At 33.3% G+C, this 121,737-nt stretch overlaps 19 protein-coding genes across 27 annotated transcripts; 11 read left to right on the top strand and 8 right to left on the bottom strand.

Moving 5' to 3' along the window:
- Positions 1 to 718: 718 nt before the first annotated feature.
- LOC105132012 (translocator protein homolog) lies at positions 719 to 1,771 on the top strand. Its single transcript, XM_011035261.1, has one exon. It carries the CDS (start codon positions 1,131 to 1,133, stop codon positions 1,728 to 1,730), a length of 600 nt encoding a protein of 199 aa, XP_011033563.1. The 5' UTR covers positions 719 to 1,130; the 3' UTR covers positions 1,731 to 1,771.
- Positions 1,772 to 2,613: 842 nt separating this feature from the next.
- On the top strand, positions 2,614 to 4,719 carry LOC105132011 (Rhodanese/Cell cycle control phosphatase superfamily protein). The gene is made up of 6 exons (XM_011035260.1): positions 2,614 to 2,878; positions 2,984 to 3,061; positions 3,231 to 3,304; positions 3,779 to 3,849; positions 4,270 to 4,323; positions 4,549 to 4,719. The coding sequence occupies exons 1-6, from the start codon at positions 2,862 to 2,864 to the stop codon at positions 4,660 to 4,662; spliced, it is 408 nt and encodes a 135-aa protein (XP_011033562.1). The 5' UTR covers positions 2,614 to 2,861; the 3' UTR covers positions 4,663 to 4,719.
- A 708-nt stretch (positions 4,720 to 5,427) lies between these two features.
- Positions 5,428 to 7,487, bottom strand: LOC105132010 (2-oxoglutarate (2OG) and Fe(II)-dependent oxygenase superfamily protein). The gene is made up of 4 exons (XM_011035259.1): positions 7,157 to 7,487; positions 7,026 to 7,057; positions 6,693 to 6,899; positions 5,428 to 5,915 (listed from the first exon to the last, which is right to left on the bottom strand). Exons 1-4 carry the CDS (start codon positions 7,371 to 7,373, stop codon positions 5,601 to 5,603), a joined length of 771 nt encoding a protein of 256 aa, XP_011033561.1. The 5' UTR covers positions 7,374 to 7,487; the 3' UTR covers positions 5,428 to 5,600.
- Positions 7,488 to 16,611: 9,124 nt separating this feature from the next.
- LOC105132009 (uncharacterized) lies at positions 16,612 to 29,862 on the top strand. Its single transcript, XM_011035257.1, has 27 exons — positions 16,612 to 16,860; positions 16,936 to 17,110; positions 17,182 to 17,297; positions 18,777 to 18,893; positions 19,049 to 19,195; positions 19,414 to 20,060; positions 20,598 to 20,722; positions 20,818 to 20,909; positions 21,096 to 21,312; positions 21,436 to 21,502; positions 21,744 to 21,892; positions 22,001 to 22,071; positions 22,164 to 22,337; positions 22,452 to 22,523; positions 24,827 to 24,928; positions 25,022 to 25,111; positions 25,742 to 25,817; positions 25,934 to 26,030; positions 26,122 to 26,191; positions 26,279 to 26,458; positions 26,538 to 26,660; positions 26,759 to 26,842; positions 27,475 to 27,659; positions 27,746 to 27,884; positions 27,962 to 28,021; positions 28,749 to 28,853; positions 29,461 to 29,862. Exons 1-27 carry the CDS (start codon positions 16,771 to 16,773, stop codon positions 29,572 to 29,574), a joined length of 3,684 nt encoding a protein of 1,227 aa, XP_011033559.1. The 5' UTR covers positions 16,612 to 16,770; the 3' UTR covers positions 29,575 to 29,862.
- A 259-nt stretch (positions 29,863 to 30,121) lies between these two features.
- On the bottom strand, positions 30,122 to 35,250 carry LOC105132008 (thiamine pyrophosphokinase 1). The gene is made up of 6 exons (XM_011035256.1): positions 34,684 to 35,250; positions 34,483 to 34,579; positions 33,718 to 33,790; positions 33,372 to 33,473; positions 32,597 to 32,846; positions 30,122 to 30,500 (listed from the first exon to the last, which is right to left on the bottom strand). The coding sequence occupies exons 1-6, from the start codon at positions 34,808 to 34,810 to the stop codon at positions 30,385 to 30,387; spliced, it is 765 nt and encodes a 254-aa protein (XP_011033558.1). The 5' UTR covers positions 34,811 to 35,250; the 3' UTR covers positions 30,122 to 30,384.
- A 4,642-nt stretch (positions 35,251 to 39,892) lies between these two features.
- On the top strand, positions 39,893 to 46,366 carry PMS1 (DNA mismatch repair protein). 3 transcript variants are annotated; one of them, XM_011035253.1, is made up of 11 exons: positions 39,893 to 40,278; positions 40,359 to 40,682; positions 40,884 to 42,059; positions 42,214 to 42,485; positions 42,565 to 42,697; positions 42,872 to 42,940; positions 43,112 to 43,185; positions 44,483 to 44,548; positions 44,657 to 44,760; positions 45,491 to 45,672; positions 45,924 to 46,366. In XM_011035253.1, exons 1-11 carry the CDS (start codon positions 40,057 to 40,059, stop codon positions 46,047 to 46,049), a joined length of 2,748 nt encoding a protein of 915 aa, XP_011033555.1. In that variant the 5' UTR covers positions 39,893 to 40,056; the 3' UTR covers positions 46,050 to 46,366. The 3 variants fall into 3 exon arrangements, with proteins under 3 accessions (XP_011033555.1, XP_011033557.1, XP_011033556.1); XM_011035254.1 differs by having other exon boundaries at positions 40,157 to 40,278; positions 40,436 to 40,682; XM_011035255.1 differs by lacking the exons at positions 45,491 to 45,672; positions 45,924 to 46,366 and adding an exon at positions 45,335 to 45,481.
- Positions 46,367 to 48,498: 2,132 nt separating this feature from the next.
- On the top strand, positions 48,499 to 51,144 carry LOC105132006 (probable U6 snRNA-associated Sm-like protein LSm4). 2 transcript variants are annotated; one of them, XM_011035252.1, is made up of 8 exons: positions 48,499 to 48,769; positions 49,015 to 49,047; positions 49,143 to 49,184; positions 49,330 to 49,428; positions 49,559 to 49,636; positions 49,931 to 49,970; positions 50,350 to 50,520; positions 50,869 to 51,144. In XM_011035252.1, the coding sequence occupies exons 2-8, from the start codon at positions 49,045 to 49,047 to the stop codon at positions 50,889 to 50,891; spliced, it is 456 nt and encodes a 151-aa protein (XP_011033554.1). In that variant the 5' UTR covers positions 48,499 to 48,769; positions 49,015 to 49,044; the 3' UTR covers positions 50,892 to 51,144. The 2 variants fall into 2 exon arrangements, with proteins under 2 accessions (XP_011033554.1, XP_011033553.1); XM_011035251.1 differs by having other exon boundaries at positions 48,511 to 48,769; positions 50,793 to 51,144.
- A 1,631-nt stretch (positions 51,145 to 52,775) lies between these two features.
- LOC105132005 (WD repeat-containing protein 89 homolog) lies at positions 52,776 to 57,298 on the bottom strand. Its single transcript, XM_011035250.1, has 7 exons — positions 56,833 to 57,298; positions 56,654 to 56,749; positions 56,474 to 56,548; positions 55,524 to 55,634; positions 54,453 to 54,544; positions 54,105 to 54,189; positions 52,776 to 53,359 (listed from the first exon to the last, which is right to left on the bottom strand). The coding sequence occupies exons 1-7, from the start codon at positions 57,151 to 57,153 to the stop codon at positions 52,994 to 52,996; spliced, it is 1,146 nt and encodes a 381-aa protein (XP_011033552.1). The 5' UTR covers positions 57,154 to 57,298; the 3' UTR covers positions 52,776 to 52,993.
- Positions 57,299 to 61,053: 3,755 nt separating this feature from the next.
- On the top strand, positions 61,054 to 69,390 carry LOC105131999 (ABC transporter C family member 14). Of its 2 annotated transcripts, none has more exons than XM_011035244.1 (12): positions 61,054 to 61,224; positions 61,821 to 64,000; positions 64,833 to 65,153; positions 65,428 to 65,514; positions 65,618 to 66,247; positions 66,397 to 66,561; positions 66,814 to 67,108; positions 67,503 to 67,717; positions 67,973 to 68,278; positions 68,406 to 68,469; positions 68,573 to 68,812; positions 69,040 to 69,390. In XM_011035244.1, exons 2-12 carry the CDS (start codon positions 61,901 to 61,903, stop codon positions 69,138 to 69,140), a joined length of 4,524 nt encoding a protein of 1,507 aa, XP_011033546.1. In that variant the 5' UTR covers positions 61,054 to 61,224; positions 61,821 to 61,900; the 3' UTR covers positions 69,141 to 69,390. The 2 variants fall into 2 exon arrangements, with proteins under 2 accessions (XP_011033546.1, XP_011033547.1); XM_011035245.1 differs by lacking the exon at positions 61,054 to 61,224 and adding an exon at positions 61,295 to 61,440.
- Positions 69,391 to 74,356: 4,966 nt separating this feature from the next.
- Positions 74,357 to 75,864, top strand: LOC105132000 (nucleolar-like protein). Its single transcript, XM_011035246.1, has 3 exons — positions 74,357 to 74,777; positions 75,380 to 75,501; positions 75,583 to 75,864. The coding sequence occupies exons 1-3, from the start codon at positions 74,435 to 74,437 to the stop codon at positions 75,706 to 75,708; spliced, it is 591 nt and encodes a 196-aa protein (XP_011033548.1). The 5' UTR covers positions 74,357 to 74,434; the 3' UTR covers positions 75,709 to 75,864.
- Positions 75,865 to 77,028: 1,164 nt separating this feature from the next.
- On the bottom strand, positions 77,029 to 80,378 carry NLA (SPX (SYG1/Pho81/XPR1) domain-containing protein). 2 transcript variants are annotated; one of them, XR_843526.1, is made up of 7 exons: positions 79,980 to 80,378; positions 79,438 to 79,682; positions 79,083 to 79,337; positions 78,354 to 78,491; positions 77,599 to 77,657; positions 77,211 to 77,397; positions 77,029 to 77,179 (listed from the first exon to the last, which is right to left on the bottom strand). XR_843526.1 is itself a non-coding variant. In XM_011035247.1 (6 exons), exons 1-6 carry the CDS (start codon positions 80,137 to 80,139, stop codon positions 77,292 to 77,294), a joined length of 963 nt encoding a protein of 320 aa, XP_011033549.1. In that variant the 5' UTR covers positions 80,140 to 80,378; the 3' UTR covers positions 77,029 to 77,291. The 2 variants fall into 2 exon arrangements, 1 of the variants encoding a protein (XP_011033549.1); XM_011035247.1 differs by having other exon boundaries at positions 77,029 to 77,397.
- A 5,555-nt stretch (positions 80,379 to 85,933) lies between these two features.
- LOC105132002 (uncharacterized) lies at positions 85,934 to 87,634 on the top strand. The gene is made up of 4 exons (XM_011035248.1): positions 85,934 to 86,244; positions 86,359 to 86,453; positions 86,793 to 86,914; positions 87,283 to 87,634. The coding sequence occupies exons 1-4, from the start codon at positions 86,061 to 86,063 to the stop codon at positions 87,368 to 87,370; spliced, it is 489 nt and encodes a 162-aa protein (XP_011033550.1). The 5' UTR covers positions 85,934 to 86,060; the 3' UTR covers positions 87,371 to 87,634.
- A 2,090-nt stretch (positions 87,635 to 89,724) lies between these two features.
- Positions 89,725 to 91,134, bottom strand: EID1 (F-box family protein). The gene has a single exon (XM_011035249.1). The coding sequence runs from the start codon at positions 90,792 to 90,794 to the stop codon at positions 89,790 to 89,792; it is 1,005 nt and encodes a 334-aa protein (XP_011033551.1). The 5' UTR covers positions 90,795 to 91,134; the 3' UTR covers positions 89,725 to 89,789.
- A 1,495-nt stretch (positions 91,135 to 92,629) lies between these two features.
- On the bottom strand, positions 92,630 to 97,450 carry LOC105131998 (serine/arginine-rich-splicing factor SR34-like). The gene is made up of 14 exons (XM_011035243.1): positions 97,351 to 97,450; positions 97,122 to 97,215; positions 96,806 to 96,871; positions 96,651 to 96,725; positions 96,444 to 96,549; positions 96,289 to 96,335; positions 96,069 to 96,126; positions 95,295 to 95,344; positions 95,129 to 95,185; positions 94,931 to 95,046; positions 94,763 to 94,858; positions 93,431 to 93,464; positions 93,014 to 93,096; positions 92,630 to 92,886 (listed from the first exon to the last, which is right to left on the bottom strand). The coding sequence occupies exons 2-14, from the start codon at positions 97,206 to 97,208 to the stop codon at positions 92,883 to 92,885; spliced, it is 879 nt and encodes a 292-aa protein (XP_011033545.1). The 5' UTR covers positions 97,209 to 97,215; positions 97,351 to 97,450; the 3' UTR covers positions 92,630 to 92,882.
- A 4,163-nt stretch (positions 97,451 to 101,613) lies between these two features.
- On the top strand, positions 101,614 to 102,447 carry LOC105131997 (complex 1 family protein / LVR family protein). The gene is made up of 2 exons (XM_011035241.1): positions 101,614 to 101,931; positions 102,066 to 102,447. The coding sequence occupies exons 1-2, from the start codon at positions 101,688 to 101,690 to the stop codon at positions 102,140 to 102,142; spliced, it is 321 nt and encodes a 106-aa protein (XP_011033543.1). The 5' UTR covers positions 101,614 to 101,687; the 3' UTR covers positions 102,143 to 102,447.
- A 1,480-nt stretch (positions 102,448 to 103,927) lies between these two features.
- Positions 103,928 to 107,708, bottom strand: LOC105131995 (peter Pan-like protein). 4 transcript variants are annotated; one of them, XM_011035237.1, is made up of 8 exons: positions 107,531 to 107,708; positions 107,104 to 107,193; positions 106,806 to 106,988; positions 106,364 to 106,594; positions 105,783 to 105,875; positions 105,510 to 105,697; positions 104,735 to 104,928; positions 103,928 to 104,264 (listed from the first exon to the last, which is right to left on the bottom strand). In XM_011035237.1, the coding sequence occupies exons 2-8, from the start codon at positions 107,119 to 107,121 to the stop codon at positions 104,164 to 104,166; spliced, it is 1,008 nt and encodes a 335-aa protein (XP_011033539.1). In that variant the 5' UTR covers positions 107,122 to 107,193; positions 107,531 to 107,708; the 3' UTR covers positions 103,928 to 104,163. The 4 variants fall into 4 exon arrangements, with proteins under 4 accessions (XP_011033539.1, XP_011033541.1, XP_011033540.1 ...); XM_011035239.1 differs by having other exon boundaries at positions 107,104 to 107,184; XM_011035238.1 differs by having other exon boundaries at positions 107,534 to 107,708.
- A 1,142-nt stretch (positions 107,709 to 108,850) lies between these two features.
- Positions 108,851 to 112,242, bottom strand: LOC105131994 (NADH-ubiquinone oxidoreductase-like protein). The gene is made up of 2 exons (XM_011035236.1): positions 111,971 to 112,242; positions 108,851 to 109,231 (listed from the first exon to the last, which is right to left on the bottom strand). Exons 1-2 carry the CDS (start codon positions 112,118 to 112,120, stop codon positions 109,133 to 109,135), a joined length of 249 nt encoding a protein of 82 aa, XP_011033538.1. The 5' UTR covers positions 112,121 to 112,242; the 3' UTR covers positions 108,851 to 109,132.
- A 5,378-nt stretch (positions 112,243 to 117,620) lies between these two features.
- LOC105131993 (uncharacterized) lies at positions 117,621 to 119,007 on the top strand. The gene is made up of 2 exons (XM_011035235.1): positions 117,621 to 118,487; positions 118,572 to 119,007. Exons 1-2 carry the CDS (start codon positions 117,755 to 117,757, stop codon positions 118,673 to 118,675), a joined length of 837 nt encoding a protein of 278 aa, XP_011033537.1. The 5' UTR covers positions 117,621 to 117,754; the 3' UTR covers positions 118,676 to 119,007.
- A 1,301-nt stretch (positions 119,008 to 120,308) lies between these two features.
- On the top strand, positions 120,309 to 121,386 carry LOC105131992 (Plant invertase/pectin methylesterase inhibitor superfamily protein). Its single transcript, XM_011035234.1, has one exon. It carries the CDS (start codon positions 120,546 to 120,548, stop codon positions 121,131 to 121,133), a length of 588 nt encoding a protein of 195 aa, XP_011033536.1. The 5' UTR covers positions 120,309 to 120,545; the 3' UTR covers positions 121,134 to 121,386.
- Positions 121,387 to 121,737: the final 351 nt, after the last annotated feature.

Below are 121,737 nucleotides of genomic sequence, written 5' to 3'. Positions count from 1 at the left end.
TATAAAATTTAATTTTTGTTCTTTTAACAAACTTAAAAAATAAAAATAAATATTTTTATAACTTATTTTTCATAACATAATCAAATACTATAAAATATTTTCTAACTTGTTTTTTATAATATTATTAAATATTATAAAACAATTTAATTTTTAAGAATTTATTTTCTAAAAAAAAAATTAAATAAAATTATTTTATAACAAACAAACAATATTATAGATACATTTCTAACTTATTGAAAATTAATAAATTTTTTTCTTTTGAGTAATTAAATTATTTATTTTTCATTGTATGATAAAATAACATCCTCTACTAATATTTCATTTAAAATTAAGGTTGAGCTTGTTTTTTATTTAAATTTAAAAGAAATATTTAAAATTAATATTTTAGATTTTTTTATTTTTTTAATGTGTTATTATTAAAAATAAATTTAAAAAATAAAACAAATATTTTTTTATATATTTTTAAATAAAAAATACTTTAAAAATAATATTTATTATATTTTTAAACGCAAATAAAATACCTGAATGAAAATCAAATCAATCATGTCTTAGATTAAATCAATCATAAATTAATGTAAAAGCTAAAAAAAAAATTCTTCCCGATACATAAATTTATTCTTAAATATATGATATTAATATAGAAATTGTATGCGTAAGCTGGTTTGAACACCTGTATTAATCTAAAAAAAACCTGCTAACGAAGATGTTCCAAGCAAGTCAAAAGCAATGGGCACGTGTAAGCACTCCAATGTTATGAAAAAGACGATGTTTTTATATTTAAAAATCATCAATCTTTCAGTTTAAATTAAAGTGTAAATGCATCATCAAACACGTTACTAGCACCTCCCCCGCGCCTCCAGCATCATCACCACGCCCTGAGCTAGACTATTCTGAGCATGGAAGACCAAATCTCTTTGTGCCCTTTTGTCAGCCACGTGTTACCCTTCTTCTCCACTTCTTTCCACCTCGTTCGCCCACGTATCACTCATCTTCCTCCTCACCTCTCCAAAATGACCCAAAAAAAACACATGCATGGCTCTTCTTTAAAACAGCCTCCCCTTAAATTTAAATTCCTCCCATAAGTTCTCTCTCTGTTTCTCTGTCTAAATTTCTCTCAATCTAATTCAGAAATGGACTCCCAAAATGCTAAACAGCGTATCAGAGACACGGACTATGATCACTACATCTCTAACCCCACCAAGAGCAAAGACAACAGCAGGACCGTAAGACTCAAACGTGAAAAGAGAGTAGCTATGGCCAAACATGGAATTAGATCACTAGCCATAGCCGTTGCTCTTCCTTTCTCCTTGACCCTCTTTAACCTGTATTTCTTCGGCACAACCAAGGGCTACGGAACGAGCACCGGGAGTATATCTATGCCCTTCTGGTTCCCACCTCCGTGGGCCTTGCACATGGCCTGCATGACTTCGAGTTTCCTGATGGGACTCTCGGCCTGGCTTGTTTGGGCTGAAGGCGGATTCCACAGGAACCCAGCGGCTCTCTATCTTTACTTGGCTCAGCTAGGCTTGAGTTTGGCTTGGGACCCGATTGTGTTTCGGATGGTAGCGCCGGGGGTTGGGTTGCTAGTTTGTTTAGCTGCGCTTGGGGCTCTTGTTGGATGTTTTCGACAGTTCAAAGAGGCGAATCCCATTGCAGGCGATCTGGTTAAGCCCTGTTTGGCATGGGCTTCGTTTTTAGCCATTGTAAATCTTAAGCTCCTTTTTCTTTGAAAAGTTAATAGGACACCGGGGTGTTCGTCTATATTTGTAGTTTAATTCTATAAAACTTTTGTCAAAAGGTATTTTAGTGCGTTGGGAGGGGAGGGTGATAGCATTTGTGGTTAAAAAAAATTATTTATATTTTTTATCAATAAATATATTAAAATTATGTTTTTTATTTTATTTTTGTTTGTGAAAATACCTTTCCAACCATTAAAAAAAAAATACTTCTTTTAATTGAGAGGCATTTTCATCAGGCAAGTTATTGACATTGCACGTGTATTATTCAACCATTTAGTAAAAACTGTTAGTGTTTATTAAATTAAAATTTTTTATTTTAAAAATTTTATGTAAATCTTGAAATTTACAATTTAATTATTTTACTAATCATTAAAATATATAATAATTTTTTATTAGATCATCAAGACATTTTAAAAATATTTAAAGGGTATTTTTTTATAATACTAGCAAGTGTTTATTTTTTTTAATTAGTCATTGGTTTTTTATGTTGTTATTTTTTTCAATCATATTATTAAATTAACTAAAACTATTGAACTCGTTGAACTAATGTCCCCACCCCAAATTTTTCTTACTCTTTTAAAACAGTTACCATCACCTACATTGCCATATCAGAAGTAAATATGAATAAATAAAAACAAATCATGAGAGAATATAGATGAAATAATGATGTCTTTAATTTATCTGAGAGAGTGATCAGGGATAATATTGCAACTTGTAAGAAACTACATAGATAAAATTGCAAAATCTTAGAACTACAGAGGCAATCAGGCAAAGGTAGATAGATCTGCAGGAGCAAAATAAAGAATGGAGCTCCATATTGAAGCGCCATCCTAAAGTCAACTTCCCAAAAAAAAAAACAAAGAAGCTAAAGTCAACTAAGTTATCATTTGCAAATAATGCAGTGTCCGTAGGAGCTACACATTAGTCATCCCAGACGTCCGTGGCCGGAAAAAAAGGGCAAGAATGATAGTTTATTGATTGTTTATTGAGATCAAATGTCAAATTGTTAGAGCAAAGGGTTCTATTTTCTCATCTATATAACCAAATGCCTGTATGATGGGCGCATTCCTCCTCAAGTTTCAGATCCGACAACGCTAGAGATATTCACTGCAAATCTTCCATATGGATGCCACCCAGAGGTAAAGTTTCCCATCTTAATTCAAATATTCTTTCATGAAGCTGCAATACAGACTGTAATAATCCCCCTTCCCCGGTTCTTTCACCTCCTTTTTCATTGTATGCAGGCCTCAAGATGTTATCACTGTCGATGTTCACAAGGCCAAAGGTCTCATCGCCTCCGGTCACCGTTATTTGGACGTGAGGTAGGTTTTCTTGGCCTTGAAGTCAAATTATGATCGCTTGGTTCCTGGGGAAAGAGCAACTTCTCACTCCAATTTTTGAAAAATAAAACGTATTTGATTATACAAATGTTTTAGAACGGGAGAGAAATCCTGTGATCCAAATGTTTGACAATCATTTCATCGGTTGTAGAACCGCCGAGGAGTTCAACAAGAGCCACGTAGACAATGCCCTGAACGTTCCTTTTATGTTCAAAACTGATGAAGGTAAATTGAAACCATTTTTTGGATATCTTCTATATAGTGAAACTTTAATGGTATGGTTATAAAACCTAACTTGACCCTTACGAACATGGTCAGATTTTATATCAGACCAGATAAAAATAACTAGTTAATTTGATAAGTTTACTTGTGACCTAAATACAACTTGAAAAGATTTTATTTGACTTTTTTATTAAAGAAAACTAGAATGACATTATTTCAATTTTTTTTAAAATTTTTTTGTAATAAAGTCATTTTAAATTGATTAAAAAAAATTTTTGTAATAAAGTCATTTTAAATTGATTCGGTCTTAAATAGATTAAGCCAGATTTTATAAATATAAAAAAAAAAAAATACTGTTTCTACTGTCCTTTGATTATTTTAACATGACAGGATTGTTTTATGAAGAAGCCCAGCAAGAATAGCATAGTAATTGATTTAAACTAACGAGCTTCTGTTGGTTTTTCTGGCAACAAGCAGGCAGAGTGAAAAATCCTGAATTTCTCAGCAAAGTTGCCTCAATTTGCAACAAGGATGACTATCTTGTGGTGGTAAATCCTGGATCATAGTGCTGGAAAGCATTTACCTTTTTTTTTCTACAATATATTTGCTATGTGCATGGCAAGAGATGAACCAAACGAAATAATAAAATCTGTTAAAATTTATAAATATATATATATATATATGAGATTGATTATTTTTAGTTACATATTGCTTCAAGAAAATACTTAGAATAATAATTTATTGTGAAGGGAGAGTAATTTTCTGATACAATCCATCAACACCAAAGTGGTATTTTAAGATCTTGTTTCTCAAAAAGCCGACTGCACTATCAAGTACAAATCTAAGCTGCTATTCAGTCGGATCGCCTTTCATTTTATGAAAAGAAGTATTTGGTGTTTTTAGCTCTTCGGAGGAATGCAGATTTAAAACTTTGCATCTAACTCAAGAGATTGTTCGAAATTGTGAAGGGTTGCAACAGCGGAGGCAGATCACTCCGTGCCTGTATTGATCTTCTGGGTGCGGTAAGCTTACTTCAAATTCTAACAGAGCATTTCTACGTACATTTTTAGTATAAACCATAGAATTGAGTATTCAGCTGTAAGAAATTTATCTTGGCCTCGCAGTAGATGGGTTTGTTTTAGCTAATTAAAAGCAGATTAACATAGACACGCGCTAAATATTCTCAACTATATATATTCATGAAATTCAACTATGAAAACATTCATGGAAAGATTTGGTGATGGCAGGGCTTCAAGCATGTAACAAACATGGAAGGGGGATACTCTGCCTGGGTTGACAGTGGATTTGCAGGAGATAAACCAGCAGAAGAGCTCAAAACGTTTTGCAAATTCCGCCCTTGAAGTGAATGTTCCCCTCCGAGTACTCTCCCTTTAAGCAATAATAGCCCGTGTGACTTATCTTGTTACTGATCATGAGGGTGTTTTTGGATGTTTTGGAGTGTGGTTGTGGTTATTTTTTAAAGTATTTTTATCTTGTTACTGATCATCGTGAGGATGTTTTTGGATGTTTTGGAGTGTAGTTGTGGTTATTTTTTAAAGTATTTTTTATTTAGAAATATATTAAAATAATATTTTTTTATTTTAAAAAATTATTTCTAATATTAACACCTTAAAATAATCTAAAAACACTAAAAAAATATTAATTTAAAATAAAAAAAATAAAATAAAATTTAATTTTTAAAAAAATTACTTTTAAAACACAAAAACTAACCATGACTATATGTCAAAATGAAATGCCTCTGTTTTCCTTCTTTTATCATGAAAATGAAATGCACTTGTATATTAGCTGATGCCATACCAAGCTTTTATGTTGTTCATGAAATCCACTTCTCTATCCTCCGCATCGTATCGTATCTTTCTGTACCGAGAAATATGGCTTCAAAGTTCACTTATTTACTCTATTGGCTCACTGTTTTAGTTATTTACCTGAGTAATATTTTTACATTCTCATCGTACACGTTTGCTCGCATTGCCCTCCAGTTGTTACTGTTCTAGCTCCACCACTGAAGTCTGAATGCTTATGCATTCTTTTGCAGATATGTTGTGAGGTTTAATTTTAAGCTTTTCTCAATTTATTTTAAAAGTAACATGTATGCTAATCAGATATAAACAACGGACCCAAATGCTTCCAAAAATGCTATAAATCAGATATGTATTTGTACTGTCTAAGATATCCTGATGAACCCAAGCACCAAATTAGCACATGATGCCAGGAGGAAAAAATTGGAAAAGCAAAAGAAATTAGTTCAAGATCTGACTGAAAATGTGCTATTGCCTTGCTAATCGGCATGGCAAAGCTTTCTCAGAGTTATAGAGGTTCTCCTCTTCTGATTTACTTCCTGCCCTTCCCACATCTGAAATCCTGGTTTTCGATTAATCTCATGCTTCCAAAGGTACCGGGCATCCCCAAACAATAGAACTAGAGATCCTGGCATCAAGAAAACAGGAATCTTTATCATGGGCAGCTCTGGTTGCTCCTTGCCACACTCAGAGACCTCTCCAACTTGTGTGAAGTGCATCACGCAGGAGGACTCCAAGGAAACGATGGCAATTCCATCTTCAAAGCGCATGAGGTCAACATGTGCACAGATCCCCTTCAAATGCAAACATCTTATCATTGAAGGAATATCTAGGTAAAGTAATATATTCACTGTGTCTCTACAGAACGTTGAATCTACCAGTGATGGAATCAAAAAATAAGCTCAACTAGCAACCAAAAGCAAACAGAATTATATTAGTTGCTCAAGATGGAACATATTAATGCAGAGTGCTAAAAGATAAAATTTACTGTATAGAATTGCAACATAATGAATTGATGTTAATGTTATCAAGCAGACCTATCCCCAATTGCTCTCAAACTATGTTTCCAAGGCAACATAAGACACATTAAATTATGCATTACGGAGACTTCAAGCAAGACATGTATAACAGCAAAATAGAGTGTACTTGAAATTTTACAAGCATAAACAGTACAAGGAATGATTCTTAGCCTTCTCTAACCACAACTTATAGCCATCTATCCCACCTATGTATACTTGTCAAGAAAAAAAAGACTAACAGAGTAAATTGATTGGTTTGGCAATTATTTGAAATGCTTCTATAATATAAATGCCATGGGCAAAATGCATATCAATGTCTTCAATTTCCAGTTTCTGTTTTCGCTTTGGATCTCTATGCAGGAAACTGATACCGGTATCCATGGATGCAGATTATAGCAATTTAGTAAACATTGCAAATGCTCAATAAAGCAACCGCATATGAAGGAAGTATCATTGCCATTAAAATGATATGGTTCGACCGTAGTTTGCTTAGCAGTATAAAAGTTCACATGAAAAATTTATCTGCGGGTCATGTAGAAAGTGAAGTCGCACCTCACCTGGTTGGTATACATTTACAATTAGTTGATCAAAAAAGGGTTCTCTCGACAGCAAATCAGGAGGCAGCCAGCAGGCGGCTTCGCCACTATCAGAGCCAGCACAGCTAGGAGCTTCATGGGTACGATCACCGTATAGAACCACCTCACGAATAGAATTAGAGAGCTCAATGGCCCAGGATGGAAGATCTCCAAATCTCATAGCCTACAAGAAACAGTGAATATCCATCACAAAATCACATCAATATTCCAGCCCATGATTATGTTAAACTCTAAAACACTAATTCTGATTCAAAAAAGAATCGAGTTCAGTTCTAGGCCGTGTCCCCACCTGATTGTTGGAGGCTTCAAGAAACCATCCCTCTGCATTTCCACAGATTATAAGAAGCGAAATTCTCTTGAATATTAATTAAATTAAACCAAGAAAAGAAGAATCAAAGCATTGGATGGAAACGCACGCACCGTTTTGAATAGCGGAGAGGAAGGTAGATTGTTGATGAGGAGAGAGAAAGTGTCGGCACAACCATAAACCTTTGATTTCCTTGATGGGTTCCCAGGTAGGGTAGTTTCGGTCCGAGGTTGAGTGGCATCCAACATCGTCTACCGAATCTACTTTCTCTTCACTTATGTCTTCGCTGTCTGATGAGTCGCCAAAGACTTGTCTTAGAAGCGCTTCCATTTTTGTTTTTCGGTTTCGCGAATTCGGTCAAAGGTTTTCTGGCTGGGTGACGGAGTCCTGCTTGTTTTTGGGTTCGCAGTTTGCCCTGATTTTATTTAAGAAAAACTAGCGGCTGTTGCTACTTCTGTAGCTGCTTAATTTTATTTAGTTATTTAAGAGCATGTTTGTATTTTTATGACTAATTGTATGCATTTTCAAAGTAACGCTACATTACAGGCTAAATCAATTTTTTGGATGTGAAAAAAATTCTAGATATTGTTAATATGTTTTTCTTAGTAAAAAAAAATAAACCGTAACATATAAACTTGAAATTTTTAATATAATGATTTAGATGATTAATAAAAATATAATTTAATTAAAAAATTAAAGTAATATTTAAAAAATACATATTAAAACAACAATATATTATATCAACTTGGATTAGCTAAGGTTGTCTTATTAAATTCATCACTAAGTCATGAAACTTTAATAATCCTGTAAAAAATAAATAAAAAATATCAAATTAAATTCTTAATCAACTCAATATTGAATAATAAAATTAAAAATAAAATCTAAATAAAAATAAATCAAATTAACCCAAGTTAACCTATCAAATCTAAGTCATATGACTAAGATAAGGCCATAGAAAGCAAATCTAAACAAATCTAAACAAATTATATTGTTTGATTTTCAATTAATTTAATATTTAATGATGAAATTAAAAATAAATTAATTTAAAAAAGATTTTAAGAGATTATCCTAGTATTACAATTAAGGTTTTATAGACTAACTTAGGTTAACTCAACTTATTTTTAATTTAATTTAATTTTTAATTTTATCTTCCAACACTTGGTTGATCAATAATTGAGTTTAATAAACCATCTAGGTGGTGGTCAAGTGGTAAAGACTTGGAACTAAGGGGTTTGCTCGCTCCGTGGTTTCAGGTTCAAGTCCTTAGTTGCTCATATGATGGCAACTGGAGGCTTACATGGTCGTTAACTTCAGGGCCTGCGGGATTAGTCGTGGTGCACGCAAGCTGGTCCGGACACCCACGTTAATCTAAAAAAAAAAATTGAGTTTAATAATTTATTTATTTATTTAAAACAAATCAATCCTTAAAGATAAGATTTTTTTTTGATAAATCATAAGTATTCAAACCTATTTTTTCTTTTTTTGTTCCCTCTGTCAATCTCCTTTTATACTAGCGAGACAACAATATAAGAAAAAACCACTTATTATATATATATCAACCATGAGCCAACCCTGAATCAACTTCCCAATATATCAAACATGAGCCAACCCTGAATCAACTTCCCAACAAACTTCAGATTTATTACTCTTCTTTTTCTTAATTATGTCCCTACCGAAACAAATAAAAATAAACTTTTTTGTTCGTTGAAAAAAGAACTGTCATGTAATCTGAAATAAATTCACTTTTTTTTGCAATCACGTGATTAAAATTAATTTATTATTCTATATACATGTTCAATTAGGTTGAAGACAAGGAGAAAATAGCTCATGTAGATTTTGTTCAAGTGTTCAAGTGGTGCCGATCTTCGTGGTGGTCTGTTTTTCAAGCGTCTGCAGATATGCCAAAGAAAATTCTCCACTTAAACAGGGTGTCCGAACTGTCGAGGACACCGTCAGAACTGTCATCGGACCGGTCAACGACAAGTTCGATGATGCCCCCCCCCCCTCCAATTCCAACTGGACATATATATATATATATAGTCTTTTAATATTCAACTGGATATATATAGTCTTTTAATATTCAACTGGATTTGGAATGAGTTTTCCTTTTTATTTAATTGCTTTGACATTTTATTATGACGTCAACCTTAAATATTTTGTTAGATGTTAGTATTTATATCATCATTTCATCAAAATACATCTACTTAGATATTTTATTTTATAAAATAAAAATATCATATAACTATTTAAGTAAAATTAAAGATCAGACGTTTAATTGTTAAAAATATATAAGTTCAGGCACTCAAAATAATTTTATCTCTATTTTGTGGAATTGTTTACCTTGTACCCAGATAATAAATAATTTTTTTTTATCGGTATCAGTGTTTTTCTCTTTTAAAAAAATTGAAGCATAAATCTCGTAGCTATAGATTATAGTTTTTCTAGAAATGAACCATGAAATCTAATCTAGATAATTTTCTTGAATCTTTCAGCCGTACATGTTCTTGGAAGATTTGTGCTTCAAAACCTTGAAAATGGGGTCTAATATTTCTTTTTTGTCTATTTATATTTTGCATTTAATTGATCTGTGTATGAGACGAAGTTTCATGTTTCCTTTCGGACTCCCGGGAGGCAGATTGATGAATCTTTGAGGGAATTGGACAAGCAAGTGCCATCACAGGTGAAGTGGGTGTCGGGTCAAGCTCGAGCTGTAGCCTGTGAAGTTCAGCGAGATGACGTGGTAGGCGCGGCCACATATATGTATATATTTGAGATTATGTAGTTTAATCGGGTAAATTTTAGTTTTGTTTTTTAAATATTATTAATTTGAGTTTTATAAATATTAAAATTATTACAAGTTTATATTTTTTATTTTTAAAAATAAAAAAAATAAATTATCAATGAAAAATTCTAATTAACACGCAATCAAATAAAAAATTAAAATAAAAAATATTAATAACAAAAAAAACACAAAAAACAAAGGATGAAACGTAAAATCACTTTTTTTAAAAAACAATGAAAGGGTTGTTCTTTTTTTTTAATTTTATTTTGGTCGCTATATTTAAATTTTTATTCAAACAGCAAAACTAAATTATATTTTATGAAATCTAACATTAACTTATTAAAATATTTTTTTTAATATCATGATAAAAATATAAAAGATAAATTAAAATAATTTATCAATTTTAAATCTCAATAAATACGCAAACTAAGAACTAGTTTGAAAAAACAAATAAAAACTTGATAAGCACAAAAAAAAGAACCATGTGAAAAAATAAAAATAAAAATTATTATATATTATTATTATAATTCACAATATAGATGCGGGTGAATGAAGTTTTTCTCATACCTTTTAGTTTTTTGTTTTAATCTTTAGCCAACAAAATTGTTTTAATCTTTAGCCAACAAAATTGAATCAATTGATGGTTTGACATGTGTTCATTTTCTAATAGAAATAAAAAAAATAAAAAATATATGTTTTTTTTAATTTTTGCATAAATAGAAAAAAAAATTCAACATGCTTAGAAAAACAAAAAATTAATCTCCAAATTAAATCTTCATTTCCAATTAAGAGCGTACCAAGTAATAATAAATGCTACAAGTAAAATAAAATTATAATTTCAAAATTATTTTCAATGAAAAATCAAAATTAGTAAAATCTAAGACCAACCATGTTAAGAACTATTTTTTTGTTTTACATGAAAATAGAAAAGAAAGTTCATCTCCCTTTGCTAAAACGACAAAAAAAAAATGAAGAAGGAAAACAATCCATCCTACAAAAATCATATTTTTGTGATGCATGAGAATTTATTCCAGAGGTTGGCGTGGATTATTATTATTATTATTTAATGTGAAAAGAGGTTCTGATACTGCTAAGGTGTTTTATAGTGTAAATACTTGAAGTCATGCGGGGTTGATTTAACGTGATCCAATTAACGTGGGAGAATCAACAGTAATTTAAATAACAACTAAAAATATAATTTAATTAAAAAAATTAAAAATAATAATATATTAAATTAATTCAAGTTAATTTATTAAATATATTATTCAAGTTAAGAAATTGTGATAATTCTATATAAAAAAATCAAAAACAATTTGTAAAATTTAATTTCTAATCAATTAAATATAAAAAATCAAATTGAAAAGGAAAAAAAGTCGATAACCTGGATTATAAAACAAGAATAACTCAATAAAAAATAAATTAAAATATATTATGAAATTTAATTTTTAATCAATTCGATGTTGAAAATTAATTTTAAAAAAAATCAATTAAAAAGGAAATAAAAAGAGATTTGTGTTAACTTACCAAATCCCAACCGAAGTTATGAAATCAAAAAATTCATATAAAAACAAAACAAAATAGATTATAAAACTCAATTATCGATAAAAAAATATTAAAATATAAAATATAAAAAAACAATAATTAAAATAAAAAAACTTAAATTAAATTAAGTTAATTTATTAAATTTATGTAATAAATTATAAGATTATAATAACTTTAAAAAAAAAAATAAAAAAAAAATACCAAAATATGTTTCAATGAAAGGTGATTTGCTTGGGGGCAAATACTGAATTCACATTCTCTCTGGTTTTTTTTTTTCAAGAACATTAAATTTCCTTTTTTATTTATACAACAACTTTAAAAAAAATGAAAAATTTAATTACGAGCATCAATGTTATTGTGAATATCAGGTAATTTTATCATTTAAGTTTGCAATTTCCTCTTTAGGTTTTTTAGGCTTATACTTCCCTAAACTAGCCAATAACTTTTTTTATAAAATTGTTGTATAATTATTATAAATTGGTATGAAGCTACATATCATAATTTTTAAATCTAATTTAGTGATTGACCCAATCCAAAAACCCTGGTTTCAAGTTTTGACCAGGCGGCTAAATTTTTATTTTTTTTATTATTTTAAACCTAATCTAGTTGTAATTTTAGATTGATTTACCGTTTCAAAACTACAAAGCAAACCGCAACAAAAGGAACACAAATACCAAGGATAACAGATATGGTTGATGGCATGAAGCAATAACAAAATCAGTAAACAAGGTAGTGGCATTTATAAAAGCTTGAGCAGCAACCACCACCCATTTTGGTAAAGGTAAATCAAGATGCAAAAGATAGAGGAAAGGAACCCATGGAATCCCTACCGAATTCCCCCGTAATTTCAATCAATGATCATCATCACCCTAAAGTCGATCGACCAGGGATTAACTAAAACTAGCCAAGGGCAATGAAGTTAAGATTTTGATGATTTAACATGGACGATCTAGCTGGATGTGTGTACATGGATAATTAACTTTTTAACTGCCACAATTCTAGTCGTTAGCATAGACTTTTTACAGCAAGTTTCCACTCGAATGAGTGAGCAATAACTTGGTTTCACGAGATAGAAGAAATTATAGCAATTTATCAGTTGGGAGGCTTACAGATCCGGTTTGGTTTCAACTTGTGAGGACCTTATGGAATCATTAATAGATTTCAAGTAGATTTACACCATGAAAAGTTACTTGACTCGGTTCGAGTTGATATTAAATCAGGTTAACAAGTTTGTTTGATATCCATCAACCATGTTGTTTTTTGGGTGATTTTAAAGAAAAAAATTAAAATTAGGGTTCAAGCGTTAAACCCTTGAAACTTAGTTGTGGCTTGTTGCTTAATTTGACAGTTTAGAGGTTGACATCGACCTAAATGAAGGAGAAAAAATATTGCAGGCGTTATATTTCAAGTGCAAATATGAGCTACGACACTGTGAAGTGTTGTTGATTTTTTTTTTAATATGGTGAAGTGTTGATGCGGGTGCATAGTGTGGATTCAAATTTGGGGTGGAGGTGGGGTGGGGGCTATTGTGGCATTTTTGTTATTTTAACTTGATGGGAGCCTTTTAGTTATAAAATGAAAAATAATGAAAATCTTATAAATAATTAATGTAAATGGTTATTCGCACACCCAAATTTATAGTGCAAATTATAATTTTTCAAAACTTGGCATGCATGTGTAATTTTGATTAAATTATAAGATACTAAGGTAATTTTCCCTTTCAAATTATACCATGACATTTTTTTATAATAATAGCAAATGATTTTTCCATGCAACCCCTGACATGTTTTTTTTGTATCTTTATTTTTTTTTATCACTTGCATATCTGTTTTTTGAGTGGTGTAATTAGATGAAAAATGAATTTAAAAAAAAATATTATTACATCCAAGTAAGTTTGTAATTCAAGTTATAAGTTGCAGGAGTTAACTATATTAATTTGTTTATATTAAAGGTATAGTAATCTCATATTTTAAAAAAAATAAATAAAGTGAATCGATGCCATCCTAAAATATGTATTTTTCAAAGTCAAAGGCTTAAAATTTTTTAATTAAAATTCATTCAAATAAATGAATAAAAATGTATCCAAAATATTATTTAATAAAGTATAGTTCAACTTTTTCTAATAAGTTTATAATTTTTTTTATCTAATATTAACATTTGCTCTTTTTGTACAGCCTTTATGATATTTGTTTTTGTTTTTTCTTGTATTTTATTTATTCTTTTTTTTTGTATATCTATTTTTGTTATTGTGTAATTAAACAATAAATTTGATAACAAAATTTAAGTTGAATCGAGTTTATAAAAAAAAGATTTCAAAGTCAAATGAGTCAATTTTGATAAGTAAAAAAAAATTCTATCTTTAAATAAAATAATAAAATGATTGTTCCTTTGATTTATTTTTATAAAATGGAGTTTTGAACTGAATGAATGAGTCAGAGTTGGACTTGTTATGCTAGACATGTTACATTAAACCAAGTTTGACATGTTTTAATTTTAAATCCACAAGTTAAGTTAAATTTTTTTAAAAAAAAAACTACTATAAAAAATTAGTTTTTTCCATTGAATTTTAATTTTTACTTTTTTCTAAAAAACTTAAATGCCATAGACACGAGAACATGTTTCTTTATCTACAATTACCCCTTATCTTCCCATTTTAGTTTTTTTATTATTAGCATAAATTCTATTTTATATTTACTAGATCATTAACCCATATTATGCTATCGGTCAAATAAATTCTTTTTAAATAAAAACAAATTTTTAGACACTGCTAACATTTTTCTAGTAAAAAAATAAAATTAATCTAATATAATTTAATTAACTTGACGAGATTGAAGATAACCTAGACAATTATTAAAAACTCAGTTTAACTAAAAAATAAATAAATTCAAGGTGATATTATTTTAAAAAAAATATTGAGGTAACAATATATTAAATCAACCTAGTTTAACTTAGATGAACCTACTAAATTTGCGATTCAGGTCATTAGATTATGATAACCCCATATAAAGTAAATTATAATAAATTGCAATGTCAGTTTATCAATCAATTTAGTGTTGAATAATAAAATTATAAAAAATTATTATAGAAAAATTATTTGAGTTAGTTGAGTTAGTCTGCCAAGCTCATAAAGGTCATGAGACCAAGGTAATCCAATAAAAAAAATTAATAAACTTGAATCTCAACTTAATATTGAATAATAAATTTTTTAAAAACAAATAAATAACCGAGTTAACATGCATTAATCCGCTACACCCATTACATGGGTCACGAGACTAGGATGGTCTCGTAAAAATCAAGCTAAAAATAAACCTGAATAGCTCAACATAACCCATAAAACTCATGACTCGAGTTACTTGATTAAGATAACCTAATAGAAAACAAGTCAAAATAAACTATGAAATTTAATTTTCAATCAATTTATTATTAAAATGATGAAATTAAAAATAAAATAAAAAAATACACCATAAAATAATCCGAAGTCAACTCACAAAACTCACTACTCGAGCCATAAGATAAAAATAACTTTAAGGAAAGTAAACTGGAACAATCATAAAACCTAATTTTTAGTCAACTAGATGTTGAAAGTTGAAATTAAAAAAAAATACAAAATGAAAACAAAAACTTCCCACTAAAACTGCAACATGGATTATAAAACTGAAATAACTAGATATAAAACAAAACATAACAAACTATAAAGGTTGATATCTAGTAAACTAGATATTAAATAATGAAATTAAAAAAAATATATAGATTTTTTTTTAAACAAAAAAAATTATTACAATAAATAATGCTTCACGAAGTGGTGTAAACTAAAAGCAAAAGCTCTTTTAATTTTAAAAATAAAATAAATTATGAAATATAATTTTTAATAAATAAATATTAAATAAAAAAAATAAAAAATATAATTATTTTAAAAATACTATTATAAATAAATAATGATTTATAAAACATCTATTAGTTTTTTCACTAGCTATTTAATCATCACTTTGCCAAGCCCAGGTGATGTCTTTTAATGCAAAAAAGAAAGATCATCAAGCATCTTCAACACATCTATTATATATAAAAAAAATTATAAATAAAAGAGTTTATATATATATATATATTTAATTAAATTATATATATTTTTAAATATACGAGTTAACCTGTTAAATCATTGATAAAATAAATTATAAAACTTAATTTTTTATTAATTCAGTGTTAAATAATAAAATTAAAACAAGTAATTAAAAAAACACAAAAAATAACACAAGCTAACCTTCTAAACCTAAGATAACTACATAAAAAGGTAAATCAAAACAAATAATAGGATCTAATTCCCAATCAATTAAACTTTGACGTTGAAAAAAATCAATTAAAAAATAACATATAAGCTAACCTTCTAAACCTAAAATAACTACATAAAAAGATAAATCAAAACAAATAATAGGATCTAATTTCCAATCAATTAAACTTTAACGTTGAAAAAAATCAATTAAAAAATAACATAAATAAAACAATTTAAGTCAATTTGAGTTAACTTATCAAATTTATGATCTTGATCACGATATAAAAATAATCTCATAAAAAATAAATTAAAAAATAACCAAAATCAACCCGATTTAACTCTTGACACTCGTAATTCTGGTCATGATATTAAAACAATCTCATAGAAAACAAATTAGGATAAATAATAAAGTTCAATTTCCACAAACTCACTATTAAAAATATAAAATTAGAATAAATTCAATATAAATAAAAAACATATATCCTCAATCAAGATGGTATTGGAAAATAAAATAAAAAATTTTAAATTAACTGGGTTAATCCACTAAACCTACTATATAAATCATAATATTAAGATAATCATGTTAAAAAAACTATAATAAATTATAAAATTTAATTTTAATAAATTAAATATTTTAAACAATAAAAATAAAAAATTATTAATATAAAATAATATTTTACGAGGAGATACACATAAAAAACACCAATTTTATTAGTTTTTTTAATGATTAATGTTAATTTTAATGATTCGTTAAATTTTCAGTTTGTATTTAATTTTTTCTTAAAATCCTAACGGCGTCAGGAAATACTTTTATATTAAAATTAAATTTTGATCCGAATCCGCTGAGCAAGCACCGTAATTAGTTACTCTGTTTGTGTTATATATTAGTAGATTTCACCAACTGGGAGGTCCCTCTGTTACCCTAACCTCCTCCGCTTGCCCCAATTGAATATTAATTTTTTTTTCTTATTTAGTAGCCACTAAAAATTGAAGCTATAAAAAACAAACGTTTCACAAAAACACTCTCTCTCAAATCATTCAACCTTCCTCTCTGTCGATTCTCTCCATCAAAAGCAAACAACCAAACCTCTCCTGAATCAAAACGACCAAACAGCAGGACGCAAAACGACAGCAATAATATGGTCGAAACCAGACGCAGCTCCTCCTCCTCCTCCAAACGCTCCCTTCCTCCCTCTTCTCCTCCTCCGCCCTCTTCCAAAAGATGCAAAGTACCCCCTCTTCATCTACATATTAGATTTTTTTTTCGCTGTGACATGTTTTGATTTTTTGATTTTTTTTTATAGGCTGCTGTGGCTGCTGCTGCATTAGAGGTGTCATCATCTACAAGTGATACGCCGCCGCCGGTGCTTCCCTTAGAAAGTACAAGTCCGGAAAAGGAATCGGGGTCACCACCTGAATTAGATCCGCCCGAGGAGGAGAAATCCGCTGATATCCAAGCCGAGGACTTGATGTCTCTAGGTGCGATCTTCTTTCTATTCTATTTTTGCTGTTGAAAAAAAAAGTTCTTCTGATTTTGTATGAGATTACAGCTGGAGAGAAATCCAAGGCTGCGGTACTGCTGAATAAGTCAAAGAAACGAGTACCAAAATCAGTAAAATCAAATGCCAAAGCTGCATGGGGCCAATTGTTGTCGCAATGTTCACAGGTGAGTAGATGGTGTGTTTGATTGATTATGAAAAGATGATGAATTTTAATTTAGTCTGGGGATGCTGTACTGACATATTCCATGTTTGTTAATTGGAGTGTTGTTTTCACAATTCTGGGCTATAAGCTCCCCACTGGGTCTGCATGTTGCCAATATTTGTTTAGTTCATCCGCCTTGGTTTTACACACAGCTATGTTATTCCATGATCTTTAAGATCTTTATCATTTGTATTGTTATTCGACTTTTTCTGCACTTAGTATTATGTTTATGGTTCATGTCTAGAGAGCTTACGAGGACGAATGTTGTTTTAGACATGAGATGATATCACTCTACGAGTTTCTTCCTGCATTGTTGCCACAAATTCAGACTTCTTGCGTGGAAATTATTTTTTTGCTGAAACCTTTCAGACCATTATTGCCAGATGACTCACTAATAAACCTTTGTTTTAGCATGTTTTAAGTCTTTGGATTTTTGAGGGTAGTAATTGTGAATCTAGTTGAGATGATTACGAGTTATTTAAATCATTGAGAAATTAAAAACAAAAAAATATTTCTTTATGTGAGTTAGGGCTTCTTTCGCGGTTGCATGCATTTTGTGCAGGTTATGAGTGTGCATATTGATGAAGGCTTCTTTATATCACTATGAAATTAAGAACGAAAAAACTTTCTTTATGTGAGTTAGTGGCTTCTTTCACGGTTGCATGCATTTTACAAGTGCGTGTATTGATTTAGACATATACCATTAATGTCACATTTTAAGTTACTTGTGATTTTGTCTCACAGGGTATTTAAGTGCTCTACATAAAGGTCTAGTTCATTTCTAGATATGTGGTTACCTGGAAAAAATTGTGGGGAAATTTGATTGGATCTTTTTCTTGTGATTCCAAGTGCTGTCTAGTGAGGGTCTCAAATTGTCTATTGATTGTCAGTTCGTTGCCTGGTAAAAATCCTGTAAAATTTATTTCAAGAGGGGAGGGAATGGAATTTCAGGGTTTCTTTGTTCATTTCATTTTGTGGTTCATATCTCTGTTTAATAAGGCTAGTTGTATATTCATGTCATTCTGTTGCTTTTCAAGTATATAAGCAGCCGTTGAAGCAAAAATTCTTGTGATAAATATGTTTTTTTCCTTAATTCCCCTATGCAAGGATTGTTGATTTGGTTTTGAAAAATGAATGGAAGTTGAGAAGATTTATATTAGCCTGTAATTTTTTTTCTCTATGTTAATGTCATGAATTTTTTTCAATTGGGAAAATGGGATTATTTATTTTATTTTTTAGAAATTGATGCCTGGTTCTTTTTTTCTTTCTTTTTTTATTCATTCTCCAAGTTATGATAGCAACTGGAAAACTAGTGCTGACTTTTGTTTATCTCTTCTGTCTTAAAGGCAGAATTCTGAAGATTGAGCTGGATGTTTTACCATATTTTATGGAATTGAACAAGTGATTGTTTGTGATGGTTTTAACTGTTTATTCATTCCAGAATCCTCACAAGCTGATGAATAGCACTCTTTTCTCTGTTGGTCAAAGTCGTCAATGCAATTTATGGCTTAATGATCCATCCATCAGTACTGTTTTATGCAAACTGAAGCACATAGAGGTAGTACTCTTTGCACAATCTAATGTCTGTAATGTTTTTACTTCTTAATTAACAAAAAAGTAAATGAATCAAAGTAAGACACTGCATCATTTTCCATTATTATGTAATGCAATCCTGTTCTCCTCTTTGTTAATCTGCTTATAATCACCCTGCAGCGTGGAGGTGCATCTGTTGTCTTATTGGAAATCACTGGGGGCAAAGGAGCAGTCCAAGTAAATGGCAAACTTTATCAGAAGAATGAAAGTTTAGTTTTAAACGGAGGCGATGAAGTGATTTTCACTACCTCTGGCAAACATGCATATGTATCCTTTTTCTTTGCTTTGCCTTTGGCAAAATATTGTGGCTTTATGTATCATCATCATCATTATCTTCTTGTTTGTATTACTATTCTGTCTCTGTGAAAGCATAGCAGGAAAATTCCTTTTCCTATCTAGATTTTTGTGTGTCTGCATTGTATCATTTGACTAAAATGTCCATCACCTCCTCTAAGGATCACTGAATTCCTTAATGGGAATTCTAGATTTTTCAGCAGCTAACAAGCAATAACTTAAGCACTCCAGGTATGCCTTCCGTAAGCATCTTAGAAGCCCAAAGTGCTCCTATAAAAGGGATTCATATTGAGGCAAGGCCTAGAGATCCCTCAGATTATGCAGGCGCTTCGATATTGGCTTCTCTGTCACATCTTCTTCCACCTGCTGCCAAAACTGGTGAGGATACGCAGCAAAATACAGACTTCTCCATCTTGCCCTCTGGTTGTGAAGCATCTGAAGATCGTATTCCAGATGTTGAAATGAAGGATGGCACAAGCAATAATGATACTGCTGATGTCTCCCCTAGGGAGAAAGCTGCTGTTCCTTCTTCTAACGCTGCCAGTGAAAATGCTAATGTTGATAGCATGGGATCGGGTGCCTGTACGGATGCAGTTATTGGAAGGATTCCAAATTCAACTTATGAATTAAAGCCACTGTTGCAGATGCTTGCAGGTTCATCTTCTGAACTTGATAAAATATTTGATGAGAGGGAAAGGAGAGAAATCCTCAAGGATCTTGATCCTCCACCAGTTCTGATGTCCACTAGACGGCAATTGTTCAAGGATAGTTTACAGAAAGGAATTCTAAATCCTGAGGAGATTGAAGTTTCATTTGACAGTTTCCCATATTATCTAAGGTGCATGTTCTCATTTGTTAAGTAGTTGAATAAAATACTTATCTCATTGAATATTTTATTCTCTGCTATGAACCAGTTCAACATGGAAATTATTCACACTCTGCATATCTTGTGTGTCCCTTACGACTTAAAACACAAGGAGTAAGGACAAAACTGTGTACTAACAAATCTAAAAATGGTTAGTATGACCGTTGCTTGGTGGGATCAAACCTCTTCTCAGATTTTTGAAAAGGATGTGCTAATTTAAGAAAATCAAACCTTTTTAGATTATAAAAGGCCGTACTAGCACTTGTATCAAATTCACCCTTTCAATTCAAGTATGCTCTAGTTCATTGCTGAACAATGGAATTGGAAAAAGGCAATGAATTGAGTTGAATTCCACAGAAGTCACTAATCTAATCAAGCTCTTGATAACTGATACACCATTTGTTTTATCTTATTTCTTCTTGTGCTGGACCAAATTGATACAACTAATTGTAAATTGATCCCAAGTGTTTTGGAGGTTGGTATTTTTACTGACAATGAGCTCTCTTACAGTGATACAACTAAGAAAGTTTTGATAGGTGCTACATTCATCCATTTGAAGTGCGGTAACAAAGTTGCAAAGTTTGCTTGCGATCTCCCTACTGTGTCCCCACGCATGTTACTATCTGGTCCTGCAGGTAGTCCCCCTTGTTTTTGTTTTATGATTTATTTTCGTGCCTCATTTTGTATGTTCATCATTACTGGCTCCTGTTCTTGTGAAATTTTGTTGTAGGTTCAGAAATATATCAGGAGACTCTGACAAAGGCACTTGCCAAAGATGTTGGTGCTAGACTACTAATTGTGGATTCACTTCAACTGCCTGGTGTAAGCTTATTGGATATCTTCAGAATCTATATTTTTGTTCTTTGTATGTGAGCATGCTTTACCATACCTTAAGGCATGTCTCACACAAATTTCCATCCATATTAGGATATGCTGCTTTTTTGGAGCACCAAGTAAGCATTTTTTAGGTGACTAATTTCTTCTCACTCCGCGCTCTAATAAATTCAGGGATCAATACCCAAAGAAGCTGATTCTTCTAGAGAAAGTTCAAAATCTGAAAGAGTCTCTGTGTTTGCCAAAAGAGCCGTGCAGGCAGCGTTACAATCTAAGAAACCTACTTCTAGTGTTGAGGCTGACATAACTGGTTGCTCCACATTCAGCTCTCATGCTCGGCCAAAGCAGGAAACTTCTACTGCATCATCCAAAAACTACACTTTTAAAACAGGCATATTTGCTTATATAACAGCAGTTTTTTTGAGATAAATTGTCTTTTAGTTATGGTTTCATAGACTACTTTAAGAGTTAATACCTAAATTGCTAGCTGAGCTTACAGTTTGTTAAATTGCAGGTGACAGAGTGAAGTTTGTGGGCGCCTCTTTAGCATCTGCAATCTCTTCTTTGCAGCCTCCTTTGAAGTATTTTTCTTTCTTTTTTCTTAAAATGTCTTGTTGGGTTCCTTCCATTTGATTGGCTGTAGCTCTCCCAAGTACATGGGGTTTTAATTTGTCTTGAATTCAAGCTTCTTGGTTATGTCATAAGTGCCTTGGGCTGAATTTCAAAATTGCCCAGCTTCCTGGATACCATATTCAACCAGGTGCTTAGTTTTTGTGAAAGTATTCCTTTCTGTTTTGATCGGAACCTTTTCTCTCTTGATAGGGGACCGACAATTGGTTTACGAGGCAAGGTGGTCCTTGCTTTTGAAGGAAATGACTCCTCTAAAATTGGAGTTAGATTTGATAGATCCATCCCAGAAGGCAACGATCTAGGTGGTCGTTGTGAAGAGGATCATGGTTTCTATTGTACTGGTGCTTTTCTTGAACCATCTAGACTCTTTTACTGATTTATTAGATAATTAGATGGTGGTACTTGCTTGTCCATAATCCAATATCACTAATGCCTTATTTACTCTGCAGCTAATTCACTTCGTTTGGATATTTCTGGAGGAGAAGATGTTGACAGGCTTGCTATTAATGAGCTGTTTGAGGTCCTTGCTGCTTTCACTGAGTGATGTTGGTTGGTGCTTTCTTCCGTTTCTTCTCATATAAGGCTCTGAGCTGAATGTTCTCATGTTGATAGGTCGCTTTAAATGAAAGTAAAAATGGCCCCCTGATCTTGTTTCTGAAAGACTTAGAAAAGTCAGTGGTGGGAAATCAAGATGCGTACTCTTCCTTAAAGAGTAAGCTTGAAAGTTTACCAGGGAAAGTTGTCGTGGTTGGCTCCCATACCCAGATTGACAATCGTAAGGAGAAGGTAAGCAGGTTGCAGATATTCTGGTAACTGTATTTTTATCTTTGCTATGTTGACACTGAAGTTTTTCAATACCCTGACAATTTCATACATTTTCTCTTACTTATTATCTTACAGTCCCATGCTGGTGGTCTTCTATTTACAAAGTTTGGAGGCAACCACACTGCATTACTAGATCTTGCTTTCCCGGTATGCAAAGCATTGCCATAATGATTGTGGACGTATTTTTTTCTTTCTACTCCATATTGATCTTCTCAAATTCATGACTGTACAGAGAGTAACTTCTATTTATATGTTTCTGCATTTCTGATTGATGGCTGATCTACTTCCCCCTCAATAGTGCATATGTGTGTACATTTGTGTGTATAGAGATAGAATCAACTACATAACCATTCTCTTCTCATGATAGCCGCGTTTGTTTAATTGGATACCTGTTAATTTGTATCAACAATTTTGAGATAAAGGCTTTGTTGTCATTGAATGTGATGAGGTATATTTAAACAGATATAGCTTGGGCATATTTAATTGTATTATTATCCAGGCTTGTGCTAGGCAAATCTTTATGCTGCAAATTTTACAATTATGCTTCCAATGATTTTATGGGTAAAAAATGATGTAAATTTGAACTATTCTCCTATCATTTGTTCTTTGCCTCCTTTTTTTCGCTTGCTCTATGGATTAATACTGTTAGGTGCGCATGTGAGTGATAGCTATCACTATCCCATATTGAAAGGGAGCGAGAAAAGTGAGGTGCTTAAATATAAGATGGACCCATAACCAAATAATTTAGGCTTTTGGGTTAAACTGGTGTCCAAACTTGTGTGTGTCAGCCTTCACTCTTGCAAGCCCATGTATAGGCCTAAGTGACTCTCCAATGCAGATCTCCTCAACAAATACCAGCACATTCTGGCGTTATGTTTCTTGATAGTTCGATGGTTTTGGCAATGGGTAGATTTGTTCAAGAAACCACCCTTTTTGTAGAGATTGGCGTGAACAATTAGGTTATGCCTTGGCTGAGATTTAGGAATAAGATTGGGCTGAAAGGACTTAATTGGAGATGATATGATGGCTGAATCTTGCTGATTTCTGGAAGAATTCATTTGAATGCAGAATAAAAAGGAGGGTTCCCTACTGGACCTAAATAATGGTAACAAATTGCCCAGCAAATATGTATAGACGTTTTATATTCCAGCAATTGGATCTGAACTCCTGGTAAATTTTTTATTTATTATTTGACTTAAAATCATAAAATGGTAAATTTTGTATTTATTATTTGACTTAAAATCATAAAAGATTAAAAGGACTAATTTAGCTAGTAGCTTTCAACATCATATATTAAATCAAGTCGATAGGTTTCATGATCAGCTTTTTTGTCAAAAAATTGATTTCTATCCTGCAAGTATTCCTAGAAATCGGCATGTGATAAGCTATAAGACATGAAAACTTTAAAATAAGATGTCATACTGGCAAGAAAAGAATTCAATGCCAGTCTCCTACATGTGATGAAACTATAACATGAAACGCCTTCATTCTCTAGTTTGACTATTGTTGTTTGCACACTTATGCTACAAAGCTTGCAGTTATGAAGTAAAAAGCATTTTATCTCAGGAACTTATAGAAACATTTCCAAATATTTTGAAATGAATTCAGATTGATCTTCTACATATTGCAGAATCCAACCCCAGGAGGAACCTTATAATGAGGCAAATCCTTGTGTTTCACTAGGTCGTTTGAAGACATCTAAATTGAAAGGAACTGATTTTGTTATTCTGTGTGAATTTCTGTTATTTTAGAATCATAGTAACTTTTCTTTGACATGTAGTCGGATAGGCTGAGGATCATTCGAGTCCATTAATTAACTACTGAGAAATGCTAAATGCTATAGCATTAGGATTATCGATGATTGAGAAACTCTACAACATTAGGATCTTTAACCTGAGTTATTTTCCTGCTATTATTTCTCAGTGCATGGATTACTCTCCTTAGTAGCCTGGCTATGGATGCAATTTTTCTTTTAATTCTTTTTACTATAAAATCTGTTATACATGATTCTCTTGACACCTGATGCATCTTTTCACCTGGTATAAAGCTTAACTACTACCCATGACATAACCAGACCAAGAGTGCAGTGGTGAGGTGATTACAGATTTGATTGCTCGGCACAGCTCTTATATAGACAATCTTGTTTGCTCTTACTTGTACCCTTTCTCTCTGTAAAACTTTAAAGTTTTTGTACGTTACCTCTTATGTGCAAATGGAGTTCATTGATTATAATCATACGAAATGGATTTTTATCCTCTTATGTGCAAATGGAGTTCATTGATTATAATCATACGCAATGGATTTTTTTCGGACTATGATGCTATTTGGACTGGATTCATTTTACTACTATCCAGAATTTCAAAAGCTTCCATGCTGGTTGTTTTGGGTCATTTACACTAATTTTACATCACTGAAGAATGATAATGATGCAAGTATTGCCTCTCATTCAGGATAGCTTTGGTAGACTGAGTGATAGGAGCAAAGAAACACCCAAGGCAATGAAGCAGCTCTCACGTCTGTTCCCAAACAAAGTGACAGTACAGTTGCCTCAGGTATTGTTCATGCATTCAGTTCATAATCTAGACAAGCTTTTTTATTCTCCATCCCTTGCATGCCTTGGCCTACATTTTTAAGCGTCCTGGCAGGATGAAGCTTTGCTTGTGGACTGGAAACAGCAGCTGGAACGTGATATTGAAACTCTGAAAGTGCAGGCCAACATTGCTAGCATTCGTTCAGTGAGTGTTATCTCTTCTGTATCCTGACTTGTTACTTCCAGTTTCATCTTGATTTTCCTACTTTCTACATGGCAGCTGCTTGTCTTGAAATGACTTCCTCTAGTGTATGTGTGGTAGCCAACCTTTATGCAGTTGAAGTTGCTTATAATGATGAGTAGCATTGCTCTCGCCCATGACATCAAAACACACAGATGCTTCCATGCTTAAAATCAAACGCTGTTCTTGTTTGGTTGTCTGATACTGTTGCAGTTTTACTGCTTTTGAAGTGCCCCTGCATATAGTCAAATGATGGTTCATTTCATACTTGTGTGTGGCTTCCAAACACACAGATTCCTCCTAGCTTAGAAAAATTTTCTAGTTAAGTCCTCACGTGCTGTTGCGGACTCTCTGGTTTAGATTTGCCAATGAAGAGTCATTTTTTTGCCGAGTTACACATGTTTTCCACATTAGATGTTATTAGATATGGATCCATTTCAAGATATCAACTTAAGCCTTTGCTTTGTATCTTACATTTCCCCCCTCTTATGTTGTTTTAAAGCCTTTTGGTTTTCTAAATTTAGAAATTAGAAACTATGATGTTGTTTCTGACTTGTGGTATTTGTGTATTTACATTCAACGTGATCCATGCAGGTTCTTAGCCGAGTTGGTTTGTGTTGCCCTGACCTAGAAACCGTATGTATTAAAGATCAGGCCCTTGCAACTGAAAGTAAGAGTTGTTGACTCAAGTCTTGCATTTCTTCTTGTCTTCTCTATTTTTATTTATTTTTTGATATTTACTTTAAACTGCAATATTTCAATGGTGCTGTTATTTTACTTAAATAGGTGTGGAGAAAATGGTGGGATGGGCTTTGAGTCACCACTTCATGCATTGTTCTGAAGCCTCCGTCAAAGATTCCAAACTTCTTATATCTTCTGAAAGGTTTTTTTTGTCTCCATATTTTTTTCCATCATTAATTACGAAATGCCACTCATATCATGTATTATTTTTTTCTTTGATGTATATGCTGCAGTGTCATGTATGGATTAAGCATTCTTCAGGGCATACAAAATGAAAACAAGAGCTTGAAGAATTCACTAAAGGTAAAGTTGATGGCCATATCTATTCAGATGATACTTATCTAACATTTGTTTTCATTACATATTAAATTAACATAAGAGATCTTTCAGGATGTGGTCACTGAGAATGAATTTGAGAAGAAACTTCTAGCAGATGTTATTCCTCCTAGTGACATTGGAGTTACCTTTGACGACATTGGAGCCTTAGAAAATGTGAAGGATACCTTGAAGGAACTGGTTATGCTCCCTCTGCAAAGACCTGAATTGTTTTGCAAAGGACAGCTGACAAAGGTTAATTGCGTAATGCATTCTTTTTTTCTTCTACATGTATGTGTAATTCTTTCTTTACAGGATGGTATTCCTTTTACAGCCTTGTAAGGGAATATTGCTTTTTGGGCCTCCTGGTACTGGGAAAACAATGCTTGCAAAGGCTGTTGCAACTGAGGCTGGTGCAAACTTTATAAATATATCTATGTCGAGCATTACTTCAAAGGTACTGATGTGTACATGGTACCCTATTTGTTATTCTGGGAGCTTTCACTTGAGCATTGCGAGTGTTTATTGAAATGTTTGCATTAATATTTATTGCAGTGGTTTGGAGAAGGTGAAAAGTACGTCAAGGCAGTGTTCTCTTTATCTAGTAAAATTTCTCCCAGTGTTGTTTTTGTTGATGAGGTTTGTGCATTATATCTCCTGGTCGCTCTGATATTCTGGTAGTTGATTTTCAAACCCCCTGCTTGTCCATGGCCATTGCTGGTAGGCTGATAGATTGGATTCACAATTTTTTTTTCTTTTTATCCCTGTTTTTGGTTCCTTTTTTTCTCCTGTTGTATTCAGTGATTTTAAAAGCTAAATTTCCTAATAGGTTTATAGAATTTCGATCAAATAATACAAATGCAGTTGCTGGTCATACAACTGAAATATAATAATTAATTTGGAATGATGTTAATGGAATAATTGAATCAACATACATGAACAGTATAGATTTTTTAAGATAACCTTTTGTTATAAGGCCTGCGACCAGCATTTTTTAAGAAAGATGGTGCTTCTTTTTCCCTTATTAGACTGTTGCCCACCATTTCTCTCTCTCTCTCTCTCTCTCTCTCTGTTTAGTAGTCTTTTAAAGTTCCCAACTTCTCAAAACATGTCTTTCCAGATATTTAAGGAAACTCACAACAAAAGGCAATTAACAAAATGCATAAGAGGCTATATTGCATACCATCGTTGTCATCATGGTAATTATAGCAACAACTGCATTCGAGTCTGTTTGAAATAGATGTTCGCCTCACTTGGCTTACGTTTGTTAGGTGGATAGCATGTTGGGAAGACGTGAAAATCCAGGGGAGCATGAGGCTATGCGTAAGATGAAGAATGAGTTCATGGTGAATTGGGATGGTCTGCGCACAAAAGACAAAGAACGAGTGTTGGTACTTGCTGCCACGAACAGGCCCTTTGACCTTGATGAGGCTGTTATTAGGAGGCTTCCCCGGAGGTATGCTATCTCATGTTTATCTTACCCTTTTCTTTAAACTAGCACAGCAGCAACATCATTGAATTTCTTCTACAAATGGTTGGCAGATTAATGGTTAACTTGCCGGATGCACCGAATAGAGAAAAAATTCTGAGGGTTATCTTGGCCAAAGAGGATTTGGCACCTGATGTTGATTTAGAAGCTGTTGCAAATATGACCGATGGTTATTCTGGAAGCGATCTAAAGGTTGTTTTACTCTTTACATAACATTTGATTTTTCCCTCGTGATTTTCATCTAATCCTCTCTCTCTCTCTCTCTTCAGAATCTATGTGTTACTGCTGCTCATTGTCCTATACGAGAAATATTAGAGAAGGAAAAGAAGGTTTGTTGGACACTGCTACTAGTTTAATGCAATTTTTTTTTCTGTATTATAGAAGATGTCTAATTGAAACCCCATATCTAGTTCTTTAATTGCAATGTTTGTGTATAGATTCTGACCACTGTTACTGGTTGTGGATATGTATTACATGAAATGTTCCATGCCTAGACGTCATTTTAGTTCACACTGTTGTAATACAAGTTTTGCTCACAATTACTTGCCTGCTTCTTCCTGTTAAGTTGTTAGTGAGCCAAGAAGACTACATTCTTGGAACTCAGGGAGCAGCTACCAGTTATGAAACTGCCATGTGGTTTATGTTTGTAGAGTAGATACATTCTTGGAACTTTAGCGTGGCTGCACCAAATATGACATGGAAGTACCAGGTCCTAGTATGTAATGTGAAGACTTGTCACATTGCCAGTAAACATTTTAAGTTAACCATCTACTGCATTTAGGGTTTTCTTTGAAATTCAAATATAGTTGCTTGTTGACTTATAAACTCAAGATGTCCTGATTCAACTTTTGGACCTATTTTAATCATTTTTATTTGGTTGTGCTGATGCTTTTAGACAAATTTTGGGAGGAAACTTAGCGTGATAAAATTCTAAACTACTGGCTTGCTTGCCTTTTCAAATCCTATACATGGTGATTTGACTTTCGCACATGATTTTTGTTCGCTTACTGGCTATGCATTGACTTTTTTTTTTTTTTGGGGGGGGTTGGATTTCAGGAAAGAAGTCTGGCATTGGCTGAGGATAGTCCTTTACCTGTATTGTACAGCAGTGCTGACATCCGCCCTCTCAAGATGGAGGATTTTAGATATGCACATGAACAGGTACGATAATTTAGAGCTTATACATTAATTGTTTGGGGTGTGGGCTGAGTAGTTTATTATACTCATTTCAATGTAGCTTGTTAATTTCACAACTTGGCTCGGATATGTTCTTTTGGATGTCTGGTCTAGTTTCTCAGTGTGGACAATAGTTTGGTCACGTCTTCGCTTGGTTGGGAGGTTTTTCTTTTAAGGTTGCATTTAGATCGATGTTAAGGGGTGAGTGAAGCATTAAATGAGGTATGGTAGAAGTGTAAAAATTGCATGATGGTGTGGCCCAATAAATGTTAAATTAAAATGTGAATTAATTTGACTAAAAATTATAGTAAATAATGTGTCAGCCATGGTAACGTGTCATAACGTTGAGGAAGAGAGAACATAATGGGTTATATAACTTAACCCCTTTTGCATAATTTTGTTAATTTATATTCTGATGTTTTAGTCTGGTTGAACACCACCCAGTCCCTGTACTTTTAAAATCCCCGCAAACCTAAACAACCCTGGCATTGTCATTTGATCATGTCTAATATTCCGTGGGTTGGTTTTAATTTATTCATGGAGGGCGGAGAAAGTCATGAACCTCAGGTCATACTTGATGCTTTAATTGCAGGTGTGCGCAAGTGTGTCATCAGAGTCCACAAACATGAACGAACTTCTCCAATGGAATGATCTTTATGGAGAAGGTGGATCTAGAAAGAAGAAATCGCTCAGCTATTTCATGTAGAGATCCTATCTTTATGTATAGGCATTTCTTGTTTAATTTGTTCTTGAGTCGCCTGATTCACCCAAAAGGTGGGGACCTGTATTTTTTGGAAATTCCGTTGCAGGGTCCCCCCCCACTGTACCATAGAGTAGGTTTTAATTTATTCACCGCGTTTAGGACTTCTACCAATATTTATTTGCAGGTTACTTGGCCACAGCTGCTTTTTTTTCTTTTCTTAATTCAATTTTCCCCATCTTGTTAGCATGTAAATACTAGTTTTGATTAATGAATAAAGCAGTTTTTACCTTATTCGCCTCTCGTATCTTAATATTAATTGTTATATATCTAAATTTAAACGATCAGTTTATCACACAGAAGAACCTTTTGAAGGAGGAGAGATGTTAATGTCAGGGATACCTTTCCTTTTAATCTGTATTCATTTTAAAGAGGTATTCGAACGAGAGAGAAATTAGGTCATATTACTTGTTCCTCTAGGCAAGGTAACTAACAATTGCTTTTTTTAAAAAAAAATATATTAAAAGTTATTTTTTATATAAATTCATCAAAATAATTTGAAAATATCAAAAGTTATAAAATAAACACACAAGAAGGCGGTCAATGAAAACCGAAAAATGGCAAACCTCTTACAATTATTTCCTGAATTGTACTGGAGGCGAAGTACAAAAAGAGGAGAAGCCTAGTAGGGCTTGAAAAAGGAATGCTAATACTGCATGAAATAAAGCGTTCCCTCCGAATAATAATTCTATATGAACAAATAGAACTACCCGCAAACCACTCCACCATTCTTCTTTCATAGAATAGGGCTTGCCATTACACCTTAATGGATATCGTCCAAAGAAGATCGGAACTGGACTGCACCGTTACCTTTTCTCCTCGGACTAAGTTTGACGTACTTACCACATCACCAAACCTCATCTCCGTGTTATCTGCCAAAATAATAATAATAATAATAATAATCTGAAAAAACCAAAACCCCCAGGGAAAACAAGGCTATAGCTGAAGGGAGAAACCAAGACCCCTAGGGAAAACAAGGCTATAGCTGAAGGGAGGATGGAAGAAATTATCAGACAATAACTATCACTGCAAGTTTATTCGACGAGTATAGGAAGTTAATGACGAAAAGAATCACACCAAACCAAAACCAACTCGGAGCAAAAACAATTATAATCTAATCAGATAATAAAAAAATAAATAACAACAATTAGTGGACCAATTTAAACCAAAAAAAAAACCCACAAGAACCTGTAAAAAAATTAGTCACCAAAACAGAAAAGAAAGCAAAGCCAAACATCAAATCAAATAAAAAACTGGAAAAAAAAAATGAACGTATACTAATCTGAGCATGTCTAATATATAAGTTACATCATTCAACCCCAAGTAAGCCAACATAAAACAAATTAAAAAAAATCAGAATCTAATTCTAAACAAATTAAATATTAAAAGATAAAATAAAAAAATAAAAAACAACCATCAAATTAGGCAAGCTAACCAAAGTTTACAACCCAAATCACGCGAATGAGATAAAACAATAGCAAGCAAACCGGAAAACATTACAAACTTATTCCAAAACATCTCAATGTTTAAGAATGATACGTAATAAATATTAATTTAAAAAAATCTAAAAAAAATTAAGCCAACTTGAGTCAGTGTTGGGACTGAAATAGATGAGTAGAAAGAAAATTAATGAAAATCATAAAGCCTAATATAAAAAAAACTCGAGCCTTAAAGGATATAACTGAAAAGAAAAATTAATTCTTAATAATTAAAAAAATTATCAATTTAAAAAATTTGTCAAAGTAAATTTAACAAATAATGATAGTAAAAAAACTTGAGATAACCCAAATGATTTTTAAATTAGAAAAAAATTCTATAGAAAGCAAAAAATTTAAAATAAAAGATCTCAATCTTCAATTAAATAAATATTGAATGGTGAAACTAAAAAAACACAAGTTTTAAGAAAGGCAAAAAAAACAAGCAAACTCAAGTACATCTTATAAACTTAGATTAATGTCCAAAACTTATAATCCATAAAATTTTAGATCAGACTCAATAAAGAAGCTCAATTCTCAATCAATTTAATGTTAAAACATGAAATAAAAAAATCATTTTGAAAAATTATCAAAGTAAAAAAAATATAGATCAAATTTGAAATATGAAAAAATTAAAAGTAGATGAAATTAAAAAACAATTTTATTTTTATAAATTATTTCAAATCAAATAAATAATAAAAAAACTCAAATATAAAGAAATAAAAGATTAAATGATTATTTTAAATTTTTAAAAAATAACATCAACATGAGAAAGAAAAAAACAAGGAGAAAAGTTATCAATGCCAAACCAGAAAGCTTTTAGCTACACGCACCGCCACATCATGAAAAAGACATCCAGAAAATTCAAACACCGCTGAACAACCCCGTATGCACCACATAAGCTGCCCACTTGCATGTGCATTACATGCACCACTAAGTCTTTTTAATAATAATTAATATTTGTTTAAATACAAAAATAGCCTTAAATCAACTTGATATTAACAAAAAAAAATAATGAAAAAACGCCTAGAAAGAAGTTCAATAAACTTTTCTCTAAGATAAATTAAATCATTTTACCGTGATCAGATTGTAGAAAGAAGTTTAATAAACTTTTCTCTAAGATAAATTAAATCATTTTACCGTGATCAAATTGAAAAAACTAGAAAGCCTCTAGACATAAGTTAATATTTTTTTTATTTTACTATTACAAAAAGATAAAAAGACCAAGATATCCTGGCATAATTTGAAAATGACAATAGAAGAAATCATGGTGAAAAGATCCCATTGCCTCCCGTGTCGGGAAAACTGCAATTACACTGTTACAGTGAATAATAATGTGTGAGGAGGTATATGGCAATTTTATGAAAAGTTTTAAGTTTTTGTTGATGTTGACCAGAGAACACAAGAGTCAGGATTTTAACTCTACATATTTCTGCTTATTAGCTCAGCAAATGAGAGCAATCACCAGAATAATTTCAAAGCAATATACTTACTGAGATCCCATTGAAGCCCTGTTGTTGTGGTGCTCACAGATGGCATCCCTATTGGAATGAGTCCGCAATGCGGACCCTCGACAGAAGATTGAATATAAATCTCATGAAGGTGAGTACTTGGAAGTAAGTAGATTAGGCAATCATCCGATAGAAGAATTAGTCGCATGGTTGAGAAACGATACAGCACGTTCATGTTTCCAGCCTCGTGGTCAAATCGTCCACCAAGTGCTCCAGCTACAAGAATGCAGAGCTGCAAATTAAAGCAAAAGCTAAAAACCTGTCATAATGCCAATCTGAGTAGGGAACAGTCACAGCTTTGATGGTGCAGTTTAATGAATACTGACAAGTTCCTATGCAAAAACTAGCCAGGATTGTTATGAAGAACAGGGAGATCATGATTCTGGGAATTTATTTTGCAACTCTCGAAAGCTCAGAAATTTTGAACTTTGTACTTTTAAAGCAATGAAATGACTTCGAGGGGTGCATATGGAAACAGGCAAAGACAGGAATCATATAATGTCAGAAATTATTGTGTTAGTTTTACAAGAAGTGAAAGTTAAGCTGCACTAAAAACTTAGTGTCTCAAATATATGCTATTGTAAGATCTTCACACATGCACGCTTTAGGCAGGCACTGCACTCACCAAATCACAGGGACTCAGAAAGTAAATCAACCAAAATTATTTATACAAGTGTCCAGGTAGAAGATGGTACATGCACGAGATGAGAAGGCACCTTGGAAAAGGAAGATTTGGATATGAATAAGTTTATCTTACATTCGATTTATCCAAGTTTGGAGTGAGGTCCCGTATGTAGGCTACACACTTATGTAGATCTGTGGTGTCCTGATCATGAGATTCATCAACTACCTTGGTTCCCTGCATTTTGGAAGCAAGCAAAAGTATCTGAACAAGGTTTGACTGAGCACGGGGGTGTGGGGAATCATGTAAAAGCATGGCCCAGAAATCAGTTGAGAAAATTAAAAAAGAGCTTCAATCATAAGGTGCCCACTCCTAGCACGATAAGTTGGCAGGGCATGAAACGAAGATACTTCGGAAGAATAAAAGGAAAACATCATGCTGATACTACAGTGATATAAGTGGGGCAAAGAGACTGAATTACCAGGTTGGTATAGAAGTCCAGTACTTCTGTCCGAACTGAGTCCATGTCTCCTTTGATTATGTCCGGCTTGTACCTGGTTGAAAGCTAATAGTCAGAATTACTGAAGATGACAGGCGGTGATTTGAGAACCATGGTGTCAAGAACCACCACACATAATTCATGTCTCTAAAGTATGATATGTCTAGCTAATATTCCAAATCATCTAAAACTCTGTAGTGTTCACTCTTGTCTGCTCAGACAGCAGCCTTCATGAACTGCCTTGCTGGAGGAACAGTAACGATGATATGCTCAGTAGATGTCAATCAGAAAAGCACAAAGGTTGTTTGGAAATAAAAATATAAGTTTTAGCAACTTTTAAGAATTCTAAATTGCCTAAAATGTTTGGACACCGTGACAAACTAATCCGATGTAGAATTTTGAGTTGGGTCTCAACAGTCCCGCAAACGTTTTAAGAGGCAGATCATTGCGCACGAATACGTATTCTTTCCCAGAAAACTTAAAAACAAGCATCAAGATTCTCCAACACAAATAAATAATTCCGGGTTCGTTCATTTTAAAACAACTCTATCCACACCTGACTTGGCCTTGCTGATCTCATTCAGCCATGAATCCACCATTAGCATAGATCCCGTCAAAAAAAATTTCGTTTTTGTGTCAATCAAAACCAGTTTAAGACCCAATAGTAAAATGAATGAACAGATTTTTATCATGTAAAATCTCAAAAGCAACTTCTCTATATATATAAAATTAAAAAGAGAGAGAGACCTTTGTCGAACATCAAGAGCGTCATCGCTAGGGAACAAAAGAGGCATCTCGTCGAACACCCGATTGGCACCTCCATCAGCACACACCTTCACCTTTGCTGTTCAACACATAAAACACACCCCCAAAAACCAGAAAAAAAAATTTGTCACGCTCACGCTGGCAAGCAAAGAAAGAAAGATAAAGCCACAAGGGAAACCGAACCGTGGTTCCAGAGAAGTGGGGTGAATCTGGGGAGGGGTCGGTTTAGGACGACAAGTGCGTAGGTTACAGAGGAGCTGTGGTGGTTCCTGGGAAGAAGGAACGTGGAAGAATGGGTCATCACCTCCATTTTCTGCTTATTTAATTAAATTAAACTGAAAATAAAAGCGGAGACGTATTTCTACTTTTCTACACAGATGTTCTTTTTTAATGCTCAAAAATTCATACAGAAATTGAATATTTAAGGTGCGGTGGCGGTGGTGGTGGCGGTGGTGGTGGCGGTGGTGGCCGCACTGATTCCTAATTTTGCAACTTGCAACCACCTCTTGGCAACATATTCTTATCTACCTGGCAGCAAACTATTTAGGAATTCTACTTTTACCTCAAGGTTTTTACAGATTCTCTCCAAACAGCATAAAACATCCCCCCAAAAAAAAATCAGTGGTGATTAGAGACTTTTTTTCAAAAAATAATCAAATTTCGACTTTTTTGTTGTTATGACAGTGAAAGAGTTGACTAATAAACAATGGGAGCGAAAGCTGTGTTGTCGCATCCCATTCCCTGCAATAATTCCTCTTTACGGTGTGAGACATGGAGAGGCAAGCCTAGTCAAAGTGTTGCCGTTTGTGAATATGCAAACTTTTCAGTTATAAACTGCTGTCTTGTGATGTTGTTCATAAGCATTTGTGTCACGTGTTAATAGGCAGGTAGCGAGGGTTTGATAGGAAGGTTATCCATGGTGGGTTTTAGAATTAAGTATTTAGTATTTAGTATCAATTCATTGACCGTTCATGAATAAAATAATTGAAGCGTGTGTTCGTGCGATGATTTTATATAAAAAATTTATTTACATAACATTATTCTTCTTGTTGTTTTTTTATTGAAATTTCAATCACCTTCTATGCGATTTTTTCTCTTGATTACCGATTACTTGCTTTCCTTGCTTTATAATCTGTATTCAATCAGACGACTAAAAGTTAAGCTTTTCATCGCATGGCTCTGACTCTTTTTATTTAATCATACATGGAAAGCTAAAAGATTTCTCTAATCCTGTCAAATAATGGCATTGTTCCGGATCCAATCCTAAATGCATTTTCAGTAGCGGAACTTGCATGTTGAGATCGAGAAGCAGAAAAAAGCCACAAGATTGAATAATTTTGGTTTAAAATGAAAAAAAAAGTATTCAATTTGAATTAGTTTTTGGTTTAATCTGATTTATGAATTTAGAAATAAATAATTTTAGCTTGGTTGTTTGTTCTAGTCTAGAACCAAATTAAACCAAAAATACTCAAGCTTAATGATAATTATTTTTATTATTATATTAACTCAGGTTAATAGTTAACCTAACTCGTAACCCGAGTTTCATACTAGGTTGAATTTTAAAATTATTATAATAATTAATTTTATTTTTATATTGATATAGACCAATAATTAACTAAATTTGTAGCCTGAGCCTGGACTGTGATCTAGGATTTGTCCTTGATCAACCTCTTAATCGAGTTTCAAAACAATGGTAGTAATTATTTCTACCATTGTGTTGATTCGGGTCAATTTTCACCTTGGCTTGGGGCAAGCCTCTAGTCTATACTGGGTCGAGTTTTGAAATATAATAATAAGTATTTTTATCTTTATATTGACTTAGATTAATGATCAATCCAATTCGTAACCCTAACCTTGCTTTAAATCAACTTCATGGTAGAAATTTAAAACTATAGTAATAATTATTTTTATTTTTATGTTAACTTAAATAAATCCTAGTTAACTATTGTGTATAGAATTAGACAAACTTGTCTTGCTGATTTTAGCGAGATAAACCTAAATTGAGATAAAATTTATTTGTTTATATTATCAAAAGATACACCGTATAACTTTAAAAAAAAAATATGTTGCCGAGTCCATACTTGTCAAGCATATCAAAACTATCTAAATGTATTTTTGGTTTAATCCTTAAAAAAGTATATATATACTAAAAAATAACATTGAAAAATGTTCAGCAAAGAGTTTTTGCTTTTAAAATAATAAGAAAAACTCGATAATTATATCAAATCTTAATTAATTTGATAATATAATAAATAAATAGATGGCAGGGATAACAAATAAATTAAAAACATAATATTACCTTTAGCAAAGATAAGGAACACGTGAAAATTATGGTTTAGCACATAGATTGTGATTAGCTTGATTTTTTAAACCTAACTTAATATTTCAAACTCGTAATAAGAAAGGTTAACAAAATCTTAATCATTGAAATATTATAGAATGAAATAAAAAATGAAGTTTCAACAAAAACATGATTAAAAACAAGATAGTCAGTAATAAAGAGAATAATAATCAAATATGACGTAAAATAAAACAAACTAAAATATTGAGGATGTAGTTGAAATTTTTTTTTATTAAGAGAATGATATAAAATATTGAGGTATGTAATTGAAAAAATTATCCAATAAAGAGAGTGATATAAAATATCAAGAGATATAATTGAAATATAATTTAATTAAAAAATACCTAAACAATTAATTAAAAATATAAGGACCAAATCTAAAATGTGAAAAACTAAAAGAGAATTGAATGGAAAGAAAGTCTCAATTCCATAGATATTCTAATATAAAAAAAACAGTAATGAAAAGAAAAGGAATTAAATTTGGAAGAATAATAAATGAAAAAGTTGTTTTTAAAATATAAAGGATTAACTTTAGAATCAAGAAAAGAACAAAAAAAAATATATTTTACCAACACAAAACCGACATATTCTAGCTATATGAGTCGCCTGGTGATGGAGGTGATGCTATTAGAATTAAAACTCTATTTTGAAAGTTAGAGCCTGCTTGTTATATGCGCCATCCAAAAAACATAGAAGAATTCATGTGTGTTTGTAATATTTTCACACACAATCATATTTTTCAGATTAAATAATATTTTAATTTATATAAAAATACTAAATTAACTATGATCAAACTAGATAACCACAAAAAAACAAAAACAAAAATACCTTCTGATCCAAGGCAAAACAATTCTGATTTAAGGATAATGTGTTAATTTTACCATGCAACTGAAACGGAAAAGATGAAAGTGCTTTTGCCGCTCAGCGTATTAATTTTCGCCTCCAAGGGCGCTGAGGCAAACAAGCCGTGCTTGTAACGGGGAAAAAACCTATTATATCCCCGCTTCCATGACCATTTATGTTATGTTTAGAGGGGCAAAATCGCCATTTTACTATTTTAATCCATTGAGTTTAGGTGTATAGTAATAAGTGCATATTGAAAGTATAATGATTTTTAATTTCTTTTAATTTAGTTTTCACATATATATATATATATATATATATTTCTATGATTTATTTAAGTTTTCTAAGACTGATGAAGCCACTTAAATTGCAGCGTCATTAAACTTTTTTTTTTTCCCTAGCAGGCACACATTATAATGTCACGAAAACGTAACCACACATGGAAACTTACCAAAACAAAATAAGATTTCACAAGCGATGCTAAAACAATCACTCTCGTTGAGCATGCTTCTAAGATCCCGTAAAAGGATATTGACTTTAGAGACAGATAATGGCTATACACGGATTATATTATTAACAAGAGAATATTAATATTATAGTAATATATAGTGTTTTATTATCATTGTTATTTTCAATTAATTTAATGTTAAAAATAATAAAATTTTAAAAAATAATTTTAAAAAATCACAATAAAAAAATTACATGGAAAAACACTATAACAATTCATAGTATTTTAAAGAAAAAAATTATAAAGCTAAATTCTCAACAAACTCAATATAAAAAAAAATCAACAAAAAAAATTCTAAAACAAATCATAAAAAAACCATACAGAGAAACATTGTAGCAATTTATGGTATTTTAAAGAAAAAAAACTACAAAGTTAAACTCTCAACGAATTTCATATAAAAAAATAAAATCAACAAAAATAATTTTAAAAATATATAAAAATAAACATGTAGAAAAAGTTAAAGCTAAACTTTCAACTAATTCAATATTAAAAAACAATTCAACAAAGATAATTTAAAAAAAACATGTGGAGAAACACTGTAGCAAAATAAAAACCATGCGGAAAAACATTGTAATAATTTACAGTATTTTAAAGAAAAAATTTACAAAATAAAATTATTAACCAGCTTAATATGAAAAAAATTAACAAAGATCTTAAAAAAAAAAACTATGTAAGGAAACATTGTAGCACTCTATAATATATTTTTTTTAAATAATTAAATTTTCAATTAGTTTAATATTTAAAAAAATCAATAAAAATAATTTAGAAAAACACACAAAAAAATCCTAGAAAAAAAATATTTTAAAAAACAGGGGAGGCTAAAAAAATATGGGAAAAAAAGATAAAAAAAAAGACAAAACAAAAAAATCAAAATAAAAAAATATATAAAAAAACTATAGTAATTTTTTTATTTATTATTTAAACTATTTATTAGATTTTAGGTATTAATTATCTTACTATCATTTATTATTTAATAAAAAATAGTTAACGTATAAAATATAAAAATACATCAGCAGGGAAGTGTTTCACTTAAAGAAAAGTACCTGTATAAGCAGAAATGGACATAGCAGAAGTGAGAATCTCAAACATTAGTGAGGATGCAATGCCCCAAAAACCTAAGAATTTCTTGTCAATGTTCGTCCACGGAAAGTGAATCCGGGTTTATATGTGTGTGTACCATGTTAATATTGAGATACATAAATAGCATGAAGTATTAAAAAAAAATCTAAATGTTCTATAAATATTTTTTTATATTATAAATATATATTTTAAATTATGTTTGAATGGTTTTCAAGTCAGTTTAACAATATTTATTACTCATCAAGTAAAATAACTATTTAAAAAATATTTATTTATTCATACTGGACTGAGTGGATATTCATTATGTTTGGATTAAGATTTTATTTATTTTTGTAGTTTGAAAGTGTGTATAATTTTTGTTTTTAATTTTTATATTATTTTAATGCATTCATATATAAAAAAAAATAAAAAATAAAAATTATATTATTTTAATGTATTCATATAAAAAATAAATTAAAAATAATAATAATATTTTAATATATTTTTAAATAAAAAATATTTTAAAAAACAATATTTATCGTACCAAATCCAACCTATCTCTTTTGGCGGGCAAATCAACTAGCGCAACAGTCTCCAGTCCCCTAGTCTCCCTCTCCCTCTCCCCCTCTCTCTCTGCAAATCAACTAGCGCAACAGTTTCCAGTCCCCTAGTCTCCCTCTCCCCCTCCCCCTCTCTCTCTCACTACCAAATCCAAAACCCTAGCTCCCTAACCAAATAGATTCTACCCCACTTGTTTGCTCTCTTCTCTGCTCTTTCTAGGGTTAATGTTCAATTAAAGGCTTCTATGGAATCTTCCGCAATCACTATCAGGCCTATAAACAAGGCCGCTGTCCACAGAATCTGCGCTGGTCAAGTGATTTTGGACCTCTCATCCGCAGTCAAGGAGCTTGTTGAAAACAGCTTGGATGCTGGCGCTACTTCCATCGAAATCTCTTTGAAAGACTACGGCCTGGAATCCTTCCAGGTCATCGATAATGGCTGCGGCGTCTCTCCTAATAATTTCAAGGTAATATAATTTTTTTTTTATTGATTGATTGATTAAGCATTGAGTATTTGGTTATGTTGCTTGCGTGCTTTTTGCCGCAGGTTCTGGCACTTAAGCACCACACCTCAAAATTGGGGGACTTTCATGATCTTCAGTCTCTGACCACATTTGGTTTCAGAGGAGAGGCATTGAGTTCGCTTTGCGTGTTAGGAGACCTCACTGTTGAAACAAGGACCAAAAACGAGCCGGTGGCTACACACTTGACTTTTAATCATTCAGGTTTGTTAACAGCCGAGAGAAAGACAGCCCGACAGGTTGGCACGACAGTCACTGTCAAGAAGTTGTTTTCCAGTTTGCCGGTGCGAAGCAAAGAATTTAGCCGCAACATTCGCAAAGAATACGGAAAGCTTATTTCTTTATTGAATGTGAGTGTTTTCTGATGTTTATTCTCTCTTCATTTCATAACATTTGTGTCTATTAGATTTAGTGTTTTGGATACGAGGATTTCGATTGAACTTCAAAGAAATGCTATGTGGTGTGCCTATGAAACAGAATATAGTAATTCTGCTATATGATGATGTCTTCTGATTATCCATTTAAATTAAAGACCCTTTCCTTATTTTCAGGCCTATGCTCTTATTTCAAAAGGCGTTCGCATAGTCTGCTCTAACACAACTGGTAAAAATGCAAAGTCTGTAGTACTAAAAACCCAAGGAAGTGATTCCCTTAAAGATAACATCATAACAGTGTTTGGTGTGAACACCTTCAGCTGCTTAGAGCCCGTGGATATAGATATATCAGGCAGTTGCAAGGTTGAAGGCTTCCTTTCTAAGTCTGGTCAAGGCAGTGGTCGCAATTTGGGTGATAGACAATACTTTTTTGTAAATGGTCGACCAGTGGACATGCCTAAAGTCAGCAAGCTCGTGAATGAACTATACAAAGGTGCAAACTCCCGACAATATCCCATCGCAATCATGAATTTCACCATTCCAACTACAGCGTGTGATGTTAATGTGACTCCTGACAAAAGAAAAATATTCTTTTCTGATGAGAGCTCTATACTGCTTGCTCTAAGGGAGGGACTGGAAAAAAATTATTCTTCAAGTAATTCCTGTTATTCTGTTAATAGATTTGAGAATCATGCTAAGGCAGCAGATAGCTCTCAGCTGTGCTCTCCTCGCGAGAAATCTGACATGTTATCAAAACAAGCATCTGCAAATGGCAATGACAGTGAAGAAACTCAAACAGATGCAGAGGACAGCAGTCCACTCATGACAGTTGAAGTCAAATCCAAGCCCTTTCAAGTTGGAGAAAGATCTATCCATGACATCGAAGAAAAGTTTATGATGAAGGACTTTGCTCTTAGATTACATGGCATTAAGAAAACTGATAGTCTTACAAACAGTAACAGCTACAAAGCAACGACACATCTCAATACTGTGACGGATCAAAATGCACAATGCCCGTCAGGAGTTGTTGAGCGAGTAAAGGGGGGTTCAAATGGTCCTTCAGGCTCCTTTCAATCAAAACTCAGCAATTTTTTAACTGTCAATAAGAGAAAGCGTGAAGACATTACTACACAATTGTCTGAAGTTCCTGTTCTAAGAAATCAGACCTCTGAATGTCAATCGAAGAAAAGTGATATTGACATGCATGATGCGGTTACAAGTCTTCCTTTTAATCATCACCACATTGATGATTCTACTGAGTTTATTGGTGCTGAGCCCCCCAAACATCACAGCACAGATGTGATCATCAATAAAACAAGGAATAATTCAGGATTGCAGCCTAAACTTGGGGAGGTACGTGGTTCTTAGCTCTTTTTTCAAAATAATTCCTCCCTTTCTTGTTTGATTGTGAAAACCTTTTTTACTTTTTCACTTGAATGCATGTTTGACTTAATGCACGATTGCAGCCTAAACTCTTGATGTGTGAGTTTTACTACTTTATCCGCAGGATCCATCAGGTGAGCAAAATTCATCTTCTCCTGATGATGTCCCATCAATTACTTCCCCTTGCAAAGGGCTTGGAAATTTGTTAGAGGATCTTCCTGTTGCCTCTCCTCCAGCTCAATCTTCCGTCGAAATATTAGATGCTCCAGTGCCTTTTTCTGCCCAACAGATATGCTCCACCTTGCAATTTAGCTTTCAAGACCTGCATTCAAGAAGGATGCAGAGGCTGTCAAGGTTGCAATCTGGCAATTTCACGTTTGGAGGCACAAAGAGAAGGTCTACAAATTAATGACTTTCTTCAAGTCGAGAAATATGAATTCTTCTGTTCGTAACCAACTTGGTTTTTCTTGCTCAGTCATAGGAGCTATGCTGCTGCTACACTGGAGCTCTCTCAACCAGACAATGAGGAGCGGAAATTAAGGGCTTTAGCTGCTGCTACAACTGAGTTAGAAAGACTATTCAGAAAAGAAGACTTTGGTAGAATGAAGGTTGTTGTTTACTCTATTTGATCATATGCTTGAACAGTGCACATAGTTAAGTAGAAGCATAAGTTTTCTTGTGTACAGTCTTTCCTTTTCTATTTTTTTGCTGTCCTGTTCATCATTTCATGAATCAATTCAGTGTCTTGTGAAGATCTTTAAACAAGAGTTTTTTCCCTGTAGGTGATTGGTCAATTTAATCTTGGTTTTATCATTGGGAAATTAGATCAGGATTTGTTTATCGTGGATCAGGTGATTTTCTATCCAAGATTGTGTATGGCATATATTTTTCATCATTTGTGTGTTCTGACTATTTCATTTGAACACTGAAGTTGATTAAATTCTTGTGTTTGATTGCCTTGAAACTGCACTTACACGGAGAATGTGTAGATTTCTCATACTGTTTTCCATTTTTTTATTTAGCATGCTGCTGATGAGAAGTATAATTTTGAGAGACTCTGTCAATCAACCATTTTAAACCAGCAGCCCTTGCTTCGGTAAGGAGTTTATGACCTCTTGAATTGCTCTTGCTAACTCTCTTGTAAGTTGGGAATGTAAGATGCTTGATATAGTTTCTAAATTGCAATGTTGATGAGTGAATTTGGATCTTGGATTAAATCAGTGTTAAAATACCTGCTCGATCTAAAATCCTTTTAATCAAAATAAGTTGCAGAGATCATGACATTATGGATGTATTCTCTAATAGAGATCAACACCATATTATGGACTGTGGAAAAGCCCCCCCTACCAGTGTTGTTTATCCACTCTAGTGTAGCATATTTTGCGTAAGATTTATTTCGAAAGATTCCCTCCTGGTGCTTTTTTGCTGCTTTGAAGCTCTTCTATATTCAACAGTAGTATAAAGTATCTCAAACTGTTTAGATTCCCATTCCTGAATTCCAAGGGTTTGTCATTATAAAGACAGAGAACCAAAATTCCTGAATTTAAGAGAAAACATAAACCAATTGAACCATTGAGTGAGCCTCCTGTTAAGCAAAGAAGAGCCAATATCACCTCTTTTTTTTTGGCCTACATTATATGAGTTCGTCGTAATTCAGCCATTGAAAATCAAAATGGACTTGAAAGATTATTATCAAAGGAAAGGGAAATTGTACATCCCTTTGCTCGCTTGTCAAGAGGGGGATTGGACCTGTGGAATTGGATATTTACATTATTTGGGACTTATCCACTTTATCACTTAGTGCTTGTTTTATATTGCGTTTGCAACTATGTTTGAATACGTTATACAAGTGTGTTTGCCCTGGAAATACATTGAATTGATGTTTTTTTAGTGCTTTACAATAATTTTGATGTGCTAATGTCAAAAATAAAAAACAAAATCTGAAAAAAAATTATTTTGATGTATTTTCAAGTGAAATTCACTTTTGAAAAACACCTAAAGCAGAAGCTATCACACTCCGAAATGGGCACTTAGTGTCCTTGAAGTTAGTTGCTGCATTTCTATATGCTGTTTAAATTACATCTTGGGTATGTCTTTCAACTCAATTTTGCATGTAGCTTGTCAGTCAAGGAATAGAGTGAGAGATAATAGGATTACTGTTGTTTTATCCATATACTAAAGCATTATGGGCTCTCAGGCACATATTTTTCACCTGGATATTTGGATGTGAAAGCAATAGCGAGGGATAATATGTTGCAATGTATTAGGTTACATTGTTGGTAGTTCCTTTGCATCACTTCTATTTTTGATGCACTTTTCCCTTATTGCTTTGAATAAGCCAATACTTTATTAATCATCAAATTCTGCTCTCTTTCTTTGAAAATCATGCACAGGCCACTGAGGCTGGAGTTATCTCCAGAAGAGGAAGTAGTTGCTTCAATGAACCTAGACATAATCAGGTGAAATATGGTTTCATCATCACTAGCCTTTTCTATTTGTAATTTCTTCTTTCTGCTAAAATTTCTATGCTTTTTAATGATGCTTGTTCTGGTGTTTCTGATGGTCAGAAAAAATGGATTTGCTTTGGAAGAGGATCCACATGCACTACCTGGGCATCATTTTAAATTGAAAGCTGTTCCTTTTAGCAAGAACATAACTTTTGGAGTTGAAGGTAATAAATGCCTTCTAATTTTCTTTCTCTAAGCAAATGGGATGTTATGAAATCATAAGTTTACTAGTTAGCTTGTGGTTTTGTTGCATTTCCATGGAGACTGACATGGATTTAGAACATTAGCGCATCATGAAAGTTTTTAGTTTACTTAATTTATATCTTTAGAAAAAAGACAAAAGCCAAGAAAAAAGAGATAAAAATGGCACAAACATGATCTATAACATGTACATAATGTGCTGGCACATGCTTGTTTGCGATTACGTATATCTATAATTGATGACAGGATCATCTTCTAGTCGCATTAATTGCATTTATTTCCTGAAAAGTTGTGTTCTTTTTCCAAGTAATTTGGAAGCATGATTAGAGACTTGTTTTGGTTGAAAGTTGTCTCATTGTGCCATCTTATGAACTTTTATATTATTACAAGATAGAAGAAGAATATTTTAAGGCATGCTGAGGAGTTGTGTGTCTTACTTTGTGATTTTCACAAGTGTGCTCAACTCCATGTTGCTTAACAGTTCTATATGTTTGCTCCAAAACGTGCTGATTGGCGTGGCCATTTGGACTATTATAGGGCATGCCTATTGTGTGCTGGTCCTTCTCTGAAGATGAATTTCTGCCCCATGCAATACTATAGTGATTTTTCTTGGTAAAAATCAAACGTATATCAAACTATTCTTGGACCAACATGCCTGGAAAAGTTGATTAGTGGCGTGCTCTTTTGAAACAGATGTGAAGGATCTGATTTCCACTCTTGCTGATAGTGAAGGGGAATGCTCCATAATCAGTAGATACAAAATGGACACTGCTGATTCCGTCTGCCCATCAAGAGTTCATGCAATGTTTGCATCACGTGCATGCAGATCATCGGTTATGATTGGAGATGCACTAGGGAGGAATGAAATGCAGAAGGTATTAACCATGTGTTAGTACTGCACATATTGTTTCCACCATGAAACTCCATCATCTGTGAGAAGCAAGTAGTTTTCAATGACTGCTCAATTGTGTGTGGACGCCTTACATTGTTTTTTTTTTTTTGGTTTCTAGTATTTCTAATGATCATTTTCTGCAGGATGCTACTCATTATTTTGAATTTAGGCATATCAATTAAGCTTTACTAAATTATCCTGGCCTTTTTTCCCCCCGTATTTTTTCTTTCTCAGATACTTGAGCATTTGGTCGATCTAAAGTCCCCCTGGAATTGCCCCCATGGCAGACCAACCATGCGCCATTTGATTGACATGTCATCCATTTACGAAAGGCCAGATGAAACGGAAGCGGGCTTGTGATGGACCTTCCAATGGCAGTTGCTAGCTCCTAATGCCCTTCTTAACTTAGTTTACATGGACTCTGCAAGTCGTCCTGAATCTTATGATGCATTTATCAAGCGGTGGAACTCTGGCTTCCTCTGGGTTGTAAATCAACTTGTTTAGCTGGTTTTTATTATCAAAAAATAAAACAAAAACAAAAACATGAAGCTGTACTGTAAAAACATCCTTGTAATGGTTGGTCTCTGGCTCCCCCTGCGAGTTGTAAATCCTTTTTCTCGTGGATTTGTCATGAGAGCCTCTTGCTTCATCTACCCTGAGAAAACCCACTTCCTCGTGTCTTCTTTTTCTAGCATATTTTCAACCGTCATAAAGCAGATCCAGGTTCAACCCCGAAAAGAAAAAATGATTTTTAGCGGAACACTCGTATTGAAGCATGGTTATTATGAGTGCTCTTAATATTTATTGATTGTTGCTTGCTAGCCGTTTGCCGATGAAACAGTCTGGGGTGGCAATTTATTTTCTGCGCATAAATATCCCTGGTGTTTTCGTATTGTTAGTTGCTAGTTTTAATGATAATTTATATAAAGTAAAAGTTAATTTTTGATTGATTTAATATTAAAACATAAAATTAAAAATTAAATATTAAATTATAAAAAAGACAAAAATTATATGACTTAATTTTTAAGCAAACCTGAATTATAAAATCAAGATGGCATGTATAAAGAAAATAAATAAAATATGAAACATGATTTTCAACTTATTAAATATTGAATAATGAAAGAAAAAAATTATTTAAAAAAAAATATAAGAAACCCAAGTCAACTTGAGTCATGAGACTAAATAGCTTTATAAAAAGTAAATAATTTTTTTTTAATAAAGTTCTATTTTTGACAGATGGAGGTAAAAATCAATAAAAAATAGATAAATTTATAAGAGTGAGATAAATCCACTAAAAGAAAAATAAAAAAAATACTAAACTCAATTCCGAAACAACATAATATTGAAAAAAATCCAAATAATTTTTTTTTTTGGATGGTGAATTGAAAAAATAATAATTTTTAAAAAATAAATCAAATAAATTCGGGTCAATCCGCCAACCCGCGACCAAGATCATCAAATCGAGGTAACTTATGGAAAATAAATCGAAAACAAAATAAAACCTAATTAAAAAAATTCTCAATTAAAAAAGAACCTAAAAAATACATAGTCAACATGATAAACTTGTAATTTAGATCATAAGATCGAGATATTCATGTATTAAGAAAATATAAAAAAATTACAAAACTCAATTCATTACCAACACAATATTAAAGGATAAAATAAAAAAGACTCAATTCATTACCAACACAATATTGAAGGATAAAATAAAAAAATCAAATAGAAAAGTAGCATAAAAAACCCGTGTTGCTAAACTGATGACATGAATTATGAGATCGAGATAAATTCTTAAAAACCAAATTTAAAAAAAATATAAAGCCTAACTTCTAGTGAATAATATTAAATTTATAAGAATGATATATAACTTAATAGGATGAAAATAAATAAAAAAATTATAAAGCATAATTTTTAAAAATAACCTAATATTTAAAGAATGAATTTGAAAATAAAAAAAGATGATAAAAGATTAAATTAAAAAAAAACACAGTACTCTATTCCAGTAAACAGTGTTTTGTGGGTTAGATTATGCTGCTTTAACTCCACACCCTAAATATAGGCTAAAGAGCAAACTCAGACAAGAGAAGTTAGGCTCAAAGAAGTTATCAACACCAAGAAGGCTGGGCTCAAAATTAAGCCCAGCAACAAACAAGAAATAAGTTGCCAATTGAAGAGGAGAAAAACCTTGGACTCGAAACCGAGTTCAAAGAGTAAATTTTTGGTTCAAAGCACGCCGAACAACCAAAACAAAAAGTTGCCAAACAAAAAGGAAAAATGGGCTCAAAATCAAGTCCAAGGAGGGGATGTCAGTTCAAACTAAAGCCCAACCTCAAAGACAACAACTGTCGAAACCATGAAGGAAACCATGGGCTAAAAATCGAGTTCAATGAAAGATACTGGGCTCAAAGGTGAACCCAATGTCAAGGGAACATCAGGCGACAGTTTTTCTTTGTCCGTTACAAGGTGTGTTTGAATTTATATTTTAAAGGTATTTTTGGAAAAAAATTATTTTTTATTTTAAATTAAAATTATTTTTTATTTTTTTAGATTAATTTGATGTGTTTATATCAAAAATATTTTTTAAAAAATAAGAAATATTTTTTTAATTTATTTAAAAGTAAAAAATATTTTAAAAAATAATTTTTTATACTTTTAAACATTTATATGAAAAAACCTCTATATAAACTACCGACCAAACCCAACCTCAAAAAAAAAAAAAAAAAAAAGCTTCCGAAAACCCATAAAAGGTTTCCGAGTTCGTCAACATTGATATTGTTAAATGCACAGAAAATATTAGCCATGCAAAAAGGATAAAAATGGATCTATATTATGAGATATCCATTTCGGTTGTTATTATTATTTTGATACCCAACCTCTTAAGGTTAAATTATATTAGTTTTATAAATTAACAAAATGTGCCGTCACATGATTGACTTCATCTTTAAAAGAGAGGCTACCATAATTGTTAAGTGTCAGGGGTAATATACTAATAACTAGCTTCCATTTTTCAGAGAGGCGCTTAGAGCAGAGAGATATCGAAGGTGGTCGCTCGTCTTTCTCCATTGAAGAATTCGCTTTCTTTGGTAAGTTTCGATTGCCTCTCCTCCTCCTCCTCCTTTTCCTTTTCTTGTGCTCCCTCTATCGCTCGCATAGACCCTGTCATCTTCCTCGTTAAATTCTTCTCTTTTGAAACTAGGGTTTTCGACAACTACAAATGGTTTTTTTAGCTTTTAATGTCCTCTAACCCTAATATCTCCTCGATCTGTCGTACTTTCCTAATTTCTTCTATGCTTTCTTTTTCATGTCTGGGTGTTGGCTTTTCTTGCAGGTTGCTTGATTTTTTTTTGTGCCCTAAAACATGGTAACAATCTCAACTGCTGGCTTTGGTTTCTCTTATATCTCCCGTCTTTCCCCTGCTTTCTCTGACACATTTGTTTTGTTTTGGGTTATCTGCAGCTTCCTCTTTCTCTACTTAAGACTGCTCAAGGCCACCCTATGGTAAGCAAGAGATCTCTGCTTTTCTTGTTGTGTTATTTGAATTTATGAGCCCAGAACTTTGTCAAAATTTGTAGACTTTGTTTTACGGCCTTTTCATTTTTTTTTGATGCAGCTTGTAATTCATGGTGCTTGTATGTTGTAACAGTTGGTGGAACTGAAAAATGGAGAGACTTATAATGGGCATTTGGTCAATTGTGATACTTGGATGAACATCCATCTCCGTGAAGTCATCTGCACCTCCAAGGTGCCAATATGTTTTCTTTTTAATTCTACTTTTGGTATTTTTGTTTTTGCAGAAACAGTGGTATTTTTTTTTATTTTGTTTTCTTTTTTTTGAGATTAACATATGGGTCTTGGGTTGGAATATGATGTAGGACGGAGATAGGTTTTGGCGAATGCCTGAATGCTACATTCGTGGGAATACTATTAAGTATCTTCGAGTTCCTGATGAGGTACCTATCATGTTTGGCTGTTTTTGAAGAATAATAGTGAAAAGGTGGTAAAACCACTAATAAAAACACACTGAACTGGTGTAAAAAATGTGGCATTTAACTGCTTTGCAAGATTTCCATCTAGCATTGTTGCTTCACAGGACCCTGATTTCAATATATTTGTGAAATTTGTTATTTGGGAGAGATTTTGATAAACTATTGCTTTGAAAAACTGATACGTGGTTCAATATCCTCTTTCTTGTGAATGTTTTGGTGATTATTTTGCTGATCCAATGATCTTGATTTGTGTTGTAGGTAATTGATAAAGTTCAAGAAGAAACCAAGAGTCGCTCAGGTATGGTTTATGTTTTCTCAATTATGGTCTATTATTATACTCTGAACATCAATGAATGATGGGGTATTGATCTTAAAATACGATATCTTTGAAGATTGTTCAGTTCAAAACCACTATACGTGTTACTTCTGTATTAAAATACGTAACCTTTAGCTGAGTGTGCGTGGATAATTGTACCGAGTAGTGTTGCAGTTAATCTTGTAGTTGTTTATACTACTTTATGCTCTGCCTTACGTTCTGTGTTATTTTGTGTTTTACAAATTCAGAAAAGCTGGAATTTTTAGTTTTGTTGGTTAATGGATTGGTTTAAATTTCTGCATTTGCATATTGAGAAATGCAGAACCTTGCATATTTAATTGATTGACATTTTTTTTTTTAGATCGGAAGCCACCAGGGGTAGGGCGTGGAAGAGGAAGAGGCAGAGAAGATGGTCCTGGTGGAAGGCCAGCAAAAGGGATCGGGCGTGGCCTTGCTGATGATGGGGGTCCTAAGGGCATGGGTGGTGGCCGTGGTAGAGGTGGTCCAGGTGGAAAGACTGGTGGGAGCAGAGGTAAGACTTGATTAGAGCGATGAAAAAGAACAGAATTATTCATAGTTTTTTCAAGTTAAAAGCACGCTTTTATGTAGGCCATCATATTATATTATCGCCTGTTATAAGTTGCTGGTATCGAAATTAAAAAACAGCTTTGTGATTAGACAACCTACCTCCTTTTTGTCATCACTATGTTTGGAACTGTGGATATTTTGGTCAGCATATGCATCACATTGTTGAAATCTTAATTTGAACAAATGCAAACATGTCATTCTACTTTTTGGTGACAGGTGCAGGGCGAGGCCGAGGGTAATGTGGGTGATGGTGCCCGATGATTTGGGCAAGTCTGCTACTTTTAGAGGACAGGTTCTGGGCGAGGCCGGGGTTAATGTGGGTGATGGTGCCCAGATGCTTTGGGCGAGTGTGCTACTTTTAGAGGCATTTTGCGCCCAGCTTTCCATGTGAAATGTTCTCTCCTTAGCATATTCCTGTTGAATGGTTGATTTCGAGTCCTGATGTAGGTACTACTTAGTATTACAGAGAAACAGCATTGAAGAGCTGTATTGTGAATTGCCTTTTCTGAACATGTCTTGCGTTGTTGGTTTGATCATTCACCAGTTAAGTCTCTGGTTTTTCTCTTAACTCTCTCTCTCTCTCTCTACACTGGATACTTGCCTGCTGATTGGTGGTTGTCACAGTTGTTTGTCTCACATGTATGTTGTTTTTTTTTAATTTTTTTTTGAAAATTTATTTTTAATACTAAATCTAAATAAAAAAATTTAATTTGAAGAACTTTTTCTTTAAATTTAACAAAAAGCTAGTTCAACCGCAGCCGCACATACCGCGTGGTAGCAATGCAATGCTATTGAACTAAAAACTTCACGCGGTAACGATGCCGTGTGCATGGATTGTAATGATAATTTTCTTTTTTATTTCTTACTTGGTTATCTTTTTTTTTCTTCAATTTTTTTATTATTTATTAAGAATTGAATTTTGATAGTTTATTTTAATTTGTTATTTATTAGATTATTATAATGTTATTAAAATATTTTTAATATTGGGTTGATGTTCTATTTCATATGGAAAAAAAAATATTAATTTTTACAAAAAATTGATACTAAAGGCATTGAAATTGAAAGTTAGGTTTTTAATACAGTCTTTTTTTGACATGGCTAAGGTCATTCTGGGAAATCAAATTTTTCTCAATTTTTATTTTAGTATTTTTAGTTAGAAACTTATATATTTTTGTCTAAAATTTTATTTTGTTCATATTTAAATCTAGGTTTAAGAGGAGAAAATTAATAAAAAAATAAAAGAGGAGAGAAAAATTCATATTCATATTCTAACAAAAAAAAATATAATTGTTATAAGTGTCATTATGTTCTATTCAATAAAAGGAGTGTTATTAGAGTATTTTTTTAAATATTTAATTTTTTGTAGATGGTCCAGTATGCTGGTCAATCTAAGCCTAATCATTTTACCTTTTTTTTCCTATTATAAAATAAATTAATTAAAAATATGTTTAGGATGTAGACCCTATGGTTTTTAAATATTAATTGGAACTCATTAAAATACATACATTAAAAAAATAGTCTTGGATATTATTTAATAAAATATCATTTGATTTGTTATTGGTTTTCTAATAAGATCAGGTGCTTTTCAATTTTTTCACCTTCAAGTTTTTGTTTTCCTTGCATTTCCATAAAAAGAAATGAGCATGTTAATTAGAATAAAAATGGTTTTAATTTGAGATATTTTTTTATTCTTATTTTAAATCATTCAATTTTTTTTGAGTATGTGTTTTGATTACTTTTGGTTTTTATTAAATGAACGACTTAGAACAAAAAATCATATATATGTTTTTCTGCTAGAATTAAAATTATTAACAAAAAAAGGTATGAATTATAGTAACAAACTAGTTATTGTTCCTGCTGCATGTAATATTTTTAATTGTGTTCTGACTATGTTTGGATAGAAGCATGATCATAAAGCAAAAGGCATAACAATACCTTTAAAAAAATTCATTAGGACGCAAAGTAAAGGGCGCCGCCGTTCAATTAATTTCATGTATATCTATTTTTATTATTATTTAATTAAATAAAAAATTGATTCCACACAATCAAATCAAAGGCCAAGTTGCATCGTCAAAGATCATACATGTACATATACATATACATATACATATACATATAGTTGTGGATTAAGGTGAAAAGAAAGACATTGCAACAATAATAAAAAAGAAAAAAAGAAACAGAAAACAAGAAATAGCGACATATGAGATCAAATGGACGGATTGAGTATGGCATTAAAAAGGAAGGCATTTTACTTTCCACAATTCAATAACGATGCATATAATGCACAGCAGACGCCATGATTTTCCTAAACTAGAAACCGAAAATACAAAGCTCAAAAAAGAGAGATAAAAGTTGAAAGGAACTAAAGAAAATGTAATATTTTGAGAAGGTACGGCAAGAAAAAACATACAGGCTCTCTAGTAAGGATTACGCCGTTTTTTCTTGCGAGCCTTTGGTGATTTCATAACCAACGCACTTGAAATCCAGGATTGATTTGTCCCAGTGGCATCGTCGGACAACCAGCAACATAATCGACCATCCTCACCACCTGTCCATCCAAATATGCCTCGGCTTTGCGCAGGTCCCCCCTTCATGCTTGACATGGGCAATACACTCCTGACAACACCTGTGTGCCCCCCTCCAAGAATTGCTTCTGGAGATCCAATCGCCCTTGCTCCTTTATAATTTACAGGAAAATAACCTAAAGCACCGGCATTAGTGCCACCTATTAACCATAAACTATCACCTTCTCCGGCGTAGTGGCAATCAACAAAATAATCAACCTGCCAAGACATCAGGGAAGTTTAAACCAAGAATCTGAATATGAACCATAATTAAAAAAAAAAAAAGATTATACCAAACATACTGCATGTATCCTGCTAATTCATAAATTAGATGAATCGTATATTCTGTCTTCTGGTCTATTTATTCCATCCTACATAGCATTGTCTATAAGAAGAAAAATTGTTGCTCGAGATGGAAGCCCAAGGACTCTTCAAACAGCAACTTAAACTTTAGCCTACATGTCTGTTAATATGGGAAGCCTAAGGACTCTTCAAACAGCAACCAAAAATTTCAAAACTTTTATCAGTCAGCACAGTACTGTCAATACGAGGACAGTAACCTAAACTTGAATACAGTCAATTACGTTGCTAATAAGCCATGGGTTGGGCAGTTCTTGACAGAGTACCATCATGTGTCACTGGTATCTTGGACAATTTAATATACCATAAGTGAGTCCGGGCTTCCATGATTGATGCTTACAACTCAATTGCACTTGTGCCATATTTGAGTTTTCTCAAATATTTTTGTCAGACAGTGGGAAAGTTAAGTGAGAAAATGATAATTAAGTTCTAAACCATTCTTGTTTGCTCTTGTAAGAGCTTCTTGTTCAAAAACATCAACTAAATACAGTAGTTTATGATACACCATACTTACAGAAAAGAGAAATTGCAAGTAAAGACAAGAAATACAGTTGCTCTGTAATCCACTAAATAAAGTGGATTCCATCACAAGGAAAAAACTTACATGGTCTAATGTCCAGCTGTCAGAGGCTAATGAGCGGGCTTCCAGAAAGTTTGCTTCATTTCTTGAATCCTTCCAATCCCAAATACTGCAGTTTCGGTTTTTAGAAAACAAAAGGTAATGCACATCAGAGTCAGGCTTAAACTATGGTTAACAAAAAGATTGTTTTTGAATGTAACATGCATGGTTACAAGAAACTCCTTTTCATTTTCTTTTTCCTGTGATTTTGCAAACCCCTACGGGGATGGTAACCATAAGTCACTAGCAGACTGCTGACTTCCATTTTTTACTGACATACATAGCAAAACCATCTTCCACTGTATCATACAGATCGAATAAATTCAACAGTACCTTAAACTTTCGATATATGTCAAACACCAGAGCTTCTGATATGTATCTCCAAAAAACCCCACTTTCCCGATTGAAGTTCCAACATTAATCACCTACAAGATTGTAAAAGTTCATCTGAAATATGTACAGGAAAGACTAGAAGCAGTTATGGGACTAGTTGAACTCTTATTACACAAGACATGTTAAACAGTTTTCAACCAGTCTGGAAAAAAGTCCGGTATTCTTGGACAAAGGATTAAGTATATACTTACAATATGGAAGAAACAGGCAGTACAAAATTAACTATCAGAGATCAGAAATTATTGTTATTGGAAGCAACAGTAAAATACACTCCTCTCAAAGAAATGATCCAAGTAATAAATAAGATCATTAACAAATTGAATGAATGTATTGCAACAAATATAATAAAAAACAGACAGAGGGAGACTAAAGGAACATTGCTAAAAAATCAGTTGCATATCCAAATGCAACCAAAGCTCTTCCATAAAAATTTTAAAAAACAAAAACAACAATTCAAGCATAGATCCTTTATAGCAGAGCTGCAGGCTAAAATAATGATTGAAAGACCATGTCCTGACTATCCTCTGAAAAACTGCGTCACATGCAGAAAAGGAAATGCACCTTTTTTCCGTCAAATCCAAAGAAAAAAGAAAGGATAAGTTATCAACCCGCCTACCAAAATGGCTTTTTTTTTTTTTTTTAAGTATGTTACAGTTACTATAAGTTTGATAGTAATGATATTCCAATGAATATGGTACCACTAAGAAGGCACTATCAGACATTTTTATTAAGTAGTTTAAGATGCTAAATCTCCAATAGACTTGAAAGAATGAAGCATATTTCACATGAAGACCATGCTCTATGGTACTTGATGTCCAACTCTAACAAGCAGCAATCATGTAGTTGCATTTTTTCAGTAATTGTTATTTAAATGGCCAAACAACTGCTTTGACAAGTCTGCCCATTTGGACCTAACAAAATACCTGACAATTCGTTTTTCTTTCAATGAACCCATACATATAAAATTAGGAATGATGTAAACAGTACAGAGAATTAAAAGCCTGCACTTACTGATTCCAGATCATCATCATCGTTGATATCCCCATCAGTATTAAATATACACATCAACCCATCAACAGAAGCTGAAAGAAGCTTGTTTCTATTGTCAGGGACAAAGTGAACCTATTAGAAGTCAGCAGGTTATGAACTTGACAAAATATAACAAAAACAAAATTCATGGATGAAAATAGGAATCCAGTAATAAAATGAACAATTACTCCAATTCCTAAACAGGAATACTGGCAGTCCAAAACATATAAACTTGAAAATCTTTACAGATATTTCAGTGAAAGATGACAGCGGGATTTCAGCTCAGCTCAATTGGACAATATAACACATGACAGAAAAATGCATAGAAGCCATTTCAAACAACACCATGATAGCGCCAAAAAGCTGGTGGTATAATCAAGTCCATGCACTACAGATGTATTCTGCAAACACAAAATAACCAAGCAGTGATAAACAGCTTCCTGTATGTTTTTCTTATCCCTAGAAATCCTAGCACATGACTGAATTTTCAAGTCTAATTTTATACTTTTTGAAGGCATTGTATTTTATATCTATTTTATATTGTTTAACTAATATAATTGGGCAGCCCAGGCAGTTGAAAAGAGCATTACGGCTTGGGATAAAATACCTACATTCCAGGTTACAAATGGCGACATAACAATGGGGATCCAGTCATGACCACCTTAGCACAAAGCAGAAAACAATGCATCACATACCGGGTGAAAGCCATTAAGTTTGGTGTATCCACCTACATGCATTTACATACTCTTCAACTTCAACCATTGACATTGCAACCTAAAATATAGGTTAAAATTCTAACACAACTTCATATTGGAAACCAACTTCCTAGTTAAATAGCAAATAATCATGAACAGCCACAATGTTAAACATTGTGCAATAAGAAATAAAACAAACTTCCTGTCAATTTGAAGAAAGAACGGGGAAAAAAAAACCTGAGTAACATCTTCAGTATGGGATTCCTCCAAACATGCAACTTGCTTCCCATTCCTCCAATCCCAGAAAAGTACCTGAATTACCAAGAAACCATATCCAAATCATCAAACAATTCATAATAAATTCAATTTAATTAGAGTTAAACGTACCAGTAAATTGAGAAATGAAACTGTTAGAACCTGAGACTTAGCGCCAGCAGCAAGAAGATTATCATTAGAACCTCCAAATGAAAAGCTGAAAATCTCTTGAGAAGAGCCGGAATCCATACATGAAACCTGCAAACAATCAATTCATTCACAGAGTACTCCCATATAAAAACATACAGAGGAAAATGAGAAAAAAGAAATAGGGAAAGTACCTGTTGGAAAGTTCTGGTGTCCCAAGCTCTGATAGTACCATCAGAAGAGCAAGAATGCAAAAGATGCGGAGACGATGAAACAGAGAATGCAATTTGATTGATAGTATCAGAGTGACCTTTACACTCTCCCTGGAACTGACCTGTCACTGGAGAATAAAGCTTCACTGCTTTTGTCGATAGCGACACCGCCACTGACGACCAGTCATCCTTTGGGACAATTTGGAAAACATAGTCGTTGCCGAAATTGGTTTGAATTGAGTTTTTTAGCCCGAATTTCTTTGATTTCGGTTTCTCAATCTCCATCTCTGTCGTTCCTTCCATCTTCGCTGTGCTCTGCGTCGGTCTGCTTATTTTGGAAACCAGAAAGAAACCTAGTGCAAGGATTTTAGGGTTTTAGGGTTTTAGGGCACAATCTTCTGCGCTCAGTGCTCGCCAAACTCCCGTACATATACTGCCATGTCATGCTCACAACAGTATTCAAGGTGTTTTTAAAAATAATTTTTATTTAAAAATATATTAAGATAGTATTTTTTAATTTTTTAATATATTTAAAAAAATAATTTTAAACAAAAATAATATTTTTTTTTAAATACTATTTAATACACAATTCTATCTATACAAATACACTATGAGATATGTTAATAATACCCTAACTTCCTAACTGTTAAGCTTCAGTCGCTATTAATTGAGATTACCACCACCATTATAAAAGAAAAAAAAAATTATAAATTTTATCATTCAATTTAAGACTATATAAACTTTATCATCCAATTTAAGACTAAGTAACATTAATAATGACATTCGATACTCCCTCACATGTTTGCTTGCTTCCATGCCATGAAGGCCCTCCATTCTTTTTTGAATTAAGACTCTAAAATCTAAGCTCTTGACTTCTTTTAATATTTAATTGGAATTATGAAAACACATACATTATCAATTATACATGTAGATATTAAAGTATACATACAAGTTGTATATAAATCATTTATATAAGGTCCACGCTTCCAAGGCAGGGAGGTTATGCTTCTATCTTACAATTATACATTAAAAAAATAGAAAAAAATAATAATGGCGACATGGACTCTAGGTTATCAGATATTCATGTGTTTGTGGTGACAATTCAGCGTATGACTGCCAGTTATTAACATCGACACGACCAGTCTGTTGTTGCCGTTCTGGTGCCCCATGTCGTCTCGATCAGGGACACGCTTCCATCTAATAAACAAGACAAGAGTGGAAAACAATCAAGGTGCAACGTCTCCCGCTTTTGGTTTTTTATGTGCAAATACAAGTACATGATGAGACTCCTCTTTGTGTATCGTATAATATATAGTTGTAGCTGTGAAGTCAAGTTTTCTGCCGCATGGTGCCAATCATGGCGGCTATGCGCGTGTCTTATTTTGTATTGTTCTGGAGTGAGGTTGGAATCTATATTTTTTAAAAAAGAAAAATTGAATTAATATTTTTTATTGTTTTAATATTAAATATATATATATATATATAAATTATTTTAATATATTTTCTTTAGATTAAGCATGTTGTGATAGAATGCGGGAATGGAAAACGATGAGAAAGACTTTCAAAATTATTTGAGGTTTTGTAATTATTATTATTATTATTATGGCTCGTTGGATGTTCAACATTCCTTGGTTATTTATAGATTACATCAATCTTAAAAAAAAAAAAAAGAAGCAGCAAATTATGAAAAGAATCCTAGTACTTATTAGAGATATTCCATGAGAGTTGACTTTTAGAATGTCTTAATCAAAAACTCTAATCATACCATCATCTCTTATTAATTTTATTTAATTATGCAATTGATCCTTATCACTCTTACCATGATCAGGACTGCCATGGTTCTCAAGGTTAAATTCTGGAAATTGCAGTTTTTTAATGTTGGCATCCCATTGGTTCCTTATTTAACTATTATTTCAAAACATGACATATATTCAACTTTTATAATAAATGCAACAATAATAAATTATTTTGAATTATTTCATTTTCTCCACAGCCTAAAATGAACAAATATTATAATATAGATTTTACTGGTATCCACACATTCAATAAAAATCTGAATCTAAATATCCAAACTCAAGATAATTATATTTTTTTTAATAAATAGGCATGTAATCTTTTATTTCTTACAAGTATCTTAATATTATTTTTATAATTTTAAGTGATCCAAAACTAAATAATTTTAGTACTTGCCTATTTTAATGACAAAATTAATGTGTGGCTTGGTATAAATATGAACATATATCAAACTTCTAATAATTGATGCATAAGAAATTTCTCTCATTTATTTATATTCTAGTTTATTCTTTAGGCATTGCATGAGATTAAATTTATTTATTTTTTTAATTGGAATAAGAACATTTATCCATTCTAAAACTCTATAAGAAATTATCATATATTTCTTCTTAGACAACCTAATAACTTTTTTGAACTATCTTGGAATTTTTCTATTCTAATAATATAAGTTGTATCTCTCATATATTTTAGATCAAAGTTATTAAAGAGAAATTTTCTCGTCTCCTATAATAAACCAAGATTATTTATTACAAAAAAATATTATCAATATACAAAATAAACAAAATTTTACCGACCTTAAATTATATGCACTGATCAATAATATTTTTCTTAAATATAAAGGAAACAATAGTATTATTAAACTCAATATATCATTGCTTGGAAACTTGTTTATATTGATTTCTTAAGTTTACATACTATGTACTTATTTTATTTAACTAAAAATCTTAATGGCCTATTCATATAGACTTTTTCTACTACATTCCCATTTAAATTTGTGATTTTCACCTCTATTTAATATAACTCTAAAGCATAATAAAATACTAAAACCATAGTAATTATAGGAAAAGTCTTTTATAGGAACCGATAAAGACATTTTTTTATAATCAATGTTAATTTTTTTAGTAACAAGTATGTCATTGTATTATTCAATGTTATCATTTGAATCTCGTTTGATCTTGAAGATCTATTTATATGTATTTTAAAATGTTCTCAAACTTCATCTTGTTTTATAGATTTTAGTTCATGTTTTATGATTTATGATGTTTGCCTATTTATTATAATTACCATTATTAATGGCACATGTAAATGAAACTAAATCATCATCATTTTTCAAGTCAAATTATAACTATTCTACATATGCAACATAATCGTTTAAAATATTAAACTTTCTTTGTCTTTGATATATTTCTAGTGCTATTTTTTATATATAGTTTATTTATTATAAGTTTATCAACAATATCTTTATTATAAATTATAGAATCACTTATATGAAATTGAATCATCATCATTTTTCAAGTCAAATTATAACTATTCTAGATATGCCACATAATCATTTAAAATATTAAACTTTCTTTGTTTTTGATATAATTCTAATTAATACTATTTTTTTATAGTTTATTTATTATAGGTTTATCAACAATATATTTATTATAAATTATAGAATCACTTATTTGTTGTGACTAATAATTGTTAAACTACTCAACAATTTAAGAACGACAATTTATGCAGAATTGAAAGTTAATAATGCATGCATATTTTGCTTGCTTTAACATTGAACCAGGAGCGCCCGTGTGATCAATCAAGCAAAAATGTCATGCGACATGTCTTGACAACTCAAATTTAATAATACACGCATTTTGTTTTTTACATTCAAATATAAATATAATATTCATGATCTTAGAACTTTATGGTTTACATATTTAAAAAAACATATACTTTGATACATAATAATTTGACGAAGAAAATTTACGATCAGATATCCTGCATTATCATCACTGTGCCTAGCAGAAACACTGTTGTTCCTGTTTCTTCCAAATAAAATGAGTTTCTAAACAGGTTTCCCAAAAACATGGACATTTTTCACATCCATACATCCCCGAAGAATTTACTCTACTCTGCATATCCCAATTTATAGATTTCAAACACATTTAGAAATGAAATAATCAAGAGTAAACACGTCGTCTTTTTAAAAAAATCATTGTTGTTTCTTTCACACGAGGATAAATTAAAGACAGTGGTGGTGGGGATGTCTTTCGTGTAAATTTTAAAAAAATATTCGGAAAAGAATGGAATCCAAAACACTGCATCTAATACCATGGCCGGCTTGTTATGCCATGATTGGACCAGTTTCATCTTGTCCTTTTGTTACTTTTTAGTTTAATTTAATATTCACGACACTAGTTCTGCTGCGAAGTATAACTGTCAGCGAACCCAAACTCAGTTTGGTTGTTTTTTTATGTCTCTCTCACTCTCACTCGTCCTAGTAGACTGTGGTTTACCTTACATTCCCCGGCACAGATTTCCCCGTCAGGAACCGGGATCCACGTTTCTGGTTGCGCAGCACCTGCAGCTTTTAAGCAAGTAATTTATTGCCCTTTCAGCTTTTATAGAAAACTAGATCATCTTTTTTGAAGGTTGTGTCTATATGTACATACATGCATACTGTTCAAGTTCATGAATTTTACTTGTCCTTGGCAACTTCAGTAGTATTCTGTTTCCATCTTCTCCAATCTCCATCGTTCTTCTTGTTTTCTTTATTGAGATATTGCAACTGATCCATCGCCGGCAACATCTACGGTCTGATACCTGCTCCTTAAATTAATAATACTGTTTTTTGTTTATCTTGATTTTATATAGTTTGCGTATCTCTTCCTCTCAAACTGCAATAAATTGCGGGTATCATTTTGTGTGTTGAGTTTATGATTTTCTTAGATCGCATTTAACTTAAGTTGCTGAGACCCCATATGCTAGCTCTCGAAGGCTTGGAAAGAAAAAGAAAAAGAAAAAACTCATCTTTCTATATTATTTATTGTGATCATTTTCTTCTTGAAGTGCTCATTTTTATCCGTGGCCCAGCTATGGCACCATAATTCCACGCTTCTAGTTCGGAACTCCTTTTTGGTGGGTCATTTCTTTTTAGTCCTCACTTACCGTTAAGTTTTCTGTTAACCATGCAGGGAGCAGGAGGGAGGAGATTGATCAGAGCATCGAGTGATTTTTCTGTGATTTTATTTGATTCACTTGAAGTTTAGGGAGCATGAGTTCTTCATCATGGATCAACTCTCTCTCATGCTCAAGCTCAGTGGTTCAGTCTTCAGGGGAAACATCTATTCCATTGATATTTCAATGGTTAAGATTCATTTTCCTTTCTCCATGTCCTCAAAGAGCTCTGTTATCTTCAGTTGACCTTTTGTTCTTGCTTTTCCTCCTCGGATTTGCGGCTCAAAAGCTGCATTCTAGATTCACTTCCAGTGGACACTCCGGCTCTGACATCAACTATCCCCTTGTTGGAAATGGAAACAGCAGAGCTCATATCACAACTTCTATTTGGTTTAAGCTCTCTTTGATTGTACCAGTCTTTTTAACTTTGTGTTACATTGTCGTCTCCATTCTAGCATTCAGTCAAAGCACTCAGTTGCCACAATGGAAGGTGCTTGATGGAGTGTTTTGGTTAGTTCAAGCAATAACTCAACTAGTGGTTGCAATCTTGATAATTCATGAAAAGAGGTTTCATGCTGTCACTCATCCACTATCTCTTCGAATTTATTGGGTTGCAAATTTCATCATCATTAGTATGTTTATGTCATCAGGGATCATTCGATTGGTAGCTCTGGAACACAACTTGTTGTTTGATGATATAGTTTCTGCAATGGCTTTCACGTTATCAATTGTTCTTTTTTCCGTTGCCATTGAAGGATCGACTGGGATTACTGTAATCACGCATTCTGAATCAGTAATCCATGATGACACCAAATTACATGAACCTCTTTTGGGAAAATCCAATGTGACTGGCTTTGCTACGGCTTCTATAATATCCAAGTCCTTTTGGCTTTGGATGAATCCCCTACTGCGTAAGGGCTACAAATCTCCGCTCAAGATAGATGATGTGCCTACTCTTTCACCAGAGCATAGAGCTGAAAAAATGTCACAGCTCTTTGAATCCAGTTGGCCTAAACCACATGAAAAGTCAAAGCACCCTGTTCGAACCACGTTGTTGAGGAGCTTTTGGAAGGAAATTTCCTTCACTGCGTTCCTTGCACTCTTGCGGCTCTCTGTCATGTATGTTGGGCCTATGCTCATCCAAAGCTTTGTCGATTACACATCTGGGAAAAGAACCTCTCCCTATGAAGGATATTACCTTGTATTGATTCTTCTTGTCGCAAAATTTGTTGAGGTTTTGACTGATCATCAATTTAACTTCAATTCTCGGAAACTTGGGATGCTCATTAGATGTACTCTCATCACTTCTTTATACAAGAAAGGGCTTATGTTATCATGTTCTGCTCGTCAAGCTCACGGAGTTGGACAGATTGTGAATTACATGGCCGTTGATGCCCAGCAGCTCTCTGATATGATGTTGCAGTTGCACTCTATATGGTTAATGCCATTGCAAGTTGGTGTTGGCTTAGCGCTCCTACACAATGCTCTAGGTACCTCGGCAGTCACAGCATTGATTGGAACTCTTGGTGTTATTGTGTTTGCTGTGTTTAGCAACAGAAGAAACAATAAGTTCCAGAGAAATGTGATGATAAATCGAGATTCAAGGATGAAGGCAACAAATGAGATGCTGAATTACATGCGTGTGATCAAATTCCAAGCATGGGAAGACCACTTCAACAAGAGAATCCAAGATTTTCGTGATTCAGAATTTGGATGGATTTCCAAGTTTTTGTACTCGATCTCTGCTAACACGATTGTGATGTGGACCACACCATTGATAGTATCAACTCTGACATTTGGTACTGCTCTCCTGTTGGGAGTCCCGCTTGATGCAGGGACAGTATTCACAACGACATCTATCTTTAAAATGTTGCAGGAGCCTATCAGGGTATTCCCTCAAGCTATGATATCACTTTCACAAGCAATGGTATCTCTTGCGAGGTTGGATTGTTACATGCTAAGCAAGGAATTGGTGGAAGAGTCGGTAGAAAGAGTGGATGCTTGCGATGGTAGAATCGCTGTGGAGGTTAAGGGTGGGATATTTAGTTGGGATGATGAAGCTAAAGGTGAGGTTTTGAACAATATAAATTTAGAGATTAAAAAAGGGGAGCTTACTGCTATTGTTGGGACTGTGGGATCTGGGAAATCCTCTCTTCTTGCCTCAATCCTCGGTGAGATGCACAAAATATCTGGAAAGGTATGGATTACGAAACAAAACTTGTGGGATTTATCCATTCATTGATTCTTGTATTTTGGTGTTCTTCATCAGCTTCATAGATCTGTTTTTTTTTTTTTTTTTTTGTGCGTGTTTCATGATCATCACGCTCTTAGGTGGTCACGCCAAGTTTAGATTTGAAATCATAAAAAATTCACCCAATCATTTAGGCATTGTCAATAATGTAAGCACTGAGTTTCTTGAAAGATACTTTGTTCTCATGTTCCACAATGAGATGTGCATTTCATGCTTCTATTGCTGGAATATATATTTTCAGAGGCTCTCTTGGCTCTTTGCAAAAACAATTTTGAAATGCTAATGTAGTTAGCTCCACATTTAATAGCTAGAGTATGTTTTCATTAACTCTGAGACTCGCCGATATCCGGTGTCTTTTTGGTTTGTTTGTTCCTTGTCAATTTCATGCAGTTGGAATGCATTTATGCACGACACTGAATTCATTTTATTGAAGCTCAGAATTTGGCTACTCAAAGTCAGTAGTGAGACTTCTCTATTTCCATCTTGCTCAATTTGGGTCCATGTTATACCACGATAAGTTGAAGGCTATCTTGTTCATCATTCTTGTTACCTCTTCCCTGGGGTTTCAGAGGATTTTTGTTTTTTTTTTCTTTTATCACCTTTTTTTGGAATAGATTTTCTTCCTTGGCTTACGCTTTTTCAGCTATTACTCTTGGTGCTTATATGCAATCCATGTAACACAACTTTCCTCATTTTGTTGCTAAATCCCACTATATGGTTGCAATCGAATTGATGCACTTGAAATGTTTTACTGAAATATTTACTCTTCCTTCAACAGATCAGGATTTGTGGAACAACTGCCTATGTTGCCCAAACATCATGGATTCAAAATGGCACCATTGAGGATAACATAATATTTGGTTTGCCAATGAATAAGGAGAGATACAAGGAAGTTCTCAGGGTTTGTTGCTTGGAGAAAGACTTGGAGATGATGGAATTCGGAGATCAGACTGAAATTGGAGAGCGTGGCATCAACCTCAGTGGTGGGCAAAAGCAGCGGATACAACTTGCGAGGGCTGTTTATCAGGATTGTGATATCTATCTTCTTGATGATATTTTCAGTGCTGTTGATGCGCATACTGGGACTGATATATTTAAGGTGACTCTAAATTTAATTGCTTTAAAGTATGGACATTCAGTAGAAGTGAAATAATTTACTCTTGATGCCATTTTGGTCATAGGTGCTTTAATTTATAATGGAAATTCAGTGTCAGCGAGTAGAAAGTACAGAAATCACTTGTGTTAGAAAATTTCGATAATGGATAAGAGTCAAATGTGTCTTCTCTGTAATCTCCTGTTAAATAGGCATGAAAATCTTCTCTGCACTCTGGAAATTGAATGGCAGTTTTAAGTTATATCAATGCTTTCTGCAGCAATGTGTTAGAGGCGCACTGAAGGGAAAGACTATCTTACTTGTGACCCACCAAGTCGACTTCTTGCACAACGTTGATCTTATCTCAGTAAGCAGCAAGACTATTTTTCTATATCGTTCCCCTCCACGCAGGTAAGCGTTTATGATGATCAGTAATTTCTGAAAAAAATTGAAGCTTCTCTCAATACCAGGTCATGCGAGATGGACAGATTGTACAATCAGGAAAATACAATGATCTATTAGCGTCTGGATTGGATTTTGGAGCACTAGTAGCTGCTCATGAAACTGCTATGGAACTTGTAGAAGTCAGTGCTGAAATTCCTAGTGAAAACTCACCCACGCCACCGAAGTTCTCTCAAGGCCTCTCCAAAATTGGGGAAGAAAATGATGAAAACAAGCTTCTAGATCAACCAAAGCCGGATAAGGGAACTTCAAAGCTCATTGAAGAAGAGGAAAGAGCAACTGGTAACATAGGACTGCATGTGTATAAACAATACTGCACCGAAGCTTTTGGATGGTGGGGCGCAGTTGTGGCTTTGCTATTGTCCCTGGTATGGCAAGCATCTCTAATGGCTGGAGATTATTGGTTGGCTTTTGAAACTGCAGATGAGCGGGCTGCAACATTCAAGCCTTCACTATTTATATCTGTCTATGGAATTATTGCAGCTGTATCAGTGGTGCTCTTAATAATGAGATCCCTTTTCCTCACGCTAATGGGGCTTAAGACAGCCCAAAATTTTTTTGGCGGTATTCTTCGTAGTATCTTGCACGCACCCATGTCATTTTTTGACACCACACCTTCAGGAAGAATATTGAGTCGAGTAAGGATGCAAGACCCAACTATGATCCCCCACTAGTCTGTGCTTTCAACTATGATTGTAGTCCTCCTGAAATCTATAACAGGATATTGGATAAAGATGCTTAAATCTGTGGCTGTTTTTTATTTTCCTTGTATTTTTTTTCCCTGCAGGCATCAGCTGATCAAACCAACGTCGACATCTTCCTTCCCTTTATGTTCTCCCATGCAATTGCAATGTACGTCACAGCATTCAGCATCATTGTAATTGTATGTCAGTATACTTGGCCAACTGTGTTCTTAGTAATTCCGCTTGGCTGGCTAAACTGGTGGTACCGGGTACGAGCTTTTATTTTATCTTGCTGTAGCATTTACAGCATGTAATTCCGCACACACATATAAATGACATATCATGCCACGGATATGCATATGTTTCTCATTTAAAGAACTTTTACTATCTTGAAAGCTTTCTAATGTGATCCTCATCCTAACTTGTAAATCATGATTGTAATACTCGGATTCAAGAGTAGACTTTTATCTCCAGATTGAGTACGAAAATCTATAATGTTGATTTATCTTTCTTGGTTGCAGGGATACTTTCTTGCAGCATCGCGAGAATTAACTCGACTCGACTCAATTACCAAAGCTCCCGTGATTCATCACTTTTCAGAAAGCATCTCTGGAGTTATGACAATTAGGTCTTTCAGAAAACAGTATAGATTCTGTCAGGAAAATGTTAACAGAGTGAATGCCAATTTGTGCATGGATTTTCACAACAACGGATCAAATGAGTGGTTGGGTTTCCGTTTGGAACTGATTGGGAGCATCATACTTTGCGCTTCTGCTATGTTCCTGATTCTATTACCTAGCAGCATTATAAGGCCAGGTAATTGCATGCTAACATGTTATTGCCCTTGGACAATATCTCTCAAGGATTAGATTCATCGAAGTTGATATAATGCATGCTCATCTATAAATGAGATTTCTGGACCAAGTGATTCAAAGTGTTCCTGGCAAAAGAGTATCATTCTTCCATTAATGCGAAAACATCTGCATATCATGTTTCTTTGGTTCTACTTAATTCATATGCTGTCTTATTACTAGTGTTCCTTTTTACATACTATGAGGCTTATTTGTTTCTTAAATCATGGATTGAAGCATCAAAGCAATGTTTTTTATGTTATTACTGGAATCTAACAGCAGATACTCGTATTTCTTAAATCCATCAGATCTTTAAATGCCTGCGTTCCAGGGAACTGACCAAATTCTGCTTGATACAGAGAACGTTGGTTTATCTCTTTCCTACGGACTATCCCTCAATTCTGTGCTGTTCTGGTGCATATATTTAAGTTGCTTTGTGGAAAATAGAATGGTCTCTGTTGAGAGGATCAAACAATTCACTAATATTTCATCAGAGGCAGCATGGAAGATAGAGGATAGGGTTCCTCCTCCAAACTGGCCTGCAGTTGGCAATGTTGATCTAAAGGACTTGCAGGTAATTAAAGGGCATTACAATAGTTCTTATTGATAAAGAAATCAGTTTAAGTTTTCTTCTATTATAGAGATGCAATTCACACACTATCCTAATAGCTTTTTTAGGCTGAGGAAGTGAAAAGCAAATGAAATTTTCAGGCATCAACATAGAGCAAAGCACATTATGCATGCATTGATAGCACTTTGTCATTGTCAGTGAACATGACATCTTTGGTAATATATCCATGCTCGATCTATTTTACCTTTTGGATCACAGGTTAGATATCGTCCAAACACTCCTCTGGTTCTCAAGGGCATTACTCTCAGCATTCAAGGGGGAGAGAAGATAGGTGTTGTTGGACGTACAGGGAGTGGAAAGTCAACTATGATCCAAGTCTTCTTTAGGCTAGTCGAACCAACAGGAGGAAAAATAATTATCGATGGCATTGACATCTGCATGTTAGGACTCCATGATCTCAGGTCTCGTTTTGGCATAATTCCTCAAGAACCTGTCCTCTTTGAAGGAACCGTGAGAAGCAACGTGGATCCTGTTGGACAGTATACAGACGAGGAGATATGGGAGGTAACCACGTGGTTCCCATTTCTTGATCCACTTCACATTATTATATATATATATATATATATATATATATATTGTGAGAAACCTTTTCTTAAGAGTTTGCAAGCTGAAAAACTTGATGGTTTTGTAGAGTCTTGAACGCTGTCAACTGAAAGATGTTGTGGCTGCAAAACCCGAAAAACTTGATTCTCCAGGTGAAATTTGACTGTCATTTGTTTCACAGTTTTCACTCTTCCAAACTTGTTAAGTAGAACGTATTATTGGAACAATAATTTATGAAAACTTTCAATTTCATAGTGACTGATAACGGAGACAACTGGAGCGTGGGGCAAAGGCAGCTTCTTTGTATGGGGAGAGTTATGCTAAAGCACAGTCGTCTGTTGTTTATGGATGAAGCAACTGCTTCAGTTGATTCGCAAACTGACGCTGTGATTCAGAAGATCATTAGAGAGGAATTTGCTGATTGTACAATTATCAGCATTGCTCACAGAATACCCACAATCATGGACTGTGACAGGGTTTTAGTTATCGATGCAGGTATGCTCTTCTTTCTACTGTTGTCTTCTTCGTTTTAAACCTTAAGGAAAGAGGTTTTAAAATCCCACACAACGACTGGTCTGTCTATATTGCACTAGAAGGCACGGTTCATTTGTAACGATAATCTTTCAACTTACAAGCTGAGAGTTCTGGTTCTCAGAGTATTTTCACGCATTCAAGACAATCGGCTGGCTATTCTGACTCGCTTTGTTTCCTGTTTATAACAGGATGGTCGAAAGAATTTGATAAACCCTCTCGGCTGCTTGAGAGGCCATCACTGTTTGGGGCATTGGTCCGGGAGTATGCCAACCGCTCGGCTGAATTATAAGCAAACAGTATACTTTGATCACTGGCACTATCCTGCTGTATTAATATTGGTAAGAATCTCCCGAGCTGCATATCTTGATCCACACTGTTGGAGGAGTGCCCCTACTCTTTCACCAATTTGCTGCGATGTTACCACCCAGTGTTATTAACAAAAACCTAAAGTACTGTAGAACTCAACGTGGATTGGATCAGAACAATTACTATTTTGCCCTCAATCCATTGTTCATTCAATAATTCAGTCCTTTTATATTTTTTCTCGGTATAATTACTTAATTGAAATAAGAAAAAATTAAAATATCAAGAGAGAAATCACAATAATCTTGAGTTATCCATATATAAGATAAACCGAACAAATTACGACCATCGGTTGTGCTTGATCTATGCTTTTGTGGTGGCAATGCCTAAATCTGTAGAAGGAAACCCTAATTCATCTAAAATGATACATGACCTTTTTTTTTATTCACAAGTAACTACATGAAATGAAATTATAAGAGTAACTTCTTATCAATTAGTTGCTGTCAAAAAAATTTACAGCCCAAAATTCAGGCAAACAATGTGCTATTAATTTGGTGGTTTTTGTTGTGAAAATTTATAGGGATAGAACTAAAAAATAAAATTAAAAAGATTTAAATTTAAATTGTTTTACTTTTTAAATTAAAACTATAAATACTATTAAAAAAAACTAGAAAAAAAATTATTTGGAGGGATTGGAGCCTCTATCAACCTCCGTGTCTCTGTCTCCACCCCTGGAAGCATTTAATATCCATCTATTTGATTTGATAATTATCATTGATCATAAACCTTTTAAAAAAAAAAAATCTGGTATTTTGAGCTGAAAGTAAACCCAATTTATTTTAAAAAATTTAAAATACTTGAGGTTAAGATTATCATTGATCATAAACCTTTTAAAAAAATTAATAAATTCTGGTATTTTGAGCTGAAAATAAACCCCATTTATTTTAAAAAAATTAAAAATACTTGAGGTTAAGTAGCATTTTTCTCACAGCACAATAGGATAGGATAAAATAAAAAACAAGACTGGCTAGAATTTACATAATTCACCTAGATTTATATAGAAAAACTTTATTAAATAATATGAAAATTACAGTCACTCAAGGCTCTCTCGCAAATATATTCCAGTCCTCCTTTTGTCTTGGCATGCTTTGGCTCTCCAATATTGCTCAGTTTATACGCAACTTCAACAATCATTTAATGTTTTCCTAGCTGTCAACTAATACCCACTACCTACCGAGTGTTAAGTGTTGTCGTTTGTTTCAACTCTTCAACAATCTTCCACTGAGAGACAAATGACACTAAATAAAAAGAAAATATTAATAAAATTGTAAAAAACGGAAAAGAATTTGGAATGATCCCAAATTTTGTTGGGATTTTTTTTAAAAAATCATATAAATTTATTTTCTTAGTCTTGGTGTAATTCTCAAATTATTTGCTTGGTTGAATGCGTAACGCATAATCAAGCTTGAAGCGTGTTAATTTGAGAATCACACGTGTAGAAACTTTGAGAACCACGCTTGCCGTCAAAATTTTAGAGATAATTCAAGCTTAGTTTTTGTTTTTCATAATTTATTATTTTTTTATTGTTATAAAATAAAAATATTTTTCCAAGTTTTAAAATATTCGAAATTATTTGTGGAAGTGGATTGAATTTTCATTAGCATTTATGGAAAATGAATTACTTAGAAATACTAAAATATTAATTTTTAACAAAGTGTTTTTGGTCAATATTAATAGTTAAATTAAATGAAGGGACAATTAATTTAAGGGACAATACTTGTTTAAAACATGATAGTTTAAGAACAAAATTCATCAGATTGATAATATAGGCCTCAATTTGCCATAACCATAATAGTTTAGGAGTGAAAAGGCCATTAAAACATTAATTTCTAAAAATATATTGTCTAATATGTATTATATTTAGACTTTATGATTTTTTTTATTAAAAAACATGTTAATAAGGATTATTTTTTTTTACTTTTAAAAAATTGATTCTATCGTAGCATAACATATGCCAATAATCTAGTTTGTTTCCAAGAGAAGCGATTAAATTATATATTTTCCTTTAGAAGCTTGGTATTATCAATTATGTAAGCATATTGCCCTGATTTGCAAACATCGGTTTCATGCTGGTAGGAAAAGGACAATTTTTGCAATCTAATTAAATATAATATGATTTCAATCAGAAACGTTTAATAAACAAATTATTAATTATAAATCTAAAAGGCATTGTTTTTCACCGTGTAAGTGTTTAGCATTATGTTTTAAAAATATTTTTAAAAAATTAATTTTTTTAATTTTAAATTAATATATTTTTGATATTTTCTAATCATTTTGATGTATTGATTTCAAAAATAATTTTTAAAAAATAAAAAAATATTATTAGTATATTTTTTCTGAGTGAAAAACACTTTAAAAAACAACCATAACCACATTTTCAAATACACTGTAAGTGTGCACTACTAATCCTCTTTATATTACTATGAATTGAATATGCAAACTTTTTTATTTTTTTAATTTCATCATCAAACTTTATTTTTGTGATTTGGTCCTAATTAAATATTAATTGATATTGATTTCTCGTGGAATGATAAGGTTAAAAAATGATATATCAAAATGAAAAAGGTGTTAAACATGAGTGAAGGGTCATAAATTTTTTTAAAAACTAAATTTTGGTCTTTAAACTTAAAAAATAATGCCAATTATACAATTTTGATATCTCGATATTTTTTAAATTCAATTTTAGTACAAAAATTTATTTTTGTTATTTTTTAATTCCTAATTTAGAGAGAGAAGACAAAGAGGTTGACAGATTCTACATAGTAGAGAAAGAAATATGTTTTTGATATCGATTTAGACCACCAAAATAGATAATATTCATGTTAAATGATTCTATTTGATAAAAAAAAGTTCATATTTAATGTTTTTTTACCTTTAAAATTTGTGAAAAATATATATTTGAACTAGTGTTAATTTTTTATTTTAGGATGATTTTAATTTTTAAAATTTTCGTTTGAATTTTTTTAAAAAAAAGTTGCCACTAAAAAAAAAATAGAGGATAATCACATAAGATTGCCAAGGCAAACCTATGTATGGGCCTTAATAAAATAGGTAAGGCGGGCTGGCCTGATTTGCCAAGCCCAATATGATGTTTTTTCATTTATTTCATTTAATTAATTTAATATGTGTTTATATTTCTACTATCATTTCGCTTTAACAAAATAAATTAATAAATTTAGCAAAGCATGACTTGGTTATTTTTCTGTTTTTCAATATTAAATATCTTAATTTATATATAATTCATGATTTTTTAATTTTAATTTTTTTATATTTTTAATGACTTTTTATTTATTTATTAGCACACATGGTTCTCAATTTAGTTGATTACATGTATTCCTATTTTTTTTTATTCTAACTTAAATTTTTTAAATTACAAAAACTCGTTAAAAAAATCTACACATACAATTTTTTTTAAGAAATAAAAATATATCTCATTTGCAGTGATGCGCGGGTCATATAACTAGTATTGTAACTTAAATTATGTGAGTTTTTTTAACTATACAGGCAAGTATTGTTCACACACACACAAATCACTACGAATGACATTGCACTGCATTGTATATTTGTCAAAAGTTCTTTTTGTTCCTTAATTTTTTTATTGACAATTTAGTTCTAGTTGAAGTCCAATTAATTATGATTTCTTAGAAAAATATAGGGTTGAAAGAGAAAGAAAAAATATTATTGATATCAATTTAGGCCACCAAAACTATCAATATTTGTATTAAATGGTTCTATTTGATGAAAAGAGTTCATATTAGATGTTTTTTTTACTTGAAAGTCTTTTAAAAAACAAATATGAGGTTGGTTTAGTTTTTGATTTTGAGTTGATTTTGGTTTTTTTAAGCCATTAATAGGTTTACCTAATGTGTTTTCTAAGTGTTTTGAGTAAAAAATGGTTTGGAAACAAGTTTTTGGATAAAAAAGATTGAAGCCTGATTTTTTAACTACTATATTGGCTGAAATCTTGATAACATTTAACAACTCATCATCTAATTTTATTTTTTGCAAAAAATTTTAAGGCAAGTAACAAATGCAGCAAAAAAAAAAAAATCTTAATCACTTGGGCCTTAGAAGATTAGGCTAGACTTAGTAATGCTTGACCTTTTTTTCTTCTATCTTTTTAATTTATGTTTTTTTCTTCAATTTTTTCTTTATTTCTATTTAGATGAATATCCACTTTCTCTTTTATTTTATTTAGGAAGCGTCTTTTAAATGAAAATTATTTTTTTGGTTATACAGTTAATTTTTAGAAGGTTTTTCTTATTATTCTATTTTTTTTAATATTTTGTATAAATGAATTGTATTTTGTATAGAAAAAAAAATTATTTGTAAATAATATTTCTAATATGTGCAGACTTGCATAATATTTTTTTATTTATTTAATTAATATATTTTTATTTGATTAAATACAAAAATATTTTAATAGACAAATATAACAAACATAGCAAGATAAATATTTTATCTTGTAAAATTAAATATCTTGATCTATATTTATTTCTTAATTTATTTTTATTTTTATTTTTATTTTTAATTATTATTTATCATTTATTTTTTCATTTATTAAAATACACCATGTTCAATTTATTTGATTATATACATGTGTAAATTTTTTTATTTTCACATATAATTTGTTTAACTAGAGAAGGTTATATATACAATTTTTTTATTAAAAAAAATATATCTAACTCTGTAGCAAAGTGAGCATGTGTTCTTCTTATCTACTTCGCATATACAAGAATTGTTGTGGAAAAGGATCTTTTTGTTCGAATTTCTTGCTTAAAATTCAATTAAATAAATATTTACTCATGAGAAACAAAACACTCTTTTTATTAATAATAATAAATACAATGATTTTATGTCACACGAATCCGATAGAATAGCATGAATGAATACGAGAATATTATTGGTATTTATATTTTGATTGAAAGAACACAGCTACATATATTACTTCTTTTATTTATTTTTTTAATTCTCAACTCGATCTTGCTTCATTGTTTCAAAAGAAAACGGTTCTTTTCTTTGAAAAATAAGAACAAAAAGCTTCAGAGGGAAAAAAAGAAAAAAGAAAAAAAAGAAAACGCAGCGTTTTTCAGGAAATCGTAAAACGCGCCGTTGAACCCTATACTGCAATTCCCATCCTTTCCAACCCCTTCATAAACCCTAATTAACCTCACTTCTTTCTCTCCTTCTCTGGTGTTGCCCCGAAAAAGAGAGACAGAGATGGGAGGGTCAAGAAGGAAATACAAGAATTCAAGGCCAAAAGTACGAGTGGGTCTCCCAAAGAAAAACCCTCACGTGTTCAAGCCAGCCTTCAATCTCCCTCCAAAGCTTCGCTCCCTTGCTGGCGCCGACATCTCCAAATGGGACGATAAGGCCAGTGTTATCCAAAACTACAAGTCTTTTGGTGTCGTTTCAAACCCCAACTTTCTAGGCGTCAGGTCCCGTACTTCTCATATCATTGAGACCGAATCGCTCCAAGTCGCTCCATCCCAGGAACAAGTGGATGATGGGTCCGCAGATGAGCTTGAACCCATTGATTCTGGAAGCGACCTCGAAGAAGATGGTCAATCCTATTCTTTGCTTAAATTATGATTTTGCGTTCCTTTTTCTAAGACATAAATCGAATTAATCCCTTATTGTATCCTAATTAATTAATTTTCTGATTTTGAGGTTAATGCTGTTTCTTAGCACACACAACTTTAGATTAATTCACATGCTAAAAAAAAATTAAATAATTTCATGATGGAATTTACTTTTTTGGAGAAATTACTCATAGAAACATATCGTAGTATATGGTATAAAAAAGCTGAAGATTTCCTCTCTCTCTTTTTTGTCTTTTTTTTTCTAGTTCTGACATCTTTGTTCTAGCCTTTAGCTTGTTTGCCATCATTTTTCTTTAAACTATTTGGAATGCCGATGGTTCTGTTTCCTAGAACATGTTAATACACGGTTGAAAATTATGAATCTTACTTCCCATCATAATTGATACAGAAAAGCTAAAAATGCTGTGAAGTGAATGTGTGTTACTCGCATGTATGTTCTTCTTGGAATTTTCCAATTAGTTTAAGGATGATATGGATGCTTGGAACTTGAAAGCTAAAATTTGGAATGAATTTCTCTTCTCCGTATGATTTAATTCGTGATGTTAATGTTTTGGTTGTGTAGATTTGAAATCTGCTCTAGGGAAGAAGCGGAGAGATGGAGAACATGCACCTTTGCAACCATTGACCAAAATGCAGCGTGTTCATATCGGTCAGCTTGTTGAGAAGTATGGAGATGACTATAGGGTTGGTTGCCAATTCTTGTTTCTGGATTTGTATAATGCTTGTGGTGGTTGTGTGACTCCCTTTGACTTCTCTTTTTTGCAGAGGATGTTTATGGACACGAAGCTAAATGCTATGCAGCATTCAGTTGCAACTCTAGAGAAGCTGTGCAAAAGATACCATATGCATAAAGATAAAAATCCTCTGATAAGGAGCATTCAAACTCATTGAAGTGAGGTCTCGTCTGTTACCTATTTTAATGTCTGTTGTCTTGATTGTTATATGGCTTGCCAAACCAATTTTTGTCCAGGAATTATCTAGTGTTTGCATCTTTTGCTTCTCAAAACTACTAAATATTCGAGAAATTAGTGTTGTCTTTGGATTGAATGTGGTTGGAGCGTGGATGCAGAAGTGTTTCTTCTAAATCTTAAAGGAAAATTAGTGCAAAACAAAGCCAAGGCCACCCCAGATGAATAACTGATTAAATGCATGCCATTCTTGATGTTATATAATGAAGAGGGTTGGTCTGGCAGGAAAATCAACTGGAGTGAAGCATAATTAGCAATATTCATTCGCATAGTAAATGATTTGGTTGGATTGCCATCGTCCTCTCAGAATTTGGTGCGTAGAATATATGACTGACAAACTCACTTACGTCCTTCTTATCCTTATTGGCCTTGGCCTGTACAGCATTCACACCAGTGTTAAAAAATATTTGGATTGTGGACTCTTGTATCTGCGTTTAACGGCACTTTTCGTCCCTCAACTATTGTGATTTTTTTACATTAAACCGGGTAGTTCCAAAAAAACGCAATTCAATTCTACTAAGCTAGCAATCGTTTCATTTTAAATTGTGTTGTAAGAAACGGGGGCTGGTTTGGGTTTTTGAATTTCTAGTTTTGAGATAAGACTTGATTTTTTTATTTCTTTTAGATCAATTCTTTTCAAGTTAGATTTTGTTTTATTACAATATTTTATTTTAGTTTCATTGATATATTTATTTTTGTAAAATTGGAAGAGGTATGCTGACCTGACAGTGATCCCATCAACTTCCAGTATATTAGAATACATGTGGACGTGGAGTTTAAGTGTTTTTTATTTAAAAATATATTAAAATAATTTTTTATTTAAAAAATATTTTGATAGTGGCATATTAAAATGATAAAAAATATATTTTTTAATTTAAATTTTATCCAATCTCTAAAATACAATACCAGGGTGAAAAATGCCATTATACCATGGTAGCCAAAAAAACAAAAAATAGTGGAGATAGGAAGGATTTTTGGTATCCTTGGCTGAATGGAGCTGGGATATCTTACAAACCGGTTTCTTCATGGTGATCCTAGTTGCTAGAGTGGTAGGATTATAGCCTTCATGCCCGAACCTGGAGTGATATCATGTGATGCTGCAACTTATTTGCAGCCCTAATTTTGAGTTTGCCCGTACCGCGGCAGTTGGGAGCTTAGTTCACTCTCCACGAGATGCAGAATCATATATGTGACCAAGATAGTCTGCTGCACTGTCTCATTCAAGAGGTGGGGAAAGAGCAAAGAAAGAAACAGATTCCTTCCATTTAAAGTAATCTATTATCGATCTCTGAGGTTGTAAATCAACACATGCAACGTAACAGTGTTCCGATCAAGCCAAGCAGATCAACTTGAATCGCGGCGGCATCTATACATCAACACATACGAAATCCTGGCTTGAGGAACGGAAGACATTAACACAGTAACATTACTGGAATTGGGAAAGATTTACAGCATGTTATCTACTCTCAAATCGATGTAATGACAACTAAGAGAAGAAATTCCGAACTAGACACCCGTGAATGCTCGACACTGAGATTCCCAGTGCTCCTTCACCTGCCGAATCCTCTCTATCCTTTCTGTTTGCAGTCGTTGCTCCCAATACTTGTGGAAACTGTTTCGAAATTCCAATGAAAGCAAGAAATTAGCAAAAGGTATAAAATGTGAAAAACACAGGTAGCATGTCCCTCCTTTTCTCTTCCCTTCCTGTTTCTTGTGAGTCCCTCTAAGCGAGGAAGAACACGTGATGACGAGAATCTTAAAACTTACAGCTAAAGTATAATCAAACTAATTTGTCATGAAGAGAAAAGCATACCTTCTGCTCAATAAAATATTAAGCTCTTCCAAGTGCAGGGCACCTTCGTAAACTCCGGTCTACAATAACAAAAATAAAGTTAGAAAACGAAGACTGTTAAAAAAAAGAATAAGAAAAAAGACAGAGACCGTGCAATGGAAAATGGAAATGAAATAAGCAGCTTCTTGTTGTTATTGCCAGAAACATGCATCTGATACTTCAGGGTTTTCATTGAATCTACCAGCATGACACCCAATTCAACTGATTTTCCTACATCTGATTAAAGATATCAGCCTTTCTTCATTGTGCAACACATGACACTTCTATAACTTGTAAATGAAGCACTGGACCAGTATCAACAGTAAACTTGATGATGAAAAGGGAGGCGAAAGATCGTGTTCATCAAGATCGTTGTGCATGATGCCAATTAAAGAAACCAGGGGAGGAAATGGTTCAATCAGAATGGATAGGTTATTTCCTTCTACAGTACAGAGCCAGTGACAAAAATAAGGACGGAAAAAATAAGTCAAATTATGTGGAGTCCCCGTGAATTCAGATGAGCAACAGGCGATGGATTGAAGTGATGGTAGGGATCGAACAAGGCTAAAAATCAAGAACCTGTCGTGTAGCATCAGTTTCATTTTCCGAGTCTAATTTCCTAACTTCAAAAGGATCATTTAAAATCATCTCGAAGCAAAATTGCCGCGCGGGCATATTGCTTCAAAGGAAGAGAGAGAGAGAGAGAGGAGAATAACTACTAAATAATGTTAACTAACCTTCCGGCATAGAGGGCATTTTTCGTTAGGTTCTGCTGCCTTGAGTCCATCGACAATGGTCACTGAAGCAGCAGAACAAGCACACATATAGCAGAATATATGGCCACATGTTAGAGAAACTGGATCAAATACAGTATCCTGTCACCAGTAGAGATAATTAAACAATCTAAATCAGATACCGGTCATCAAATCACAATGATAACAGACTCAATGCACACGCTTTACACTCTTGTAACGATAGCTCTGTAGCTCAATACATGCACGCATGCGTCGAAAAGCGTATGCACTTATAAATAGTAAATTATGAAAGAAAAGCTAATTAGACCAGGATTTTTCTTCTGATCTTAAGGAGAGCAGATGCCAAATTCAGTGTAAAAGGCCGGGTTCAAATTGGCCACATCTCTTAATTCACCATAGAGACTCACTGTCGGGTCAAAAGTAAGATTGGTCTACGATCTAACTGGTCCCGAGTGATATATGGAAAAGGAGGTGCAGCAGTTAGTGTGTCAATCCATAAGGTATCTCATGAATAAATGGTGTTTTCCAGAAAAAGTCTACAAATTCTACCACCTCTTGCTGCAGTCATTGTAAATTAGACCTTGAATCCAGTTGTGAAATTTTATTTGCTTCTCTTCATTGAAGATTAGGCGAGACATCAGATTTTAAACAAATAATTACTGGATGTTATGCAGAGCATTTTTCGTAGCTAAATGAAATTTAGTAACTTACCAAGCATATAGAACAGGTCAAATCAATATCAAGCTTGATGGAGTCAAAAAGCTCACAAGAGAGTGATGGTTTGTCATCATCAGAAGTTAGTGAGCACCCCTCGAAAAATGCAGGGGCCTTGCTTGACTTGACCTTCGTCTCCCTTAAATTAATGTGAAAAGCCATAAGCTCACAGAGCCATGGGGACTGAAGGATCTCAATGTGCATACTTTGAGCTTTTGACTTGAAGGCCTGTCCTTGCTTGGAGTAATGGATCTGTAACCATTGAGGGCAGAGATATCAAGCTTGATAACCTAAAACAGATCGTTCGAATTCAGTATTGTTATCCGTTCATCTTATTTTGAGACAAGCATACCTTGTCATATTTCTTTAGTATTTTTCGAACTGCAATAGCATTGATCAGTGCGTAGGTAACCAGATCCTTGCCTTCTTGAATCAAGGCAGCGTGGTCTTTTTGTAACCTGCCTTGGAACCACATGAAGTATTTTCGAAACCCAGAAGCCAGGTGCAGCTCAAGCAATTTCTGGGCACGTTTATTGAAGCAACCAACTACTGCCGACATTTCCTTCACAAGGGAAGGGAAAAAGGTACCATCGCACACTGCAAGTGAATTTGAGTTAAAGAAGGAATAGCAGATACAAAGAACAAACCTATAAAAAAAATCATCATAACAAATAACATAAGATGCCACTTTAAAAGGAAAAATTAAAATCGATGTAAACATCACTCCAATAAGAACAAAACTTCACGTTCTTCTGAAATTCAGACAAACCTGCTAAGAGACACCAATATCCTAGAATAGAAAGAAACAGAAACTATCATATCCCTACAAACTAACCAATGCTACAAATAAATAAGAAACAGTGAATAACAATCATTTGCAATAGAATTGAGTACCGGGACAATGGTGAGGACAGGACTGGCCATCATGGTCCTGGTGAGATTCAAAGTCTTTCCTACACTTCTTCAAAATCTTTTTGAGCTTTTTGAAATCAACGCCGGGTAGTTGTTTCTTCTGTCCTTGCATGTACTCCTGATATTTCTTGCAAAACTTCATGTTTTTTCCTTTCTCCAGAACCAGCTAAAGCAAGCCTCTCCTTTTGATCTTTCTTGTTAAGGAATTAAGGATGCTGGTCTCCTATCCACCGACTTAGTTCTTTATCTAATGGAAGGAGAGGACGTTGCTCTCTCTGTCTCTGCGTATCAATGGCTTGGAGTGCTAAGAGACGTGCATCTAGAGCAAACCTGAGGAGATGACAGAAAGGAGGAGTCCATTTCTTGGATATTATTGAACCTTTTCCGCAACCTGATATCCATTGATCAGTTATTTTTCACCTTTTTTCTTTTTTCAGTATCCACAGTCGACACGTCACTCATTACCGTATTCTTAACTTCCAAGTAAAGCGGTGACTGCTTCGGGCAAAAAAAAAAAAAAAAAACTTTTAACTTTGAGAGAGTAAGTTTATAAGAAATAATAATAATAAAAAAAAGTAGTGGGAATTTCCTATTTTTGACTCTTTGCTTGAAAATGAAATAAAACGACAAAAAAGATAGTAGATGAAGTGATAATAAAAAGGACTGATTTTGGCAATAGCCATGTTAACCTCATAATTTTTATGATTCTTTAAAAAAATAAAAAACCTTGTAGTAATTTTTGTCCTTGAGGCAAAGCTTTCGAGAAGAAGATGATGCATGGAAGTTTCTTGTCCAAAAGCAAATCTGTCACGGAAAGAAAGATCATCTATCCATGACCGACCTTGCAACCGTCTGGGTTATTAATGTCTTTCCTTTCCTTTTCTTTTCACATGTTATGCCCAGATTACTTAATGATTTTTCAGTTTTGTAATATTTGAAATATTGAAAAATAGATTTAACTTATCATGTAGAATAAATACATTATTGGAATAATTTTATTTTTTCTAACGATCTCTATAAATGTTCTTGTTTTGTCCGCCAGGGAATAAAGTCTTGCTGCATTGACAAGGCGTGTGCTTCGAGAATCTATAGTGACGCCCATTGTTTCGTTTGATCCAGTTGTTTTGAATGATATCGTATGCATCGTCTCAAATGAGCCTCTAAACAGAGGACACTAACGAGGATCAAATCTTTCATGGAATGGCCAGCAGATATTCTCCAGACCCCGCAGAGAAGTATATTTTAAGCATCCTCGCAGCACCAACCGCCATAACAGTGGATTTGAAGGTATTTTAAATATATGGCTATCATCATTAACTAGACTGGCTCCTTTAGTGCTCACAAGAAAAGTTTTCAAGAGCCCTACGTGTGCAGACGGAGGCATCCAAGGGATAGAGACCACCGATATGACAACGCCGTTTGATGTTTATGCCTTTTTTACGTCCCGATGTAAACCAATAGAGGGGCATAAAATAGCTTCTATTCTCGGTTCTTGTCGTTAACGCCTTTCCAGCTGGCATCGACCTCTTCTATTACAAGGCCATGTTTGTTTTTATTTACACCAATCTCTTCTTGTTTACAAATTTCATGATCGGGATCTGACAGCCACGTTAGCAATAAATAGCATGCTTGTTGAAGTAGGTGATATGTTGTTGATTTTACTCATATTTCAGATTATTATTAATTATAATTAAAAGATATTATTTTTTTATTGTGCATTGTAAAAAGATTAATGTTTTTATTTATTTATTTTTATTTAATTTAGTTTATTAATGTTATTTTTTTCTATTTGTTTATCAAACTTGTATTACACGAATCTTATATTTGATAAGTTAATCTAATTTAATAAATTAATCCAATTAATTCAGATTTTTTTTAATTATTTTTTTTTCTATATGTTTTTTCTTCCTATATTTTTTTAATTATTTTTTTTAATTTTGTTCATTAATGTTAATTTTTTTATTTAATTATCACACTCTCATAACACGAATTCCAGATTTGATGGGTTAACTAGATTTAACAGGTTAACTTGGTTATTTTTTTTTCTTCATTAGTTTTTCCTTTCAATTTTATCTTTTAATATTATAACTATAACTAAAAGTGATCAGCCTTTTACTATGGATTGCACCATGCAAATCTATAGTGAAAGACAAATTCTTTTTATTTATGTTTTTTTTAATTAATATTTTTTATTTGATTTAGTTTGTTAATATTAATTTTTTTCTATTTTTCTATTTTTCTATTATAGTCTCATGACATGGATTCCAGGTTTGAAGGATTAATCCACTTTGACGGGTTAACTTAGTTGATTTAGTTTTTTTAATTAATTTTTTTCTTTTAATTTCATCTTTTAATTTTGATTTGATTGGAAATTGAATTTTATGATTTGTTTTGTTTATTTTTCATTAGATTATTCTAATTTTATGAGGAGATTTTATTGTATCCCTCGTTGCAGAACAATATTCTTTACAATAGTGCTTTGCTTTATTTTTTTCTTTTTAATTAATATCTTTTATTTTATTTTATTTTTTAATATATTTAGTTGTCACACTTTCATGACACGATCTTACAGCCAGACTCGCATTCAAAACTTTTTGATTTGATGTTGTAGTTAAATCTGAGGCTTTTGGATATGACTTTGCAAAAAAACCTATGACTTTTAAATCTTATTTTTTATATATATTTTTTATATAAAAAAATGACCAGCAGCGTAGTACGAGCTGTGTGACTAGTAGCGATAATAAAATCAAGACCTGTATTATTTTGTTTAAAAAACTTATTTTGCAATTTTTTTTTACTCAAGACATCCTAGAAACCATAACAAATTCATTCATAGCCATAGAAAACCGTCTCAAAAATTGAACTCAACCCGAAAACAATAATCAACTCGAGTTCATATCTATTTTTTTTCATGAACTTTTAAGGTACAAAGACACCTAATATGAACTCCTGACATTAAATGAACAATTTGACACAAAAATCTTTTATTTTGGTGATCTAAATCGGTACCAATAACAAATTTATTTTTTTATCTTCGGAATTTAGCGACCCCCTCTCTCCTCTCTCAACCAGAAATCAAAAAATAACAAAAATAAATTTTTACATCAAAATAAAATTGAAATAATTTTGAGGAACCATAATTGTATAATTTACATAATTGTTTAAATTAGATGACCAAAGTGAATATTTTAAAATTTATGGCACATCGTCTATATTTGTCGTGTTTTTTATTTTGGCCCCCTTCTTTTAATCTTACCCTTTCATAAGAATTTGAAATTAATTGCTCCTTTAATAGGACTTGATCAGATAAAAATAAAGTTCGAGGACAAAACTGAAAAACATTTGCACAGTAATAAAAAATCCCACAAGTTTTATCACATAAGAAATTCCCCGTATGCTATAAATCGATGGAGCATTTCCCAGTGGTTGCTGAGTGATGTATGCCATGATTTCACTTAGATTATTGTTTATAATAAAGTCTTCACACAGCACACATGACGAAGGTTCGACTCGATAACATGTTGTAAATGGGGTGGCTGTGAAACCGTTCAGAAGCAAATTGCTTTATTCTCATCATTGAAGTAGGGGAACAAACGACAGCAATCCGAGCACGATAGGAATGCTTCATGGGGAAGCATTTGTTGAGTGGACTGTCCACTGTAAAGCACAGATCCTTCAACTTTTCTTTTTACATTTTTCTTGTATATATTAGAAAATGATCGGAGCTTGTGAAGAATAATAATTAATTAATTAATCCCGATAAATTACTTGGAGTAAGTTATAGTTATACCCTTACAAATATTATTTCTACTTAGTTTTCTTAAATGGGAAACATGGCACAGGAACTTAAAAGGAGGAGACTCATCTGTCGATAAAAAGGCAAGGCACTGACTCTGTGGTCCAAGAATTGAGAACACGATCTGTGGTCTGGTGAGCCGCTGTCCAGCCGAAGGCCCACCACAAATAAGAGCAAATTCAATGAAATTAATTAAGCCCATACATCAAGGGGATAAAAAGGCGCAAGCCGATGAGCAGTCTCTTGGCCTTTTCTTCTTTTCTTCTTTTTTTTTCTTTTTTTCCTTTTTGACCAATGATTTTTTTTTTCATTGGCTTTGGCTAAATTCTTTGAGATTAATCTAGGACCCATTTGAGTACTTATCACAGTTTCAATTTTATTTTTTTAGAAATATTTTTTTATTATTATTAATGAGGGTATTCAGTTAGCTTATGCATATTTCTATTAATTATATTATTTTTAAAATTAATAATTATATAAATCTTAAATAACCTTGACATTTGTAAACTTGAATAAGTGATATTTAAAAATTAAATTATCTAAAATTACACATTGATTACTTTGATATTGGAGCAACAATTTAGGATTTGGTTGCAGGCTAATTTATTAGCATTTACCGATGCAATGAAAACGAAGGATAGAATAACTTTGGTGTTTTAATACTATTAATGTGACAATGAATATGATGAAATAAAATTTAAATTGATAGACGAGTTGTGCTTGTGTTTTTTTATCTGTTTGAGAGAGCTTTGCAGAGTTAATTAGTTTAAATTCTCAATTTAATACTAGATCTATTTACATAATTTTAAATTTATATTACATAGCTATATAAAAATTAATATGAATAAATCCATGTCCACTCAAATATTAGTTTAACTAAAAAAATAACCAAACAATTAAAAAAACTTGAATGTAAATTAAATTTAATAACTTAGAATGGAAAAAGAGTACTTATATTTATAGAAAGATCTATAATGTTATTATATCCATGAATTAAAACTCCTGAATAGTAAAATATTTTTTGAGTATTTTTAATTTATGGAATCGAAAATGCAAACCTATTAATTATAAAGAAAATTATAAGTTTATTTAATTATCACCTACAAGCTATTATTGGTTATTAGCTTACCATTACATGACTGTTTGATAAATAAAATCTGAAAATTCTATAAACTTAATTGAGCTTCAATGGGGTTGTTGTTTTGTTTTTTTATTTACTTTACTTGCTTTTTTAAATAGAAAAATTTGTAATTATTCATTCATCCTACAATAACTCACTTCTTTAAATATGTATGAAGAGGATAAGTTACTCAACTTTCTATCGGGTTTGTTGTCTTAGGCACAAGCAGAATTAAGACCACGAAAGGTGACTAATTTGTCTTCGGCAACTGCTGTCGCCGAGAGGATGGTTGACTTCAAGACAGGGGTTTGTTGCGCCGCGGCCCCTTGAGATCGAAAGCAAAGGGTAAGTGGGAAGAAAAGAAGAAAATGAAAAAAATTGATGGGAGAGGATTCAAGCCTGCCAAGGAGGGTAAAGACAAGCAACCAGATGTGCTGGGCAAAGAGTCCAAACTAAATGCCAGGTGTTTCATTTGTCGGGACCGCATCATGCAAGAGAATTCTTGCAAAGACAGAAATTAAATGCTAACGCCATGCAAGTGCCAAATTGCTTGGCTATTATTGAATCAGAGGATTTGATGGATGAATCCAGCTCGTCAAAATTAATTTTTTTAATATATTTTTAAATAAAAAATACTTTAAAAAACAATTTATTAAATTTACTCTAAGCGGTCCTTTTGCGTATCACATCGCAACACGTTCACTGTATCCCCGGCATCTTAGAAACGACATCGTCTCCTCGATCGATTGATCCAGATAACAATCGTTCTTTCGAGAAGGGCATTGATTCCAATCGTTGCCAGTTGGCGTATAAAAACGTAACACGTCCCTTCTGGGTTTTCTTGGCTTTCCCAAGAATATTTAAAAATATATTTCTATAAAATATCATTATAGGAAGGTTCCTAATTCACAGTAAGCTAGTGATTGTTTCTGTGTTTACGTGTTTTTGAAAAATAAAAATATTTTTTTTTATTTTTAAATTATTTAATATAATAATATTAAAAAAAAAATTTTGACAAATTTTTAAACAAAAACACTGAAAAATCACAGACGCTATCATCAAATCCAAAGAGAAATCCACTCTAGTTTTTAAACCTTTTCTGATATTAACAGAAACAGAGAGAGAGAGAGAGAGTGTAAACATCAATATGGCAACCTTAGAGAAGCAAGTGATGGTGGTTGGGGTTGATGATAGCGAGCACAGCACATACGCTTTGGAGTGGACTTTGGATCACTTCTTCACTCCCTCTCAGGGTTCCAATTCACTTTTCAAGCTAGTTGTTGTCTATGCCAAACCTTCTGCTTCCTCGGCCGTCGGATTTGCTGGACCTGGTACCTCTTTATTTATTTATTTATTTATTTTCCTCTTTCCTTTTTCAAGAACTATATTCAATATTTTCTCTCTGGCTTTAAGTGAATAAAGTTGCTTTTCTTTTTTGTTTTTAGGGGCTGCTGAAGTTTTGCCATTTGTGGAGTCGGACTTGAAGAAGATAGCTGCTAGAGTTATTGAAAAGGCAAAGGGAACTTGCACCAGTAAATCGGTAAATCATCATCTCTTGTTAACTAATTCCATGCTTTATAAAATCGATCTGTTAATTCCTATTATTTCATCTAATCGAATGGGGATGCAATCACTATTTAAATTTTGAAGGGAAGTTTGATTAGGAAAAGAAAAACTTGTGTTGAATTTAACTTCAATCTATTGTAAGAAAATGCGTCAACTACGGTCCAAAAGAGAGAAGAAATGAGGGCATAATTTGTTATTTGGATTGGCTTTGCTTAGTGAAAGCAGGTATACATGACGACTTTTTTCCCTGATATTTTGTGCTGCATCTAGCACTCTGTTGGCTGTTTTCCTGATCATCGCAGCTTCTCTGCAGGTGAGTGATGTGGTTTTTGAATTGGTGGAAGGTGATGCTAGAAATGTTCTTTGCGAGGCTGTAGACAAACACAATGCTTCAATACTGGTTGTGGGAAGCCATGGTTATGGAGCTATTAAAAGGTCTTGATTTTAGCTTTCCTTTTCCTTTTTATTTTTGGAATTACCTAATGGAACTATGAAACCCGATACCGGGTACTCTCGATCTTTTATGAATATAGGTTGCAGATATTTAACAAGGTATGTTATACACTGTACTCTCAAATTTTACATATGCCTTTTTTAATAGTGCATTAATCTAGCTTTTAATCCTGAAATGACATTGGAATCCTGAGGCTATATATCGTTTCCTGTTAGATATTCAGTGTAAACCGTTGAAAGGCTCTTAGGAAGCTTGGCCACGGCTCCTTTACACATTGTTTTGTGCTGTCCAGAGCACTTGTTTGCCTGCAGAAAGTTTGTTTTAACGTGTTTTCATATTTCTCTTGCAGGGCAGTTCTAGGTAGTGTGAGTGACTATTGTGCTCACCATGCTCACTGCACTGTCATGATTGTGAAGAGGCCTAAGATCAAACATTGAGATGATTTAACTGCTTCCAAATTAACAATATTCAAACAATGTAATTGGTCATTGTTGTCAAATAAACATATGGGATATACCGTTGTGTATTTCATATGCTGCGTGGTAATGTTATAGGACTATTTTGTGTATGATGCTATTGTTGCTACTCTGTATCTATGTTTGGGTCTGGGTTAAATTGATAGTTGATGTTTGGATTACTGCAAAGCTGCTCCTCCTTCATGGTTGTTATCAGTGTTAACTTTCATCATTTGTATCTCTCAATTTTACCCGTACTTCTACTTGAGATTTTTTATTCATTCTACCCTTCGATGAGTGCCATCAATTTTCCATCCAAACCTGTTAACAAAATCCATTAAACAGCCCTGTAAACTCCATTAAATTTAGGCCATCCATATAATTATTTTGTTAGGTTATCTAATTTTTCATATAACTAATTAAAACCCTCAATTTTTGCAATCTCTACATGCTCAGCTACATCATTCTACTCGGGTTGGAAAAAAACTCGTAAACCAGTTCTTGTTGTCATGCTGCTGCTGTCATCAGCCACTTATGGACCTCTATAGTGCAACTCATTCAAAAAGTAGGTTAAAAATCACTTCCCAAAACATTTTTAATATACTCTTAATCTCGACAAAATTAGTACTGGTCATTAATGACTTATTCTACACCAAACCTTTAATCACATTATTCAATCTCTTCATCTTCTCTTGCTTCTCCTTTTCTTACTTCTCCTTCTCTACAAATATGAAATAAACAATATATTTTCACTTTTGCCTTCAACAATTACCCTCTTCCTTTTCCTTCTAGGCATCAATATTATATGCACTTGTTATATAATAGGTTTTATGTATTGCGTCTTCTATCAACATTCATATCATGTTATTGTAGTTTACTTAGCTGTATATGACATGTATCTATATTCATAATATCACATCAAATATTATCAAAAAATATCTCTTGCTTGTAGAAAATAAAACGAGACAATATTTGTCCATGATCACTCTGCTGTCTTCATTTAGCCATTTTGGTTTGTAGGATGTGAGCATGTGTTTTTCTATTTTAAGTTGCAACTTCTCTACGGCTCTGGCTTATTATATATTCTTGCATCTATCATTATTGATGATCAAATTGCATACCTACTCAATTACATCTTGAATCACTCTTAAAGAACATAATCTTTCAGACAACTACTATAGTGTATTGTAGTATCACTATCCTTATACAGAATCTATTTATTATTATCAGAATTATCATAAAACAGGATCGTCCATTGCATCCATAGGCTCTTCTATCAACATAATCTTTCCTGGATGACCTTTTGATTTGCTACATTCACTAACCTAAAGCCCCAATCCACCATAATTGTAACAACAAATCCTGAAAACTAAACCAAAACTCTGACCTGTTGCATGTCGAGTTTGTTGAATAGTTCTACCTTTGGGGAGAGCTTGGTTTCGGATTATTGTTGGACCCTTCTTTGTTGTAGTGATAATAATATTTAAAAAAATATATATTTTACATTATCACAACATCAAAACTAAAAAAAAAGAACACAATCCCAGACAATAGCCAGATAATTTTTAAATCCAACAGGAGAGCAGTAAGGATTATCCAGACTATCCGAGCAAGGGAGCAGCAGACCTGGAGGCAAATTGTTATAACATCTAACTTTTACAGCTCAAAAAACAATATTTTCATTGAACTGTATGCCCACGGTTCAGAAATCTCATCCAAAGCCATTTCTCTCGAGATGAACTCCAGAAGTGATGTTTTACTAAGTGGATCGAATCACCGAGCTGCTAAGTCTCCTTCCATGAATGGAGACCGAAAAAACATAGCAAATGCGGGCGCACTAATTGTGGAATTTCTAGTTCGAGTTCCACTACTACTTCGATGGAATACAGAACCTCGTACAACAAAGATTTAACACAAGCACACGCCTACAAGCTAAGCTAAGATAACACAAGTTCACAGAAACAAGATTGTTGAACTATTCTGCTTATCGTACGCTCGTTGTTTTAACATATTACAATTTATTAGTTAGACAATGAGTTATATAAAAAAAATCCAAACATCATGTTGAAAACAAGACACAATTCTTTAATTAAAATTGAGCATTACATCATCAAAAGAGACAGCAATAGCATGGAAGATTAAAAAAAGAAAAAACACATGACAGAATTACAAATAAACACAACCAATTCAAATTGTTCACGGTGTTTTTAATTAAAAATACCAAGAATATTAACATATCAAAATAATTCAAAAAGACATCTTAAAAAAATGTCAAAATCATTAAAAATACACTTAAAAAACATCAATTTAATCAATCTTTTACGTAAAACACTTCGAAAACCACATTAAAATAAGTTAAACCATAATGCGAGAGAAACTCTAAATTCTAAAACAAGAAGCATCAAGTGTACAATGGCCAATCAGTCCAAGCACCGGAGACATGCCCATTTTCACAAACATAAGCCCGAACAACAGGCTCACCGTCATCATGATACCCGCACCCTCTCTTCAAACAAAACGCAGAATTCAAATCCCAAGTCTCCTTACACTCACAAAACGCACAATTCAAATCAGTCTTGCTCCTATTCCCATCATGCACCGTTCTCCAAACCCTAGATTTCTTAAAATTCTTAAAAATCCCTCTAAACAACATATAATTCCTCTTCTCTTCAGTGTGAACACAGCCGGGCCAATCACAAATGTACAAGCAATCCCCTCGAAACCGACTCGCTAATAGCTTATTCCCTTGTTCTCTGCACAAATTCCAAACCCCAGATGCCAAATGAGACCTCGAAGATCTACAACAAATTTTCCTTCTCTTGCTTACAGAAAAATCGAGGCCTGCTTTGTCAACAACATCAATACTTTTATCGTCATTATCACCGATAACATCTTCATTCGTTTCACAGCTAGCAGCAGCCCCATCCTGTGATTCAGATACGTTGTAGACGGTGTCGTAATATAAATCGTCAAATAAGGACCAAGATGAATCGCAGTTTTCCAAATTAGAACAAGAATCAGACGCTTGTTGTGGTTGGTGGGGTATGGACGGTGTGGTTTTCGATTTGCGGAAATAATCGTCGGGGCCAAGCTCGCGTTCCAGGCCAAAATCGGAGAGCTCGAGAAGGACGCCGGCGTGGAGGAGGCCAGGGCAGCAAACGGCGAGCTTGTAGAGGGCAGACCAGCCGCCGGGGAAGGAGGAGTCAGGGGAGGGGAGGAGATCGGCTACAACAGAGGGGATGGTTTTATGGCACTTGGATCTCCAGCAGATGTCGCGTAAAAGAGAGGAGAATCTGGAGCAGACACAAGCGAGGCGGGCCCAGTTGCGTGGATCGTCTTCTAGTTTGGAGAGGATGTTGAGGACGACGTCGTCTGAGAGTCTTGAGAAAACCGCGGTCACTGTCATTTCTTTTTCCGTTTGCTAAGTCGGAAAATGAAAACAGAGGAAGCCGGGGGTGTTTTCGGTAAGTACAATCTCTCATCCAATTGTGAATTTGAAGGAGAATGGTTTCCTCGAGGTAGAGAAGAGGTTGGTGTGGTGATAGAATCAGGTGGCGATTCGCGATTGGTTTTGGAGATTAGCTATTTATTGATGGATGGTGAGGTGACACGACTCCACTGTTTAATCCATCCACTGCCTGCCACCCTCATTCTTATGCTATTGCATTTTTCCAATTAGTTTAATCAGCCAGGGCAGTTTATTTTTTTTTCTTGAGAGGGGGTAGCAGAGGACCGATGAATTTTGTAAAGGGCTGCTCTATAGAGGGCATCGCATTCTGTAATTTGAGCTTGAAATGTGAATTCAAATCGTGTTTGAAAGCGTTTTTGTAATTGTTTTTTAAAATATTTTTTTTAAAAAAAATATATTAATAATACCTTTTATTTTTTAAAATTTATTTTTGAGAATAGAAATAAAAATAATTTTAAAATATAAAAAATATTAATTAAAAAATAATTTTTTAAAAAAATATTAAAAAAATAATTACAACACAGTGAAATGACTCAGCTCGCACCACTCGAGCCCGTGGCATGAGCTCCTCATTTAATGTGTGGTGGCATTCATTCCATAAATCGCACGACTCCAGCACCACAGCAGGTGGCATTAAAGTTCTGAAGATGATTGGAAATGTAGTTGTAATTATTTTTTATTTTAAAAATATATATTAATAATATTATTTTATTTTTTTTTAAATTATTTTTAATATAGTATATCAAAATAATTTAAAAATATTAAAAATATATTATTTTAAAAATATTATATTATTTTAAAAATATTTTAAAAAAACACACCCAAATAAGCACACACCGTATCGTATTTTACCGTGTGCAAGTAATAATGATATAAAGCGAAAAAACGAAGCAATTCAAATTTTTTATAGAACTCGGGTTTTACCATGTGTTTAGAATTGCGTTCAAATCGTTAATTCTCAAAAAATATAATTTATTTAAAAAATAATTATTTTATTAGTTTAAAATTACGAATGCCCAGCACCCAAAGTACAGATTCTGTGTCAGAACACAGATTCTATTCCAGAGCACAGATCTACCTTTGCGGTGCGGACATACCATTATATACGCTCACCTTTTCAATTTTTACCAGCACCGAGCAACCTTAGTGTGATCTAGTTCCACACCTTGTTTGGGGTGTGCGTGTGCGGGTATGGTGGAGATTCCATGAACAGGAACCTCTATCCAAGCAAGAGAGACTTTAGGCCTACCGCTTTGCCACCTATAGTGGATACTGGATATGTATCAGCAAAACCCATCCACGCACTAACACCTGCCCACCATTTCACCTAAATGCCATACACATGGGGTCCCATTCACGTGTCGGTTCATATTTGCCTGCTGCAGCTTCAAGAAAGAATTATTCCCCAGCATCAATCAGCCTCTAGACACACACACACACACACACAAAAAAAAAACACAACCCTCTAGGCAGGCTTGCCAAGGAGCCATCGGAAGTCGGAACTGCTTTGACAGTCACTTCCGTGTTCAAAATCCTTAGCTGTGATTGACGCCTCCCATGCAAACATCAAATTCGTAAAAATCATTTCCAGGAAGCAAATCCCAGCCAAAAACACTCTACAAAGTTGACCCAAAAAAACATAGCCATGCATGCATATTCCTCCTTGTTAATATCAATCCTTCTGAAAGGTCCAGGAAATATAAGCACGCTTTAACCATGCCATCGCACATGTTGCGCCACCGTGCAAAGAAAAAATGAGCAAAAGCAACCCATCCAAATAACCGAGAATCAATTATATTATAGCTAATAAAATCCAATAAGTAAACGATAACAATTCAAACATACAATCCAAATCAGGCCTAGGCACAAGAATCTGAACATAGTGCACTTGGTAAAATTAAAACATATTGTTCACGACTCTTTTCCTTGTGCATTGTTCACCAATTACTTATTCATTCAAAAGTTCAAACCACATACTTTCAGCTTCCCTGAATCCGTGTCCATAGATAAACCATTATCACCACCTCACCTGCCAACAAATTTGCAAATACAAATTCAATACTCAAGTACAATAATGGGTCACCAATCAAAACATCTTGAGAATAACATGTTTCAACATCAGTAACTAAGAATAAATCGGCAGACGAGAATGAGACCGTGATAAACTCTTGCTTCTGCTTCTGCTATCCCTGGGGCTCCTGCTAACACTGCGCTTTTTGGGGCTTTTGCTAATGCGTTTCTGATGCAGAAGAACATCAATATTAACCTAAAAAAATGATATAGTGTGCATGGCAAGCAGGCACAACTACAGTGACTAAAACCATAGATTGGTTATTGACCGGCAAGGAGAACTAGTGCATTCAAGTGGCAGGTGGAGAAGCAAAGCCTACATTATTATTATATTACCAATATGATGAATGGTCAAATTCTGTTATGCTGCTTGGGAACTTCATCTTAAAAGCAATTTTATTCCATGGTCAAGCCAACTAGGAAAGACAACAGCTAGCGCAAGATTATCCACTAAGAAACAGGTTTCTTCATATCTGCCTAAACCTACATGAGAAATAACTTACAGATGGAATTGGAGATCTTGATCTTGAACGGGATCTGCAAAAGTTCCAGAAACAACCCAAATTTAAAATCCACACGTTCCTTTTAACAACTCTCATCCAAGAGCCTTGATGCCTCTTCCACGTCAGAGTAACCACATTCATAAATGATTATATGAAAGGCTATAAACTTTAGCAATTCAAGAGAGCCAAAAAAAAACAAAAACAAATCAGGCACCATTTCATAAAAATGAGACCTCAATAAAATAACTAATAAAAAAATTAATACATATCAATTAAAGAACTATAATGTGTTTGCAGACACCATCTGACAGTACAGAGGCATGCTTCCCTGCTGTACAGGAAAATCCACAACGAGTCCAGCCAGCGGGTCCTAATAGCTTGGCAATAGTTGGAGTAGAAAAAGATAATGATAGTTTCTACCGCTCAATGTTGACCAGACTTCCAGATCCACTGGCAGTTAGTTCACTGATATCCAGCCTTATTATTGCAATGCATAATCTCCTTTGTTCCCAATCTAGCACCCATGGATATTATGATGCTAAATACATTAGAACCGTGACACTATGAAGGTTTCCAGAGCTGCCATCTGAAAAACAGCATACCTCTACAATTGAACCATATCCCATCAAGATCCTAATATCCAATCCCCATGTCACTGCAATATATCAAAGAAGGCAATTTTCATACAGTAAAAAGAAAGAAACTAAAGATGGTTTGAAAATCCGAATTGTTTTCCAATTACCCCATCCACTCATTAAAACAAGTCAATAAAGTGAAAAAGGTTTCAGACAATTTCAGAAAGAAAAATGAATCCCAAGATAATACTTTTTAAATTCAAAATCAAATCCCCTCTCAAGCACATTTCTACAACTTACCCACAATTTGACCTGTAAAAATAACCTACAGGTAAAATTACCATAGCTTTAGTAATTATGAACTTGTAGCTGCAAGGCACAACTTGTTATGCTGCTGCTGTTGTGGGTGTGGGTGTGGGTGTGGGTGTGTATTATTTGACTGAAAGTTGAAGCCAAAAAACTACACAGGCAAGGTCAGGTGGTTTTGAAAGTTGAAGCAAAAAAACTACACGGGCAAGGTCAGGTGGCAGGACCAATAGAATGAGTGCAAGCGACCACTTTGTAAAACATAGTTAATTTAATGCAAACATGGAATAACTCCATCACAAATCAGAAGCTTTTGAAGCCACAAAGAGTAAAGCGCATCTTCTTGTGTATTGCTCTCCCCCTCTCATACACACACCAAAAAATAAAATGCATGTTAAAACATAAAAGTAAGAATCAGAACCTCAACAATTAAGCACAAAATAATTAATACCTTGATAGAGAGCGTGCCCTTGACCCAGAGCGAGAAACAGACCTAGATCGAGACCTTGCAGGTGATCGACGTGTAGATTTGTTTTTAGGAGACTTGCTGCATAACAATGTTAAGGTTGAGAAACAACTGCACACCAACTTATCACCAAGACAATTGTTACACACAAACCTTCGGCTTCTGCTCTGACTTAAACTTCGACCGCGGCTATCGCTGCGGCCTCTAGAATGAGATCGACCATGACTAGGGCTCCTAGACGAGTCCCGTTTGGAATCATATTCCCTCACCTGCAAGTAAAATGAGAAATATGAGTAACACTAACACATATGCATGCATGGGTGAATAGAGGAAGAGGAATTTAAACCATACACGAACATATGCCCGAGAAAATGCATTTCGAAACTCAGAGTCATCAAGCTTCTTAATCTGCAGAGGAAAACAAACCAAAGAATCTGATATGATAAAAACATTGAACCTGTTGGGAAAGTTCAGAGATTATTCAAACTGTCAATAGAAAATCAGAGAGATAACTCACTGCATATTTCATGTCTTCATAGTTAGTGTAATCTACAATTCCTGTAGTGCCTAAAAACAACAATAACACAGCAACGTGCAAAACGTTAATCCAGCATTACTCACTCTTCTCCAAAACCAAGTCCAGCAAACACCAGTTTAGAGAAATTAAAATAAACATTATCACATCTAAGTCAAAAGATTTGGACAGAACCAAGGTATAATATAAGTTCAAACTGGTAAAGGAATTACTGAATCTAATTCAATATAATTCAGCTAATACTTGATATTTTCGTCTACATCCAAATCCTAAATAATTTGGTCATCCAACAGATCTTTCGTGTATCCAATCAGATTACTAGAAGTGCATGCCTGATTTTCTAACAAATGGATTGCTGGTTTCAAATTAGAATGGGATGGCCAGATCAAAACTTCTCTGCAGCACACTACCCAACCAATTAATCTGGAAACATATTGGATTTTTATAATCCAGCCCAGTGACAGCCCTAGCATCAATAATTTCAATGAGCAGAACCAAAAGAACAGCCCCAAAGCAAACTATTTTAAACGTCCTAATCCTCATTACAAACTCAAGTTCATTTTCTCAAAATTAAAAAGAAAGCAGGAAAGAAAGAAAACAAAGTATGTAAAATCTGTATCGAGTAGAAAAAACATAGCACATAAGCTAGCTCCACAGGAGCCATTCCAAGCAAATTAAAACAAGAATATCATGAATACTGGCAGTATATCCGTACCACAGATATAAGTAAAGACTCAAATGTCTTGAGCATCTTACCACTACCATCACGGAACACTTGGGAGAAACAGACATCTCCTGCTCGCCGCATGTGATCCTAAAAATTATATGTGACATAAAAGTTAACCCTAAGTAAGAAACAACACTGGGAAATGACACCATCCTAACTTCAATACATGCAGATGGAAAGGGAAGCAGGTGCGGCCATGGAAGGAATATTGCCAAGTGCTGATTTAAAGAGAAAGGACTTTGGGCCCACCTTAAGGTCTTGCCATGAAGCAGAAGAAGGTAACCCAGTGACTACAACTGCATGGTGAAGAAAGCCTCAAATTAAAGACACGATGAGCTAACTAGTTTACTTATCCCTTTTATAGCATGCAGCATGGTACAAAATGCATTATATGTACTACACACCACGATATTCAGAGCGCCTGGATACTCCACCACGCCCACGACCACCACTATAGCTACTATGACGATCTGAGGATGAATGTCCACGCCCACCATGTGCAAGTTCCACCTATATGATAGGTGTAAGATCATAGGATGCACGAGTCTCAACTCACAACTAACACCTAGCTGGCAGCTAAAATAATTACAATAAATAAATAAATTGCTAACCCTTAAACGATGCCCATCAAAATCATAGCCATCACGACCACGAATTGCATCCTCAGCATCTCGAGCCTCTTCAAACTGTGAAAAAAAAAATTGAAGGAAAGTTGAAAACCAAGTACAAATGAAAAGAACGTAGAAAGCACATTCCCAAAACTCACCTCAACAAAGGCATAGCCAGGGGGTCTTGGTGGGATCTTCAGATCAATGTGTGCAATTGGTCCATACTGCAACGAAAGGAAAATCGTTATAAGACTAAAAGAACAGAAAAAAAAAATAGAAGTACAAGCTTCTCGACTGTATTCATCAGCCATTATTGTCAAGGATAGGAGTGCTTTTGCGCATTTGTTCCAAAACCCTGATAAAATTTCCTAGAAAACGAAGTTCGATAATTTCCTTCATTCCAAACAGTGAAAATCAGAAGCTATGATATATATTCGAATTTCCAAGAAACAACAAAGAGGAAAATTGAATTACCTTGTAGAATAAATCTTCGACTTCTCTCTCGCGAATATCGCCAGGCAGATTTCCAACATAGAGAGTCCTGCTCGCTCGGCTACTCATTTTCCCCCTAAAATAGTCAAGTTCAATTCAATAATCATCATAAAGAGATCGAAACAAGAAGAAACTGATGAAATTTCTGAAAGCCTGACCAGACAACGAGTTTTATCATTTTGTTTTTAAGGAAAATATGCAGAGTTCTTACCTTTCGATGAATTTGATGATCGGAGCAGCCTGGAAGACTAGGGTTTTGAAAGACTAGGAAACCAAGCGTGAATTAGTAAACATATAAGGGGTATTGTTATGGTAATGTTTGCCTGTTACGCAAACTACGCTTTCATCTTGTGCACCTTGCCTTTCTTTCAATCAACTGGTGGAGTAACGTCGACGTGTCCTTCTCATTCAAGGACCCACTTCTTTGAGAAATTTTTTATAATAAAAAAATAAATCTCATCGGGTGGTATCCATAACATTAAGATTTGTGTTTTTAGTACTAGGGTGCCAATTATTTTTTAAAAAAATGTTTTTTCTTGATTAAAATAATTTTTCATGTATATTTTTTATTTTTAGTATAAGTACCTTAAAATAATTTTAAAAAATTTAAAAATTTAATTAAATATTTAAAAAAAAATGTTTCTAAAAAATATTTAAAAAATAAGATCTACACACTTGTAAATAGATTTAAAATAGATAATAAAAATATATAAATAAATGATAAATTTAAAATAAATTTTTATCTTTTCAAAATATGAGATATGAGATAGACATATTTTCAAAAACACAACATATCATTTTTATTTTTTCTAAATTATCCCAGCTTTTAATTTTAAAATTATCCTCTCTTTTTTTTCAAGCAAAGAATTTTGAATGAGAAAGCAACGGGAGTGCTCTCCTTCTCAATTGATAATCCTCTTTTAAGTATATATCTTCTCATTCTCTTCTTTTTATTTCTTGTTTTTTTTATATTTTAAAAAATAATTTTTTTTATTTTTTTCTTTACTTTAAATTATATTTTTAAATTATTTTCATGTATTAATATCAAAAATAATTTTTAAAATATAAAAAAATATTATTTTGATTTTTTTAAATAAAAAATACTTTAAAAAAAACCTCAACCACACTCCAAAACATCCAATTAATTTATTTTTTAAGTCATGCTCTCTCTACTTATAAAAATCTTTGTATTGATGTTTTTTTATGGATTAAAAAATTAACATTTAAAATCATTTAAAAATAATTTTAACAAACTATATAAAATAAAAATGATAGTTCAAATATTTCAAGTTTGATGCTGGCTTATATTAAAGGTAAACAAGTTTATTATATCTTATTATGTTTTGTTTATTACCAACTAAATAAAATACAAAAAAAATCATTTTATTATGATTCAAACATATCTAAGTCCTTCTCTCCTATCATGTCACCTCCCTTGCATTATTCCTAAGATCATTTTAACACAGTACATTCACGAGAATCTAAAATTTAAATAGATATAAATTATTCCTAAAACTAATTTTAATTTTAAAATCACACGTGGAACATTTTATTTTAATTTATAATTACTTCTTTGCCCTTTTTTCCAATGTATTTTGTCAATTGATTTGATTTGGTGATGCACATTATCATTTTAAAAAATAATATATTATCAGGTAATCGTCAATGATAAACATGCTTCATTTAATTCGGCCACATGAATTGATAGTATAAATCAATATAGCATTTATAAGTATAAATCACTTCGACCACGTCAAATGGACATTTATATTTTTATTAATAATTTTTATATTTTTTATATATATACAACGTTTAGGGCATTTTTCTTTATACCTTCGAGATGGATAGCATGTCTGTCCATTGAAAAGTTTTAAATTTAAATTCTTTCTCATTCTACCAATTACGAGAATGCTTATGCTGTGAAATATTTTTTAAGCTTTAACTGTTGAGTCTGGGTTGGCTCGCTGTTTTTCGTTTGAAAAAAGACATGATTTTTTCACACCGTTAATTATTGCAAGCTAATGTGGTTTTGATGTGATAAATCAAGGGCATCATTTGTTAGCTTGAATGGGTTGTGATAAACTAACGTGGTTATGAAAATTTTACTGTATGTTATTCTATATTATGTGATGGTAGGATCATCATATTTATTAAGAAGAGAGGTAGTTGACCCCTTTAAAATTAAATGGTTCAGGTACTGCAACGACAAAATTGAAAATAAAAGAGAGAAAAAGAAAACCAAAAGAGAAGAAGAGGCAGCAGAGCAGCTTGCGTTCTTCCTTCGATTTCCAGCTCGTTCATTGTTGGATCGGGCTGAGATTTTGACAGCAGCTTCTAGACACGTTGATCTTCATTCTGGACGGTCGGATCAAAAATTGGTGATGTGGAAGGTGATTGTTTTGATAGAAAACGGGGCTGTCAGTATTGTGAGTTTTTCTTAAATAATTCTCTTTTAATCTTATTGTAATTAGAGAATAAGTTGTTCTTAATGATATATATATATATATTGTATCCCTTAGTTGAATTTGAGGAAGAATGATTGTGAACCCATTATTTGTTGATAGTGGAAGTTTTTAGGTGGACTACAGTCCCGTGGTTTTTCCCGTATCGGGTTTTCCACATTAAAATCTTGGTGTTGATTTTGTGATTATTTGTATTATGTTTGATCATTATTTGATTCTGTTTTACTGCATAAAAAGGAAAAGAATTGGGACTTGTGAATTATGAATTATGAATTGTATTCCGCTGAATTGATCCGGGTAAATTGGTGTCCGGTTATTCCTAGTTTTCCCAACAAATTTATAATGTCTTAATTCACACCATGTCATTGGTAACTAGGTTTCTTGAAAGAGCCCAGGCAATCACATGTTTATTTATGATGTTAGTCTTTTTCTTTAACCCGGGGACATGCATGCTCATGTCTTTGTTTATAGCCATTGTTTTTATGATTTGTTTTTTCTCTTTGTTTTATGTTTTTATACGTATAATATATGATTTGTGATAAATTCAAGTTTTAAACATGTAAAAAAACCTTGAATGCCAAAAATCTCACGTCCTTAAGCAATGTGTCTGGGACAAACCTTCCATGAGCTCATTCCTACAAAAACACTTAGCATCGTAGACTCGACTTGAAAAAAAGCCTAACTTTTATAAGCTCCGTTCACGGAAAAAGCTCAATTTTGCACACTCAACTTAAAAGGAAAAACTCAGCCCGCATAGTTACTGATCTATTATATTTTGGATCTCATTCTTTATATATTTTTAAGTATATAATGTTTTTTAAAAAACTTATTATATTTTCATCTTAAATATATTTATGTAAATAATATTTATTTTTTATTAAATATATATATAGAATATATTTATCTCTAAAAAATGCGAGGACAAAATACCTCCTCAGCTCCCTCTTTTTATAAAAAAAATAAGATATATAGATTAAAAAAATACTTTATGAATATTTCAAACTCCAAATTTATAATCTTTATCCTTTACTGTATATATATTTTCAAGTTTGTATCTTTAATATAATTTCAGTTTTTCTTATAAAAATATTTACTTAAATACTTACAAAATTTTTTTATATAAATACTAGTCACTGATTATCTTAACTTATCAAATATCAGCTACCAATTATCTTAACTATAAAAAATAAATTAAATTATTAAAATTAATTAATTATCCGACATATTAATCTTGTACTTAAGCTAATTTATGTTTTGGGGACATCATCCTTTTAAAACCAGTTAATTGTATACTGTTATTTTTGTATTATTTTATTATAAATACATGGATACATGTATGTGCGAAAAAGCTACGTGGTAAGTTGGGCTATTTACCTTGGGATTGATAAAGCTATGGCTCAAAACATGGTGACTGATCTCTTTTTTACTTTGATTTTAATTTTTATCGGGTCACTTAAGATCAACAAACCTGAAGGAGCATTGTGTTTAATATGCATTACATGTTCTAGATTAAAAAAATCAATGTGATTGAGTTTGGAACAAAATATGTTATCATGTTCCAAGTACCTTAAATATATTTTTTTGTAATTTTTTATTTATAAATGAAATGTCTTCTAATTAATTTCTATGCATGTTCTGACTGTCATTGTCATCTTAATTAAAACCGAGTTTTACTCTCTATTACAAGCATTTATTAACAACTTTTGTAGAAAAATAAAAAAGAGCCGATGTCATGCATTTGTTTTCTTTTCTTTTGAAAATCATCGATGAAACTCGATTAAGTGCACGCTGTATATTCAATACTGCAGCAGAACGCGAACAACAAATATAGTTAATATCTAACACTTAACATGGAAAACACTTTGTATTCTTGGAGTGCCTGCCATTTTACATTCCATCAATTTGAATCAAATCACGGGTATTTTATATATTTGATTAATATATATATAAAAAATAAAATTATTTGTGGTTTTCCAAACGAAGAAAAAGGATGGGAAAGGAAACGACGTAGTATAGTGCTGGCAAGAAAGTAAGAACGGTATTTTGGCTACGGCGGGCGGTGCAAGCGACAGCCCTAGAGGGAGAGATGGTGAGAGGAGGAGAAGCATTGAGTGCATACAGAGCGTTGCTAAGAGCGACTCGAAAATCGTTCACGGGCGACTCACTGATGCTGAAGGCATCAGCCTCCGAGGTTAGGAAGAAATTCGAGGAGAATCGTGATGTAAGCTCCGAGACTGAGATCCAGAAGCTCCTCGAAGAGGCGCGGGAAGCTTCCCATTTCATAGCTACCATGATCGTCCAAGCTAAACTCAACGACCGAGGCGGCTACGGTAATAAATCAATTACCATCTCATTTCTCTATGTCTGTCACGCTCTCTTTTACGCACTCCACCTGTTCATTAAATTGCTCATCTCACTGTATCTGAATGTACTGCGACGATTTTATAATAAATTATTGCTGCAGAAGTGAAGCCTGACAAGGACCATGCTGGAGCAACACTTGAGATTCCATCCGAAGAGATTCTCCGGAAATCTGTCTAAGGAGATGATAATGATGAAGAAGAAGAAGAATAGACTTGGACCACACCAAAAAACAAAGACATGTATCGGTTTCAAATTCTTCTTCTATGGCCAACTCTAATGACATTCTATTTGGAGTTCCCTGAGCAAGATTTTTGTGGTTTATCCATTATTGAAGCATTTTTCCCCGCTTTTGTGCTCCACGTTACCGACTTATGCAACTGGTAGTAGATTTACTGAATAACTAGATATAAAGCCATCGCACTGGTTTTTGTTTTTCAGTCTTCTCTTTTATCCTTTATTGTTTTTGGTGGGGTTATTTTCAAGTAGCAAATATCAGTTTCAATTAAATTTTCTTGCCCGAGGCAGGATCTGCAATCTAGACCTTTAAATATTCAATTGCAGCAGCAATGTATGAACATTCGGGCAGCTCAGTCCTCACCCTCTATTGGATTTGAGTTCTTTCGTATATATATTTCAGGCTTTCAGCATCACTTTCTACAAGAAAAGCTACTGATCCAACAGGTCAATTTGCCAACAATGCCTTTTCGTCGTAGCTTCAGCAGCCTTTCTCCTTTCCCTCACACAGTCTCTGAAACCTGTCCAGGAGCAATCACCTCTTTATTTTTCAGAACCACCCATGTTTGCCAAGTTTGTATGTTGTGGACACCCTTAAGAAGTTTGATTTGGGTGCATTAGCTAGGCTACTTAATCACCTGCAGCCTGAATCTGCTATGAGCTGCCCATGATGCCAAGTAACAGTGCCTCCTTGTGCCTTCGCCTAATAAAAAAATTGAAACATGGGGCTCCCGCTTATCATGTCAGCTGTGTTATCACTGTGTTTTTTGTGAACGTTACACTGCATATTAAAATCCTGTACAGTATTAAAAAGAAGTTGAAGGTTGTTTCACGATCTTCTGCTACTGTATATGGGAGGATGGAAGGTAAACTCCAGTGACATTCTGTTGCGAGTGCTTTGAGCAGAATTTTGCTATTTTATGTGTTGTTTTCATCCATTATTGAAGCAGTAATTTTCCGTGTACAGTTTGTTGCCAACAGCTTCTGCACTGATAGTCTCTATCATTCAATGTCTATAACATGTGAAGGCCGTTGCCTTGAGGTTTTCTTACTTATCATTTGCGTGTTTCCTCAAGTTTTTGCTCTTCCTCAGTTCTCTTTTACTTCATGTTTCTCACCTGGTTCAAGCGTGACGTGTTATGGAGGCATTCTATTAAATTTCAGGCTTAGCTGGTCTTTCAAGTTAAATTCTCAGGACTCCATTGCTGCTATAGCTTCAACCACCTTTGTATTCATCTGCGTAGTCTCTCAAACCTTGTTAAGAACAATCATCTCTGATTTGCCAACGATCACCCATTCGCCATGTTTTATGCCCTGACACCCTTGAAAACTTAGTTTTGAGCGTGCTAACAGGGAAATCAAGCACCCGGACTGTTGACCTGCTGTGAACTGTCCATGCCAATTGACAGCTTTAAGCACCACTGTGTCCTCGTGCTTGAAGATCCTATATGGAAACTGCAAAGCACTTGGCTTGCGCTGCTCACTATTTCATGCTCTCAAGTTAAAATCCTAGTGCAAGACTCCACCCACCTACATTTAGGTAACGCAACCCCCTAAAATGAAAAATCAGGTTGTTGGTCGCAGTTTGACTCAGCTTTTTGTTAATTGTGAAGTTTGCACATTAAACTCCTTTGAAAAAGCTTACAACGCTTTTCTTACCCCCCACCATCCCCTTTTTTCTGGCGAGTGGAAATTAGGTTAAAGAAAAAGTATAGCTTTCTTCTTCAGTGGCCATGAGTGAAAAAAATAATGCATTGCTCAGCTTCTCAAGAGAAGTGCTACAAAAGTCACAAAAACAAAAATAAACTGAACGTGAAGTGCTACTGCTTCACAAAACTCCCAAAATTTCTCTAAATTAGTATCCTCTCCCTACATAGGCACATTTGGGTTGAGACTGCCGACTTTCTCACTACCACTGAATGACTCCGGATGTTTACTGCCGTTCACTCCAATTGCTGACTTGGCTAGTCACTATCTTCATCATTTTCTTCAACATCATCATTATCATCTTCAGCATCTCCCCCATTGTTCTGATTCTTTTCCTGCCTGTTCTCACTTGCAGTTCCTGAATAAACAAGCATTAGGACGTGAGTCTAACAATTCATTGTTCAGTAAATTTTTTAACAGAAGATGACCATGTGGAAGAAAGCCAAAACTTCCAGGAAAAAGGACAACATAATTCAAGAGGAACTAGCACCCAGCAGCACATTGGGTCTACCCAAGGATTTATGCTATTTTAATTGGTTGGAGCGTGCAGGAAAGAGAGACAAACATGGCTCAGTTCCAGGGATTAGTACGATGCTAAAAGAGCTCCAGGCAATTTGGTGGCCAAATATGTGTAGTTGCATGCGCACAGGGAGGAAACCAAGAATTAGGGGTGAGCAACGAACTAAAGATGTGATGAAATGAAAAGGGAAATTAACATAATATTAGGATCATGAATGTTCCGTAACCATACAGTATATAAAAAAAGGAGGAGGAAATTACCAGTACATTAGGATCATGGATATTCCATAACCTATATAATAAACATACCATATTCACTGAAGATGACACCACCAGAACACAGTCCTTCCTCAATCTTCACAAGTTGAAGAGTCATTCTGGGGCCAATTTCTTGGAGCTTCACAGCACTTTTCGTAGAAGCTTTATTGACTCTACCAAGATCATTTGCTAGAGTTACTGTTGCTGTTTCATCATCTCCTTCACTTTCTGATCCATAACCAGCCCTTCATAGATAGCACAAAAATAAACAAAAATACATGAGCAAAGTAGGCTATAATAACTACATACACTAAGTTTCATTTCCTATTTTCCTTGTTTGTTTCTCTTTTTATTCAATTTGATAACGAGTTTATGGCATGGATATCCTTAGACTGGGATAGGCTGGTTTATTGTTTTGCACAAAATAAGATTAGGGTACAAATCTACCATAAAGCCTAATGCCATAAAACTGATGTTTCCTCAAAACCAGCCCTACAGTGGTGGAGCAAATCGATATGTCCCATCTATTCAGTGCAGCCACAAAAGGATTGGTCAGTATATAATCAAACTATTAGGTCTTCTTTACCCTCTTCTGTAATTTCTTAAAGGATGCCACGACTTTTGAAATCCTCATGTCTCTATTTAAGACATGCTAGGAATGATAATATGGAGGCTAAAGACTGGAAACATGTAACTAGTTATACTATAATGTACATCCCCTTCATTCTTTAGCAAACACATTTTCTTAGTAGATTCAAATGGCAACTCCAGATAAATTAAGAAATATCATATTTGATGTAAAATTACAGATTAAAAAAGTTCTTACTTAGATACAAAATCGCTCACGTCTTGGAGATTCCTAAGATCAGGGACTTGGTGGTTCTGCACAAACTTTCTGAGTCTACGGGAGACACCTACAGGCTGGAGTCTGATGGAATAATGCCGAAAATCAATAAGTTTTGTGTCTTTATTGTAATTAAGTAACACAATTCTCTGGCAAGAAGAAAGTTTGACCTGAAACATCCCACACGAGTATATTAGGAGGGCTAGCAGTCTTGCCTGATTCCAACATTTAATTAGAATTTTCTTAAGCACTTACAGTATTAACATCAATGGCTGGAAAGATATTCTGAAACATCACAGTTGTGAGTTTTAAGTGTTGTTCTCCAGACCCAAAACCAGAAAGAACAATCTGCAAAAAATGCATGAATCAATGTTTGGAAATAGAAGTCAAAGAGGCGATGATAAATTGAGAGTTCGATCACCTATTTAAAACAAAATATGCGTTAAACTAAAATGTAAGAATGCAAACACAGGTGAGCCGCATTCACAATCCTTCAGTTGCAACTATGAGATATTCTGCACTGAAATCTTCTCGGTAGTTTATAACCTTTTATAGTTAAAATTTAAAACCAATAACTGAAATGGAGAATGGAACAGCATGTGGTGTTTAGAAGACAAATCAAGTAGATGGCCTTCCATTTTCATTAGGAGTCATGTGGTATTTTGTACTCTAGAACCCAATTCTCAAGGCATGATTTGAAATAAACACACTTGTCACCTGTCATGCCAAATGCTGGTGGTGTCCAAGTATACCGAGCAAGGATAAAAATGAGCAGTCAGTTCAAAAGTGAAGTGAATGCATGCTTGCATGTGTTTTGAGAGAATGCAAACTTTTACCAAAGGGGCATTTTTGAAAAGATCTTGTGGACATCTAGGGCGCAATTGAGATTGAGCAACATCAACTGCCAGTGAATACTCATGTATCTTAAACGTAATAGTTGGGCCTTGTGGGGTCCTTGCAACCCTCAAATAGGGTGCACTTTCAGTTTTCGACAACATAAGGAAGTGGGTAACACCCATAGGCCCGGCAACATTCAAAAAGTCCTTGAGACTATTCCGTTTCTTCTCCTAAAACCAAAATGCAAAATGTAAGAAACAAATCAGTGTATTTAACAAGTTATAATAGAACCACATGAGGATTAAAAACCCATATAAGAAAAAAATCTCAAATAGAAACTGGTGAGAGATACCAATTCAGCACATATATCTCAATACAAACAGTTGCTCACAAAAAAAAAAAAAGGAGTTTAAGAAAACAAAGAAGCAAAAAAACATTTACCTTGAGCTTGAGAGCAGTAAAGGGCAGCATCAACTTTCTCAAGTTCATTTGAAGTTGTCTGAGGGGGCCAGGCAACTTCCCTCTTGCAAAAACAAAGCTCTTAGGGATCTTATCACCAGTGATATGATCCACATCGGCCTGTTTCTTTTTCGATGTTGGCTTCACGAACATCTTCCTATTTTTCTGTATGAATTCCAACAACAATAAAACAAACCCATTAGAGAAAAAAAAAAGACATAAAAATGGATTAAGAAAACATCAAAATCAGTTCAGTTTCTCCTCAGTATCATTGACTTACATTCCGTAAACGAGCCATTGCTTTGTCCGATACTGGCAAACTGAATTTCAGTCAAAGCTTCAAATCTTCCTAATTAAATAGCTACAGCACCTTGAATGAACATGAAAAGAAAAGAGAACGCGGTGAGAATAATTATAATTAAAAAAAAAGAACGAGTATAACAGCAAACTCTAGGGTTTTTTCTAACATAATTTTTCAAGTTGAATAAAACAGATTAGAGCCATATGATTTTAAGCTAATTTGACTTAAGCTCAGTAATTTAAGGCATTAAAATTCGATCAAGTATCAAACAACATTTATTTTCTATTCCTAAAAGAAGCTTGTCTTTCTCACACAAAATCAAAACCCCAAACAGCAAATATTAGCATGAACAAAATCAAGTTAAGAAGAGAGACAAATAATTTGTTAAAAGAAGAGAGACGTTCACCTATTGAGATCGATCTTCTAGCTCTACTGCTTGGACTTCTACGGACAGGGAGAGAGGGTGTCGAAGGAGTGCGAGAGGTGAGGCAGGCGCGGGTTGCGGTAGAGAACCAAAAAGCAAAAAACACTAAACCCACGCTAAAACCCAGTTTGCAATTTTTCTTTTGTTCCTTTTTTTTTTTAATGACAAGCTGGCTTTTAAAAACAGAAAGAAAAGGGGAGTTTTTTTTTCTTTAAATACCGGTGTAAATGTGGTCCCATGTGGTCCCTCAAGTTTGAATAAATTTTGATGGAGTTGATTTACAAGTACATGCTCCAATTTCAGTTTATTCTCTTTTGGTGTAAATTCAATTAAAGCAAACAATTTTAAAGATTTTTTTAAGTATTTAAATTGTTGCTTTTGTAATAATTAAACTAAAAAATTTACAATTATACCAATCTAAGCTTAAGGCTGGGCGATAAGAAGAAGACTCGTGTAATTTAAAGTCTCTAATTAAATCTTGCTTTGATGTATTTATGAGATGGCATGTCTCACTAAACTCGCAATGGTTTTTAAAAGTGTATTTGATATTATCATAATTATTATTTTTTATTTAAAAATATATCTAAATAATATATTTTTTATTTCTTAAAATTTATAATTCAAAAATTTTTAAAAAAATTAAAAAAAAATTCAAATATTTTAGAAACGAATGACCAGCTACTTTCGGAAACATCCTCGAAGATTCTATTACAACATAAATGATTGTGGAGAACACAAATAGTATTTTATATATATATAATACCAATTTAACAGTTAGTTAAAAAAAAAGGGGGGGAGTCAAAATACCTGTAAAGAGGTGAAGCCAATTTTACCTGCTCCATTTATAATTGCATAAATTTGTATTAAAAACATGTATATTCATATAATTAAATTGGTCAGAAATTAGATGGCCTCTCACCATAAAATCATATTTTAACCCTACGGAAAAACAAAGGGCAGGAAAAGAGCATGGCTCCTGATGAAAGTTATCCAGGCTCCGGGTGTCTACAGTGCAAATTTAAGCTGTGGTCGAGAATTTTGAGCTCACATCTATGCCCCCTTAACAATTGACTATGCATTTAGATTATTTGTGTGTAACTTGTAGTAGACGAAGAGCTTTCTATTCAGGAGATTCAGATTAAAACAGCTGGAACTGATCCTGGCTTCATTGAACAGACATCGCCAAGCTGCTAAGGTTTTCTTCTGTAAATTGAAGTATAAATATTTCTGGTTAGGGGGAAAAAGTAATTCCCGTTGTGGCAACAATGTAAACGCCTGAAAGGAAAAGAAGAGATCACAAAAGGAGTTCTAAAATCCTGCATAAAAATGCTTCTTGTACATACTTGCATGCGGGTGGAAATGCACTTCAACCCTAGATACCGAGATTCATTCACTTAGCAAATCAATGTCACAAAGCACCAATTTTCACCTTATTGCCCAAAACACAAAGTGCTCAAATCAATTCCATTTTGGGATAAAAAGAACAGTCAATTTAAACAACCTTGAAGTACCAGATGACAAAAGTTCAAACATCTCCACATCAGTCTTATTGCTAGAATTCAAAAAGACGATCAATTTTGGCTATCAATGATGGTTATCTTTGCCATCTCCACCGTCCGCTTTCTGAGAAGCAGCTCTTAGTTTGCGCTGTTCCTCCTTGTAAATTCGATTTCTTCGTTGGAACTGCAATAAAAAATCAAATGAACCATGTCTGTGATGAATATTGCCAACAAAAACTAAGAGCCACGCCACACTGGATCCAGGAGATAAGAATCAATAGACAGGATGAAATACAAGATAACGTACGACATAAAGAATAAAACAAGGCCATTAAATCCAGTTCCATTGCGACTGATATACTGGACACCAATGACACCACCACCCTACAATCTAAAAAGAGGAATTCAGAAGTCACTAGAAATTGCAACACATGGATTCTCAGAAGAAATAAAAAAAAAAATGAAAAGAAAAGGCACCATATGGGAAGCGGTTGCTATAATCACAATTACTGCATGCAAAGATCCAGATCATTTGCAACCCATTCAGTTTACAGAAATGGATAGCTTTGACTATTGCATACTTATCTGCAACTTGGAAACTAGTTATTCTGAAGCCTTCTTTCATATGAATTCTGGGATATGCTAATACTGTGCATGTAAGAGTAGTTATCTTTCACCATCACTGGTCATGCAATTTGTCATTGATCCACAGATACCCGACTGATCCCAAGCAAGAATCCCAAACTTAACAGCCTTAACGGCTGACCTAACCGAGATAACTAAGAAGTCCATATATCAGAATTCACACATTTGCCAATGAAAAAACATGCATTTGAGGTTAAAAGTTCATTCTTATAAGGTCCAAAGAGCATCAACTTGGATGGCCTGGCATTACAACCAGAGAGATGCAAAACTTGAAAACCATTGGACAAAGTTAGCCGTAAGGCTAAACAAGATGAGATCAACTTTAGCCTGAAGCTAATTTCAAGGCAAGAAATACCTTGATGTGACCATCAATGATGAACCTGAAAAAAATTTCATTCTGAGAGATGACACTGAGAAACATGCATGTTAGTGTTTGCTTGTGAGCTGAACCTCCCATCATAGAAAAAAGCCTAGAAATATGTTCACTAGGGTTTACTGGTCATGTATAGAAATCTAGTGCTCCATAAAGAAAATGTAAGGAAAATATTATATGTAAACTTTTCACGAGTGTGCCACAAAAAAAAAATTTCAAACAGTAATTTATTCAACAGTCAATTTTTTTGGTACAAGTGTAAAAGAGAAAACAGTCTCTCCAAATTCAGTTCATGACCAAAAGTGCTAGCAGATGGCATGATCTAAATTAGAAATAGAACAGTGTCCAAAGAACACGCTTAATGAAAATAAACTAAATAACAAACAAGTATAAGGCCCAGCCCTAGAAGTTCACAGCCGCAGTACCTGATGGTAATGGTTAGGTTATGGTTACTGGTTTTTTACTTGGGTATGGGTATGGTTATACTAATATTTGTATCCATAGATACCCATTGCCATCCCTATCCATGATGCATGTCCCTCATACATTTTGATGCTGTAACTTCTGTTAAACAACCAACCTCTCCTATTTTTATTCTAACTGCCTGCCAACCAGGAAGTCAATAGATGCTAGTCTACTTTGCATGTTAAGCGGTAATTTGCTCTCTAGAGTACGCAAGTCAGTAGCATCTCATCAAAGCAACACTGACCAATCTCACCTAAGATGTCAACTAAGAAGTAGCATCTCTCTGAAAAACTCTATATCTACTAGAATTGTTTTTGCGATATGCCAAGAGTTGACAAGTGATATTCTTTCTACACTTCTGGCCTGACAAGTTAAACCATTAAGCATGAATAAGAATAACTCCATCATTATCCCGTGACGTACAATCTCCTAATCATGTTTCCTATCATTGTCAATAAATAGAGCCACTTTTGGCCTCACAATGGTTTTACACAGTGACAAATCTGAGTAGCAATAATGAAACATGGCCGACCAAGTGGATTTAAATGGCAAGTAATGCAAGCCTTTCGTCTAACAAAGAAGCTCCAATATGGGAAAAGGCTTCATCAACAATCTTGCCAGTTTGACTAACTGAAACTGATTAGATCATTTACTAGTAAGGAAACTGGTTGTCAGAGGACTGAATGCCATGTTTTTATGCAATATCAGTGTGCGTGAATGGAAACCAACTAAATGGAAAAGCAGGGGGGCAACTGTACCAAAGGAGAATGGACCTCGCCAACACTTCAACGCAGATCAAAAGATAGCTGTTAGACCAGACTAGTTGCCAACACTAGTCAAAATCAACCTTTAAAAGACTCGAAAGTTGGCATCTGAGAAGTGAAATCTTATAAAACAAACCTTCCCTTCATTTTACCGTCCATAGGTACCCATGAAATTAATTTCTCGACCTAGAGGCATACATATCTGAATATTTTCAAGTATAGATCCTACCCAAATAGCAAAAATACTCAATCGGATAAAAATGCAGAGAAAAGAGTGGTCTAAACAAGCAAAGTTGTTACCAAAGAGTAGCAGACATGGCTATGTGCAAAGAATCTAAATAAAATGAACATATCAGATATATTCTCAACCAGAATATTTCCTTTGACTCAGTGAAACTACGGTTTTTTAATTGTACCAGGAACACAGGATCCGGTACAGTCTAAAGAACATGTCAGAAAGTAATCACGTAAAATACAGCATTCCGAGAAAAAAAATCGAAGTAAATGATCAGAGCTCGAAATATCCCCAAACAGCAAGAAGTAGATGAAGATTTAAAAATACCCACGATTGAGTTAAGATTTTGACAAGAACCCAAAAATTAGCAGGTCTCAAATTAATGTAATTTACATCAGATTGAAAATATGCGGATTGAACAAATAAATGATAGGGGGGGACCTCTTTGGAGTGGTGGAGGCACTCGAGGTAATCTTCACGGAGGAAAGCGCAGTCCTTGGGCTCTCTGCATTGAGACATGCACTCGCTGAAATCCATCCAGAAATCGTAGCACCTGCCTTTGTTTCCTGTGATTCCCCACCCAGATGCCATTTCTTCCTTGGCCCTGCCTCGCTCTACTCGATGATCTATCTGATGATGTTATTGACGAAGGGAGTATTTTGTGCTGCCCCCAACTGCTAGAACACGAAGTCCAGTTCATAAGTGGAGCTACCCATCAACTCACGGGTGTTATAAGTGGGTTGGGGCTTTTCATACAAGTCCTGATACTCCTACCAGTGGTCCAGAACCATTTGTGGCCTTGAAGGAATAGAAGAGTAGTTGGGCTTTGTGGCTAAATAAGATTTAATTTTTATAGAATAAGAAGCAAAATCAAAATAAATTAATAGAACGTGTTAGATATTTGAAGATACTCAGCTAAATGTATAATTGCAGTCACGAAAATACAAAGAAGATGTAAAAACAGATATGAACTCATCCAAACAACACATATAAATGTAATCATAAAAGATTTTCTTCAAATAAAACCTATCTGAACAGTGAACATGATCTCTTTGACGCATAAAAACAATGTGAACTTCGTATTTTAATGAAATGATACAGATCTTAAGGGTGAGCTGTAGGTGGAGCTGGGGAGGAGATCAGGAGAGAAGGGGGGAGGGGGCTTGCAGCTATCACAATGAATTTTGGGCCCGAGTATTTGAAATATAATTTTCTATTTATACCTCTGTTAAGTTAACATAAATTTTAAATGTTTGGTTGAAGCAGTTTATTTAATTTCGTTCAATTAATTTTGTTAATATAATTTTTAATTTTTTGATTGGATCAGTTTATTTAATTTGGTTCAATCAATTTTAAGAGCTTTGAACCAAAACCAAATCATACATGTTTGTTTTTATCCGAGTAAATTTATTATACTAACAAATCAGAAATAATAATAATTATATAAAAAATAAATTAAGATCAATTATGAAGATCAATTTAATTCTGTATCAAAAAAATTAAAAAAAAAACTATAACATTAATAAGAATTGGGTTATATATATATTCACTGATAGCCGAATTCAGTATCACTTCTTTTGCCACCTTATTTACTTTCAATATGAATTTGCATGTTCCATGCCACTGGACTTTCTATTTTAAATAACAACTCCCATATCTTTCTATTCTTCTTATTGCTAGTTATTTATTATCATGTATCAATTAAATTATCTTTTAAACTTTCTAAATACATTTTGTATGGAAAAGGAAGATGAATTACCGTTAGTATTATTTCAATAAAGATACTACGACACAGTTCAATACTCGGTTTGTATTCACAACATTACTAAATCTTTACTCCCTGTATTTATTTCCTATAACAACATCCATTTAACAATATATCTAGACAACTATTTAAAAAGACTTATCAGATTTGACGGTCCATTTAATAATATTTCGATCAAATCTCCCTTGTATAAAGTCTTGCCCAAAAAAATTATCTATTATATCCCATGCCGCTATTTAACATCACGAAGATCTAATAAAAAATCATTGCTATGTTAAAAAATATATATTTAACATCTTGTTACACAAATAAAAATGTTATATTTAAAAAACTGTGATTAATAAAAATCATTATTAATTAATAAAAATTATATGATATGAGATTAGTTATACTAAAAAGAATATATTATTACTCTTTGAACATTTCATTTAAGGTTTACTGTATTGATAATTCTATCTTAAACTATCAAGGGATTGTTGTGTTATATTATTAATGATCTACTTATAATATTTCTGACTCTAACATCAATAAATATTAAACTAAAGATATGTCAAACTCTCACATCGACAAGTATTAAATGGAAAAAAAATATGATATTATTGATTTTGACATCAGTGAATATTAAGGTTCAAAATTATTTTCAATTCTAATGTTAATATTTTTAACTTTAGAGTTGGTAAATATTAAGGAAATTCACAAACATGATATTAATATATATAAATATTCTTGACTTTGATATTAATAAATATTAAAAATGATATTTTTAATTTTAGTATTAGGGAATATCAATTCAAAATGGTATTTTTAACTTTAATATCAGTAAATAAAAATCCTTTTGAATTATTATTTTATTTTTCTTTAAAAATTAAAAATTGAATTATTATTTTTTAATGTTCAAGGCGTGACTTGATATGAGTCAATTAGCCCCAAACATGAATAAATTCCTTTTTTTAAAAAAATAATATTAATAATTTTAATATGTTAAAAATTTAGACATGATAGTCTAATAAATTATTTTAATTTTGATCAAGTTCTAGTATACTTCATAAACTCGTTATAAAATTCAAATATATATTCAAGATATTTTTGTATATTTTTTTTTGGAAGAATATGCCAAAAACAATTTATAAAATGCTAAAAAGCTGCTAAATAAAAAAAAAATGTTAGCCCAAAAAAAAGCAAAGGTTTTTCTCTCTTTCTTTGAAATGCTTAGATAAATTTACAAATTGCTGCAGCTCGCCGTATAAAGTTGTTACTTCTTTTCTTTTTTTTTTACTCGGCCACGTGTAACTTTCTTTTGAACGAAGTAAATTGAGGGATCCGGAGCAAAGCCTGGCCTACCATTCTAGGGACTGAAAATGAAAACCCGTATACTTTCAAGCATTCCATGGTAGGGATCAAAATACCACGTGATGGTGTCCTCATCAACCGAACACTCTATCAAGGACCCCAAGCAGAAAACAGTACTCGTCAGCCTAGGAACCTCCCGACCGAACTTACTCGCCCAGGGAAAAAAATAAAAATAATAATTCATATAAGGGTATGGCCTGCTTTCGGCGCTAACATCATTGCTTCAGCCAATAACAGAGTCCGAATTTTTTAAATAAAAAGATAAATTATTAATAAATATTTAATATTATGTATTATATTAAACAATTAATTTGAAATATATGTCATATCAAATAAAATTAATTTTAAAATAAAAAAATTTACATTATAATTATTCTTTTCGATTTTTATATTTTAAAACCGCTTATAATAAATTTATTATCAATCACATTAAAAATATATTTGTTAATATATATAATTAAACTATAATTCATCCATTTTTAATATAAAATGAGTTCAATACTTGTGTTTTCTAAATCTTTTAAAAACTAGTGAGGTTCTTGATAGTATTTTTATGCTGACATAAGATAGAGAGTAGCTAAAACCATAACTTAAAAGGATTATCATGATAAATTGATGTTGTTATTGTTAACTTATTATTTTATATAAATGTATTAAAAGTAAATGTTAAATATTTTTTTTTGTTTTTTTATCGTGTCCTTAAATTTTTGAGTTGTTCTATACTTTATTTTTAATTACTAGTAGACTCATCGCTATCTATTTTTAATATGAAATTTATAGAAAAATATTTATCAATTTATTAAAATACATTTCAATTCATATCCATATGCATATAATATTACTCTTAAAAGTATTAATTCAATGAACTTTTGAATTATTATAAATCCTGATATTTTCAATAACTAGTTGTAAAATAATAAAACTAAAATTAAATAATGAAACAGGTAGAAAAGATGAAGAAAACTTACCTAAAGCATAAAGTATAAAAAGTTATTTACTTAACTAGTTATTTACTTATAAATTTTATAAAAGAAAGAGAGGTAACAATAATAAGTCAAAGAAAGAAGAAAGACTCTTAGTTAATTAATAGAAGCAAAAAAAAAAATGAAAAAAATAGTGAAATGTGATAAACATAAATATTGTGATATATATATTATACAATGTTGTAAGTTAACAATAACTAACTTGGGTTAATTAGTAGCAACAAGAAAAATTAAACATGCTAAGATATTATTAATATTCTAATATAAAAGGCATTTTAAAAAACAGAGGCAATTACATATTTTAATATATAAAATATTTTTAAAAAATAAGCAGGTAATTGCTCCCTTTTAACACTGTGTGGCTCCGCCACTAAGTTCAGCTATGTTATAGATTTAAACACATGTCTAGTAAAAGATTAAGCTCAATATCTCGAGCTCAATTGTGTGTTGATCCTACATGCATGTGAATCTAACGAGATGTCAAATTTAATTTTCCTGGGTTTAGTTATGTTGAACCCGAGTATACATAAATCTGATAAGATGTTAGACCCAACTAACACCTTCGGGTTTAGCCATGTGCATAGTCCGAGTGCATAGCGGTTTTACAAGATGTCAATCCCAACAAACTTTGAATCAGATATATGTCAAGTCTAAGTGTCTACAATTATGATAAAATGCCATCCTCAATGTCCCTAAACTCAACTATGCGTTAAGTTTAGGTGCCTATAAGCCTGGTAAGATGCCAATTCAAATGCCCTTAAGTTCAGTTATACATTGAGCTTTTGTGTTTATGGGTTTAGCAAGACGTTGGATTCAATATTTTCATGCTCAATTACGCATTGAGCATAACTTTTTATAAGCGTGATAAGATATCAGACCCAATATCATTAGGTTGATTTACATATTGAATCGGAATGCAAGTGACACTCGCAAAACATTAAACTTGATACTATCAGGATCAACCATAAGTTAAACCCAAATGTTTGCGAGTTTAACAAGATACTAGATCCAATACCTTTTAGGTTTAGTTACATACTAAACTTAAGTGCATGTGAGTCTAACAAGATACTTTATCCAATATCTTTAAGTTTGAAATTAGTCCAGGTTCTAATATACTTATAATTGAAAGGTTTTTTAGTCTTTGTATCAAGTCACAAGGCTATTTCATAATCCTCAATGTTAAATGTTAAGGATATAGAAAAATTATTTATACTTTTAGATATATAAAAGTTTTATAAAAATTTATCTTTGTCCAATCATTATTAATGATAATTAAAGGCTATTATTGTTAATATTAATATCATGTACAAAATAATATATAATAATATATAGAATATATTATAAATCCTTGATATTTCTATCAAGATTAACATTGATATAAAAATCATAAATATTAATGTTGTGTAATGAACAAGAACTTTTTTTCATTCAACAAAATAAAACAATTCAAAGATTATAAATATTTTTTTAACTACCCAATAAAGGGTTTATATTTTTTATGTGTTCATATTATATTAAAAAAATATTTTTAAGATTTTGTTTTTTAAAAATACACTACAATGCTAAACAGTGATGGTGACCTTGAAATCTCGATTCGTGCCCGGGTATGATGAAAACTCATGTGGAATAATTTCGACAGCTCCTTCAAGTTTATTAGAAGAAAGTAAGTGTTATATTTAAAAAATATATAAAATGAGATTATACTCTAAAGTTTTGGAAGCTGAAAACGTTTAATTTCTCTTGCTCTATAATAATCTGTTTTTAAAAGACTCATTGTTTAAATTCGTGATTTCAGCTGTTCAACTTCAATCATTCAAAAAAACAAAAAAAAAACTAAGCTAGTGACGGCATCGCTGTCTGTTTTTATATTTTAAAAATATTTATATATTTTTTTTATTTTAATTAATTTTTTATTTTTTTCTAATATAATTATATTAAAAATAAATCTTAAAAAATAAAAAATAATTTAAAAATAACCGGTGATTGAGCTTGCAGCTTCTACTTTAGCTTTAGCTTGCTTTCTCTACCTTCTACCTTTGTTTTTTTCACAACCCCTCCATTTCCTGGAAATATCCTCCAGTAAGTGCAACAGCGATGATAATTCAATTGTAGATATCTGTAAAATCCATGCCTCAAACAAACCCTAATAAAAACCAAGAAGATCAATCAAAATCGATGGTAATGTCTCACAATTCACGGCACTCCATAGAATCCTGCACTCTCCAGCTCCACTCATGGAGACCCTTTCTCGATTCCGACCCCCCCACTAATTCTAAACCCTACGCGTCTTCCCGTACTCTCCCTAAACGCCCCTGCCTTTCCGATCGCGCCACTTCTTTCCCTTCTAACATCGATTCCATCGACATTTCCAAGCTCTCTCTCCTCCAAGACGACGACAACAACAACAAACCTATCCCCGCCACTCCCGCTGTTACCAATAGTCCCTACAAACGAGGTACCTTACGCCTTATCGAGCGCAAGAGGCGTCGCAGAGGATCCCGGTCCGTGTCCGGCCGGAGCTCCGATAGAAGTGGAACCTGGCGGTGTTGCTCTGTTGGTGCGGCTCATGGGACTTGCTCGGATTTCCCTGTGGCGGTGGGGACGGACTCTAGTGGGGAGCTGTTTGTGAATGGGGATGCGAATTGGGCGTCGGATGTTGGTGAAGCAAAGAATTCGATAAAAGAGAGGGAGGAGAAAGAGAATTTGTTGGGAGTGGGCAGTGCTTTTGGGAATTTGGATAGTGAGTCTGGGTATGGGAGTGAACCTGGGTATAGGGGGGATGCTGAGTTTGGTTATGGAGATGAGGTTGATGAGGAAGAGGATGATGCCAGGCTGTTATTTTGGGGACACCATTTTCAAGGTACGCACAGCTTTCTCTCATGTTTTTTGAAGATATTTTTTTTATTGACTGTGTGCAAACCTTTCCTTGCTCCTCCTGATGCAGATTCTAAGATGGAAATGGTTGGAGAGAACACCTTTGATCCAAAAACCCATCACAGATGTCGTCGCAGGAAGCATGATTATAGAATGGTTGACTCATTGAGATAACTCACCCGGTTGTTGGAAATAGGAGGAGAAAGTGAGGTCTTTTTGCCACTGGTGTTTTGATAGTATTTACTGTATTAATTTCTCGCAACCCTCTGCTTTCAAATCCTCGCCAATTTTGTTTTAGAATCTCATCTCTGCGGCCGAGGTTGGATTTCTCCTTTGTTGTTGCATCAAGCGGCTGCTTTTTGCGGATTGATCCATACTAGTTTGTTTAAATGCCTATGACATGTCTAAGTAGTTTATTTGTGCATCACATTCAAACAACTCTAGTAAGAATTGTTGTTAATTTGTAAGTTATACAATTTTTTATTTAAGAACTTGTGTTGTCTAAATGGATTCAATGCTCGGCTACAATTACCTTTAATTACATCAATCAAGGAAAGAACTGAAAATTACTGGAGGCATCCCATGAGCCAGATTATTCCAGTCTTATTTGCCGAAATTTCCATGTCACAAACTCCATACTTTTTAGGAAACAACTAACCTGGTGTAGCTGCTTTTGAGTTGTTTCCAATTTTTCTTTTTATTTCGCAAAACACTATTAAGGGTAGGAAATCCAAAGACTTCAAACCAGGTTCTCACCCTTCATTAATGAACTGGAGTTATCCCCTGCATCTCTGTCCAGGAGATGACCTGCTTGTGTATCAGAAACCTTTCAAGCAGAGTGCTGCTAAGAGAAGTTAAGAAATTGTGAATAACTGACGCAGAACAAGTTAGCCTCAGAGTTCGAGAGCTGTTTCTTGACCTTTGTAATAGTGATTCAGGGGCTTTGGAAGAGTCACATGAAGCAGAAGAACAAGAGAGGTAACTCTGAACTCTGAAGCATCGTGAGATTTAATTGTAAGATGCGATGAAAAAGGTTATTGTAGGATATGCATATTGCCAGAAGAGTAATTTGTTGGATATTATGCATGACAGGAAAGCAAAATGAAAGCCAAGGGGGCATAATATATTCCAGTAATATCCCATTTACATTTTGAAGTATTGGACCACGACTCTGTGCCATGGTTGTAGTGATTTATTACCTTGATATGGACCGAATCTTTGGCTCAGCGAATCACGTGAATTCAACCCAAGTGTAATCGCGATCTCTTATAAGCAACTCTGCTTTGACGCCTAAAATAGCCGCTTCACGCAAGAATAGAACTAGAACATAGCAGCTTATAGTGCCTCCTGACTAAAAAAAACATCGCAGCTTATAGTGCTTCCTGACCTAAAACAACTTCCTTTCACTCTGGTCCCGCTTCCAGATCTTTGTTTCTGTGGTTTTCCACAAAACCCACATCTTTATAAACCATAACTATATTACTGCATAATCGTACATTTCAGTCAGCAATTAGCATTATCATATAATCAACTCAAGGCTGCCATGATTTATTTTGGTAATTTGACCCATCACTTCGGACACTGAGACATCAAGCTCCGTGATGCAGCTGAAATCTTTTTTGCTCATGCGTCACAGTTACCCATATAAAGGGAAACACCCAACAAATCTCCTCACCCAAATTCATGAGAGAAGCCTACCTAGTCACATGTTCTTTGTCATCAAAACCTAACTATTTCACTTCAGCTTCCTTCTCCACTCTTCCCTTGTTTATTGCACTCACCAGCCTCTTGCTTTTCTATCAAACCCGCTTTGGAAAGCTCCTATCTTCATTGAATTCACACCACTTGCCCCTCTTTAAAGCTTTCCCATAAAGGCTCTTACCTGCACAACTTTGCATTCGCAAGGATGTCTCTCACCCGATCTTCTATATAATGTCTCTCATTCTATAATCTGTGAGGTCATAGCATAGGTGTTCTTAGTCTCAATTTTTAATCTCTCCCCCGTTTCTTTTCCTTCTTTTGAAAGTATCATAAATATCATAGAATGAGAACTATCTCCATTCTCATCATTTTCCTTTTCCTTTCATGGCTAACATGTGCTACGAGCTGGGGTTCTGACAACGGGGACACTTATGTTCGAGAAGCATGCAGTGTGACTAGATATCATGACCTTTGCATGCACTCACTAGCATCCTTTTCGCACACTGCTGGGAGAAGTCCCAGCAAGTGGGCACGAGCTGGGGTTTCGGTGACAATAGGCGAGGCTAAGAATGCTAGTCAGTATCTGAATAAATTGAAGAAAGATGGAATCATGAGAGGCAGAAACAGGATTGCCCTTTCAGATTGTATCGAATGCTTCCAAGACGCGATGGACAATCTTCACAGATCACTTGGCATACTCAGAAAGCTTGACGCAACAAACTTCGATACACAGATGGGGGACCTAACTACATGGTTGAGTGCTGCACTCACAGATGAAGACACTTGCTTGGATGGTTTTGAAGATCAAAGCAGCAAACAAGTTAACATGCTTCAGAATCAGGTTACAAGAGTCACTTATATCACCAGTAATGCACTGGCTCTTGTTAACAAACTTGCAGCCGCTGGCTTGGGAAGCCTAAATGGTCCGTAGTCATGTCATATCAGCAGGGAACTGGGTCATAAATCAGAATATAAATGGAATAATCTAGCCTATCAAAGCTAAAATACATCTATCCCTTGTTTAATTGGTTGTCATGGCTACCTATGTATCTTCGGTTTCTCTGCTGGTATATAGCTACTGCGTTAAAACTTGGGCTCAAGCGATGCGTGTTGGCTTCTTGAGTCAGAAAATAAAAGCAGGGAAGCAACTGTGGTTTCATAAGTTCTTGTAAATTATTTCTGCTTGTCCTTAGAAAATAAAAGCAGGGCAACAACTGTGGTTTCTTAACAAGTTCTTGTAAATTATTTCTGCTTGTCCATCTATGCTATTTGAATTATTACACATGCCTAATTACTGCATCTATCTTTCCTTGATTAATATCTGCTGCCACGCCTCTCTTAGTTTGTTCAAGTACTGGTACTGCTTGGGTGGGGGGGCCAGGGGCCTTGTATGGTGATCAATGAAGATAGATTGTTGTTGAACTAGCAGACATGTTTGTTCCATTGCACATCCGTACACATCAAGAGCCCCATGGATACAATGAGGTACAAAAAGCTCTCAGATCTAAGATACGTATTTATCGTTGCAATACCAT

This window comes from Populus euphratica, unplaced genomic scaffold, assembly GCF_000495115.2.
Source record: "Populus euphratica unplaced genomic scaffold, PopEup_1.0 scaffold26.1, whole genome shotgun sequence".
Taxonomy (NCBI): domain Eukaryota; kingdom Viridiplantae; phylum Streptophyta; class Magnoliopsida; order Malpighiales; family Salicaceae; genus Populus; species Populus euphratica.
Note: the sequence above shows the minus strand (reverse complement) of the source record. Positions and strands in the feature narration are given on the sequence as shown.

Bases quoted from the DNA above. Each gene is read 5' to 3' on its own strand.
- LOC105131995 (XM_011035237.1), bottom strand. The intron at 106,595-106,805 runs GTAAATGTTTTT...TTTTGGTTTTAG, and splicing joins TTACTGCTCTCAAGCTCAAG to GAGAAGAAACGGAATAGTCT. The intron at 104,929-105,509 runs GTAAGAACTTTT...CTATCTATGAAG, and splicing joins GTGAGCGATTTTGTATCTAA to GGCTGGTTATGGATCAGAAA.
- EID1 (XM_011035249.1), bottom strand. From the start codon at position 90,794: ATGACAGTGACCGCGGTTTTCTCAAGACTCTCAGACGACGTCGTCCTC.
- LOC105132009 (XM_011035257.1), top strand. From the start codon at position 16,771: ATGGTCGAAACCAGACGCAGCTCCTCCTCCTCCTCCAAACGCTCCCTT. The intron at 22,072-22,163 runs GTCCTTGCTGCT...TCATGTTGATAG, and splicing joins CTATTAATGAGCTGTTTGAG to GTCGCTTTAAATGAAAGTAA. The intron at 27,885-27,961 runs GTTGTTTTACTC...CTCTCTCTTCAG, and splicing joins ATTCTGGAAGCGATCTAAAG to AATCTATGTGTTACTGCTGC.
- LOC105131999 (XM_011035244.1), top strand. From the start codon at position 61,901: ATGAGTTCTTCATCATGGATCAACTCTCTCTCATGCTCAAGCTCAGTG. The intron at 68,279-68,405 runs GTAACCACGTGG...ATGGTTTTGTAG, and splicing joins CAGACGAGGAGATATGGGAG to AGTCTTGAACGCTGTCAACT. The intron at 68,813-69,039 runs GTATGCTCTTCT...TGTTTATAACAG, and splicing joins GGTTTTAGTTATCGATGCAG to GATGGTCGAAAGAATTTGAT.
- LOC105131994 (XM_011035236.1), bottom strand. From the start codon at position 112,120: ATGGCATCTGGGTGGGGAATCACAGGAAACAAAGGCAGGTGCTACGAT. The intron at 109,232-111,970 runs GTCCCCCCCTAT...TTTTTATTGCAG, and splicing joins GCCTCCACCACTCCAAAGAG to TTCCAACGAAGAAATCGAAT.
- LOC105131997 (XM_011035241.1), top strand. From the start codon at position 101,688: ATGGTGAGAGGAGGAGAAGCATTGAGTGCATACAGAGCGTTGCTAAGA. The intron at 101,932-102,065 runs GTAATAAATCAA...TTATTGCTGCAG, and splicing joins CAACGACCGAGGCGGCTACG to AAGTGAAGCCTGACAAGGAC.
- LOC105132005 (XM_011035250.1), bottom strand. From the start codon at position 57,153: ATGGAAGGAACGACAGAGATGGAGATTGAGAAACCGAAATCAAAGAAA. The intron at 56,549-56,653 runs GTTCTAACAGTT...TTGGTAATTCAG, and splicing joins CTGCTGGCGCTAAGTCTCAG to GTACTTTTCTGGGATTGGAG. The intron at 54,190-54,452 runs GTACTGTTGAAT...CCGAAACTGCAG, and splicing joins ACATATATCGAAAGTTTAAG to TATTTGGGATTGGAAGGATT.
- NLA (XM_011035247.1), bottom strand. From the start codon at position 80,139: ATGAAGTTTTGCAAGAAATATCAGGAGTACATGCAAGGACAGAAGAAA. The intron at 79,338-79,437 runs GTATGCTTGTCT...CAATGGTTACAG, and splicing joins TACTAAAGAAATATGACAAG to ATCCATTACTCCAAGCAAGG. The intron at 77,658-78,353 runs GTTAGTTAACAT...TTGTTATTGTAG, and splicing joins AATGCCCTCTATGCCGGAAG to ACCGGAGTTTACGAAGGTGC.
- LOC105131993 (XM_011035235.1), top strand. From the start codon at position 117,755: ATGCCTCAAACAAACCCTAATAAAAACCAAGAAGATCAATCAAAATCG. The intron at 118,488-118,571 runs GTACGCACAGCT...CTCCTGATGCAG, and splicing joins TTGGGGACACCATTTTCAAG to ATTCTAAGATGGAAATGGTT.
- LOC105132011 (XM_011035260.1), top strand. The intron at 3,305-3,778 runs GTAAATTGAAAC...GGCAACAAGCAG, and splicing joins TATGTTCAAAACTGATGAAG to GCAGAGTGAAAAATCCTGAA. The intron at 4,324-4,548 runs GTAAGCTTACTT...TGGTGATGGCAG, and splicing joins GTATTGATCTTCTGGGTGCG to GGCTTCAAGCATGTAACAAA.
- LOC105132012 (XM_011035261.1), top strand. From the start codon at position 1,131: ATGGACTCCCAAAATGCTAAACAGCGTATCAGAGACACGGACTATGAT.
- LOC105131992 (XM_011035234.1), top strand. From the start codon at position 120,546: ATGAGAACTATCTCCATTCTCATCATTTTCCTTTTCCTTTCATGGCTA.
- LOC105131998 (XM_011035243.1), bottom strand. From the start codon at position 97,208: ATGAGTAGCCGAGCGAGCAGGACTCTCTATGTTGGAAATCTGCCTGGC. The intron at 96,726-96,805 runs GTGAGTTTTGGG...TTTTTTTCACAG, and splicing joins CTGGCTATGCCTTTGTTGAG to TTTGAAGAGGCTCGAGATGC. The intron at 96,336-96,443 runs GTGTGTAGTACA...TTCACCATGCAG, and splicing joins CAGGCGCTCTGAATATCGTG to TTGTAGTCACTGGGTTACCT.
- LOC105132002 (XM_011035248.1), top strand. From the start codon at position 86,061: ATGGCAACCTTAGAGAAGCAAGTGATGGTGGTTGGGGTTGATGATAGC. The intron at 86,454-86,792 runs GTAAATCATCAT...GCTTCTCTGCAG, and splicing joins GAACTTGCACCAGTAAATCG to GTGAGTGATGTGGTTTTTGA. The intron at 86,915-87,282 runs GTCTTGATTTTA...TTTCTCTTGCAG, and splicing joins GGTTATGGAGCTATTAAAAG to GGCAGTTCTAGGTAGTGTGA.
- LOC105132000 (XM_011035246.1), top strand. From the start codon at position 74,435: ATGGGAGGGTCAAGAAGGAAATACAAGAATTCAAGGCCAAAAGTACGA. The intron at 74,778-75,379 runs GTCAATCCTATT...TTGGTTGTGTAG, and splicing joins AAGCGACCTCGAAGAAGATG to ATTTGAAATCTGCTCTAGGG. The intron at 75,502-75,582 runs GTTGGTTGCCAA...TCTTTTTTGCAG, and splicing joins AGTATGGAGATGACTATAGG to AGGATGTTTATGGACACGAA.
- LOC105132008 (XM_011035256.1), bottom strand. From the start codon at position 34,810: ATGGAGGTGATGACCCATTCTTCCACGTTCCTTCTTCCCAGGAACCAC. The intron at 34,580-34,683 runs GTTCGGTTTCCC...TGTGTTGAACAG, and splicing joins CCCACTTCTCTGGAACCACG to CAAAGGTGAAGGTGTGTGCT. The intron at 33,791-34,482 runs GTCTCTCTCTCT...GCTTTCAACCAG, and splicing joins GCTCTTGATGTTCGACAAAG to GTACAAGCCGGACATAATCA.
- LOC105132010 (XM_011035259.1), bottom strand. From the start codon at position 7,373: ATGGAAGCGCTTCTAAGACAAGTCTTTGGCGACTCATCAGACAGCGAA. The intron at 7,058-7,156 runs GTGCGTGCGTTT...GTGGAAATGCAG, and splicing joins CCTCTCCGCTATTCAAAACG to AGGGATGGTTTCTTGAAGCC. The intron at 6,900-7,025 runs GTGGGGACACGG...TGTTTCTTGTAG, and splicing joins TTGAAGCCTCCAACAATCAG to GCTATGAGATTTGGAGATCT.
- LOC105132006 (XM_011035252.1), top strand. The intron at 49,185-49,329 runs GTAAGCAAGAGA...ATGTTGTAACAG, and splicing joins CTGCTCAAGGCCACCCTATG to TTGGTGGAACTGAAAAATGG. The intron at 49,637-49,930 runs GTACCTATCATG...TTTGTGTTGTAG, and splicing joins ATCTTCGAGTTCCTGATGAG to GTAATTGATAAAGTTCAAGA.
- PMS1 (XM_011035253.1), top strand. From the start codon at position 40,057: ATGGAATCTTCCGCAATCACTATCAGGCCTATAAACAAGGCCGCTGTC. The intron at 40,683-40,883 runs GTGAGTGTTTTC...CCTTATTTTCAG, and splicing joins AGCTTATTTCTTTATTGAAT to GCCTATGCTCTTATTTCAAA. The intron at 42,941-43,111 runs GTGATTTTCTAT...TTTTTTATTTAG, and splicing joins ATTTGTTTATCGTGGATCAG to CATGCTGCTGATGAGAAGTA.